Below are 144179 nucleotides of genomic sequence, written 5' to 3' on the forward strand. Positions count from 1 at the left end.
GAGCTGTGAAATGCATGGAGTTAACCCTTAGTCTGATTTTAACTAGTGCTGCTCTGAATGCATACCAAGGCTCTCTTTCTGTCTCTTTCTTACACATGCCTTTTCTGTCTCATTCATTAATTCTTCTCACAGTTATGATCCCTCAGAGAGCATGTATTATATGCAGCTGTTCAGACTAGGTCAGACTGACCATGAGGGTTAAAAGATATGGAAGTTGGATTTTACCTTTTTAATCTGAAGCAGAGGGAATAGCAGGAAGCTCATATTTCTCTTTCAGCATGTGTGAAAATAAATAACCTTGCCGTACAACTAACAAGAAACAAAAATGTTTGTTCATTCGATTAAAATATTTCACTTGCCTCATAAATTTAACATCTGCTAACATCTCCAGATCTATTCTCTGCTCAGTGATGTCTAGGCAACTGACTTCCAGATTAATCCCTTGTATTTGCTTCCTTTTAGAAGTATGACTCCACATTTCTAGTATCTGATTCATTTTGCTTTTTATCGGTGGTTCCCTCACCCAGGCCCAGATCTTGAAAACTCTTTGGTCAGTAGCCATTCCTCATGCAAACAGGCCTCTCAATGTCAGCTGAGTCCGGTCACACAGACAGGGACCCTGGAGAGGTCTGGGGACCTGGCTCCCTTTCAACCCACATTTTGGAGCTACCAAACCACATCTGACTCGGCAGTTCAGTATCAGCTGGTTTGATATACAGCTCTCAATACCTGAAATACATCAAAATAAGGAGCCCTGACTTGCATCACTCTGTACTGCACGTTATTGTATTGAAGGCACCTAGGCATCCTTGTCAGGATCTGTCAGACACACCTGATTTTTTGAAAAAGTTCCTCTGTCCAAGGGCAACACATAACCTTCTCCAAGGAGCCTATAACTATTACTCAGTTGTTCTCCAGGTATCATTTCCATCTTACGCTACAGCCAGTTTTCTCCAGAGTCTACTTTCTCTCTAATGTAAATCCACATCATGGTTCAACAGAGGTTTAAAGAATTTGTTTAGCTGTAGAGTTGAGAAGAACTGTAGGCTGCAGTTAACTGCACTTCTCTGGTGGTAAAGCACCTGGAGGAACAGAGATGTTGGCAAACTGCTTTAGGGAAACACAGTGCTGCTGCAGTTTAACCCTCTCCTTCCCATTCTCCCTATAATCAGTGATAGTGCTGGGGAGAAACACTATGCATTTGGCAAAAGGTAGCCACTGTCGGTGATTGAAGGCTGAGTTTGGGAAGCAGATGAGTGCTCTCTGCCCTCTGAGATTTCCTAGGAGTTGGAAGATCTCAAGACTTCATAAAACCACCTTCTCTTTCCCCTTCTCCCTAAGTTACTTGTTTGATTGATCCAAAGCCCCTGAAAAGTCACTAGGAAACTCATTCATTACTTTAAATCATGACCACAGAGCCAGGCTTGTTCCTGCTGTAGGTTTGTTATGCACTTCTTGAAGGACCGTTTGCAGGTTTGTTCTGACTCCTACTACATGAGTTGCTTTTTATGTCATTTATACCAACAAGGAACAAAAATACATTCATCATCTTTAATTTCTATTCAATGCCAGTTTCTTCTCTTTACGTGTAAGAGAGTAATTAGTTTAATTTATTTTACCTTGAAAACAGTAATATATTCTGTGGCATATTTAGCAATTATTAAAATGATCACCATGGAAACCAAAGATGTAAGTGGAGAGATAAAAACTGGTTGCCTCACAAACATGGCATAGAGAATTGCATTGGAAGGCAGCTAAACACTAATTACCATACACTTCACTATAGTGAAGTCAAAAAGGAGACATAAAAATAAATAATTTATCTTTGTGACTTAGAAAGATGAACTTGGTGGAGGGATTAATTTCTGCTTGACTTACCAAATTGCCACAAACTTAGTATTTGAGGTATTTAGGAAGGCAGAATATTACTCGGGACACAAAGAATTCTATGACAGGTCTCCAGCCCTCCAGGGTATGTTCTAGTTCATAGAGAAGTATGAGATAATAGACTGCTCATTAGTCAGGGAAGTCCCAAATTAATTCTTTACTTGATAGTGGTTAAAAGGTGCTCAAAAAGGACGAATATATCCCAATCCACTTCTAGATTTCCTACAGATTTTTTTCCTAGTGTAAGGACTTTAGAACTGAATGCAAATAAAAAATCTTTTCCACACAAGTGACCCTAAATGCATGCAAATTCATACATGGAGTGTCTAATCCACTTGATTTTTAAACAAATAACAGGTTGTGAACATGCAATCAATTGCAACTGCCTGGTTACCACAAATCCATCTATGAGTAGTAATACCAGAAGTACTGCGGTACCAGCGGCCAGTTTTGTCCTATGCAGTGGATCTCAAAAATACAAGAAGGAGCACAAATATAGAAACCTTGTCTCTAAAACAGACTGGCTCTGAGCATATCTCGCTTCAAGGAGAAACATGTCTTCCCATGTTTTCTGTTGATATTTGCTGATTTTGTTACTTTTCCATGTGAATGGAAAAATACATGTTAAACAATCTGTGTAGCTGAACCTGTTAAATACAAAACCATTCTTTTAACAGGATAAGAATCTGGGAAGAAGTGAGGAAAAACTGCTGTCATCAGACACAGATGAAGACATCAAAAAGGACGAAGAAGATTATTACCAAATTCCCACCAATATTTTAGCAAAGGTAGTTTATCAGTTGTGAGTACTGCTGCTTTCTTAACAGCTCCAGGGAGACAGGAGACATTTAATGAGCCAAAGAGGAACTGGTATGAGGAACCACTAGTACCTTGCAAAAGAAATATGTAGATAAAGCAGTAGGTAATAGAGCTTTCATTTGTACAAGAAAAAATACACTAGACTCATTCAAAGGATCTTTCTGGTAGAAAGTGGCATTTTGACAAAAACATTGCTGATTTTGTTGAAATTCCCCAAATTGACTGTTTCATTGTGAATGGCTTTTGCCTATTGTATAACAGGGTTTGGGGTTTTTCTGAAAGTGAAAACTTCATTTAGAAAATGTAACAGTACATTATTTTTATCTATTTTAAAATGTAATTCTGTTGAAGCTTCAGTAAGCTGCATAAAACAAAGCAGTACTTTAGAAATGCTCTGAAACATTTTGGTATCTACGTTTCATTGTGAAACAAGAAAGTAGAAGGAATCGTACTGATAATTTTAAACAAATTTTGTCACCTAATTTGGGAGGCTAATTTCTCTAGGCTTCCCATGTAATTAGTGGTCAGGACAAGCTAAGTGGTCAGTCTTCTGCAGAAGTCACAGCCTCTCTCCCAAGACTGTACAGCGAACTGAAGGACACTAACAATATGATTTTGTCATATAATCTAAGCACTTCAAGTTAAGCACACTCACATTACAAGACTCTTTTTCCAACCTGCTTAAACTAAAATGTAACAAAGTTTTTGTGGTAGTACTTTAGAATGTAACTGGTTATGTCCCAACCTGAAAGTGTCAATAATACCAGATAACATTAACTTTTAAGTTTCAACCACCTTTCTAGTTCACAGTTTCTGGGAATTGACTTACCTGGGGAAAGCCAAGCTATATCAGCCAATGGGTTTAAACAGCATGAGCACTGAACAAAACGAGGAAATTAATTTCTGTAGGCAGAACAATGATATTAATGTCTTACGTTGTTATGTGTTTCCAACAGTGTGCTACTGAAGTATCAAAGCCTGACCCTACAGCTGGGTCTGATGTCCCTGTGGAGGAGAAGCCAGTGCAGAACCCAGTAAAGGAGAACATTTATATGTCAATGAAATCACTGTAAGTAACAACTTCATTAAGGATTTGCAAATTAAAAGTGACATAGTGGTACAGATAGAGCCGTCATCTGTGGTGTTTACATAACAATATCTAGAAGCTGCATCTTGTTTGAATGAGTCCTTCTTTGGTCTTGGTTCAGAAAGTTCAGAATTTGTGGGAATACCGGAGTGAAATTCGAATTCATTAATGTGAAATTTAAACTTACTTTGCAAACAACTGCATTTAGACAGGCTCCAACTACAGGATGCAGAACTTTTTGTTCACTCATACTTTTTCTAGGATTTCATGACATAATAGCCCTCCACTTTACTCAGACACCACAGCCAAGCTCCAGCAACCTTTCAGACAGGTAGTCTCCAAAGCAGACAGCATTATCTAGTGGGTAAAAGAGAAAGGTAGACATGGGGCATTAGCTCCCAGCTTTTCCAGTAAGAGTTATGTGATCCTGAGTAGATCACCTCCTTCCTTCCATTTTCCCATCCAAAGAATGGGTCTGATGCGGTGTACTTTGAAAGTACAGTGTTTGGCATGTCACAAAGAAAGACCTGAACTTTTGTCACAGTTGTAGTGCCACAGGGAATCTTTACAACCTCCATGATATAGCAGTCTACTTGAGGAGAAGTGTGCCTACATGGTAATAGCTGTTAGCTGTGGCCTGCTGCCTTCAGACAGTCAGGTCTTACCCTACATAAGTGGGAGGCAATGGGAAATGCAGACTCACAAACCAGTTTATTCCAATAGATTTATTCAAGCTCATCTGTGTCTTTGGGAGCCCCTGGAGGGAATTACTATAAAAACCTCACAAGCCTATGCCATCCAAGTTAAAATATACCAAGAGCAGCTTTTGCTGCTAACCCCAGTCTTATATGGGGCATGGAGGGGAGTTGGCTCCAGGCATTATAATGCTCATCAAATAAACCTTAAATGAGTTCAAGCACATCTGAGTTATTGTATCTACCAGGGAACAGCGTTACATCCCTGCAGAAGCCAGTACAGCCACGGCCAACAATCTGTACTCAGTTTCTTTGTCAAGGCATGTTGTTAGCTGGAGTGTTTTCAGGCTTATTAAATAGTCTTTAAATACTGAAAAGGTTTATTTTGGGATTTATCATCCATTTTTAGAAGGATTGTTTATTTTACTTAGCTGTAATTTTGTCCACTGGATATTCTACAAGAACTTGTTATTCTTTGTTTCACTGATGGCTATTTTATCCAACTTCAAACACAGCAAGAGTGTATGGAATGGTCAAACCAGTTCATTTTTTATCACCATTCCTCTTCAGTAAGTTGCTGGATGAGAGTTGCCAGCTCATGTGCAGACACGATGGGCTCCCGTCTCCTCCCAAATGCCAGGACAACAATGCATGTCCAAGAGACTTGGAAGCAAATAGAGACCTAAAATTCCCAGAAAGCAGCACCAGCCAGCAGCCAGCCCTCCAGAGAAGGCAAAATTCATTACCACTTTCAGTGGTTCAGTTGTCTATACTGCTCAGGTGAGTGTCTTCTCCATTTTTGTTGCAGACAGATGTGTTCATGGGTTTCAGCTGAGGTGGTGGAGCATGCCAAGCCTTTCAGAGTTCAAGGAGTGTCTGGACATCACTCTTAGTCATATGATTTAGTTTTAGGTAGTCCTGTGAGGAGCAGGGAGTTGGACTCGATGATCCTTATGGGTCCCTTCCAACATGACATATTCTGTGATTTATGATTCTATGGTCTCTGATGTTTTCTTTCACAGTCGAGTTACAGATGAGACTCAACTGCAGAAATTGGACATTTTCATCCCCCTGGCTGTAGTAAGTTACCTAAAACTTACTGAAGCAGCAGGACAAATATGGTAAGTTCTGGATATCTTGTGTCGGTCGGTGTCTGTCAGATGTGAATGAGTGACAGTGAGGTACAGAAGTGTACAACCATACACATCCATGTACAGTTTGGGCAGGGCAGAACAGGGCAGGGTCAGTGTGTGCTGGTACTTCCATGATTCCTTTCTGCTCTTTCTGACTATGCACATGAGTTTCTATTTCAGCTTCTGTTGAAAAGGGCTATATAGAATTGAGATCCCTCAGTATGAGGTGTAATAATTAGTGATGAAGTCCCACCCCAAAAGCTATTCTTCTAATGTTGGTGTGAAATCACCTAATTACTGCTAGTCAATTTTACCTTGGATTTGGTGAACCACAATGGTGATGTCTCTTATATATAGCGAGGGAATAGAGTAAATAGAGGGAATAGAGCTGCCTTGAGTTGGATGTGAGCACAAAATTATCTCTGAATTAATCCCAGCAGTTGTTCAGTGTTAGGAATGAGTGCTAGGCAGAGATTATCACAAGTAGGTGTTATGGGCTAGAGCACATACATCCTTTTAGTAGTCCTGTTAGAAATTAGTGCTCTCCCTAGACCTTCAATATCAATGACTAGGCTAAAGAGGATGGAGCAGAAAAAAATGCTCAATGCATACTCCTTTGCTTCCTGTTGATCTTTCACTGCCACACAACACCGAGACTTCTTTTTGCTGCTGCTCTCATATTCACACCCATCAGGTGCACTGTTTGCACAGCAAGTCACTTTGTTTCAGCCACTGTCAGCAGGAAGAAAAAATACCATTTCAAAAGGGACTGGAAATGGAACCTCACCTCAATAATTGGATCTACATCTAAATTTACAGAGCTTTCTCAGTGGAAATTCATACTGAAAGAATTTGGGACTTGTTCTGGAAGGGAACAGATCACTAGGTCTGACTGTCAGGTCAGCTAATCCTAAATAGCTTGTCGTCAAGGAGACACTATCAGACACCATCAGGAAAGAGATACTGGAATTTCCATAAGGGTCCCATCAGGACAGCAATGGATCTCTGATCCCTGCAGTTATATCATAGATAAAACACTTGATAGTAAGATTTAATTTCATTCTTTTGGGATGACTTCAGAAATCATCTCGGTCAAACATCGAGCTAAAACATCTACAGTGAGTGTGACCCCCTGCTTTTGGACGGGAATCCCCAACTTTCACTGCTGACCTTGCTAGCACCAGTTTCACCTGTTAACATGCTACAATGTCAGTGTCATGGGCACCTTTAGGAGGACCTGTTGGGATGGATGAAGCAGCTTAATTTCAGCTAGAACCAGATCAAAAAGTTGCAGAGCCATTCAACGTGTGTTGTTTCCAGAGGGCAGTACCATAAATGCAGTCTGGTTCAGCTGTTACCATTCTGTTAGCAGTAACTGGATATCCCATGTGTTTCCTTTATTGTCTGTCCTCCAAATACCCCAGTGTCTCACAGTGGACTGGTCCTTGCCAGCTGGGATGTTTGTTTAATCACGGAGACCGTATAGTGGCTGTGAATGATCTGCAACCCCAGGACGTGGAGGAGGCTTACTTCTTCATCAGCAGGTCCACAAGAAAGGAGGTAAGCTTGACTAACCTGAAGGTGACAGTCAAATGAATCAAGCCAAGAGAGAAAGCAAGCTGCTTTCTGACTTTCAAGTGGCTCCATTCAAACCAGTTTACTCTAATTTAAGTTTGGCATGGATAACTTCAGTACCGAATAGCTCCTCAGCATCATTCTGATGTAGCATCTTTTATTCCTGGGCTATTTGGCAAATGCAAGGTCAGCACTGCTGTGTTTGAGGAATTGATCTTCAGAGAGTCTGAGCAACCCTAAGAGATACTACTGGGCTACTGTAAATTAGAGTTACCCGGTATTTTTTGGCTAAGTCCTGTGAATTGCAGACTTTGGGAAATAAATGACTGCTTCCAGTGGATGTGTACTTGCTTATAGTGGCTGTGGGTACTGGGGGCAGAGCCCTAGACTCCTACCTCATATTGGTTATCAAGCACTATGCATCTCCTTGTGTGATACAACTTTTTTTAAAGAATGTGGGAGATTTCTAAGTGGTGCCTTAACACCACTGTGATCTACTACATGTTTATACCTATGTTTCTCTCAGATGGGCTCATATTTCAGTATCCAGGTTCTCTGACCCATACTTGAAACACATTCATATTTGAATTTTGCTGAGAAAGTTGAGGTCATCAGATGCTGTTGCCATCTAAAGAAAAGAAAGACAGTCTCAGCAAGGAAAAAATACTCATCTCTTATCAGGTCATTTTTATTTAGCTAGTTAAAATACAAAAGTCAGATAGCACAAATGTTGATCAGATATAACAAGCTATAAAAATGTCTTTTTTTTTAATTTTATTTTTTAAGGTGAAACTTACTGTATGTAGGATTCCACATTCAGATATCTTCCATGTTAAAGGCTGCTCATGTTCCTGAAAAAAGACCTCAATGATTAAGTAAGTGCCAAAGTTCAAGGGAAAAGATCAGGGAGAAGAATATGACATACAGTGTATGGAGGTAACCTTTATCTTCTAGAGCTGCCAGACATCTTTTGTTGCTGAAGTACAAAGAATAGAGAACATGGATTTCGTTTTCATTTTATGTCCTAATAACTTGTTTTGTTGACATGAGTGGCATGTGTTTGGCTTGTATTTCATGTTGGCATGTATTTCAGTTACATGAAAAAAAATGATGGTCAAATACTTTATGAAACCTTTGCTCTGTGTATACTTTGTACTTTAGTAGAAAGTACCGGTTCACACCTCTGCTCGCCTTTTTACCCTGAATTACATTGATTTATACTGAACTCCTAATCAGTTAGGGGTGTGGAAACTACCTACATTTGGAACAAAGCCATGTTTTTCCCTTGTTTCCTCTTAGCTACAGACAGGCAAAGGCAGGCTGAGAGCTGTAGTGTTGGAAGGAAGGCTGGTAAATAAAGTGTTATGTCATAATTCAGTGGGGTCTCCTTTTGTGTTATGCCCCTCGTGTTACAGCTACAAAAATATATTTAGGAAATGACAGGAAAAAGAGCTGGTTGGAGAAAAGGAATGTGTCTGGAGCACTTTTGGGTTCACTGGCAGCCAAAATAAGCCCTAAGTGAAGAATGAATGAGTGAATTTGGGAGAGAGGAGGGCTGACCTGCTCTGTGAAGGTGCTACTGGTAAAGACATCTGGGAAAACCAGAGAGAGAAGTGGTGCATAGGAAGGTGCGTGCACTCAGCCCAGCGCACACAGAGTTCACTGAAGGAGTTTTGATGCTACCAAGTACTACCATAGGGATGTCACTGGTACTGCAGCATTTCCAGAGCAACTGCTCAGTTGTTTCCCAAACAGTGACATTTCCTGTAAAAATGTATTTGTCAGTATGTCTTGCTTCCATTGCTATCATAGAAACATGACTGATTTTCAGCTGATATCACACCAGAAGGTGTTGGTGCTTGGTGTGGAGCTGCCTGCAGGGGAGCCTTTACTGGATGCAGAAAGGGAGCTTTGTTCTGTACTACAGTGACCTCTGTTGCTTACAGAAACATGGTGTGGTATGGCGTGTATGCAGAACACGTGCCTGTTCTCCGTACAGATATGTACACATTTGTAGATACGTGTTTGTGTGCAGGTATATTTACATACATATATATCACTGTAAGATAGATTGTATTAATATACAATGATGTGGCAAAAAAACCAGATCACTGGTTTTGGGTACAGATGATTTTATCTTGCCAGATACAACCAAAATAACTACTGGGTTTAGCAGGCATAGGATTATTGATATTAGGAGATTTATATAAACTTTGATTAAGGTGGATTTGGGCCAAAGGAAGTATTTGCCCAGCTTCCAATTGAATTAGGCCAAGACAGCTACTACAGTAAGAAACTACACTCACTAAAATCAATGTTGGTGCCACTTAGTCCAGTAGTAAATTTGACAAATGTGCTTTGTATATGTCCTTTAAAATCCAGTCTGGACTTGAAAAAAAATTGTTATAAAATTTTATTTAGCCAAAGATGAAAACAACATCCATAACTCAAAGTGAACAAACACAAATATTTATATATTCAGACTTCTATTTAAAAGATTAATTTCCAGACAATGTTTCTACAGCCTGTCTCTTCTGCTTTTGTGATAAGAGTGTTTGGGACGTACTTATTTCTCAAGGTGGGAAAGGATCACGCTTTTTGATATTTCCGTTTCAGTGGTGTTCAAAGGCTTGTTTGTGCTGAATTCTGCATAAAGACAGAGGGAAACCCCAGTTCTGGAACTACAGAGGCTGAAAATGGAAGAAAAGACATTCCTTGGGAGCTCTCCTCCAAAGCTGCTATGGGACTCCTTTGCTCTGCACTGCCTCTTTGAGCACAACAAATCCATTTCTGCCTAAGGAGCCTCCGAGGGATGGAATGGCCAGCTAGCACCAGGGCTGCTTCCAGCTCTGTAACTGTCACTCTCCTAGGACAGTCCTCTAGGCTTGAACCCTAAAATCACAGATCATCTAGTTTAAGAGTATCCACTGAGGATGTCACCCTCGACCTTTCCTGCCCAAGGTTTGCCTAAACTCTTCTTCTGAACTTCAGAAACTGTGTTGTTCCAAGATTCATCTCTGTGTAATTAGTAAGGGTTTTTTTCTAATATTTATCCTAGATGATTTTTTCAGAAAATGAACATGTTTTTTTCTTGCCCTGTTCTCAGTTGGCATGGAGAATGCTTGATATCCACTGTCTCCAGAGAAATCTTCATTCTGGAAGGTGTTTTTTTCTGCCTGTTCTCCCTTCTCTTTTTTTTTAGACCAAACATCCTGCATTCTTTCAACATTTTTCAAACATTTCCTGAAAGTGGTCATATGTCACTGAACTGCAAGACAAATACCTTATGTTTCCAGTTATGGGTGAACAAAGGAGGTGAGACAGCCGTAAAGCAATTTCCTGGAACTTCACAGAGAAACATTTCCAAAAATGAGGTGAACTGGCGAAGAAGCTGTGAACCATACGTGGTGGTGGGAGGAGAGCCACCGCCGTGGAACACACGCATGGCATTGCTACTGAAGCAGGTGTTGAGCAACGCATGCTGCACCTCTTGGCCATGGAAGAGAGCTAATTTTGGACCAAAATAGGATTTGGGAAGATACAGCATGCACAGGATAATTCCAGAATATTTCAGAAAACTGAAGGATTACTTCTGTACTTCAGTAAACAGTTACTGATGTGTTACCCCATAATTGATCATTATGTCAGTTTGCACAATGATAAATGCAAATAATTAATGTCACATATTGTCTGATTCATAACACTTACAGAGATACAATATGGAAATGACATCGGTATAGTAAATTCTGGTAGGGTGTGTGAAGTTGTCTGCCCACATATATATATATATATATATATATATAAAATAAATGTGTTAACACTTTACAACACATTGTATTCTGCGAATACCTCACTTTCTCCTGACACAGCCCCTCCTTGTCCTCCAAAGACTACCTGTAACTTCCCAGAAACCTGCCAAATAGCCCTTTTAAAAAAAGCTACCCCTAAAAACCCAAGATCAACCTCATTCTGAAACATTTTTCCCAATGTGAAGTTTTTACCTTTCTTCAAATGAACAAATTCTGCTACATCTCTGGGCTGCTGCTAGAAGCAACAGCAAAGGGAAATGCCTACATGCATGGTATTACCCCGTGCTCACTTTTAGTCCTGGAAGACCTGGAGGGAATGTCTTTAAACCCATGCCGTCTGAGGGGTAACTGGTAATGTTTTAGATCACCTGTAGGCATTTTAAATGTGTCATGTAAGCACACGCTCTTAAAGAAATAGGTGATATTGTAGCTTCTTGTTGCAGCATGCTTTGTGGTGTCAGAATCTTAGCTGGTAAATTCTGGGCTTTGGAAGGTTTCTAGCACAGATGTTTAAATTGACATGAGCTGAAATTCAGTGAATCCACAGACTAGTGAATCTGTGTGAAACTCAGCTGGAAGAAGGCTGCAGATCCTGGAGCCTTGCACTACTGACCCCATGAAGTAATTTGCTTGGAAGCAGGGGCCATTGCTCAGCATCTGCAAACTGGGTGTACAAGAGGCAAAACCCAGCTGACTGCAACATGGATTATGGGATTAGCTAACAATTAACATGCTCCTCACTAATTATTTTATTTCCTGTCATTGAGTACAGCCAGTGCCTTTAGGTTGTTTCCCTGGCTGTTAATTCATGGCACACTCCCATGCTGCACTCACTTATTAGTGACTGCTAATTTCCCCCCCTGAATTCCCAAATATGAATCATGCTCTTTCTGCCACTCTAGTACCCTTCTCCAGCAGGAAAATGGCAATTGCCCAGGAGAAAAGCAAATTCCAGAACAGAGAGAAAGTAATGGTAAGAGAAGTCTCCAAATTGGTGTGAGGTGACTGAAGTTAAAATAGAAAGCCGATTGTACAGTGAGCACAAACCAGACCACACGACCCCCAAACTTCCTCTCGAGGGCAACATTACCGATAACCAGGGTTGGAGTCATACACTGATCAAGAGAGCATGAGTCCTGCAGAACGAGTCCAGCCAGGAAAGGTTATCTGTGCTGTCTGTGCCCATCCTGAACTGAGCCAGAGACAATCTCTGCGTTGGGCGGTGTCTGGTAGAGTCCCTCCAACCTGGGAACCCAACCAGACACACTTCAGTGTGGCCGGACTGATGGCAAATGGAGTCAGCAGAGGAGTGGCTGCAGCAGAGGGGAGCAATGTCACCTTGCAGACCAGGGAGGGAGCGGATCAGCGGTGAGCTGGGGATGCCATGTGCTTCATCTATGTTTTGCCCCAAATTTTCTAGCGACCTCAGGAGAGCCATGTCCTTGCACACGCTCAGTAAAATTCAAGAAGTGACTTCAGACACATTTGCATTGTGCTCTTACCATGAATGCGATCTCCAGCATCACATTCAATACTGTGAATTGTTTTCCCTCCCAGAACATCTGCAGGAAACACCTCCACCAGACCTGTACGCTGCAGGCGTGGGGCTGGTTCATCAGTGGGGCTATGGAGAGATGCCGATGTGCCCACTCAGTGCTAAGGGAGAAGCCGTCCTTGCTGTCCTGCAGAAACACAGCTGCCCTTCAGACAGCGCTGCCACGGGCCAACATTAGGTGATGCTCCCACTTCCCTGCAGGGAATGGGCTCACTCCAGTTGTGTGCTGCTTACGGAGCTGCACCAAGCGGGATCTTTGGAAATCTCAGTCCAGTACTTCAGGCCCCATGAGGGGACATGCTAATATTTACAAGGGTACTTCCCTGCTGCTCCTCCCTTTGTCAGCTAGAAAGATAGTGTACTGAATCCTCAACAGAAATCCTTAACCATGGGACCGGCTACCTTCAGGCTTGGGGAGCTGACAATGTAATCTGAGATACACTGAGGGCTTTTTTGGTTTGTTTCCCAGGATGAACAGTCACCCCACGTACGTGCCTCACTGTAGCCAGCTGTTTCCCTCCTGCAGGCCAGCCAGCAGGTCGCTGCGAGGAACTTGGAACGTGCCAGCCAGTTCCTAGAAATGCCACTGGAATTTCAAATGTTCCCTTCGGCCCCTTATAACTTCCTAATTTATTGCATCATTTAAAGAAAAGGAGAGGCCAGCCAAGGTTGATGCAAATCTTTCATTCAGCAAAAACACCTTAAGAGAAGTCGTGTCTCTGCACTGCAGCAGCGAGGATGCTCAGCGGCCAGGAGCCCTTTGCTTGCTGCTAACAGCCGCTCAGTGACTCAGCCCTCCCACTTCCATCTTACAGCAGGACCAAGCCACTGTGGTGCGAGCAGGACTGGACTCGCAGCAGCACGTGTCTGGCCATGTTGAATTTTCTATCCTGGGTCAATCTGTGCCTGAGAACTTCTTTTATAACCCAGCAGTGGAGGAAGAAGTTAAGCAGTTGGTGGGAGCACTAAGACCATGGCTATCAGTGGTGCTAATCTTGTGTTTTAAAATGCTGAATGTTTGCTATTATCATTGCTCAGGAGTAGATCCAGAGCCCTACCTGCAGGCTGTCAGCCCAGGGGTCTCTTCTCCGAAGAACTCAACACCTCTGCCACCAAAGCAAGCAACCCCTCTGCATGGGACCACAGTTCAGGTCTGCAAGGTCTCCTTCAACTCTGCTGCCCAGTTTGGTTCAGTTCTTCCGTTATGGTGAGGAAAGAGGATTGACAAAGCTGATTAAAGGAAATAAGAGCCAAGAGCAAAGTCCAGCCAGCGGTTCCCAGGTGGCCAGAGAACAGATGAGCTGCCTGCAAGCCTGCTCCACCTTTGGCCCTGACACTTCCAGCAACAGAGGCCATCAACGCTGATCGTGCCAGATAAACCGCTGCTGCGTAATAGTTTTAAGCATACATAATCCCAGGCAGTGCTGTAGGATAATGACATGGTTTGTAATTGTAGGCTGAAAATCTGAGACAGCTGCTGCAATGAACACTAAGGGCGCTGCAGCCTCTTTCAGCCATGTTAGAGTTGGATCGGATCAGCCAAATAGCTAGAGATAGAGACTGTCTTTCCTGGGAGCCCTCTTCTGTTGTAGCTCTGCTTTACACAGCATCTACCTGGAACCACCACAGTGTGGGGCAGGCTGGTCTCCAATGGCCCTGGGAACTGGAAAAAATAACACACACACAGAGAAAAAACCCAAAACAAAAACCCAAAGCAAAAAGGATTCTGACCTTTCTCCACATGGCATAAGTTCCTTGTGAAAGTGAAATCCCTAAACCCTTGCTCCAGAAGAGAAAAACAAATCAATCCAAGCCTCCATCTCTTGTAATCCCTGAAGAAAAATGAGACAAGGGGAAAAAAGCTTGGAAGCTTTCGGGTGTATGCCTTGTCTGCCCTTTTCTGTGAAAACCACTGAATTATTAGTTGTATGCTGTGAAACCCATTTGGAAAGGCCCACTGCATATTTGCATTTCTCAGAGATGTCCCTTCCCACCTGGAAATGTTATTCTGGCAGACTGAAAGGATCTTGTACATTTGCCCAGGATTTCTGGGCACTTGAACATCCTAAATCTGTGCACTGACCAGCTCCAGTGTTCTACAAAGCATCAGTCCTGGCATGCCCGTGCTGCAGAGAGGGTCTGTGCAGACACATGAAAACCAGCAAAGCACAGCAGCCGCAGGGCATGAGCACAGGGGCACGTCCATTAATCAGCTTCCATGCAAAAAGTCCTGGCTGGGGAACCCCCATCTGAAACTCCGAGCTCTCCTCACTGACACGAGAGGTAAATTTGGTGAACCGATCATTTGACAGACTGGCCAGGGATATGTCTGAAGCAGGGATGCAGGTGGAGCGTGGCAGGGATGGAGGGGAGAGCAGACGGCGTGCAGCCAGGCTCGCTGAGCACAGCTGCGAATGCCCACTGCAGCTCTGCTCACGCTGGTGCTGCAGGACAGAGGGAGAAAGCTATGGGGTTTCCGTGGCAGAACAGACATCAGAATGCCACAGAACACCCTCCTGAAACCAGCTGACAGCAGTGGTCATCACCATGGTCATCACCGAGCTACATCCATTTTTCTTCCTCTCTCTGTAAGTTTTCCCATGAAATCTGTTTCTGTCTCTGCCTATAAAACACAGCATAGAGCCACGGTTTATGCCCCCTCAAGGGCTGTTGGAAGGATACTACCACCATCAGCCATGAAGGTGGGACAATCTTTTCACCCAGGAGGAGCCCATGTTTTCACAGAATCACAGAATCATCTAGGTTGGAAGAGACCTTGAAGATCATCCAGTCCAACCATTAACCCCACACTGACCGTTCCCAACTACACCATATCCCTCAGCGCTATGTTGACCCAACTCTTAAATACCTCCAGGGGTGGGGACTCCAACACCTTCCTGGGCAGCCCATTCCAACGCCTAACAACCCGTTCTGTAAAGAAATGCTTCCTAATAGCCAGTCTAAACCTTCTCTGGTGCAACTTGAGGCCATTCCTTCTTGTCCTATCGCTTGTTACTTGGTCAAAGAGACTCATCCCCAGCTCTCTGCAGCCTCCTTTCAGGTAGTTGTAGAGGGTGATGAGGTCTCCCCTCAGCCTCCTCTTCTCCAGACTAAACAACCCCAGTTCCCTCAGCCGCTCCTCGTACGACATGTGCTCCAGACCCTTCACCAGCTTCGTTGCCCTTCTCTGGACACGCTCAAGTAATTCAATGTCCTTTTTGTAGTGAGGGGCCCAAAACTGAACACAGTAATCGAGGTGCAGCCTCACCAGTGCCGAGTACAGGGGTAAGATCACTTTCAAGTACTTGCTCCTCAGCAGGCCCTACTGATCAGTCACATATCCCACACCAGGACTCATTTTGCCAAAATAACTTCATTTACAGGCTAAATGCCCTTAAACTGATTAGATGCCCCACAAATTCTGGCCTTCTGCCCTCCAATTTGCCTGTCTTCTATTTCATTTGATGTCCAAAGCCCATGTCATTCTTCACAGATGTCATTTTGCTTCCCAAGCAAATGTCATTGTGCTCCAATCTCTACAATAAAGGTGAATTCTGGCAGCGTAACATTTCTGAGAAATCTCCAGTAGTAGAAAGGTAGCTGGGGGAAGAGCAGAGAGGAAGGAAAACCGAGTCATGAGGAATAACTATAAAACAGCAAGAGGGACTGAGGGTATGAAAAAATCAAGTCAAAGACAGTAGAACTGGAGTTCTCTGCTGTAAATACATTTTTGTTATATTTGGTGATTAAAAAAATAAATGAGCTTAAGGTTATTCCCTAGCATCAGATAAGTGGCAGTAGTGCCTGCTCTTCAAGGTCAGCTAAAACACTGAAGTAACTCAAGAGTAAATATGTGTCTGGTCTCTCTGGCACCGTGATGAAACACCCGCTGCTCCATGGTCCTGCACCCTGGGAGTTTCCATCCGTTTGTATTTGTCTTGTTTAAGTCCTGCAAATGGCACTTGCTGCTGATCGCAAGGCTGGGAACAGCACAGGGGTATTTTGGCATTGCAGCAAGGAGACGGGAAGATAACTGTGCCTGCAGGAGGTCACGGGCACCGCTCTTCTCCCCACAGGGGACCCACTTGCTGCTGCATCCCCAGGGGCTGTGCCACCCCCCCAAGAAGGGTAAAGAAAAGAAGAACGGCAGCTTCAGGGTGTACCTGGGGGCATGATCTGAGCCATAGTTCTTCATCTCAGCAAGAGGCTGTCCCGTGTGATGGGCTGCTGCTCGCCTTTGCCTTGTCGTGTTTGTTCCTGGTGCTTCCTGACAAACAGCCCCAGGCCGCAGCCAAATCTGTAGCAGAGGAAAGTAAGATGTTTGCTGTCCCCAGCAGGCATAGGAATCAGGCTGCTTTTTTGAATGAGGGAGCAAACTAGAAGGCACCAAACTGGGACATGAAAGCCCAAAACCTGCTGGCTTTGACTGAAGTCACTGATCATTCACTTCTGTCACTGTGTAATTCGCTAATTGATTAAACATCACATTTCATGGCTGGTGCAGTGTGCAACCCTCTCAAATCTTCATTCACTCCAGCACACTCTGCCACTATCATATTTATTACAGATGCCCACAGAGACTTTCATTGACTTTTCTGTCTGCCTTTGGCTTGGAGTCCAATTTGCACACAAGCATCTCCAGCTGAAATTAGTACTCCTCCAAGGATTAACAAGGAGAGACAAAAAAAGAGAGTTGTCAACAGAAGGAAATTACTTGATTTGGATCTCTTGGTGAATGAATTGTTTGACCCTGATGGTGTTCCTGGGTTCTTTCCCAGAGCTTTTAGTTTCATTCACAGATGAGAGCAGATCACTGGCAGCTCCTCGCAGGTTATATTTGACCGAAGTGGTACAAATTAGGCAGTGAAAGCAGCCGTGTGAATGGCAGCTGCCCCTTTGATTGGGGAAATCAGGTTAACGTGGGCCATTGGATTTCCTGCACTGCCCCATCCAGAGCCCTCACAGAGGTCACAGACCTGAGAACAGCTGCCAGGTCTCGAAGTGCCGACCCCTCTGGAACAGGGGATGTTCACAGCAGGTTCCTGCCCTGCTGCTCCAGGTGGGAGGTAGCCAGGACACTGTCAGCACACCAAGCTCAGCGAGGAGGTTTAGAAATGCCATCAGGGCAGGTGAGGCAGACAAACATCCTCCAAGGGTTCTGCAGGTGGTACAGGGCAGCTGCGGACCCCCAGCTCCAGCTGACAGGGGCTCCACGGGGCCATGCCCTGCTCACCTCCCCTCTGCTGTCCTTAGCCAGGCTTTTCCAGCGTTGTGAGTCATCCTTTGCCAAATGAGCGCAGGGGACAGCAGCCCTGCTCCTCCCACCGCATTAACGTCTTAGGGCACTTTGGTAGTCAGTCATTACCTAACAAGCCCTCACTAAGCCTACCACTGTCCTGCCACACTTGTCCCTCTCCCTTTGTCACCGCTTTGTCAAAGATGGAGGGCTCCACGGGGCGGGGGGGGGGGGGGGGAGGGATGCTTTGTTGTATGGCAGAAACCCAACAACCTTCACAAGCTGCTGGAAAAACTTATCAGGGCCCTGAGGGCATCAATAGTCCTTAACGGCCGGGCCCAGCCCCCTCAGGGTGTTCCCCATGGCCCAGGACCCCATTTCTACCCTCCCCAGGGCTGTCGGCCCCTGCCCCAGCAATGCCGTGGGATGCTGCTCTCCCCTGTCAGGCCATGGGCCTCACTGACACCCTCCCTGCAGAAGAGCTGGGAGGCATGAGCTGTGCTGTGAGCGGCCATGAAGATGTTAGAGAAAAATCAGGCTCTGGCTGTGCTGCAGAGCTCAGTTCCTCGGACGGTCGCTGGGTAGCAGCACGAAGAACTGAATTTCAGCTTTACCTCCCCCACTCAGGCAATAGCTGCGGCCAAGAGCAGGGCAGAGAGCCAAGCAAATAACACAGCTTCACTAACAAGTGAAATGCAACCTGTCTTTCTCTGATTGAGGAAGCCCTGCTGGGATAAATGCCCCCAACCCATCTCTTCTCCAAAACAGAGGCTGAAAAGTGGGTTAGATCCTGCTGCCGGCAGTGCTGCATTTGGGGAGGTCTCTGCTAGGAGTCGACAAATGACTGGAATGATGAGAAAAAAATAAACGTTGCTTCTCACAAAAGAGTTCACGGAAATCATTATCTCTAGGCACGGAGGAAGGTGGTGGGCAGCCAGGAGGGGTGGGCAGCAGTGGGAGTCAGTACACGTAAAACCTCACAGCCAGCCCTGATCTTGCTGAACTCAGCTCCAAAGTCACCCTTGTTCCCATCTGTGTCCTCGTGTCACCTTTTCCTTGGGTGCACTGCTGGTATCACCATCCCCAGGATGGTGAATTTTTTTCCTCTTCCATTCTGAACAACCAATACAACATACAGAAGGAAAGGTGAATAAAGGTAAATTCAAATGCAAAATGGGAAAGCTTAGAGGTTTTAAAAACTGTTTTATGTAAGCACTTACTGGAAGCTGGCACAAACAAGTCACTATCTGCTCTGAGATACCAGAGCAGATGTGACAGAGTGGAAAAGCTTCTTCCCTGCCAAAGTATTTGCTGGAGATTCGATAACAAGGTGCCATTGTACAACAGTGAGTAAAGGTTCAGAGGAGAAAGGGGAAACGGAGGAGGCATCCAGGCTGTGCAGGGCTCTGCTTTTGCAGGCTGCAGCTCCCCCACTGAAACTTGTGCCTGCAGACAGTGGATAGAGATGGGCTAGGTTCAGCGGGAAGGCAGCTCTTCTGTCCCATTTTTCCTATCTGCAAACAGTGACAGCCTGTCTTGTCCTTTCATTTCTGTTAGAGGGCTGTAAGCTCCTTCAAGCTTTTCCATGCACTTCTGTGGAAAGCAAACCTCCAAATGCACGTTTATAATCCAAACCAACATGTGAAACTTAAGTACAAGAGCCCCAATTTCTAATACTTGTACTGACAAACTTCCAATGATTCCTGTGAATTTTATTCATCCCTGCCATATTTCCCCCTAGGTACTAATACTGTTTTTTACAAATACTGAGTGCTTTGCAAATGCAGCTGAGTTGGAACAGCAGATATCAAACACAATTTCAAATCGAATCATTTTACTATAAATCCTAAAGACACAGAGCAGCCTGTGCCCCTCCCTCAAAAGAGATGCTCCTCTTTGTTTTGATTCTGAAATGAGAAGCAGCTGGCTTTCTGTAGCTAAGCAGAGATGGAAAAGTTTGAGCTGCATTCTCTTGTCTCAAAACTCACCTGCTTTTTGTCCCCCACCAAAGAAAACTTTTCAAAAATTATTCAATAGACAAATAAAACACATCAAGGTAATAACTGCAACTTTCACCTGACATGGTAACAAGTCTCCCATGTAATCCCCTTAAGTAGTCTTCAAATTCAAAACACAGTCTCAGTAAAAATCAATTCCAAATTGCTTGAAGGATGTATCTGAAGTCACACTATCTTAAAAAACAAACTTAAACAGCAATTTATCTTAATAGCCTTTACTAAGTACGGATGAGTAGACAGGTTTGATCAGATGAGAAAAATGCTTTAACCATCCCAATGACATCTCAGTTCCCTTCTCTACTCCCAAGTTACCATCAATCGTTTTCACGTCAAGGTTTAAAAAGATACCCAGCACCATGAAGCTCTCTTTACTTGTCTGGATGCTTTTACTTTGCAATGTTTTCAGACTTGCCTTTCCAGAAGCTGCCTCAGTGACCACCATGGGGCATGGCTGCAGGTAGCTGCTGTCACAGCCAGCCTGAAACCCACTGCCTGAGTCAGCACAGCGAGTGAGCTGCTTTCCTCCTCTCCCCTTTCCCCTCCCTCTACCCTTTTCAAACAGTGCCGCTTCTAACTCATTTATCTGCCCATTGGGGCGATATGTAATCAGAGCAGGAGTCCTGATGGAAAATACAAAGTGATTCTTTAGAGGGGTTGGCTTTGAAGCCATTCTAGGCACTGATCGAGCGAGCGTTACAGCTGCCCCTTTCGCTTGCTTTACCTTCTGCCCTGAGTCTGTCAGCACCAGACAAACTGGAAGAGCCTCCAGGATGTTCACAGGCCCATCTTGCTTTAGTAAAATCTGATATTATTTATGTTAACACGTGACACTCATTTGATGTGAAGGTAAGGAACACAGACTGACTCATCCACCCCAATGTCCAGAGGACTCTGGTCTAGTCTTTCTTGAACACAGAGATCAAAAATCCCATTTTATTGACTTTGAAAAAGTGGTAGATTCACTGTAGTTAGAGCCAACACCCTAAACCAAAACAACAAATGCTTTTGCTCATGCATCTATAATGCCAACACTGCCAAAAGACTAAAAAAACCATTCACTCCATTATGAAAAGTGGAGCCACTCCCTAATTAATTACACCTGTGCAGTAATGCTGGAATGAGGTTTGCTGAAATAGGTTTGTGCCCCCCAAAGGGCTTAACTTGCTGTGATCAGAGAGCTGTCTCTTGGAACAACCTAGACAGGTGAAGAGGGTCCTGCTATAAATCTTCCCCCAAAATTCTTGCTTAATTAAATGGTTTTCTACATCTGCTTATATGTTCCTCTTGGCAATCTAGCAATCTAATCCTGTTATTAATCTCCTCCCTTTACAATAACGAGAATAAAAAGAATAATTTCTTCCCAAGTTTGGATTCTGAAGACTTTTTTTCCATACTAAGGAGGCTGAGCAACTGGGTAACATGGAGATCTCAAAACATGAAGGTGGATGAAATGCTGCAGAATTCGAGTCTACTCACAAAAACAGCTGGTAGAAGTGCAAATATAAACCAGAAAGAGGGAGGAATGAAAGCAACCAGTGGCCTGACACAGGAATACCTACAGCAGAGCAGGCAACTGGAAGCAGACCCCGGCACAGAGACAAAAAAAGGCACCCAGCACAAAAGCCATTCTGCTTTGCTGATTGAAGCGAGCCCATCACCATCTGTTCCAAATCAGGGCAGTATTAACTGGGTTAGTCCAGCAGATGCCAATGTCAGTGTCTTCCAAAATACGTAATTTTTGTGGTTAGTCTCAGAAATATGTTTGCTTTTAAAAGAAAAACAAAACCAACCCTTCGTTCTGGGTAACAAGATAGAAACTGATAGCAGGAAGGAAAGAGCCACAGGGAGGCACAGGTGTCTCCACCTACCAGCTGCACTGAAAGCCGGATCACTTTGGTTCCACGTTACCACTCGCATGCAGGCTAATGAAACCACAAATCCGTGACAGCAGCAGCGTGTGGAGAGCCCTGTAGGGATACTCATTCTTGGAAATGCAACTATGGAAGCAAGATGTCGGAATCGTGATTAAGATTTTGACTTTGGGGTGCTTACTCCGGCCCCTCATACTTGGTGCAAAATTAGTCAGGAAAAAGACTTGGGAGGCCAAAAAAAACCATGCACAGTTCTTTAGCGATTCAACTGCTAGGAGGCATTAATGCAGGTTTGGTATTCACAAAGACTGTAAAAGATTCTTCACACACCTACTCCAAGAAGGAGTGGAATCCTAGGAGTGAGCGTGCCAACCCAAGACAGTTACTAGTTCTTGTGATAAGGAGAGCTATCATTATGCATTATGTAAAATAAAAACAATGCCATATTTCAGTGAATGTTCTGAAAGAATTCTGAATCACAACAAGAACTTTTTTCCATCAGAGTTTTGCAAAGTTAATTTCTCTCAGAAGACAGAAATAAAGGGACTTCACATTACAGAGCTCATCACTCAAAGACAAGGATCTGTTTATACTTACACTGATCATTAAAGAAATGTTTTCCCAACAAAAATGGTATTGAAGTTTTCAGATGAGCTATTCTGTGGGGTTGGGGGATGATTGTTTACGCATGATGGAACTTTGTAAGTCCTGGAAGTTTGGAACATTTGTTATTTTAGTGCTTAAAATTATACTAGCGTGCCTGCATGCAACCACGTACTTCAGTATCATAAATACCAAGCAGATACAGGAAAAGCAGCACTGATAATCTGGTAGGATTCAGGGGAAAAAAATGCATAATGAAACCTACCTTTCTACTGCCAGTACTAATATTTGCCTTTCCTGTTTTTCCAGAATATTCAAGTAACAAACCTGTACACGCAGCCCTGCCAACCCAAATGCACTGCAGGGGACTACATGGAGTGGAACCACTTCTGTGCTTTGACCACGTGCTGAGAATTTGCACTACCAGGACGCAGAAGCAATCTTACACAATCAACATATACAGAACATTCACCAAAGGTTTCTCAGATTAGTAACTACAGTACTGAAAATAAATGCATTTTGCTCAGAAAGAACACACAGGCTTCATGTAGGTTCTTTATTTGTTAAAAAAAATATGAAAATCTTGAGCAGAATGTAGGTAGCAACGTTGTTTATAAAAATCAATCTCCTAAGTACATACGCTGCAAGAGCCCAAGCCAATCCTCTCTCACAAGGTAAATTTTGTTTACAAGATTTAAATCACAATAGCCAGTTCTGCCTCATGAAACCAGCTTCTCTGAAGCCGGAATTGACAGCATGCGACATAAGCTTAATATTGTCTCATTTACTACAATACCTTCTTTTCAGAAATTATTAACCTGGAAGCAGTTTCTCCCCCAGCATTATACATCTGGGCATCTCCATAATCTGAGGAAAATTAAGAATACGGAAAAAGGAGTAAAATAAAAATAACCTGAAATATGCATTTGCAAAAAAGTTATTAAGTTATGGGAAAAATAAGTAGTGGGTACATAAGAAAGCAAGGTGCCTTTTTTTTTTTTTCCCCAAAATTCAGCTTTCTCGGGAGAATGGCAGCTTAGTCCTCCCTAAAGGGAGCTCCGTGGAAAAAGGAATTAAATAAAACTCACAGGAACACACAATTCCCACTCCAGCCTACCTCCTTTGAACTATACATTCTTCCTCACATTTATTTATGCCTACTGCCCTCAATCATCCAGTCTCTAAAATGCTTCTCCATCAAGCTTCTGGCTCTCCAGTCACCAACATTTACAGTGGGGATGATTTTCTGTGGCTTCAACCATTGAACAAAACGCTTCATTTCCAGGTAACTGCTGTGTTCACTGTAAGGAATCCCTGAAATGAAACAAATCACAGTGATCTGTCAGTCTACTTAGCTTCTTGCCAAAATACTCCCGCAAGCCTTCCAGCTAAGAAATACTTCAGATAATATATTTTAAAATCCATAGTTGAGATCTAAAGTTTATAGCTAAGGTAAAATGAAAACCCAGTTTTTCCTTCTGGGAAAAGTACCTTGCATTAAGTTACCAAATCATTCATCAGTGTAAACTGAGCAACACCAAGTATATGGTTAAATTAATGCTAAAAGATTCAACTCCACCCACTGATAAGAACTGAGAGGAAGACCCACAGTCTCTCACAAATGAGTAAGGTATGGAATGAAATCCCTAGAACCGCACTGACGTCAGCATCAGTTGGGCCAAAATTTCACCCCTGAAGTCTCTACATATATCAGATAAAAGTCTTTATCTGCAAGAGGAGGACAGGAGCAAAATATATGTTAAAGACTGCATTTACAGTGTTCTCAATTACTCAGTTCACAGATCTCTCCTGGAGAGATCCATCTGTTCAGTTTCTCAATGAGTTATCAGAAAAAGTACTAGTTACAATGAACAGTAGGAGTTTCCAGAATAAAAATATGAAAACCATCCACACAAATCTAAATGCACTGAATCTTTACCACTCTTATACCATATATGGTGATCTTTCCTCTTGTCTGAGGTTTGATATCCACCAGAGAAAGGCATGAATCAGAGTAGGTCCACCCAGTAGGTTTGAAAGCCAGAACTTGATCAAAATTCTCAGAAAACTTATTCAAGTGATCTTGCAAGCCCTGTGAAAAGAATATAGCATATACTGAATCCCATTAAATAGCTCATTAGTCTAAAGGTTGGAGATTTCACAATGGAGAAACTTCGGACTAAATTTTATTTTTATGTTTTGATATGAACCTTTTTATTTAAAATACCATCTGCCTTGAAATTATTAATGATAAATATTTACATTTGCAGAGCACCTGGTACCTTAGGATCTCAATTGCTTCATCTGAATAAGCACATATTAACAGCTATGCATTACAGATCAGAACACATAAAGCATGATCGCATCTTCTTATAGCTCTTGCCCCTTAAGTCATTCATTTCCTCCTCTCAGCTGGAGGTCAGCACTCTTGCAGCTGAGTGGTGATAAAAGATGGTGAAAGCCTGCTTCAGTGAAAAATCATCTGGTTCATTTAAAGTGCCACTGACATCCTGACATCTGCTTACGTCCAGAAGCCCTGAAGATTAAGTGAACTACCCCAAAAACTGCAGCAAACCAGTGCATGAGTTGGATATTGCTCTGAGCACTAAGCACATCTCTGTTCATGACAGGAAGGAAACCACCTCTCATCTCTTCACTCCAAAAAAAATTAACTTGAAAAAGTTTCCAAGTTGGCTAAGTTAGCCTTCAGTGTTGTTTAAACTAGGATTGGGAAAAAGATGAGAGAAAAGTATAAGGAATGTACAATCCTATTCCTGGATAAAGTGAAGTCAGTGTTATTTCAAACCAAAAATAGACAATCACTTTCATGTGTCTTGTATAAAATCTTAAAGGCACATTCTCCATCTGAAAGCCCTACAAGATTATAGAACTCAAAATCATAAACTTTATTTTGTATAGGTGGGGAGAGGGGGATGGATAGGCTGTTAGGAACACTAACTAACCTGTCAGATACTTGAAAATTATTAAGCAGGGAAGCAGAAAGCTGCCTGTGACACTGCCACATTTAACAGCACCTTCAGTACAATGACCAGTAGCAATCTAATGAATCCATCAAACGGAGCACATAACAGAACAACAAAAAACCTACCACAACACATGTTTCATTCAGCAACAGGAATTGTGGCTAGCTGCCATGACTGTTAATACACTGCAAGTGTTCATTCTTCACTATATTAAAGACACAACTGTAGCAGTCTAACTCTCCTTCACACTTCATTTTAGGAAGACCAACATAGCTTAAGGTGATAATTCACATATTTGCTCCCCATGCTCTAATGAAATCTAAATACAGTACTTCAAATAGAATGATCATTATATTAACCAACGCTAATCTGCTTTCAAACTGTGTTATAAATCAAGTGTGCAACGTTCACATTAAGGATGCAATTTCAATCGCATAAAAATTATTTGTGCATTTCGATCACAGGTACTTTTGAAAATCTCACCTCAATGATAGTACAAGACTTTACTGAGCTAAATAAAGCAACATAGAAGAGGTGCACAGACCTGAAGACCCCAGAGTTCTCTGGAAATCTTCCACTGCACATTCAAGTGGCAGAAGCCTCAATTTTTGACTGTTACAAAAAATTGTTTGTTGCAAAAGAACCATGCATGCATTTTAGAAAAGATGGCCTCTTTCCACAAAACGAATTACTATAGTGTTTATTCATAACAAGTCCACTTTAAACGTACATTCCAATTTTTTCTTTTATTGCTTTAGTCAACACTGTTCTAAACCTTCATCTTTTAAAATGGAAAACATATTTCATTGCTAAATCAACCTCCTTCAATCACCATGACAGCCTGTTATCTACAGTGTTGCTGAAGTCAGCGGTACACGCAAACAGATTCCATCAGGTAGGAGAAGACTCAAACATGATTAAATAGTTAATTTACAATCAGCCCTAACACCACTTAAACTCATTTGGCTTATTCAAGAACAGCTATTCATCAGTACATGCAGCAATCCCTGTACTTTACTGGAGTAAAACCATACTGAAGTACCACATCTCTTTGAATTTTTTTTCAAAAATCTTTCCTTTTCATATATCGAATCCACTTGCAATACTGCAGCAAGTTAATGTTTTATTTTTATAAGTATTTTAATTAAGATATCACACATATAAAAAGTATAATTTTAAATTTATGTAAGCGTTATCCATTAAGAATATCCAGAACATGAATCTACAGCATGTCACCTCACTGTTGACCCAGGCAGCACCTTAAGAAACTTTGATATCAACTCTTAATAAACTCCTCAAGAAAGCCAGAGCTATACATAGAAAAAAACCCAAATGAACAAAGAATCCCACCGAATCCAACAGTAATACAACGACACAAAAAGCTTACTCCTCTGCCACTGTATTTTCGCTGCCTCTGATCCCCTATGGCTTGTTCTTTCTGGTTTCACCCTTCAGACTTCACACACCTTAGCCAAACACTCATTTCAAGTACTGGTTCTTCTCAAGGGGGCAGTCATAAGGCCTGGATAAAATACATCAACTCTAGCGATACCCGGCCAGGTAGTCAATATTATGAACGGGACTGCTTTCATACTAACTACAGATCGAGACTACCTATATGAATTTATACAGCAGAAAAGTTATGCTTTCTTCTCAAATTTGAACTTGCTTCTTCACCGGATTTTGCGAGGGACACAACTCCTGATACAGTAATAGAAAATTGCCCAGAATTCAATATTCAAATACACGTTTGCAGATAAAAAATGTGATGGACAAGTCAGGTAGCACAGTTTCCCTCAGTGTGGCTGCATGTGTACAGAAACGTGTACATCTTGACACAAGACAGCTCAAGCAGAAAAGAGAAATGCACCATACGTTATTGTCACCAAGTCTTTGGCCAAGTGAAAATCTAGGGTACAGCACATATGATGCTGTGGGTTTACAAAAATCATCTTTCAACCTGCCAAAAAAACACTCACTGATCCACATGTTTTTCATGGTGGATTTAATACAACTATGGTCACTATACATTTTTGTTTGATGAATTGCTTCAGTTCTAGGCAGAAGGTACCAACGTTAGTCTTTAAACTCTGGTAACTAGGGGAAAGACAGAGAGAGGTTTCTGTACTTTTCTAAGCGCCTGTGGCTTTTAGGTGAATGACACTTTCTGCTGAATCAATACAGTGTTTATAAATCATAGGTGAACAGCTAAGCTAGTTGTTCACAAATAATAAAACAGCTGACTCCAAAATGGAAAATCATGCTTCATATTACTGCTGAAAATCAACATGGAGAAAAGCAGATTTCAGATAGCACCGAAACTGGAATTAAACAGCTGCACAATGCCACCAAAAGGAAAAAATATTCACAACATAGAGACTGCAAAATTATTTCTAAAATTCCTGAATATGGATTCAAAAAAAGTATCAATTTTATAAAAAAAATTTATAGCATTTTCCAGCAATCTGGAGACTCAATGATCAGGAAATAAAAAGCCCCTGATCACAGCAGAAAGGCTGCGAACAAGGAAGCATATGTAGGAGTATCTCAAAACGATGAACTCCTTTCCTTTCTATTTGGGGTAGAAAGGAAATCTGGGGGCATCCAGATTTAGTCTTGGGAGAAGTCAGCTATGAAAGAAATATGGAAGCTTTCCTTGGCAGGTACAGTTTTATCAACAGTTACTTCAAAGTAGGCTTCAGTTGTGGTAAGTGCATTTAGCTTATGCAGCTTTTTTTTGTTCTTTATCTAGAAACAGACCAGAGAAGTTTTTCAGTAATAAAAAGCAGAAAAATCATGCATACAGTTCTTTAGAACTATCAAGCCAGGAGCACAGACAGGTTTGGTTTTTTCCTAAAAGAGTGTAACAGGCAAAATAAGGCTATAAAACTGGGGCTTCTAGGAGATACTATAATATACCATCAGGGTTTGGCTATTTGCATTCTACTAAAAAGGCAACTGATGTACAAGATCACAGAAGTACTTGGTTTACTAAATAAGGACTGAATCTGAGCTTTTGACTGAGAATACTCACATAAGGATTTCATGGATTTGTAGGTTTGCAGCTGAAACTACACAAGCAGGAAATCAGCCCAAATTAAGAAGTAGGATTGTGTTTTTGAGTAGGGCTGGGGATCAAATAAAACAGAAGAGGTAGGAAAGACCCAGAAGATAATGAAGGCACTGGCATTTAGTGATCACTAAAAAATTCTGGCTTTCCCAGTAATGAGCCAATAATTCAGGACAAAACCTGTATAATCCAGCACAAGACAAAAACATGCAACTGGAGATGATGACATCAACATTTACATGGTCTGCAAAAACAGGATGGTATCATTCATCATTCCTTAACTAGAACAAGATTACAAGTGATCAGATAATTTATTATTAAAAATATTGTCTTTTCTGAGATCATATTTACTAATGCTGCTGGAGCAGAAATAACATATGAACTCATCTTTAAGCATGTAACATTCTCCACATTTTACTGATACTACATTCTACCTGCATGTTCATCTAGCTACCGGCATCATCGGATGTTTAGCGCTCTGGAAGTCTCCCTAGCACACCTACCTTACATGGGCACAAAATTACTAACAACAGCATGAGACCACCTTCCAACAACTTCACACAGCACAGAGGGCCACGGCTGTTACACCGGGACTCTTGTCCACCACTGTGCCTTAATCTTTCCCGGCCCTTTCCTGGGTCCAGGCATTGCTTCTGGCACGCTGTAGATTTGTCTAGAACCTCCTGTTCTCAGAGACGAGACCCTGCACGTGATACAACTGCCTATCTCTGAGAAGTAAGGCTTTCTAGACTCCCTTGTGGTATAATCACACCCTCTGCCTGAAAAAGTCCAACTACGCGAGTACTCCATACACGCTGGGACACATGACAGAAGAATCACATAACCACCAAAAAATCTGCAGAAGAAACTAAAATATATTACTGTTTAAGACAACACAACACATTAAAAATAAATCCATGCACATTTCCATTACTCATTTTCTGTCCCACCATGGAAAAGATTATAGAACAACGTTAAAACATTAAGATATTAAGTTCCATCTCCTGCAGCTCCCATCCAAATTGTATAGCCTCTTTTTCTCCTTTTTAGGTCAGCTCTGACCTTGACTGGTCCTGCAGCTAAATACCATCTTGCTCTGAAGGATTTGCTTGAGATGGCACAGCAGGCCTGAAGCAAAGCAGGAAAATGAATCCAAGTCTGTAAGGCGTAAGTGACCACTATTTTTCTCTTTCTTCCAGGCTACCTTTAATCTAGAGCCTGCTGCTTTGCCTTAATGCCATTCTGTATTTTGTAGTCTATTTAGAAAAACTTTCCCCCCAGGAGTTAGTCATCTTTCCTAACTAAGAAATTCCCACAAAAACTCTCAACAACAAAAACCTGCTGCCTCAAATCTCAACTGAGATGTGCATTTGAAGTCAACTGAGATGAAACAATGTCTTAAAATAAACTGGTTTACTTGCTTTTGCTACAAATATGAGAGAGACCGTGTGTGGAAAAACTAATGTGTATATATGAGGTGTCCTTCAATTCACTCCCTGTGTGTACCAGTTTATGAGTGAGTTTTCATTGACTTTCAAGTATCCATATCCCCATGTAACTCTTCAACACAGGAGGAGAGAGAATATTCTTTTAAAAGACGAAAATATCATTATAAATACATGAAAATTGAACTGAGAGGAACGTGGAGAACCCTATTCCTTTTTTATCAAACACCAGACTGGAAGTTGGCTTTGTTCACAGGCTGCCTCAAAACAGAGACTCACAGGCAAAAAATCCTTTTAGTCTTTTCCCACATCATACCAGGTAAAAGACAGGCTGAAAAAAACAGGGACTCCATGTCACAATATATTAATTGCTAATAGGACAGATCCTGCAGTCATTACATAAATCTACTTCAAAAAGGCCTGCAAAGATCAAGCCTTTGAAAAAACCTCATCTTATCTTGTAGCAGCACTGCACTGAAGTGAAATTACACTTTCTGTGCATCATGTTTGGAGATAGATATTAATGTTTAATTGCATTTCATTTTCAATGTATTGCTACATGTCAAATCTTTACTAAATAAATATGATCTGACAAGAGGTTAAAAAGCACCAAACACAAACACACACTGTTGGGAGGAGCCAACAGTAAGATTAGCCAGCAGGTTAATCAACGGAGTATATTCTCTGAACTTACCTTAAAATTAATTTGCATCATGGGAAGAACGTGAAGCAAAGTCCCATCCCAGTCCACACTGATGAGGGAATTAACAGCTGCTGACTCCAAGCACTGCAGTGTTTTGTACTTATCACGGGACATACTTGCTTTTGAGCCCAGAACTTCAGCAATTGCTTTAGGATTAATCAGGAAGAAATCAGATAATGAAAATTATGAGAGTTCCTTTTTTGGCTGTTTTGGAGATACTCCTAATTATTGCACTGGATCATTTTTACTGTTGAAAAAAAATCCATATTCAACAGGATACAGTGTTTCATATTCTAAAATTGAGAAACTTGTAATGGCTGTTAAAAAACTAGCTCCTACATTTTAACAGCAGAATTGTGTATGACACAAAAGAGAAGGATAAGTTCTAAGTCATATTTCTTTGGCAGAATGTCACTGAGGTGAAGCGGTATTTATTTCAAAGATTCCAGAAACGTGCAGTTTTTGGAATATGCGACAAACAGCTCACGTTAAAGATAGACTAAATTTTGGTGAAAGTAAGTCTTGTATTGATGGCATTAAGTACACTCAAAAGCACAAATGGTACACAGCTGCCTGCTCTAGAGTACACATCTGGGCAATCATGTTGGTTCCTAATGCTGTACCAGAGTGAAGCATAGCACACAAGATTTTCATTAAGTCAGAAAAGATGTGTTTTGGTTTGGGGAATGCTTTGGTAAAATTGATTTCATTAAAACTGATTACTATAAATATTTAGGAAAATATGTAATATAACCCTAGAAGGAAAACTGTTAGCAAAACAGAAGTTTAATTATACCCCTTTGCTGTTTCTTGACAACATGAAATTATTAACAACAAAAATGTCATAAAGACTTTACGGGTTTTTTTAATTGCCACCAGCAATTTTCTCACCACGATCAGTTAAATAGGTTCATTCATTTAGTATCCAAATTGGCCTTCTGTATGTTTGTGGAGCTTGTAAACACGGCAGAAAAATATTTCTTTCAGAAATTGATTGGAAAACTAAAAAACTAGCAGTAGGATTATTAAGTATATTCAATTTCTTTACACAGTATCTGACCACCAAGACTAAGCGACCCTTTATATCTTCAAGAAAAAGGTCTTTTAACACAAATTTAGGTATTTATTTAGTTATTTGATCCAGTACATACCTAAAAAAACTTTTTCTTTTCCAATGGAATAGGTGCCACAGACAACTAGAGTACGCGGGTTTAAAGTCACTGTCTCAAAGGCAGTATTGACAGCAAACTGGATAACCTCTTGTTGAGAAGGAAAAGTGTATTCAGGACTACAGTATCTGGGGCATCGAAACAAGATACACACTTCGTTACACAAGACGGAAGACATCTGAATTTACCACAAAGGCTCTCAAAACTCCATGCATACAATAACAAAGTAGCAAAAAAGATGTTATCCTTCTATATAATTTCAGTCTATTTGAAACCTGTTTACTAGAATCCACTGAGATGCCCAGATGAAAGTGTTGCAATAAAACTTACGTTGCATAGAACAGTCTTTTCTCTACAACCATTCACTTGTCCGACACTGACACTCAATTCTGCATTTTTTCTCTATAAATACCAAGTGCTCTTTCAAACTAGATATTTGTATCACATACCAATTTCATCCTTATGTCTATTTTTTATCATGCACACAAACCGTAACATAAGGCATTATTCATTCACAGAAACATATGAAACAGAAATAAAAGACTGCAGCTGGGCATTAGTCATCATACACAGAAAAACCATTTTATATACATGAGTCAGAGAAAGATCTAATGAAAATCTGGACAACTAATTTAACCATTTGTCATTCTTTCACTTTTTGAATTCCCCAACACCCCTTTTCATAATAGAGTTGAATCCACATCAAACTGGTGTTCCATGAACGTCTTGTTTTAGAGCTGAGCACTCAATGTATGAGTTTTGACACCCAGAATTTAATACCACTTATAAATAATAAGGTCATCTCAGCAAATACTTTAGCATCTTTTCCACCACCCACTTTTATTCTGTCATGTAACAGCATAACAAATGAACAAGCTAGACATACATGGACTTTCAATAAATATCTGGCTTTGTTCAACACTAAATAGAGCTAACAAGTGTTAAAACAGTAATGTCATTTACACTTACATCTGGTTCATATAAAGTCTTACTAAACCAAAAAGGGGTTATATTAAAAAAAAAACCAACACAAAAAAAACCACCAAAAAAAAACAAAACCAAAAAACAACACAACTTACGTGGTATCAAGGTAAAGGGTGTGGACTTGTTGACCAATCAAAGCAGGGTAGCGCTCCATAGAAGGATCTGCCCTGAAGTCTCCTGTGTGCAAAATAACAGTTCCACTGGGTAGATAGAAAAGGATCATTGTTGCACCTGGACAACTGAAACAAATAAAAAATCCCCATACAAATTATGTTAGTTCTCTATACTGATAAATTGCCTTACGAGATATACCACCCTTCAGTAGCAGGAAGGTGTGCAGAACAGCATTTTAAATCACAGCTACTACGCAGCCTAACTCAGCTAGAAATTCCCGATTTCTAAAGGAATTCTGAAGCTAATCTTATGGCCATAGACAAGCTCAGCTGAGACGGAGAGAAGAAAAAAACACAGCAACAGTAATCAAGCATTAACTGCCTTTTTGGGATGCTCTCTTCTAGGTACGACAAAGATGCAGCCTCAGTTGCAATCCCTGAGGTTGTATTACTTGATTCAAAAGGGAAACAGCCCACCAAAGAGAAGCAGCATTCTTATTCAGAAGAAACAGAATTGTATTACTGCAGATGCATCTTCATTCCTGCAGGACTTACTGAAGCATTTCCTTTTATATTCTATTTGCAGATTTTAATCATCCTCCCTCCAGAATTCCCTGGTTATAAATACAATTCTCTTATTGGCCACAGCGAATTCATTGCACCTTCTGTGGTTCCTTGCCAAAGCTGTCTGAATGGCAAGAGCTCAGACTGGAAAACCAGAGTGGGACCATTTTGGACATGAATCATCTGTAAAGGGTAAAGGAAATCTCAAAAAAAGGAAAAACTGGCATGAATCAAAGCTAAAATGACAGAATTGGTAAACCCTCCAAGAAGCTGAACTTTGTACCTAAGGTTTATATGCCTTTTAAATTGAAGCAAAGAATCAAACTGGAAAAATGAGAAGTGTCCAAATTACATAAGCAACAAGGCTTCCTTCATTCCCAGAAAGGGTTCTCAAAGAGCTTCGTGGAATCTTATCTCTCCAACTATAAACAAATCCTACAGTAAGTAATATTCAAACCAGCTGTGACACAGTGCTGCGTTTCAATATATACTTCAGGGAAAGGACTCTTCCTCTATCCCACAGCCAAATAAGGTACCGGGAGGCAGAACTGCAAGAGCACAGAGCTGGAAGTCAGGTGCTACTGAACTTCAAATCCAGCATTACCACACAGTGCCAGCATAATGGACAAAAATCTCACCCTTTATCACCAAATCCAGTAGAAGCCTCCTTGCAGATTTCAACAGGTTTTTCTTTAAAGTTCAGTTTTGAAAATGTTGGCCCAGGATCCAAAGCACTACATTTTGCTTTAGCTGAAGATTTCACTATCTTCAGTTGAAGCTACAGAAACCTAACATATCTGATAAGCAAATCTAGAATGTTCCCAACTAGACACCAAAAACTAAAGTGTCCAGACCACTAGAAAAATCACTCAACCTCTTAACAAGCTTAAAAATTATGGAGCTATGAGTGGTTAACACTATGTACTCATTATAAGCAAACAAAGTTAAAATAAAATTATCAAAAAAGTCTAAGTTCCATTTTCACAGATAATTCACCTGTTTCAAAAGTTAACTGCTTGCAAGAAATTTAGGCTTCTACATGCCTAATTCACTTCTGAAGTGAAAATGCTTGTTACCAAGCCAATTTAGGAACGTGAAGTATTTTCACGCTTATTTTTTCAGATCCACTGGAACCTAAAAATCATGAAAACATAAACTGTATCTGTACAGCTATTTATCTTTAATATTCTATACATACAAATGTTCCACAACAAATGCAATGACACATACTGATTGGCATCGAGCAACAACACTTTGATCCCATTCACTATACATTCTGTGTCCATCGGCAGCACGTGGATGTACTGTTCTTTGACTCGAAGTTTGCTCTTCACCAGATTGCCAGTTATCTGTAACAGGGAAAGGATTTAATATGGAATAGGAACAGAATCTAAAAAAAGCCTCTGTTTATTTTAGAAACAAAGGCTCTCAAAGCCAGACTGTCTGGCTTAGAGAGAAACTATGAGATCCTGGGTATAATCAAGCCTTTCAGTAGCATTTCACCTCTCAAAAACCAAACTGAAAAAAGCCATCTTAAAAAGGCAAACTTTTAAAAGCCTGTCAACAGGTTATGGATTGGAATCAAGGAGGAGGCAAACAAGGGGAATAACATCTGATATACATTGTCAGGTCAAGAAGAGAAGGCGGGTAAAGCCTTCTTTAAACAACTGAAGAAGTTTCCAGGTCACAGGCTCTGGATCTTATCACAGAGGACTGCAGTCACCCCAAGACCTACTGGAAGGGCATTACAGGACAAGTTTTCCAGGAGACTTCCAGAGTAAATCAGAAATAGTTTTTTTTGATGCAGGTTCTGCATGGGTTGATTAGGCAAGGTGCCCTACCATGTTACGAGTTCTAAAGAAGAGTTGGTTGGACGTATGATAGCTAATGGCAGTCTTGGCCATTCAGCAGCAGGAGCAGCACAGGAGCAGGCTAAAACAACTCCATTTACTTAATGTGGAGAAGAGATGGCTTAAGTGGAATCTAATTTCAGACTTCCATCACTTGAATAGGGTTATAGAGAAGATGGAGCCAGATTATTCTCCATGATGCACACAAAAAGAACAAGCTACAATGTCAAGTTGCAAAAGGGGACATTTCAATTGTGTATCAGGAAAAAAATTTCAGAGTGGGTAAGCATTGCAACAGGTTGCAAGGATACGTAGTAGAATCTGTCTTGTTTTCAAAATTTGACTGACAAAGGCTCTCTGCAGTCTGATCTAACTTTGAAGTTGGACCTGCACTGCACAGGAGATCAGTCTATATGACCTCTAGAGATCCTTTTAAACCTGAATTTTTTCATGGTATCTAGACAGGGAACTTTCACTGATCTTCTTCGTCAGTCAAATCAGGGTAAGAATTTCTCACAAGGAAAACCCAGATTCCCCTATACATATCCACTGTGCCTAACTGACCCAACAATGGAACATCTGGTCTTCTATTTACTTTCATCGGCATAAAAATGATTTTGGCTGCATATGGATTTGATAATATCTAGTAATCTTGGAAACCTTACCTTATTACAGTAGATTGGAAACATGAAGTTTTTTGTTAGCCCGCAATAGTGATCAGAGTGAAAATGAGTAAGGAAATAAGCTGTGCAGCCTTCAATTTCTCCATACCGGAAGGCATCAACTGTAAAACCAGTTCCTACAGCAAAAAGGGAAGAGAAGCCAGTCAGTAAACATGAACAGTTCAGAACCAGTTTCTAATTAAATTTTCCTTTTGTTCTTTTTCCTTTCTTCCAAATGAAAAGGGAATACAGTTACGCTGCATACAGTTGAAGAAGCCATTTAAAAGATGAGCGTGGTTTGTGCATGGATCAACAGTCACAAAAAAACATTTTCCCTTATTAAAATAAAAATTTAACTAAGTGTCCACACACAAATACTTTCACAGGCCTCCCAAGTATCTGTTGTCCAGCTGCCATGCTACACAGATGGTAATGGGTTAAGCAAATAAAACACATTTATCTGCATTCAGACAGTATTTTTGAAAGTTCATGCAGATTAAAATCTAAAATCAACATCTTGACACAAAAGCTAAGCATAGCTTACCAAATGCATTTTATGATCAAACTGCAACTTTTCAATTATTCTACATTTAATATTCCTCTTGAAACACACTACCATATAACTTTCAAGCAAGCAATCTGGTGTCTTTGAATGCACTTCTATGATGAAACGTGACCGATTTGCCACTGTCTGCTTTTAATGAGGTGTTGTTTGTAAAAAGATGTTGCATGAAGACAGCCATATAAAAGATAGCCCTTTTCTCTGCAAATGTAGTTTTTTTAAAAAATGCAAACATACTGATAAATGGTCCTTTCACATTGGGTTACAGTTTCTTAAAACCACCCAACAGTGCACAGAACTAATTCACCTGGTGGCACTCAAATATTTTTCCATTTTATGTAACTCAAATTTCCCAGATCTTCTAGAACTAGAAATAGTTCTACTTACTCAATGCTAGAACATCACGTATTTGCAACTCCAAAAAAACAGAGCAGTCTGCTAATTAAAAATCACAAACCAAAAAATCCCCAAGTGTTTGAGAGGTACCAGATGCAAAACTTCAGGGAGGCTGAATTGTACTAAGCCATGGGAACAAATAAGTATCATTAGCAATGCAGAAAATACAGTCAAATATACTTCAAATGTAGTAAAAAAATTCAGAATTCTACATAACACAGACAATAACAAAGCAACTTTAAAATTGCACTGTAGGCAGTGCTCTTCAAATTTTTTTATACATGGAAGATTCTTTAAGCCCATTGAACCCACGATACTGGTGTAGCCCCACCAACACTTACAGGTCAGTCTTCAAGCAGCAGCTTGGCACTTAGGATCACTAACGTAGTTCTATTTGACTTCCTCAAGTATCTACCCAACACTAACACAGTCCTTCAGTGGTAAACAGAACTGTGACAATTTGAAGCTTTTTAGGCTGCTGATCCATCATCCTGTAATTTATGCAATTGCTTGAGGAGATTCTGAGAAATTCTTGGCTGTTTCCTTAACTAAACTCTCCAGCTTGGTTTTCATTTCTTTGTTTTCACAGTTGTAGTAAATAATTTCTAATACTACTGAATTTTATAGGCAAAATTAAACTCAATTCTTTTAACTTCATGTAAGGAAATAATTGCTATTGACAGCCCTATTTTCAGGCACAACTGAACTGATGTAAAAGATTAAATTCAGGAAATAGGAGTGAATATTAACAGGGGATGTAATCACAATCATTTAAGAAAGTAGATCCATCTTTTAATACAGCTTATGTTTTTTGCTCTGTCAAAAACATTCAGAAGTCAGTCCTTGAAATAATTTTCCTGAGATAACTATTTCACTATTTTCAGCCATTGATGACTCTGGTTCTGCAAACACCTTCTTTTCAAGATCTGCACCTACGCAAGATTTTATCAACTTAGATGGAGGAAAGAAAATTCATCATGAGCTGCAGTCTGAATGGTTATGAAGAGTGACGAATACCGAAGCCTAAAATTAGAAAAAAAAAAAAAAACAAACAAAACACTAAAGACAAAATTAGTTAACCTCTACAAAAAGCAACAGTTACCTCTTACCTGGTATTTTCTTGTAGAAAGGGCAGTGGGTCTTTTTAGTTCCTTCGTCTGTAGTAGATAATTCTTTAATTTTTTTTCTCCACCTTTTTTGGCCACCAGAACTTACATCTGCAAAGGCTCCATTTTTAGTTGAACTTTCTGTAACTGCTTCTACATCTTCCACAGACCCTTCAGCTTTCCTTTTTGGATGTCTGGGCCTCTTTCCATTGGGAGTTCCTGAACTTGGTATCTGCTTTTCCTCACTCAAACATATCTCTCCTTTGCTCTCCTCTTTTACTTTGGGTTTTAACCCAAAGAAAACACCAATGTCCATTTGTTTGAGTCCTTTGGCAGAACTGGATTTGGCATTCAAGTTTGCTAAAGAAAGAGATGTTTCTGTTTTAGAGATGGGGCTGGGAAAGCACACAGCAGCTGTATGAAGGTTTCCTTCTTTCTCCACTACTGACTGCAAACTCTCCTGGCAAGCTGTTTTTTCAGTTGCATTGGCAGTCATTTTATCTGAATTAGTTAAAATGTTACCTGGATCACTCAAAACATTACTTTTCTGTGTCAGAAGAGACCCAGTATCATCTCTGACTAGCAGTGGTGATGTCTCAGTAAAACTCACATATGCAGAATCCAAAGCACAAGCACCAGTATCTTCTGACTCTGTGTTATCTGCTTTAGCAGCAGAGGGAACAAATTCTGGCTGTTCAACCTCTTCGCAATTAAAAGGAGAAGAGGACCCACTGGCTAGCGCCTCTTGCTGATTATCTACACATGTTGAATTAGAGAACCTGCTGTTCGCGTGACTCTGAGAAACAGTTTTTACGCTGTGATCTAGATAGTTTGATGTATTTACTTTCTCACAGTGTTTTTTTTTAATGACGAAATTTCCCGTTTTGGTATGTTCATACTGAGGCTTCTGCTGTAAGAGAAGCCCATCAAATGTTTTAAACACCACAGAATTAGATTCTTCATCTTCAAAGTTCCAGCCTTTGAATAATTTATTTTGTGATATTTTTACTTTCTTCTCTTCCTCCTCAGTTTCCTCTTCACTTTCCTCAAAAGTACTCAGTGGAGAATAAGAAATTTCACAGTCACTGAAGTCCGCTTTTGACTGTAGTAGACTTGGCTGATTTGTATCTTTCTGACTACACAGATCTTCTCCTGTTCCACTTTCTTGAGAGGATGCAAAGTCATAAAATTCAAATTTACAACTACTATCTGTGGTCTGTGTAAGCCGAAATGTCTGTTGAGGCTTTTGAACACTTGCAAAAGAGGAAGTACTTCCACCGATTGTATTTAGAGACTTCATTTGTGGTGAACCCTGTACCACCAAAGTACAGTCATCATTCAGTACATTTTTTACACTATTAGATGGTTTCTGATTCTGTGAGATTTCCTCTACATGACTTGGGGAACAGCTGGGCTTTGCAGCAGTAGAATATGTCATCTTCCTCTCCAAAGTGTTCGTCGAAGAGTTTATGACATAATCTCCTGCCCTACTTGCTGCAAGTAGAAAATGGCTGTAACGCTTGTAGTGGGATGGAATGGTGGAAGTGCACAGTAAACCATCAGGACACTCTATGAAAAGAGTTACACAGAGACGTAACATTAGTATCTTTGCAAATATAGTTGGCATAATTATTAAAATAAAAATCACATGTGACACACAATTTCAAAGCTTTTGCTTATAAATGCAGCTATTGGAAGACAGAATACACAAGTAAAAAGTAATTTTCAAGCTGCCAAGACCTCCTGCCCTGAGCTGGCTAGAAATGAGAATCCAACCTAAAACCAAACAGTTGCTGCTAATACAGCACTGCGCCTGAATTAATACAGCCCTCTAACAACAAGAGTACTTAACCCTGTTTCAGTGCTGTGCTAATGTAATCATATGGCTTCTAGTTTAGAATTGTCTCAAATGCAAGCAATGAGCTCAGAGCAATAGCACCAGAAAAGGCCAGTAGATGTGTTTCAAAACAAACCAAATCTCAGTTCTGAATCAACCTGAAACTCCATTTCAAATTATCTACTGGGTTACACATTCAATTAAAAAAAAAAAAGTCATGTATTTACTTATGTGAAAAAAGCATTCAGGATTGAGACATCAGCAGAAAATCTGTGGCTGTTCCCTAAACCTTTTTTGTAGTGAGTTTGCTAGCCTAACTTTTGAGGATTTTAAGGTGAATGCATAATTCAATCAGAAAGATTTTTCATTTGTTAATTATGGGTGTAAGACATGGAAATGAGGTGTTGTTAACACACCTGCCTTAAATTAAAACCACTGCTAAAATCGGGAATAAAGGGCTCACATTTCATTGTTGTGGGGAAGAAACTTCAAGGAAAGTTACAAAGATATAAAAAGAAAAGTGACTGTGTTACCTAAACTGCCTTTACTCAAGTTTCCTGACCATATGCTTTCTGTTTTTCAAAATTTATGAAGTGCATTAAGAACATAAGTTAGGTCCCTGGATCTGTTCAGATACAGTATTTCCCCACATGAAACCAGCAATTGGAACGAGTCAGTTTTATTCCTCTCATACAGAACTCAAAACAAAACTGCGTTGCTCTACGATACAGGAATGTTCATGTACAATTCTGTATAAAATTTCTAAAGCATGCTGGATCAGGGGGTAACATGTCAAGTAAATTAGCCTAACAGACTGATTTGAGCTTCCAACTGTCCATAGACAACAGGACAAGTCACACAGCAACATGGATACAGGATAATAAAATTCATACCTAAGGAGAAAGAAATTTGGTGTCAAAAGTAGCAGCCTCTTAATTGAAGGAGGTTCTTTTGCTGACAGTGACTTAGTAATTGAAACAGGTTATTTTAAAATGGCAAATACAGACCTTCAATTTCTTCAATAAATTACTAAAACTGAAGCTTGATAAACAACCATGAATATTTATTATTATTCTACAAAGTTTTGAGATTAGATTTTCATGCCAGATTTCCACGTTCTTCACAAAGAACCAAAAATCTCAAACCAAAATAATACTGATAAATCATCAGAAGTAACATTCTAAAAATCATACCAACTACCACGTCAGACTTTGCACTAAATATGAAAACCAAAGTTTACTGCAACATTACTTGAGAAGCCCTTAACTTTTCTCTGAAGGTTTTTTTTCTTACTCTGTTCATACCTTTTTCAATGGATCCTGGTGTATCCAAACATTCAGCAACATGCCACCGAGGTGTCTGAACCAATAGCAAAGAGAAAGGCATCTGGCAGCTCGGACAGTATCCATCGTGAACGGGTTTTGCATTTTGTGAGCTCTGTTCCGTCAGGCTACTCACGCTTTCCTGGGAGTGCACGCTACTGTCATCTTTACATTGATCTACATCCTGGTTTGGCCTTGATCTCTGCTCGGTTTTCTGAGGTTTATCAGTTTTTTCTACAGATTTTTTTTTATTGCTATTTCTCTTTCTTTTTGGCTTGCACTTGCCATCACTTACTTTCTGCACAGGTGTAGAGATGCTCTCTGAATTACTTTGATGCTTTTGTTTCCTAATGGATTTGTACTCCCAAATGTCCTCCTCCAATAAAGCATCTTCAGACATGGCAACACACGAAATATTCTCCTTTCTCTTAAACAACAGTTCACAAATCTACCTTTCCTTCCACTAATATGTTCTCTCTTCCCTTCCCCCCTCACTGTCTGAAGAAAAGCACCTGAACTCCATTTTAAAAAAGCAACGCTGGGCCACACACCAAAGAGCAGTCCGTGATGGGACAGAAGCATGGTGGAGCCTATCCTAAAAAATAATTTAATGAGTGTCTCTTTGAACATTTGCAATTACTCTTGTTAAACAAAACCCGAGTCTGCAAGACGCAGAAAGACTTGCAAGGTGAGCCATTTCCTTCGACAATCCCTCCCATCAGCACCCAACCCGGCCGCGGAAGGTGAAGCCCAGCTCGCCCCGCTCCCCCGCCTGCCACCTGGCTTCTCCGCAGCTGAAAGATTTTAAAAGAAAACGACGAAGAGTTCAGCTACGAGCTCGCTGCCGGGAGGCACCACAGCGCGAAGGCCGACACCGGCACGGCGCTGCCGGGAGGGACCGCGCTCCCCGCCGCCAGCGGCCCCAGCTCAGGTCCCGCCGCGGACACCGAGGGCGGCTGCCTCCCTCCCTCCCCGCAGCCACCGAGGGCAGCTACCTCCCTCCCCGCTGCCTCCCGCCGCGGGCACACAGGGTGGGTGGCTGCCTCCCTCCCCGGGCACCAAGGGGCGCGGGCGGGCGCCTGCCTCTCCTCAGCCGTTCGCCGCCGCGGCAACGCATTCGCTTCCGCAGCTTCGTCACCGCGGCTGTCGCGCAACTTTCCGCTTCTCTCACAGCATTCCCCCCTCCAGCACCCCCCAAAAATCCCACTGTTTAAATTATTGGTGCCTTGTTTGGGCTTTGTCCCGGTACTGCTCGATTTTCACATCTATTCCACTCACAAATAAAATGTAACTGGGCGGGAAAAGCAGGCTGTGTTGAATCTGCTGAGCTGGAATAACCGCTGGGGATTCTCCTCACGAATACGCTTCTGTGAATATCAAAACTATGTAAAAACACGAAATAAATGAGAAGGTTCCCCTTTAAGACAGACGAATTAGTGCCTACTTGTGCCTTTTTTTTTTTTTCCTTTTACATTACCGCTTTCCTCCCCCGCGTTGCGGGCGGTGCCGAATGTGCGGCGGCGAAGCTGGTAAACAGCGGCCCGTGCCGGCGGCGGGCTCGCCCAGGAGGCGTCATGGCGGCGGGGGGGCTGGCGGGGCTCCTGCCCGCCCAGACCCAGCTGGAGTACGCCCTGCTCGACGCCGAGACTCCCCAGGAGAAGGAGAACTTAGTCTACCAGTACTTGAAGAAGATGGACGGCCGGGAGCGGGACCTAACGGTGCCCGAGCTCGGCGGAGGTGGGTGGCGGGGCCCGAGCGGGTCAGGCCCCGCGGCGGACCGCGGTTCGGTGTCCCGGGCCCGGCGGGCGGGCGGCGGCAGGGCCTCCCCCGGGGAGGTGGCTGAGCCCTGATGCGCACCGTGTGGCGTTTTTCTTGAAGTCCCGCCGCCTGCCAGGGCTGTGTAATTATGGGCCCGTTAGCCACTTCTTTAAAAGGCGCTTCTAGCGATAGGAAATGTCACTCTTGAAAGCACTAGGAGCGAAGGGCAACAAAAAAAGACCCTTTATAAATGCTCCCCCTGCTACTGGTTGCAAAACCCCGTTCTTTAAAGCCTCTCTTCTAAGTCTGCTAGCGTCACTAATTTACTCTTTTTTTTTTTTTTTTTAAATAAAGCTTTTTCCTTCTGTACAATGCACTGATATCTCTCTCCTCTGGTCATAGTGAGGACCTTACCAACTCTTGCAGCTTTCTCCTGAGCTCCTGTGGTTTCACTGCAGCCGCCTAGGATGTTTCCCATAACTTACACGTGCTTGTCAATTTTTGTGTCCCTGGTAATACAAACTGTGCTGGAGATGTCATCCTTCTTCAGCACTGTGCCCATTTCCCTTTCACACGTTTCTATATCTCTTCCCATGCTAAGAGTGAAATTAAAGGTTAGGTCTTGTAAGATCTTGCAAGTCCTGCTCAGGGTCCTTTTAACCTTAGTGAGGCTCTCTGCAACTGCGGGAGCTCACATCTGACTGCAAGACTGAGACCTCAGCTGGTAAACTTCAGGGTTAAAATCACATGTGTATCATGGGAATGAATTCTGATGTTTAACCAATGGAGCAAAGTGAATGCTCGTTCTGTCTAGATTTGGGCCCCTGAATTTTCACCTTTGTCATTAATATTGTTTCACTTTCTGTGTTGTGTCAAAGCTTATTTTCTCCTCTAAAAAGAGCTCAAATAGGTAGTCAACATTTTTAATTTCCAGTATTTTTTTATGAAAGGTATTTTAATTCTAGTGAAAAGGGGAGCAATGCTGTAAAATAACCTAATCTTTTCTGTTAAAAAGTAAATTGTAAAGGCCTTGTGCTGTGGAAATAATGCTTATACTTGATAAATTATTATTGTCACCAGATCAAAATGTGTGTGCATCCGTTTATGTTTAATAATATATGGAGGCAGAGATCAGTCCTCCTCTTAATGAAATAGAAAACAAGCCTCCTGCTGACTTCACCAGCAATAACTTTTCCTAGGGCAGTAAGAACTTAGTTTGCTGAAACTGTTGGAGTGGAAGTTCTGAGGATTTTTAGATTAGTCAGCATACATTTTTTTTAATAATAGGCCTTCAGAAATTTAGTTCAGCTTTGCATTGTATCACATCAATCTTTTCACCCCTGCTGTTTTCATAAATGTTACGTGATAATAATGGCAGACCATATTCTAGGATATTTATTTTTTATCTTGATACCAGTTTCTAATGGGATCAGAGGAATATAAGTTACCAGAGAGAAAAGAATTATTTCCTGTCTCAAGTGGTTAAAATAAATGACCAGGAGTGATACTGGATATATCTGAAAAGGTTGTATTTCTTCCCATGTAAGGATTAATTTATACCTGTAATTTCAAAGTTGAAGGTCAAGATCAAAACTATAAACACAAAATATTTCAGTCATCTCTGAAATTAGATCTTTACAAAACTGTTGGAAAAATCATTGAGTTTAGCAATATTTTAGTTTGCTAGCATTTATGTGAGTTTTAATAATTAATTGTTACCCATATGACATTGTTAGGGGTTGAATAATGTAAATCATGTTTTAAAATGTATGAAGATTGTTCTGAGGCTTGCATGTTCTTTCAATTAAAAGGTGCCTATTTAAATATATAAACTGTACTTTCAATATTACATTAAATCCTGTTAATAATATTTATTTTCATTTACTAATTATGAAGAATTGTGGAACATAAGGATGAGTTGGATAAATATAAGACTTTTGGTTTGCTTTTCTACCTGTGTAGAAAGGGATGTTGAACTTTGTTTTTTAAGTTCAGTGTACCAGGAACATTGTGTGGTGGTGTGCAAATCAGGTGTAAGTGTCAGCCTTTCCCTACCTCTTCCCCTAACTGTTCTCTGAATTCCAGATCTACAATGGTTAAACACTGAAGGTCCTATTTCTCTTCACAAAGACCTTTGTGGAAAAGTTGTGGTGTTGGATTTCTTTACTTACTGCTGCATCAATTGCTTGCACCTGCTGCCTGATCTCCACGCGTTAGAGTGCCTGTACTCTGATAAAGGTAAAAGTGCTTTGGCTGGCTTGGAACAGAATTTCCTGGCAGTGTTGCAAGCAAAGTAGCTGAGTCACTTTGTTGCTGATTACTAAACAGCTGGCAAAATTTCAGGGGTGCCTAAAAATGTCTTCTAATCTTTTAAGTAGCCTAAAAAAGGTGACTGTGTATAGTCCCATCACATTTTTAAATGGGGTTAAATAAGGTATCTGTTGTGTCTGTATAATTAAAGAAACAGGATATGTGCTTAAAGCCCAAATCTGATATCCTCATAAATAAGACTATTTGCAAAAAGCTACGCAAGGATGTAAGATACGGGCTCAAAGTTAATGCAAGTATGTAACTCTCTACACTTGATTTAGGAACCAACTCTGGGAAGAGTAAATGTAGTAGGATGGATATAGCCAGGATTACTTGTTTTTTCCATCCGAACTGAAATAACAAAATATGTAAGCGTTGTTTAGAATTTTTTTGGTATTGGCATCACATTATATACCATTAGTAGTCCTGTATTCTCGAGAGGGAGTTAAGCTCTTTAAAGACACATCTGAGATGAAACCTCTCTCTGAGTGAATAAAAATGCAGGGTAATTACTATTTAGAATGCAGTCTCTTGTCATCATGATGACTTGTCAGAGATAAACTGTGGTCTTACACAGAATGTATCAGCTACTCACTTATCTTAGATATTTTAAAAGACTGAACAGTGAGATGAAGAATGGTGTTACTTTCAGTCCTTTAAATATAATATATATATGTAGTAAATAATGTTATAATGTCTAAGTCTCTGATTCTCCATTGGTGTTTCTGACTTTAATTTTGGCAGCATTTATTTTAACGTGTTACCTTCTTTCACTAGAAATAGAAATTACAGTATCTTTGAAATTTCAAGTTCTGTAAGTAGTTCACTTATATATTGTAGGTTTACATAGTGCTTTACAGAAGACTCAAGTAAACTAATTTTTCTACCTCGTAAAGCTTAGCTGTTTGCTTTGGAGAAATTTGAGATCTGGTATAATGTTTCAGATATGAGGGACTTTAATAAGAAAAAACTGTCATGGCATTTTTTTGGGAGGGAGACAGTTTTAAGTGGAAGGTGATTAGCAGATGATAAATGGACTGCTGTGGATATCAGGCATGCTGGGGGAGGGTCTAGATTGAGGTTTCAGAAGATTACATTGATCATATAATGAATAATATCTTTAAATCAAAAACATTTTGTAGTATAGTGTTCTTGTATTAGTATAGGTGTCATATCTTTAATCTGTTTTTTAAGACCAAGCTGTTACATCAGTTGATAAGAAGATATTCATGTTAACAACTTCTCCCCACAAGCTTTCTTTTCAAAGTATTTGAACATCTCTGTACTGGTGTAGAAGAGGCTGCAGCACTCTGAACTGAACTGAATGTCCACTTGGAGACACATTTTTTTATTTGATTTGTATTAAACTTCCTGTCATAGGCGTTATTAGGAGTTATTACTTGAGGAAAGTACTTTGCTGATAGGTGATAAATTCTTTTTGCATTTGAGCTATCCTAGTAAGTTCTTTTTGGATTTGAGCTATCCCGTTCCTGCAGGAACCAGAGTGAGAAAAGAGATACTTGGAATGAAAGTGGAGGTAAAAGGAAAGAAGAGCAGGTGTGTGGAGCATTAATCTTAAATTTAATCCGTTGGGAAACAAAGGATAGTAGTTGCATTCAGGAAGAGATTAAGGTGCTTGATGGTTCAAACAAAAAGAAAAATACATTGTTTTTTTTCACTATAGATATCTCCCTTTTGGTTGTTTTCTGCTGTTTCCATGTTTTGATTGTCAGTCTGTTCAGGATTATGTAATCTTTCTTTGCTGTGCTAAGTGTGTAGATTTTAGCATTAGAGTAATATGTATAAATATATGAAGGCAGTAAGACTTGTGTTTTTTTAAGCCATAGAAAATACTTCAGTAGATGTACATTGTCCATATTCTACACCAAAGGCAAACACGATTTACTAGTGAATACTATGAAAAAGAAGAGGGAAGAGTTGTTGAATTGAGAAGCTTGAGAGAGATAAAATTTGGAAGAATTAAAACTAAAGTATGTAGGACATATCAAAGATGCTTTAAGAATGTCTAGATGTATTAATGCAGGTATCTTGGTATTCAGCATTGTTCTGGAGTTTCATTGCATTTTGATCTGCTCTTTTCTTTAGTTAAGGGAAGTCCCTTCACTTTTGGTTGGGTTAGTTTGAAAATCTATCACTTCATGATTGCAAAAAACTGGATTTTGGTGCAAAAGATGAGTGACACGATTTCTTTTGGCAGCAGCAAGTCAGAGTAAATATGTAGCGAAACTGCAGCTTTACTAGACTTTAGATTTGTAAACATAGCATTTATTTACACATTCTATGTATATATTTACAGTGCTACAGAAGTGACAGAGGGTGCTGACCTAGCAGACAGTTTTAGAATGAAAACAAGCATCTTACTCTGATAAAGCATCTATTTCATAATGCATTTGGATCTTTAATCTATTGTTTGAATATTTGAAGGAATGTTGCTTATATTTTTCTGCATAGCTAAGAGAAAAACCTCAATATTAGTACAAAATGTCTTTTTTTTAATTGTACATTGTGTACAATTGTGTACATACATTTTTGATGCTCTGATTACTTTTTCTAAAATGTGGTTCAAATGCCCTCTTACGTGGAGTGTGTTGAAACTTCAGCGGTGTGATCATGAGATGTAAGAGGTCTGAACACAAGAAGCTGTAGGTTTAGGGTGGTCCTAAATCATTATATATATCATTGTACATATGCACATAGTTCTATTGTCTGGAATTTCAGGAGATCTGTTTCAAAATGAAGACTGCTTTCCATAGGATTAAATGTCGCCTACCATCTTTATCTGATATGTTCTTGCTGCTATCTTCAGTGGTGCTATTTCTGTGTTTCAAGTGGCATTCAGAAAGTTATTTTAAACCCCAGTGCATATTCAGTTCATGTTATCAGCAGTCCAGAAATGACTTCTATAAGAGGGAGTACTTTTTAATATTCAGAAATAGCTTGGCATAAGTCCAGTGTTGTGCTCTGTTATAATCCTTCAAATAAAGGGTTTTAAATGGTGTGCATATTCTTATATCTCAGCATAGCATCTGTCAGTTTCCACAAGAATTTTCTTCATGAGAGGATGTTACAACTTATTTGTGCTGTTCAGGTGTTCGGTATAGATTTGTCTTTCCGGCTTTAATGATATTTTTGAAGGACAAATATAAGCACTGCTACTGATCCTATTACAGTTAGAATATTTGACCTGCTGTTTGGAGTTCAGCAGTTAATGATGCTACAACTTCAGCTGTCTGATACTGCAACATGCTGTGCCTATAGGATTGATAAAGACTGTGTGAGTTATAGTGATTTTTTAAAATTCTGTATACGTGAAATTGTTTTATTCAACTAAGTCTTATATTGTGCAGCACTTGCACTTTACCCTTTCCTGTTGTCACATTGATGATGATGTTCTTCTCCATTAACACTGTTTTGTGGTTGAGGAAAAGGGCTAAAAGAGAAAAATAGTTTTCCATTTCTCTGTAACTGAATAAAAAGCCAACTTGAGATTAGGTTAGTTTTTTTAGAAGGAAACAAACTCGTCTGAGCTTAAATAATACAACTATTTGAGACCTGAAATACGACGGATCTGGTTTTCTACCACAAAACCAGAGGTGAGGATAGATGTCAGCTACCCAGATTGCATCTCTGTGATAAAGGTAGGAGAAAAGCATAAAAGTAAATACTACCTTCTGTTCCAAACAATGTCCTTGGGTGCAGTTGTTCATAGTTGTTACTTTTTGGGCCCTGGTTCAGGCCCTCTGATCAGAGGGCTGCTTTCACTATTCTTGCCATAGAAAACTCTACTGACTGTACCTACAGGGCTTTTGGAGGAGTGTTTTACAAAAGCATTTTATTTTTACATATTCACTTGAAGTTTTACAAATAGCGAAGCCCTTTAATGGATTAGGTAGTAAATGCCAAATAACAGTAAAGATCTGATATATACATTTCCAGTTTGGAATGAATTGTTGTGTGGCACATAACAATTGATGCTAAATGAAATAAAATGTATTGCTTTTTGTTTGTTCAAATCCTCTTTAATTCTGGAAAGCAGTCAGTCACATTGTGAGATAACTGTTCATTTTTACTTTTTTTCAATTCAAATACAAAATATGCTTCAATGCACAATTTTATTTTTCCTTTCAGATGGTCTTATTATTGTTGGTGTCCATTCAGCAAAATTCCCAAATGAAAAAGTTCTGGATAACATTAAAAGTGCTGTTCTGAGGTATAATATTGTCCACCCTGTAGTAAATGATGCAGATGCAACACTGTGGCATGAACTAGAAGTGTCCTGCTGGCCAACTCTGGTCATTCTTGGGCCTCGTGGAAATATGCTGTTTTCACTTGTTGGAGAGGGACACAGAGAGAAGTTGTTTTTATTTACTTCTATAACACTGAAATTCTACAAGGAGAGAGGACAAATCAAAGATAACAACATTGGAATAAAGCTATACAGAGACTCCTTACCACCTTCTCCCCTGCTGTTTCCTGGCAAAGTGACCGTAGATAATTCAGGAGAAAGGCTGGTAATAGCTGACACTGGACATCATAGGATTTTGGTTACTCGAAAAAATGGACAAATTCTACACACGATTGGAGGTAAGAGTGTATAAATTTATTATAGTAATTTTAGTTTAGGAGTAGAGTATGTTCACTGGGCCTACTAGGCTGACTCTTTTCTTAGAGGACCTAGCAGTTTATAAGGATTGCCAGAATTTTTTTTTCTACCAAAATCACTTTTACTGGACATGGAGGGATATAGTATAGTACCATCAATAGGAGACTCTGTTAATGCAATTGGTTGAGATGTCTAATTTTTTTTTCTTTGTTCCATTGACTAAAGCTTGTATTTTCATATGATGTCCAATATGAATTACAAAAAATATATTTTGTTTTCTTCTGAAAGAGTTGCAAATGGGTTTAAATTTAAATGATGCACATCCAGCAGTAAGGTAGGGAAGAGAGACAGTAATGCCTCCCTTTCCGATAGAAGAAATGAACGTTGAATTGTAGTGGTGGATGGGGAAGTTTATGGGGTATGATTTTTGTTTGGTTGTTGTTGTGGTTTTTCTAAATGAAGATCATTCTTGTATAGGATCCCCTTCTGGTTTTTAGAGGAGGGAAGCATTATTATGAACAGTGGCATTGCCCTAGTACACAGGCACCTGAAAATGAAGTTGCCTCAGTATATATGAAAAGGCCTGTGTGTTCTCACCAAAATTGAGGTGTAACATATAAACAAGTTATGAAAATAGTGAAAGTTAAGTATTTAAATTTAGGTACATTTGTTACAAAGTTTGTTAGTAACATTTCAGCTTTAAAAGCTAATCTCTTTAACTTTTTGTAAAATTACTATCTGCTTTACAGTGTAAATCAAGAAAATTTGCACATTCTTTGTATGCTTTATGCTTTCGTAAATGAAACATTCAGGCTTGTTCTTTAATCCATTACAGTGATCAAAGTTACATCTTAATGCACCAAGTATGGGACAGTCCATCCATGAGCCGTCATAACAGACAGATTTAGGAAGTGGTTGAATCCCTAAATCATTGAAAACAACGGTTCATTTATGTCTCAAAATCAGGACCTGTATGCTGATATGTACTATATTAGTCTGGTATTGACTAATGCCTGTCCCATGGCAGGATCCTACAAACCTCATAAAAATAGCAGTGGCACTGTTGTTTAAGGAAAGGAAGAACATCTCTTGCTATTTGAAGTAACAGTGTATTGGATAGACAGCTTAATTATCCAAGTTAAGCTGATAAAGACATTAATCTTAATACCCTTCTTCTATGGGAAGTACAAACAGGATTTCTTATGACAAAAGTCATAAGTATGAGTTGTGAGAATCTGGCTTCTGTGTGATACGTGAGATGAAGTCTCTGCCAACAAGCTGCCCTTTAGTGTTCTGGGATAGTCATTAAACAGCAGTTCAGAGGGAAGTGTCCTGACCTCTGAACTGGTTCCCCTCCTTCCTGTGGTGCTCTGTGCTAGTCCCTTCCCTGGGGATGTGCACCCTGATGCTTACAAGAGGAAATACTGGAATCTGACACACCAGCACCTCAGTCCTTTGTGTCTGTAAAGGTCTAAATTGTCTTCTGACAGTAGGTTGTAAAAGTCTGTGTATTTCAGTGACTCAGTTAAATGACTCAGTGGGCAGCAAATAATGTAATGAAGTTCGTAATACAGTAATAAATGTGGGCATGCACAAAGGTTAAAATTACTATATTTGCACCATAAATCATGATGCACACATAACTCATATCCAGTCTAAATGTCTTCTGCTGACACATACTGCTAATGCATTTTTAAATGTTACTCCCTCTGAGATATGATGCTTACCTTCATACTGTTATATTCAGGTCATGTTCCTTTCTATTTCTTGATTGTTCTGTGCAGAAGACTGTCACTCCATCATTCTCACTGTTCTTTTGTGTAATTAGTTCCATGTCATCTTTTTCCTAATTATTATTATTATTAATGAGAAAATGCTGCTAATCAAATATTAGTTTCATTTGTGATTACACCAAGATCTAAACTATTGAAATGAAGTTGAGTTTTGGAAATCAAAGTTTTTCCTGCTGGCTTGCTTTGATGTAGTCAGGAATATAAAAAGATGTAGTTTTTTATTTCTGCCTTCCATTGTTGATGTTGTCCTTTAGTGCAAGAGAACAGGAACAATTTAGACACCTATTAAGACTTCACTTTGGAAGATGAGTTTGAAGAAGGAGGGAACTTGCAGAGAATGAGCACCAGGCTATCATAATTACGTAGCACAATGACTAAATTGAGACTGCACAAAATATTAATAATGTAAACTGTACAAGGTGGTAGGAAAGCATCTTTTAGTATATGTAATTCTCTTACAGATTTAAATATATGCACTTTATTTTGAAGGTGGGTTTTTTTTTTTTTTTCCTAAAATTACTTTTGAGTTTGTTTTGTTTCATTTATAGGTCCAAACAGTGGAAGGAGAGATGGAAGATTTTCAGAGGCAGCTTTCAACTCACCACAAGGGATTGCTATAAAAAATAATGTTATATATGTGGCTGATACAGAAAATCACCTAATCAGAAAGGTAAATTTTCCATAAGGAAATTCAAAATTTAATCTCTTATACGTATTCTACTTACACAGGTGAAAATTTATACCTAATTACTCTCCAAATACCCTCAACATCAGGAAGAAATAATAGACCCAATATCTTATAAATAAATGCTGTTGTGCAGTTTGCTGTTTAAAGGGCTACATACACTTTTGTGCTTCCTTTCAAATGAAGATGATATACACTACTGGTTCTAGCATAACTGATTTTTTTTTTTTTTTTCCTAGTGACTCTTACTTTCCTGTTATGAGAAACATCTATTCTTAGTACTGGAAGCAAAAATTGGTTTTGTTTCACTTCCAGTAGTATCAGATTCTTATCTAAAGTTATTGTACTACTGTGGGTCAGTGGATATCTAAACTTCTGTTAGCTGTTTGGGTCTCTAAAGTACAGGTAATTGCTTTAATATCAGAATTGTCTGCATGTGGATTTTTTTTTTTATTAAACACTTGTAAAGGTTTTAGCACATAGGAACGTTACTCGTATGTATTGTCATTGGATCTTACATTTGGTTAGGTCAGATTTAGAATAATCAGAACTTTGTTGAAGCAATATAGTATTACCTTATTATTAAAAGTATTTTATGTATCTCAGAAGATCTTGTACTCAGATCGTCACAGATATGTCTGATTTGTGATCAGAGGAGGTACAGCCTTACTCCGTTCGGGCGCCTTTGTACTGTTAAGTAGGTTCATTCTGTGTTTCACTTCAAAGCACTCATCCACAAACTCCCTGCAACTGTATTCATTGTAATTGGCAACCAGGTTTTATTCTCCAAAGGACCAAGGGTCCCTGTTCGTACAGAAACATTGTTACTAAAAATGAGTAGTTCCCTCCAGGGTCCTCATCTTACCAATATTCATCACTGTAGCCTGGTAACTGCAGGAAATTAAGTGTTGCAGGTAGCAAAGACAGCACAGAAACGTCTGAAGATCTAGATCATACTTCTTCAGCATTTTTCGTGATATTTAGCTGTTCCTTTTAATCTAAATGTGCCATGAGGGTATCCAAGAATTAAAGTAATACAACAACTACAGGACATGCTTTCAAATATTTGTGCAGGCCATGGGCCTTGCAAAAAGAGTGCATTTATTGCTACAAAAGTTATAAGATTATATGCATGAAAGACTCCCTTTTTACATGATCATCATGATATATTCATGAGAGGTATTGGAAGTCACTTAAAAAATAAGCAAATGGGGAAGGAAAAATAAAAGGATTTAGGTTGCAGAAATTAAAATAAAAACATTTTTTGCTCTAAGGCATGAAATAAACTGGAAAAATAATTTCTTTGTGCAGATTATTTTATATAGAGATGGAAGATACTGTTACAGTATCTGAATTTTTATGTCATATTCCTATAGCAGTTTAAAATAAAACATCCACATCCATTGTCTGTCAGAGTATTTCTCTAGAAAATTTTGATGCCGCCTTCTACAACTGCTGAGAAAACCTTGACAGAGCAGTGTTAATTTTTGTTGCATGTAGAAGAGAATTCCAGGCACGTGGTTTTCCTGCTGCCCTTGCTGCCCACATCAGCATTATTTTCCTACATAAACAAATACTTGAAATTCATTAGGATTTGTTTTTTACTTGTCATCAAAACTCTGTTTTTGACACTTAGCTCAAATTATCTGTAACTTCAGCCAGTTAATTTTGTGCATTCGGTGTGTATAATTTTGCTTCTTGTAGATTGATCTGGAATTAGAGGTGGTGACCACTGTAGCAGGCATTGGGATACAAGGTGTTGATAAGGAAGGTGGAGCAAAAGGAGAAGAACAGCCTATCAGCTCCCCGTGGGATGTCGCCTTTGGAAATTCAAGTATTGTATCAGTTGATCTTTTAATATCTCAAATTTACACATGCATGACTGTTTGCTAAATGTTTTCCTGGTTTGGTAATAATCTGCGATATGAAAAAGTAAAGATTTACTTTACATCTGAGTCTAAAAAACAGTGGTTTCATTTGCAAGTGATAACTGCAGTTCTGCTTTGGATCCTGAAAAAATGTGAACTGTTACTTGATGGAAGAAAAATTCTTTTATAGCAAGGTATATAGTCACTGTGTCCGTATACAGAAGGGAATTGTGATTGCTTTTGTTAGGCCAGTGCTTTATGCCAGGATCACTTAAGAAGCAGCTACGTTTTACAGGAAGTACTCATTGTCTAGAAGTTCCCTTCCTTGACTATACAGATGTGTCTGACCACTTGTAAATATTTGAGTTTAGGAAATAAAAATAATTGCAGTTGGGGACTTCTGTTTATTCCTGTTTAGGTAACATAAAATCATTAGACTCAAGATCACGATAGAGTCAATCAGGTAGGAGTACCTCAGAAAAAACCTTGCAAGCATCAGGGAGTAAAAATTAAATTTTTGCATAATAGGATGCAAGAATCAACTTCTGAGGATTTAAGTAGCTTTCTTTCCTGATTCACTTAACATATATCTGAGCTTGACGTCACGTAACTGCCATGTTTTCAACTGTTATTAACTGTGAGTTGATGCTCTATTTTCTCATGTTTCCGTTTCAATATAATTTAGAAGTTGCAGATGCCAGTTTATGAACAATGGCAGAACAGTGCTTTAATGTGGTGCAAAACCCTTAGGTCAGTATTTCAGGCATAAAAATTGACTTCCAATATTGGGATTTCTTGAATCTGCAGATGAACAGGGCGGGGAAGTAGCATGATTTAAGTCTAATATCTTTAAATTAGAGGTGGTTTGCAAGAGTAGTAGATTAGAACATTTCACTGACGTGGAAGTATCTGTTATAATCTTGGGTCAATTATGAGGGAGGAAAACACACTCAAATTAAGTTTAAGGGAACATGAAGGTAGTTCATAAATACTAATTGTATAGCAGTCTTCTGGTACAAATACATTGTCAGTATAGACAGTGTACCACCAACAGACTTGACTACTGAAATAAGCAACTAGCATCAATTTTTAGATTTAACACTTTTAGTAATGTCTTCTACATGCACGTGCACACCCACACACACAGAAAAAAAGGCACTTTTTTCAAAGGCTTTGTCAATGACCCTTACAATCTGTGTTAAGCATATGGATTCCTACTTGCAAGAGAAAGGAGTAGTACCTGAAAGAGAATCTCACCAGATGTGGGTTGCTATTAATGAAGGCATGAGTTTTGCTGAATGAGTTTTGCTGACTTTCATCCCATTTGATTTTCCTTTTGTGAAGCAGTAGACTGTTGTGTGACTAGATGGTGTAGTTTTCAAGGTATCTTGAACTAGCAAGCTGATCTCCGTGGGATGTTATTGCAGAGCTGTTTCGCAGATCAACAAAGGAGGAGACTAGTAATTCATCAGTGGTTCAGAAACTTAAGCTAGTTAACACAACTATTCAAAATATCCTATAATTTTACTTTTCATTTTTCATGATGCTTTCTTCTGCTTCTGCCAGTAGTTGAATATCTGTTGATACTCTTTATTTTTGAGAGCTCTGCTTGTTAAATGTTAATTGATATGATTGTTATCAACACGAACATACTAATTACTGAATTAGTCACCTGTAGAGGATTAGTCATCTGCACTGTTCAACACTGACTGCTGAATTTTTATAAGTATTTACATAAAAATCAGATCTTCTGAATGCACTCTCTTCAGACCAGTATAGATTTTTTCTATTCAATTAGAATCTACCAGGTAGTGTCTATTTAGATCTCTACAAAATATAATATAACCTGTCAGTTAAGAAGAGGTTAGATCAATTTAAATTCCTTCTTTGAGAGGGTAGTAGGCCAGATGTATAAAATTGGGGGGGGGGGGCGTGTGCATGGTGTGTGTCCTTTCAGTTTCTTTTTAAGATTTTTTTTTTTAATATGTTTTTCTGTGAGTAAAGTAATCTAGGAAAAATGTAAATTACTGTGATAGCTAGATAAAATTCTTTAGAGAGCTATAACCAGATAGAGTTGTCAAAGTGGAGGGTTATATTGAGTAGAATGTTGACAGGAGTCTGTCCCAGAGCATGAGGAACCAGGACTCTCGTAGTCTGCAGTGCAGTTGTCTTACAGCACAGACACTGTCATGAGCTACAGTGACTTCTTTAAGTTTATTGCCAGACATCAAAATAATTTGTCAATACTGCATCAGAGTTTGTCAGAGTTGTGTTGTTGCTGCAAATTGCTTGAGCCTAGTAGGTTCTTCTGTTACTATCCAGCGTATCGTGGAATGCATTTGTTACTCAGTAAATGCATACGAAGCACAGTTTTGTAGGAAATCTTCGCTGTCCTGGGCAGAGATCCAGCCTTCTGTTGGCAGTTCTCAGTGTGGTGTCCTACAAGTAGATACCCTGCTGTCAGTATATAAAAATTGGTATGCCAATGTCTATTTATGCATTTGGATGGACGAAGTAATTGATGAGAGTTTCAAGAATTGCTTTTGTTCGCATCCACGGAGCACTGCCCATTTTTTACGTATGCTTATATGTATCTCTGTGCAGGTTGCAAGAAGTAATGTACACTTAGTAATGTAAACTTAGATTCATTATTACAAAATTCATAAGTGACTTTTGTGTTAACTGACGTGGCATATGGGAAATAACATCAACTTTCCCATTTTCCTTAGATCTGTGTAGCTTAAACTGTGTACAAGAGGCATTTTTTTCTTTTCAGAATAAAGATTTATGGATTTTATAATTTTTAAACAAGTGATGCTTCTGTGAGTGTCCTTTCAGTGTCCAAAGCCATGCTATCCAGAACACAAAAGGGAGGAAAAAAAGAAGTTTAAATATTTAAGCTGTTTATGTACTACATTAGGCAGTATTAAACAGCTTTTTCAAAGTCTCAAAGGGAAAAGTTACCACTTGAGAGAAGATTTTTTTTCTGTATCATGTTTCTTGAAATTACTCCTACATAAGTTTAGAGTATGTATTGATTAATTAAGACTTAATTGTTTGCAAAATTTTAATGTATAGTTTGTTGTGAAATTAAAAATATTGAGGGGAAAAAGTTTATGAGGGCACAGATAAGTTAATATTCAGAACAGATACTACTAAGTAGCATGCTTTTAAGCATCCTCATAGTATTTCCATGGATAGTAGGCTTTAGTTTCCCCATTTTGTACAGATGCTGAAGTCTGAGGCAAAGAGGTTAAGTGACTGTGAAATACCATGTAAAAGAAAGTTGGCACAAGTGTCTTTCCTTAAGGCAGGGGAGTTAATGGAGACAAAACACATGCTAGGATTCAGGCAGACGGTATTCTTCCTTGTCATCTTTTTTATTTCCTTAGTTGTGGCCACTGAGCTTGTGTTTTACCCTCCCCCTTTAAAATTCTTGAATGAACTCCATGGATTAAATTCTGGCTTCCTTGAAGTTGGTGCTGAAATTTACATTGACATAGATTGGGCAGAAAATACGGGGGGAGGGCCAGCAGCTTAAAAATACATTATTGAATTACTCTGTGCTTTTTTAGCTTTCTCTGTTGTCCCCTTCTATTTTTATTCAGTGGGTGTTGAAAGCAAGTGATACTTAAATGCACAGTTGATCTGAGCATGAAATGTTCTTGATAGCTGCATTCTTGCTGGAAGGAACAGGACAATGACCTGCGCTTGGTGACATAACTGTGTGTTTCACATTCCGAAATCTGGTCTTAAATTGCATGATTGTAATCTATTTATAGAAACTCCCAAGTACAGTATTGACCATGCTTTCAGTAAACTAGTTGGAATTTTTTACGTCAATTTAGGTTTTACATAGATATTATTTAAATGAAAGTACAGTACCTTATCATACTGGTACCATTTTTATAGCCCGTAAAAGGCAAAAGTATGTAAGGTTTTTTTTTCTCTCCGTGTTTCTGCTAGAAGATTATTTAGTACCACTGCATTCTAGAGGAAACACTTTTTTTTTTTTCTGAATTATCATGGTGATTCTTCCCTAATTTTACAAAATAAAAAGCAATAATCACTTCAGCAATAAGCAATTAGCACTTTCTGTGTGAGCTCAGACCATATATGAACTGTTGTCTGAACTGTCTGTATCTTGAAAGTATGCGTTCTACATGTCACTTGTCTTTTTCCTTCTAGTCTGGTCTCAAAGGCTTTGTCATTGAGACTCTAGCCTTCACCATCCTGTGAAAGGAATTTTCCTTGGTAATAGCTTTAAAATGAAAGAGCTGCTTTTGTGATCATCAGGGATTAATTAGGAATGGTTTTTCTGGACAACTCAAAATTTGAATTACTCTAAACATATGTTGGATATGTAATATGACTGCATGATGTAGCAATGTAGATTTAGTTGGAATGCAAAAGGGCTTCTCATCTCTTTAGTAGTTTTCTGTGCAAAGTACAAACTCAAAGATACCCCATTCAGCTTTGGGCTGCATCTACCTTTGTATGAATTTGGTTCTGCAGAAAATCATGTTAGAGGCATCATTAGCATGAAACAGCATTTTCTGTTTTCTCTTCTTGAACTAGATCCTAAATTTACTTGTAAATGGTAATTATTTTTTTATTTAAAATATTTGAAATTTTGAAGAAAAAGTAACTTCTTCATTAAAGATAGGGCTGAAGTAAAGTGGAAGGCTTATTGTAGGGTTTTATTCCCGTGTGAGAACTGTTTAAGGGGAAAAGATCTTTTGAGAAATATCTCATTAAGCAGTTGCAGTGAAGGACTGCAGTGAAGTAGGACAATACCCAGTCTTGCTTTGGGAAGACTTCTGAAGCACCCTGTTTTCTTCTGTATATTCTCTGAGTGGGTCAACCAGCTTCATACTGTTGGCAGAATCACAGAGAGGGACAAATAGATTTAACTGAAGCTTTCACGTGTCCTGACATAATTTATGTACAGTTTCTGTCACCCCTAAGCAGCTTTCATTCCTGCTCCTAAACTGGGATTTTTTTTTTTTTTCTTTAAGCATTTGAGAGAAAACTGAGGAGTAGAGAACTAGTAGCTTTTTGTGTGATCAGCCCAACAGACTTTTATCTCTACAGGAGCCTGGTTAAACTGTTGACTGAATGCTCTGATTCTGTATTCCAAGCCAAAACTAAGGAGTTTCTGGTATTGCTTAATAGTAATAGCAACAAAAGTTACAAATATTTCACATGTTCACTATAGAAACAGGTCAAGAAATTAGACACTTATGTTAGCATTTTAGTATGAACATGCCTTTGACAGAAACATGCAAAGACTAAAGTCGTAACATAAGGGTGTAGTGCAAGTTGTGACTGAATATCCAACAGTAATCCCACACAATTTAGTTTGACAGACTACTTTTCTGGTAAGTTGGATTTCTCTACATCTTGACAAAACGGATAATGATGATGATAACTTTCTGCAGTGAAAAGAAGCATTTGGATTTGCTAATGTTACCATCTTAGCAGATGTGAAATTTAGTAACATTTTGAAGTCCATGACTTGAAACTGCCCTCTATAAAAAATTATGGTATTTGTACCCGGAATGATGATTTTTCATTCTCTTTGTTTCACAGTCTGTAGTCTTGTTCTGTGAAGTAAATGTATGCTCAGGACAAAGAATTTAGAACTACAATTCAGATTTCTAAACACTAGATCAGGTATCAGATACTGGGTTTAATGTAAAATTCCAGATTCAGAGCTGCTGAAAATAAACATCTTCAACAAGTCTTACAGAGACTTTGTCAGACATGCTGGGGTCAGAATGAGACACGTTTTTTAACTGTTTTCAGTTGATGCTGAAAGTGCTTTTGAACATGGAATGTGGGTGTTGGGGGTCAGGGGACACTGCAGGGCTGAAGTACCGTCAGGTGTATGCATTTGCTATGCTTAAATAGGAATGAATAAAGCGCATAACCAGACTTTTTTCTGTAGTTGTAGTGCTGTATCCCAACACTAAATAATCTAAATTAGTTCTTTCATATTAACAAATGCTATCACTTCTACTTCGGATTTTTTCGACGTATTTACTGCCATTATAGTCAGAAGGCCTAAGTTAGAAAACTTGGGAAAGAGAAAATATTGAATTACAGTAATAATTTTTAGCTCCCTATTACCTTGCATTGCATGACATCCCCTTGGTATCTCTCAAGGATTTTCCTTGATGAGAGGGCAGGTATTTTAACTAAGGAGGAAAATTCCAGAAGTGTTTTGTTTCATAAAGGGTTATGCTGTTTGTATGATGCAACACTGTGAAAGTGTGTCAGGTAGCATAGGAAAAAGAGAAGAAAATTAATTTTTACTCCTCCAAAAAGGCTAATGTGTATTTGTAACAGTCCAGACTTATGGTGCTAAAGCATTCCTTTGGGGCTTTGCTATCTCTGTCTCACTGAAGAACAATGATTCTGTAGTTGTTCTGTCAGTCAGATTTGGATTTAATTTGCTAAACTTCCACTGACTTAAGTGAAGGCAAGACTTGGATTCACATGTGCACACAGGTAGCGTGCCTATGTGTAAACTGGAGGGCATGGTATAGAGCCCTTTTTTGCCTCGTGTTTTTGCAGAGGATGAGTGTACCAACATACTTCTTCCTTGGATTGTTTTTTGGGTTTTTTTTTTTTGAAGAGAAAATTAGTAGACAAGAATAATATTTTCAAACTTCGATCTATTTAGAAAATGTCGGTGGTGCCAGCCACAAAATTTAGTTTTGATTCCCGGGCTTTTAATTCCCAGACTGGAAGTAAGCACGCAGTCCCCGGACAGGGAAGCTGGAAGTGTGTGTAGTTCTGGGAATGAAATCTCTTCAAACAGATACTGCGGTTGACTGGTACAAAATAAAGTCTTTTCTGTGCATTCAAATTGACTTACAGTTAATGATCAGCAGTATTGCTCAACTGTTTGAAGTTACGTATGTGTACAAACAGGACTGTGAATTCTTAAAACACAGATAGATAACAGAGACAGATTCAGAAACTGAATCATCGCATAATAACTGAAGCATCGTATACTATGGAACAGCAGTGCATTCAGAGCTCTAGGTCATTATTAGTGAATCTTTATAACATATCACATTTGCAAGCCATACTTTGCTTTGATACAGGCAGCACTGAAGATAAGAAAGCACATACCCTAATAAGGAGAAACTACACTGGATTTTTAAAACAGCTCAAGATAGGTTGGAATGTGGTGCTTAATTGAATACATGTAAAAATTCCTTTGGTTTTTTATGTTGTTTTATAATAAATTCCTTAAAAATAAATTCTTTCCATTCAAGGATGATAAGAAGTTATGATAATGATGGCATTATATAATTTTAGCATGCTGGTTCTCCCTGGCCCCTTTCTCCTGCAAGAACAATGCAAGGATGACAGTGGTGACATGTCCTCAGACTGTTCTATCCTGAAAGAAGAGGTTTTTCTGTTTTGTTTTGTTTTGTTTTTCCCCAGAACATAAAGCATTAAACTCTGTGGCATCAGGACAGTTGTGTGGTGAAATACCTTAGCTGTGCAACTGTAGGCATTGGTTTTACTCTTCTGGTTTTGTATAACTTTTTTTGTTAAAGTTCTGACATATTTTCCACAATTCAGTATGCTTGGGCTGTTTCCATGCTTGCATCCATTCTCTTTGTTCTAATTGCCATCCATTAGAAAATATTTAAGTTGCATTAAAATTTATGATGGATATGGAGCTCTTACATATTTTTCCTGTCCTGTTCTCTAGCTGAAGAAAGGATCTTCTCTCTATTGATCTTACATATTCAGTAAAATTTGAAATTAATATTGATACTTTTTTCTCTGTCTCATATTTGATAAGCCTTTCAGTGTGCAGAATTAGAGTAAGAAACCTTTTCAATTTTTCAATGTGTAGCTGTCACAAGGGAGTTTTCAGTGGGTGGAATTAGACAATTGGATAGATGAATGGAACAGATTTTTCTAAAGTGCTCACTTCAGCTCTTACAACTTCATTTCATTGAATGAAGTGAATATTAAATAATTAACAAAGCAGTTTCTGAGATCCCTCAGAATGAACTGCACAGCAAGATAAAAAGCTGACTTTCTGAATTGACCAGTGAATTTAGCATTATTCATTCTGGGGTACTCAGAATAGTAGCATCTGAAAAGTGCAAGATACGAATCCTGGAAACATAAAATCCTGAAGTTGAACTGTACTATTTAGGAAGTAGTGAAATGATGGTTTTTCTTTTTGTTGGGGTGGTTTGGGCATTGCCAGTACTTCAGTAACATTTCTCGTGACTCATAAAATGTGTTTTCCAACTCATTTTGTAAACCTTTCTGCTCAGCAAAAAACTCTGAGGTGCTTTGGGGAGTTTGACTTTTATTCTTGGAGCTCTAGTTTGTGTAAAAACATGGAGCCGCGTGGAGGTGCAGAAGAGAGTCAGCAGAGTTCCTTTGATCACAGTCTTCAAAACTTGTATCTTAATTCAAGAAACAGAAAAGACTGAAGATAAACTGCATTAAAATCATACCAGTACTACGCTGAAGAAGGCTCACAGTATGAGGAAATTGATTCTGGAAACAGAAGGATGCTTTTTTCCCCTCTTGCAGTGTGTAATGTAGGAAAAGTTTAGGATTAGAAGAAAAACAGCAGGATCTCAGTTGGGGGAATGGTGGTAATTTCATTTTAGGAAGATTGATTTAGACTAACTTCTCAGGCTTAAGATGCTTGCAAGCATTTTACATATAATTGCTTTTATTTTGAAACTCTAAAATAAGGGGGAGGCAGGGAGAAGTATCCATTAAATTGTTTGCGGGAACATCTCTGAGATGTATAATGTTTTGTAAGTTCATGTGAATAAAAAGTTTCTGTGAGCAATTTGAAGGTATTTTTCTGTTGAGTGGCTAATAGTTATTCCAATACTTGATATATTCATTTAGAAAAACATTTAAATGTTGTTTCTGACTAGATGTTACAGTTGTATACAGTCTGCATAGTATGGTGTTAGATAACAGTGTCCCCACTTTAATGCAGTTTTTAAATGTCAGCTTTTTGTTGCTTAAGATTTTCAGAAACGGCTAAGATAATTCCTTTTGGTTTTGGGTTGTTTTGGTGAGTTTTTTTTTAATGGTCTTTCACAATTAGTCTTCATGCATTCTTATGCTGTAGTCTGATATGTTTAAAGCTATAGAGCATTTATATGTTCTTTGCTTTCCATTTGTATCATTTTATTTGTGAAGTATTATTTGGGCAAGCTTTGTGTAATTTTTAGATTTGGGTTGGTGAATATATACTTTGAGTTGAAAAAACTAGATGCTTGACACATACTTGAACACTTCTCAGTCAGAAGTTCGCTGTTCTGCAGATCTGCATTTGGTACCACGTGTACATGTTCATAGGGAGAACAACTTGGAAACTGGATAGTTGGTAAAGGGAGAAATTAGTAATTGCTGACATCCCATCTAATGTTTGAATAAACAGCAGGTTTTGCTCTCCAGAGTGTAAATCTGCATGACATGCAAGCATCAGTTACCCTTATTTTAAAAACATTATGTACTCAGTATATAATGAACAATAGTACTGCCATGGTTATTTCTCTCAAAACCTGTAAACAGCTGCCGATAGTTTTCTGGAATATCTAATTTTGTCACTAGCACAGTAATAAACCAAAACAAACCACAACACACCCACCCGCCCCCAAAACTGTGCTTAGCGAAGGTATGTGCATATTTGTTGGCCAGTATGAATCCAAAAATAACAGGTGAAACATGGACCCATCAGCAGAATGTTGCAAAGAGCAAATCCCATTTGAAGCATTGCCTTTATCAGGTAGGGATATTAAAAACACAATTTTTAGATCCTTGGGAAGTGAACAGAAGAAAAATAGCAGAGTTTTTGGTAGATGAAAGACATTTTCTCTCTCTCCTTCTCTTTCTCTGTTCTTTGGTTGGATTTTTTTTTTTTTTTTCTTGCCCATGGCAAAAGGTGAGCTAGAGTAGGGGGGACAGCAGTGTTGGTTTGTTGATTTTTTTTGTTTTATAAAAGATACCCAAAGTGTGTGTGGGGTTTTTCATGTGTTTTTATACATCCGTTTTTAAAAGTTTCAGGGACCCAGGAAGATGATGTTTTATGGATAGCAATGGCAGGCACTCATCAGGTATGGGCACTGATGTTGGAAGATGGAAAACTACCAAAGGGAAGGTAAGCAGCTGTAAAAAGAGACATGTGAAATTGGGGTTTGAAAGCTGTTTAGCAAGGCAAACAGCAAAGAGAGAGATAATCAAATTAAACTAAAAATAATTTTTCTCAACTGTACTTAGCTTGAAGCTTGCTGCTTCTGTTCAGACTTAAAAGGCGTGTGACCTTTAAAGCCTGCCTGCTTTTTCCCACATCTGTTAGATGAAATGAAAGATGCTACTTTTGCTATAAAACTATGACTTAGTAAGGTACATTCATATAATTGAATGTTATTTTTCATTGCATTTGCTGAATTATCTAATAATGAATGATATACTAAGGTGAAATAAAAGCTAGCAGAATGGCATTGGGTAATTCCTTGTGCTGCAGTACAGTCAGTTTTATAACTCACAAGTGCTTGTCCTGTAGCTTCTGCTTATGTGTAATGTCTGAAGTATTTCAAACTCATTCTTGAACTTTTGTTCTTTTTATACTTTTTTTTCCTTTAGTGATTTAAAGAAAGGAGTCTGCCTTCGGTTCGCTGGGAGTGGAAATGAAGAGAACAGAAACAATGCATACCCGCATAAGGCAGGCTTTGCGCAGCCTTCCGGTCTCTCTCTGGCTTCCGAGGAACCATGGAACTGCCTTTTTGTAGCAGACAGCGAAAGCAGCACTGTGCGAACCATCTCTTTGAAAGACGGAGCAGTAAAGCACCTTGTAGGAGGAGAGAGAGATCCATTGGTAATCACTTCAAACTTCCCCACACTGCCCTACTAATATTCCTCAAGCCTGACCTGGAGGAACCACTTTTGGGGTGAGAGGGTAAATCAGTTTCCGTGGCCATCAATTTCTTAACTTCACTGCTTGGAATGCAAATGTGTGCCAGTTGTGACGCTCAGGTTGTAGTGCAGATTGTTGCTCCTCAGATAACTAATTACTTATTTTTAAAATAGCCAACTTGATTCAGCATTGTGTGGTCATTAAAGCCAGCTGGATTCATATTGATACCTTAAATGCGAGAGTTTCCATTTCCATGGTTAGCATTTACACTTCCTAGTTTTCAGTATCCTTGTTTTGAAGTTGTCTTGATTTTTTTTTTTTTTTAAGTCAGTGAATTTCCATTTAATTACAGTCATTTAAATTCATGTCAACATTGAATAATCAAATGTATTAATTTAATAAAATACTCTTTCAGAATTTGTTTGCCTTTGGTGATGTGGATGGAGCGGGCATCAATGCAAAGTTGCAACATCCCTTAGGAGTGACATGGGACAAGAAAAGAAAACTGCTCTATGTGGCAGATTCCTATAATCATAAGGTAAGCATATAGTACCTTGTTACATACAGGCTTTGCAGTTTTTACTACTGCGAAGGATTATTTTGGGAACATACAAAGACTGTGCTTGGTTCAGTTAAGCTGAGGAAACAAATGATACGAGTTCCCTTTGTGGGTCTTTCTTCTTTCATTCCTTTATGGGTCTTTCTCTTTACGATTGTTTTGCTGTCACATGCTTTTGTGTTGATATGATGGTCCCTTGGGAAGGTGAATTTAAAGTGCCAAGTTACAGTTCAGACTGAAGACCCTTTCCTTATGTCTTCCCGAAGATGCTGAACTAGAGCAAAAGAGCTAGGAGTGCTTAGTCAGGAATACTGCAGGTTTGGTAAAACTGGGAGAACAAGAGGACTTACTTTTAACTGTACGTTGATTAAATGCATTAAAAGAAAAGTAATTTGTTTTAATTTGAAGAATAAAGTATATAACACTGAATGCTTATTGAAGTTTGTGGCAAATGAAATTTTGCTTCAGGTGTTGAATAAAATATTATAAGCTTTTTTGCTATTACTTTTAGAAAAAAAACTGATCTATTTTTAGGATAAAAATTAGATAGAAGTTAGCCTGCCAGTTTTGTTACGCACTTACTATTTTGCAAATGTTTCCAGAAAGGCAACAAACATTAGAAAAACAAGCCATTCATCATACTTTTATACCAGAGGGCTAGGTACCTTCAAAATTATGAAAGGGAACAGTGAATGAACACCAAAGGAAGAAGTAAAGTCCAGCAAGGCATGGCAGGGGGTGGGGAAGATCATAGAATCACAGAATGGTTTGGGCTGGAAGGGACCTTAAAGATCATCCAGTCCCACCCCCCTGCCATGGGCAGAGACACCTTCCACTAGCCCAGGCAGCTCAAAGCCCCGTCCAACCTGGCCTTGAACCCTTCCAGGGAGGGGGCAGCCACAACCTCTCTGGGCAACCTGTTCCAGTGCCTCACCACTCTCACAGTAAAGAATTTCCTTACATCTAATCTAAATTTACCTTCTTTCAGTTTAAAGGCATTAACCCTTGTCCCTTGTAAAAAGGGACATGCCCTTGTAAAAAGTCACTGCCCAGCTTTCCTGTAGGCCCCTGTAAGTACTGGAAGGCCGCTCTAAGGTCTCCCTGGAGCTTTCTCTTCTCCAGACTGAACAACCCCAACTCTCTCAGCCTGTCCTCATAGTAGAGGTTCTCCAGTCCCCCAGTCATCTTTGTGGTCCTCCTCTGGACTCGCTCAAACAGGTCCACATCCTTATGTTGGGGATCCCAGAGCTGAACACAGTACTCAGATGGGACAGTTATTTGTTAAAGTATGATAACTTAGCTTCTAGGACACACACTTGGTAGCTAAGGTACTTAGAGTTAGTGCTGGCTTCTGAAACGTGGGGCATAAGATACTGCAGAACTTCTAAATTCTGGTGAGTTTTTTTCAGATAAGTTTTTTTGTGTCTTCATTTATCTTAGATTAAAGTTGTAGATCCCAAGATGAAGAACTGTGCTACACTGGCGGGCACAGGAGAAGCAAGCAATGTTATTGGCTCCAGCTTTACACAGTCAACTTTTAATGAACCTGGAGGTTTGTGTGTGGAAGAAAATGGCCGCTTGATGTACATTGCAGACACAAATAATCATCAGATTAAAGTGCTGGATTTTGAAACAAAAATTCTTTCCATGGCAAGTAATACTTATTAAACAGGCCGATAGTGGTGTTTTTGATATAAATTACTATTACAGACTTTGGCAAGTAGTATAAAAATCATATAGCTAATAAACTTTTTGGGTGCTGTAGCTATATTCACAGAATGTGTTGTGATGATCTGGCAAATAAACATTGCCTGTTAGCACAGTTGTTGAAAGCCTTAGTCTTTGGAAAGGCAACTTTTGCATGAAAAAGGAAAGTGATGATCCTCTAGAAAAGAGTAATACAGAAACATGAGTTACTAAAAATATAGCCCAGTTTTTCACTGTGAAAAGTATTTCATGAGCACTCTGTAACAAGTGGAAGTTGAAATTGATTACCAAGTCCTGTAATTAAGCTTTAAGAGATGATTTTGGGAGGTCATGCATAGCGGGCTTCCAAGCTGTCAAATCAAAACCACTGTTATAATTGAACACTGCTGTATTTGCTTATAAACATGAAGGCAAAACAAATTTGTGCTCCTCTCCATCTTACAATGGCACTATGTCTTAATGTTTTCATATATATATACACACACACATATATGACATAATGGTCCAACTGTCATATGTTTCTTGCATTTAATAGTACATGATCTTTCTGTGTGTTTAAATTTTCATATCGTATAACGAGTTGGTGACTTTTCTGTGAAATTATCCTTTACTGTGCAATCTGCATGGTTAAAATCTTGGATTGTATTACTGAATTGTGCAGTTTACCACCAGATTAGAAGAAAATACCTTTAAATTTTATTTAAAGTAAAAATATAAAGCAACTGTTAAAATTTTAAATTAAAGGATACTTTAAAGTAGTTGTGGATTTTATTATTTTAATAGTAAATATTATTTCTATTTGGATTAATCACTTTTTCATTTTAGAAAAACATTTTGTCTTCCCTTTTTCTTTGTTGTTGTAGTGTTGTTGTACTCTGTCAGAAAGTTTTAGTCCAATAGCCATATTATCATGTGTTAGTTTTCCTAGTCTATGTCATCTTTGAAACTGTGATTGTATTGTGAAAGCATATTTGCTTTCAGTACAAATAAAAATATTTTGTTTGATTTCTACCAACAGTTGCCTATCCTGAATCCAGAGGCATGCGATGTTACAGATAACCTGCATGTGCAAAAGGATAAAATAAGAAACCTTCCAAAACTGCCTAAATCTGCACCAAATGTTCAACTTCCTTCATTAACTGTAACTCCCGGCCAGACAATTCAGTTTTTATTAAAGTTGACTCTTCCTCCAGATTCAAAACTGAATGAAGAAGCACCCAATTCCTGGTTTATCACAGCAGAAGGTAAAGTGCCTGTGTTTTGTCAGTTGAACAGGAGTAGGTAAGATACAAAATGGGTTTTGTCATGATGCACCTGCAATACGAGGGATCTCAGTCTGATGAATCAAAATGTCCCTGTGTTCTCATTTGACCTTGTGATGCAATACATGTTATTTAGAGTTGATAACATTTAATACCTGGAGTATGAAGATTTTTAAAAAAACACCTGATAGGTTGCTTTTTGCTTGAATTAATAAATGTGGCATTATTTTTTTCTTTTTAACTTTCCTGGGACAAGCTGCCAGTGAGGGCTTGCAAAGGTACTGAACCCCCTTAGATGCTTTCCCTCTCCACTCTGTCCCTATGAACAGCTTACACCAGCCCTACCATCTCTTTCTGTGAGAAATCTGACCATGAAGCTGAAGCATATTCCTGAAAGCGATTCTTTTTTTTTTTTTTTTGCTTTTGTCTCTTCCTAAAAGTGTTTGAGGTACATTTATACCTAACTACTTTGAACCTACTTTGTTGTAATTCATATTTACGTATTTCTGCTTTTAAAAGCAGTCAACAAATACTGTACAGGCACTGCAATTTGTTTATATGCCCCATGATTTAAAGTAGTTTTTTATCGCAGTTTGTGCTTTTGGAGTACAAATAGACTATTTCCAGTGAGAGTCAGCACACTTTTTAGCCTACAGAATCTCCAGATATTGTTGAAGTAAAGTTATATGTGATACCTTCAAGGGTTAGTAAAATCGGAGAATATAAGCAACCTAAACTCAACATGTTATTTCAAGCTTATAAATTCTAGAGCCAACTTAGGTATTTTCGGAAAAATGCCACTTCATCCATCTCACTTACAGTAAAATACAGAGTACAATGCAGTGAGCTAGGTACATTTATTGTGCAGTTCATTTTTCAGTTCACATACTCTTAAATATTTAAATAAATGTGAAATTCAAGTTCTGTTGTAACAGTCAGCTTGAACATTGCTAAACTGCAGCAACCCACTTGTAAAACCAACGCTTCTGTTTGGAAATGCCATCATTTACGTGCAGTTTTACGCACTTCTGGCAGATATCTTACCTGGAATATTAGACCTCTGATGCAAATGTATAGCAACCCATGATTTCAGGAGTTTTGCTTGCATATCTCAGAATAAATTTTAATATCCTCTTAAGAGCGTATAGGATAAATTGCAGATCCCTTGCATTTAAATAAGATGTACTGTATATTATATACCTATAGTTCTGAAGCAAAGCTATGAATCTCTCCATCTTTAAATGACTCCTAATGGAGTATTTGTAAAATACTTTTCTTTCTTTTTTGTCCCCGACTGGAAAAATTAGGAAGGAAATTTCCCCTAATGTTGCGTATGGAAAGAAAGTCCATGTTGTCCTATAGGTAAAATTAGTGTTTTCTGTAGGTTTCAGACATGGTGTTAAATATGCTAATGATTAAACTTGTTCTTCTTCTACAGATAATACGTGGTTGCTTCAAGGACAATGTCTGTCTGGAGAAATAAAAGATATTTCCTGTCAAACTATCATTCCCTTTCAGTTACCCAGGAGCTGTCTGTCAACTGAAGCTATCCTGGCTATCAAAGTGTGCCTCTACTATTGCAGCAAAGGTAGCAGTGCCTGTATGATGAAAGGAATCTCATTCAGTCAGCCTTTACAGATAGCTAGTACAAACCAAGGCAGCTTGACTCAAGTTGAACTGATACATGCATTTTAACCAGCTAACCCAAAGCCAGCTAATTTCATACTTTATTTTACTATCCACCATTTCTGTAAGAGAAAATATGAATAGATAACTTTTCTCTGTTTTTCATTTTCCTGGAGCTTATGACAAAGCTAAGAAATAATATACTTGGTGAAATGAAGTTGAGTTCCCTACAGCTTAAGGTGGAAATTTATCATCACAACCTCATTTCTTTTCATTACAGTAGCAGCAATAATATTGTAATACTCTAGACTGTTGCCAACTGTGAATATATTGGGTGTATGCCATTCTAAGCAATGAGCAACAATTTTTAGAGTCCTTTTGAAAGAACTGGTGTTACTTTGTGATGTTACTGTAAGAAGTTCTTTGCACTGTACACACTGTTAGAATAGCTGGATCAGTTTGGACTAAGAAATTCCTTTTGTGCCCCTACTAAATTTTAATAGAATGTCAAAACAAATAGTTTCTTTCTTCAGGCTGTAAAAGAAGTATCTTGCTTATTTTTCTGTAATGGCATTTGTGACACATGTGTTTTGAAAGTACATCTTAAACTAGGCGTAGCTCTAATTTTATGCAAACTGAGTGTTTTGCTTAACTAGATATGACTGCCTTGTATGAGGATCACAGTTTCATGGAAAAATTTCTGTGAAAGGAGTTCCAAGTTCCTACAGAAGAATTTAATGCTGATACCTAACAAAGAATGTGCCTCTCTCTAATGTGTGTATGTATATATATATATACGTAAAGAAAAAAACTCACAAAACCATGCTGGAGTTTTTCTGATACATACCAATTTACATTTTTATAGTAAGTGGTAGATAATGGTTGAATATCTAAACTGCAAAAATTAAATGTCAACCATTTCAAGCACGGTGAATCACTTTCCTACTTTTATGATTCCTCTGTAAAGGCTTGTCTGAAGAATACTGTCTTGAAAATATATAATATTAGAAAGAATATTACACTCTTAAAGTCTGATTCAGTCTTTTGAAGTCACTGTTAGCCCCTGATTTGTAATAGTGGCCACTGAAGCAGAACTGTATGTTTAATAATAGATTATTTGCATTCATGTTTAGAGGTTCTGAGCTTTTGCTATAAAGCTGTTAACTTAATGTTTGAGTAAGGTGCTTTAAAACTGTATTACAAAACTCTGCCTTTGGTGGTTAAATGTTTTGCAAGTAAAATTTCTTCAATTTGCCATAGTAAGTAGCAGGAATACCGGGGGGGGGGCAAATTTTTTACTTGAACTGGAAGAATTTCCACAGTGCTTAAGTGGTCATTGGATTAAACTTTGTGCCCTGGTCATGAGGATCAGTTCTGAGAAGATGATTTTAAGTTCAAAGTTAGTATTTTTACATATATTATAAAGTACAGTACTGAATTTTTGTATAGTCTTTTCTAAAACAGTCACCATTGTTCCTGACACCTGTCAGCAAATCCCCGGTATGATTTGGTTTTGCTCTTTCTTACTTAAAGGCTGACTGAAACGTTGGTCATGAACCCGAGAGAGTTTTGTTTTAAGGGAACCATATGGACTGGTATGTTTTTTCCTTCCATTGAAATGCCAGTCTATCTGAGAGTTCTCTGTAGTACCAGAAATGGTTGTTATCTCACCTGTCAGCAAGGCAAGGGCTGTGCTAGTATTTTTCTTGTTTGTTTTTTAAGCAACTTTTCTAATTCAGTGTTTCAGCTCCTTTGGGTAAGCCTCTCATTTCTCACATGTCATTTTGAAGGAGGAGAAAGCTTTGCTGCTTTGTTCACAGATTGCAAATGCTATTGGAAAGATGAAGGTAAAGAAACTGATTTGGGCATTTATCATTTTTTACACTTTAGTACAACTCACTCTTATAGAATTGTTTGTTTGTTTGTTTAACTTTGGATAGTAGCCAGGAAACCTTAGATCAGCTTCCAGCTAGCTCACAAATTTTCTATTGCTTACTGAAAAAAAACAAGTATTAGTTTCAGAAGTTCAGAATAATGAACCAAACTGTTACAGTTATCTTGAACATATAATTCAGCAGATGGATTTTTTTCTCTCATTTTCAACTAGAATGACATTGCATTTGTGTATTTCAGTTGGATGTGATCATCAGATTCTGCCTGTATTCCAGTATTCAAAAAAAAAGTTAACAAATCTGTTTTCTTATTGAAATAGTAATGTTTAAATGTAGTATTGTAGATATGTTTTCTATCTAAATGTACATGTATAGATGTGTATTTAAGTATCATATCCTTTTTGTTTTCAAGTTTTGACCTCTAGTCACTGTAGACACACTCAGAACCACTCTAAGCTTATAGGGAAGGGGTGTTAGTAGGTAGGAGGAAAACTGTTACATAAGCATCAAGCTGAAGTCCAGGATCAAACTGTAAAGAACGTCTAAATACTTAGCTGTAGCCAAATTTTAAACAACTGTATTTCAAGGAAAACAGTTTCAGCTTTACTGTTAGAGAGCAGGAATATATCTGTTTGAATCAGTTTTTTCTTTACCTTTTCTTTTAAGTCCATGTCTTGCAGCAGATGACTGAATCTTACGTAAACTAGGGGAGTGGGGGTTCGTGTACTATATCCGTGTTACTGTTACTCCTTCTACAAAGCCTCAGAGCATTCCTTGCTACTGCACTGTAATGGCTTTATGCTAAAGCAGGGGCAGAAGGTGTGATACCATCTCAAAAAGACACACAACCCACTATTTACAAAGAAAAGCTGTATATCTCAAAATTATTTCACCCCACATCCAGTAAGTCCTCAAACCTTTCAGGCAATAACTTTTTTAGTTTGCAAGGGAGAGCTGTGTTTCTTGACTCAGTGGGTTTCACACAGGGACACTGTTCTAATTGTTCTCCTTCATCATCTTCAGAGCAGCTGTTTCTCACTGTGCCCCAGTTCTCACTGATGAGGTTACTGGGGTTCTTGTGCTCCTCACTCAGTCTGTGTGTTCACTGTGATTGGCCTTTTATCATACAGTCTAACGCTATCTCTTGTTTGTCCAAAGAATAGCATATGCTTTCCCGGAGTCATTCCTTCTGTTTCACTTGTGACATTTGAAAGTTTATAATTAGAAAAACATGGTTTTTAAAAGCTTATGATGTTTAGGGATACTATTTCAATTGCTTCCTCCAGGGTTTACAAGATGCTCTTACAGTAAAGGAATGAGTACCATAAATGTAACCAGACAGGCAAACAGAATAGTATGTACAAGCTGCAGAAATGTATTTCAGTTAAGTGCCAGGAAGCATCTCCAAAATGTGATTCAGAAGAACAGAAAATGTTACTGCTCTGTCTAAATAATGAAAAATCGTATATATCGATGACTGCTATCTCTTTTCACGGTAATTTAGTTTCCTGATATAAAAATTCTAAGCAGGTTGATATGGCCCAGCATGCCAAGATTTGTATCTTACAGTAAAAGTATGTAATTCAAGGCCTTTTCAAAGCATGTCTTTCTACTGACTTTAATAGGTTTTGCATCAGGCCTTAATAAAGTAATAAATTACTGTAGCAAATCTCTAAAGAATATTGGTCATGGTTGTATTGTATAATGAAAACAAGTTCAATGGCATTTGCAGTTTTTAATTGTAGTGTTTGCTTGTATTGAACAGCTTTTGATTTTGAATGAATATATTAATAGTTTCATGAAAGTTTTTAGACATTTTTTTTAATTACAGTACAAAATTCTTCATTAGACTAGGAAAAAGGTAATGTGATTTCAAAGAGGGAGTGTAATGTGTTTTGATAGCTTTTCCATGTGTGAATTCAGTAGTATCCTTCTGTAGTTTGTTCCCTTCTGTTGAAGGAAGGGTAGGGATGCTGACTGTGTAAACTTATTATTGGGCACATATTTTATGCATACATTTTTAGTTGAGTCCTTTTGGTGTTAGATTCTCACATGTTATTTTGGGCTTTTCTACTGGATGTACTTCTTCATAGTTTGTATTTTGCCTCTTATGTCTTCCACTCGTAGAACGTTATGTTTGTATAATGCTGTGGTAATGTCATGATACAAAGCAAGTACAGACCAGATGGGTAATATATGAGAAAGTAGTTATATAGCATCATGTAAATGCCTTATCTGCTTAGCCTCAGAAAAGTTGCATATGGCTTCCAGTACATTGTATATATTCTTAATGCACTTTTTTTCATTCCACTGTGCAAATCTTCTAGCTTAAACCATGGTTAAAACTATTTTTTGTGAGAACATCAAGAAAAATGTGTTCCTTATCTCTTGCTCAGAGGAGGGGGATGATCTGAATGAAGGGACTTTCCTTCTCATGCAGGGGCATGTCCTTCTGTTCCTCTAATTATTGACTATTTATTTTAGCATAGACTTGTGTTATTGACCATAAATTCTCTTGAATTTTTGATTCCTAACAAGGTTTTCTCTATACATGGAAGCTTTAAATGTCTGACTTCGTAGAGTTATGAGTAATATATCTAGTTGAAAATGGCTTATGGTTTAGCAGACAATATCAGAGATTTATGTACATTCTTATGATCTGTAATTTTTTAAAATCACTGTTATTCATTAAGACTTACCTCAGAGACACACTGCAGCTAAACTCCCACAGAAGTGTGTTCATAAACTTTGTATTGCAACTCAAAATTAAGTTTTCTTGCTTGTATAATGTGCAAGAGATTGTGACACGTTGTGTATACATGTCCTCCAGGCTGCAGTTGAGCTACCTGAGGAGAATTCACCATGCCCAGCAGCTTTATCAACTACCCACAGTAGCTCTCCGCTCAAATCTGTGAGCTCAGTTGTTCATATAATCAATTAAAATTACTGATTCATGTTAGCAAAGATTTAGTATTTAGAATTAATCATTATCATTTTCATTGAAATCGGTTTGTCAGGGATTAGAGGAGCTTCTCTGACACAAGCAGGGAAGGTATAAAAATGGTGACAATTAGTGGGAAACAGTTATTGAAAATGTGAGACCTGGTTATTTTTTAATTAAACCACCACATCTGCCTTTGTGTTCTACAACGGATCATGAATTTAGAAATGGTATTTCTAATGTTTTACATTCCATTATGTTCATATAACCAAATCTGACTACTGTCTTCCATCAGAAGCAGCCATTCTTACATTTTATAGTTTTTGTACTATCATGTGTAAAATCACTTATCTCATTAAGGATTACAATTCATTCTTGTTAAGGTTTCAGCACACCTATGATTGAGTTTCAGAGTTTATCTTAGTTTCTTTGTCATAATATTATGGAGGATTTTGGTTAGGTTTTGGGATCTATCTTTTCTTCCTGTAGTTTCCCCCAGAAGGAAATGCAGCCAGTAACTTGTTAACATGGAGGCATCCAAGTAGGATAATTCCCTCCACCAGCTCCTTGCCCCTCCTCTGCTTTGGGGATGAGGATGTAAACAGCAAGTGCAGTAGGGCTGTCCCATATGAAGATAACATACCTGGTAGCTCACTCCAAAAGGGTGGAACTTCAGGATGAGTTGGAGTTACACCATGACACTGCTTCCTAGGTCTACTTCTCTTTACAGCCTATAAAATCTTGCTCCATAAATAAGGCAAGAATTTTGCCCTTATTCCTGCAAAAATCTTCAGTTAATTGATTCGTTAGTACTCTTTAAAATAATCTGGTAATAATTACTGAAATCTAGGACCTATCTGGACCCTCCCCCATGCTTCTAGGTAGCATTAGAATAAGATTATGTCCTCAGGTCAACCGCATCAAGCTTTGCACTGATGCAGCTACCATCAAAAGTTTTACCTTTACCTCTGGCGCTGTCCAGTGAGGTTCTGAAGTTGTTTCTAGATCTCCCCGAGCATCCCATCAAACTTGAGTAGCCTGTGCAAGGATTTTGATGGCTCTTAGTTTCAGGACGCTTTGATACTATAAATTAAATACTTTGGCTGTTAGGTGGTTTGAAAGATACACCAGTTTGCTATCTTGTTGCAGATTGTGCTTAATTATTTTCAAGGGGTAACACATTATTGTCACAGCTGCAAAACTAGAAACCTTGGATAGTTTGTGCAGCTAGTGTATTGCTTAGTGTACCTCTTTGTTGGTCCATTGTTTTCAAGTATACCAGAGAACTGTTTGTCCAGTTGCAGGCCCTGGGGCTCAGAAGAGCGATATTCCACACTGTGTATTTCCCCTTTCGACTAAGTATTTAGAGGTCTGGAGCACATGTCGTACGAGGAGCGGCTGAGGGAACTGGGGTTGTTTAGTCTGGAGAAGAGGAGGCTGAGGGGAGACCTCATCGCCCTCTACAGCTACCTGAAAGGAGGCTGCAGAGAGCTGGGGATGAGTCTCTTTAACCAAGTAACAAGTGATAGAACAAGAGGTAATGGCCTCAAGTTGCGCCAGGGAAGTTTTATACTGGATATTAGGAAGCATTTCTTTACAGAACGGGTTGTTAGGTGTTGGAATGGGCTGCCCAGGGAGGTGGTGGAGTCCCCATCCCTGGAGGGGTTTAAGAGTAGGGTCAACATAGCGCTGAGGGATATGGTGTAGTTGGGAACTGTCAATGTTGGGTTAATGGTTGGACTGGATGATCTTCAAGGTCTTTTCCAACCTAGACAATTCTGTGATTCAACTGATCTGTCCATTGTCAGACTTCATAGAAAGCGAGATAATGGTTCCCAACTGATTTTTTACACTCATGTTTTTTAAAAAGAAGAGCTTGTTTTTCAAACTTTTGATTAAACAAATACTTGGTTTTGAACCATACTTAAGGAATCTGTCCTGAGAGTTGCCTGTATCAGATACCTGGCTTCCAGTTTTTAAAAACTTAGAATTCATAGTAGAAGAACAAAATTGCTAAGTATTTTATATTTTGAACGTTTAACTTTAAAACTGTCCAATTTCACTTTTAAAGGAGAATTAGTGGAATTAAAACTTTCTCTTCTGTAAATCATTACCGTTAATGTACCATTAATCATTGTATCATTAAAACCTGTGATGGATCTATGTGATTTTGTAAAGACATTAATAAAGAAAAATAAGGTAGTTGTAAAACTTCTACTGGGTGAAATCCAGGTGCTCCAAGGTTAGTGGCAAGTATCTTTAGGGCCAGTAGTTTGGCCCAGTGTGACAGAAATTCTACATTTTAATTACATCACCATGACTGAAGTTAAAAATCAGTGCCTTGGATAACAATACTTGAAAGTGTATCTTTACAGAAATGCTGGAGGACTGATTGAAATAAGGTGTTTCACCGTCAAGGTTTGCAAGTTTCAGGGGGTTTTAATTCTATTAATTCTACTAATTCTGAAACTGGAGTTTTCCTTCTTCATTTAAGTTGAAATGAAGGTGCTTTTTGTTCAAGCTACTCTTAACTACTTTAAATTTTTTTTTCTCAATCTTGTGAACTAGTATAATACTAGTGAAGAAAGTCACATCTGAGCACTTAACACCTTAATAAATGTCTCCATATGGTTTAAAGGTAAACAAGATTTTTTTTCTTCCTTGAGAGCTTCAATGTTGCTTTTGTGGACATTGGAATATTTTTGTCTGCTTATTGAGATACTAAACCTCTGTTTTTCCATTACATGTGGTGCAAAGCCTTTCAAATATCTGAACATTTAAAAGATGTGTTTTATAGTTGTTACTACAAAAGATGTGAAGAATTAAAACTAGAGGCACTTAATCTACAGCTGATGTAGGTTGTGCAAATTCTTCACATACAGCGTTGCCTAATAATGTTCTTAACATTATTCGTGGTTTATGATCTTTTTAAATAAAAGGTAAATGTCCTGTAATATTATGAGAACAAATAAATACACTGTAGAAGAAATATCAGCCTTGGATATCAATTCAACAAATAAACAGTGATTAAAGAATGTACTCTTTCTCCTGTGAGACCTCTTTCTCCTTGTAAAGCTTTTTCATGGAAAAATAAACATTAAAAAATTTATCTTTTCTTTCAAAGCTGGGTTTGTCTGTCAATCTTTACATCAACATAGACGTGGAAGTTATGAAATGCGTCTGACATTAAGGGTTACAGCTTGATTAAAATCCTTTAATTAACAAGTACTATTCATTTCACACTGTCTTTCCCACAGGGCTCTGCAGTCGGGGGTGTCAGCCAGCCATGCAGTGCCCTGAGGGTTGGTAAAACACTGTGCCGTCATGAGGACCCCACAGTTTCAGTGTTACACAGTGGTTTGGAAACAAGAGATCTGTTTTTATTCTGTTTCTGCACATAAGAGAGATGAGAAATGGTGTACTGCATGAGTCACAGCCTGACTGGTTTGTAGCCTTCAGTTTATTGCAGAGATCCCAGACAAGCTCAGCTGCTGGAACAGATCTTGCTGCACTGAGCTCTGCTTTGAAGCACTGTTGGCCCTATTACTGTGGCTAAACTGTGACACAGGTTGCAGTATGCAGGTGCCTGTTTAATAATTACGGTTGAACCATATTTTAACAGCAACTTCTGAAAAAATATAATTGGTTTAATTGTTTTACTTGGTTAACAGTTTTGCAGCTTTGACTAAGAACATACGGATACAGAGTACTAATACAGGCTTCTGGTGTGCACCAATGCAACTGAGGGCTGATACCAACGTACCAATGACGATAACCCCTTATTTATGCTGCTCATCATGTTTTTATTGATACAGTGATTTATCATTAATGGATGCATCATATGCCAAAAATTCTGGCATATTTACTACAGGTGACCGTCGGCAATACTAGTGTAGCTATGTTGATTTTTTTGCCCCCTCCCTTGCTAAAGATTATTCCTCATGTTATTCATCTACTCAAATATTGAAAACATTTATACATACCACTTAAACTCATCTCTTTGATTTCCATCCAGATTAAATACATTCAGCTTAGCCTGATGCAGAAAGTCTGAATTTGACAAACATTCAAACAAATCTATTTGCAATTCGTATGTTTTGTTACAGAGTGCATCTAAAGCTTCTGCCAAGGCTCACTCAGCAAGTGTAGGCAAGGTCGTGTGATCTCAGCATCTTAGTGAGCATTTGCCTCCGATCATAAAGCCAGTAGTTTACTTGCCTTCAGTCGTCATCTCGGAAATGACACCTCCACCCCTTGCTTTTATCTAAGTATTCTTAAAACAATAGCCCTGTATGTACACAGACTTGTACATTCTGTGCTCAAGCTTACAGATGCCTCTGTGTGTGTAATGGCAGTTGTGTGACTGAGCTGGACTTGTGCATTTTGCCAGAAGCTGGGAAGGCACTGCCCGGTAGAGATTTCTGTGGTTGCGAAGTCACTGCTCTAGGAAACAATTAATTAGGTTGTTTCTAAAAGCAAGGGAAAGGAACCTTTCATTTTAAATTCACTAATGGGGCCAAGATATTTTCTTGTTCTTGCAAGGGATTCTGCAATCTCCTGCCAAGAGTAACTTACCTGGAGAATGGGTAGATGGCGTTTTAAAAGGCTTCTCCCTGCCCCGTCCTTCCCATCTGAAGTAGTTTCCTGTGGCTGTTGAAAATCGTGACCCTGTTGCCTCCTCTGAATTTTATCTTTTCTGCCTGTCACCCTGGTATTTCATGCACACAATCCCACCAGAAACTGAAAATGATACCTGATGGCTATTTTATGTGCTGCTGTGTGTAGCAAAATTCTACCTTCACTGTAACTGGGCTTTCTAGAGTCAGTTTGTTCTCCTTTGACCTATTCCTTAAGCACAGAAATCAAAGCAGAGGTGAGGATTTCAGCCTTCAAGTGTAAAAGAATAGCTTTCTAAAGTACTGCTACAGCAGCACATGTTTCTTTCTTTTTTTGGAAAAGCATTAGCAAGTTGTAACCCTTAGTTAAATCTCTCCATATTTTTCCTATCTCAGGCATTCCCTTAAGCAGAGTATGTGGGCTTAGCAGTGCTCAGAGCTCCTAACAACAGGCTGTAAATAGTGGGTATATTTTCCAAACACTGAAGAAAGTTGCAGTATTAAGGAGTAGTTAGATATTAATGAAGAGGTCGCTTCAGTAAAACCAAATATTTAGTCAAATTTACCCGTGTGCTGTACATTGACTTGTGAATTCCATCCACCCCATGGCTCTTGCAATTATTGTCCTTGAGAACTGAAAAGTTGTTCTAACACCATCTTAATTTACTAATGAGAAGGCAGCACATCAGTTTAATATCTTCTTTATACAGCAGGGCTTGGGAAAGCACATCACTTCCCCAGCGAAGGTCTGAACCCTGCATCTGAGCTGACGGTGTGTAAGCAGAGTGTGTTTTAAGCAAAGCAGAGTCAGGAGTTTAGTGGTCAGCAGCAAGTGTAAGCAGTGTTACCTCAGGGCCTCCGGGCCTTTCCTCCCTCTCCTTATGCACACTGACACACTCATGACTTGAGTAAAGCTGTGATGTTTTCCAAGTTGTTATCTGGGGTTGATACTAAAATACAGAGATCACTAACAAAGAGAGATGTAACTGTTTTTCAAAATCTTCGGCAAATGGAATCACAGGAGAATATAAAATTGAAATGCACCGAGCAGTGCGTAGGAGCATCAGTGCCTAAATGGCAGTTAAATCCAAGCGAAATTTGCTGGGGGCTACTGAGAAACCTGTCATTTAAATTTTTCTTTATGCAGTTGAGTGAAGAAGATGGATTTAATTAGCATTTTTGCTGTGCTCTTAGCAGTTGAAGTGCTATAAAGTGCTGTTGTTACCGCAGACTCGAATCAAAGGAGGTACATGTGGCAGAACTTCTTAGACCATATGAGGAAAGTGCAGAGGAAGTACTGGGATGCTCAGAAATGGAGTCCCTAGTAAAGAGTGACAAAATTTGCCTCACAAATTCACTGGTAAGTGTAAAATAAAACATTTACTGAATCATAACAGGATTAGTTATGAATTTAAACTAGCAGGGGATTAAAATTTTTTATTTACTTGAGGATGCTGAATAGAATGATTTTCTTTACAGTAGGCTTAAATTCCATGGAAGTGCATAAAATACAGAAAAAATACAGAACTTTACCAAGAGAAGTGAAGTAGGATGGATGGTATATTTTATATAGAAGTGGAAGCATGTTTTTTCTAATACACAGCAAGCTTGCTGATTTTAAAAAACATATATTTTTAAATGTTAGTAGATGGAGAGTCTTAGCAACTTTGTGACCTGCTTCTGGTCTCTGTAAGTACATTCCTTATAATCACCAGATTATATATTTTTCTTACACACTTGGTACAGGGTCTCTCCTGCTTTCACATACTGTGGTACCTGATCACCGTGATGCCCTCTGGGACTCTGCATATCACAGTTTTGGTCTTGGCACTAGGAGAGACTCCATTATTGTAGGCATCTGACAGCAGACATGCTTCTGTTTTCCAAGAACAGTCTAGCTCAGATGAACCTGTCATAGTAGTTGTTTTTCACCTTCTAACATGCAGAAAGCTTGTGGAGTACTTCATACAGTGACAAGCAAAAATAATCAGGATTCTTTTGGATTTAATCACAGTCTTGAAGGAAAGTTGTATTTATTATTAAAGTGGTCCCAGGAAAGAACTAATCTGCTATTTGCAAAAAATCCCAACAAGTTTATGTTTTCAGCCTAGAAAAATTGTATATTTTAAACTCAGAAATGTATACAGTCAAGTAAGGAAATTTTCAGAAAAAGGGATCAGAAGCAATTCTGACCTGCCAACTTAACAGTACGAGGACTATTGTAAGGAATGATATATCCTATCAATTTTTTTGTCAGCCAAGGAAATTAGTGAGGAAAATCAACTAAGATTATGTTCTAGTGCATCACTTTAATAGTACATCTCAGCATTAAAGGCTACTGAATTCTCCTCAATTTGGGAAGAGACTCAGATTCAGTTTGACCCTGATATAAACCATGGGAAGGATGAACCCTTAGGTGGAATAAATTTTCCTGCTTCTAACTGGACAGTGGAGTTTATACATTTCTCTCAGGCAGCAAATAGATGCATTTATCCCTACATTGCTACACTCCTCTAGTTAATCTCTGCTGAGTTCCTTCTTCATGACTATCACACAATCCTTTTCACTCTACCTGCACCTCTCTAATTAGCTCTCCCAAGGCTTGCAGCCCATTGACTGTCTGCTTGTAGCTCTTTTCACTCACAAAAGTAATTTAGTTTCTCTTATATTGAAAAAAATATTCCTAACATGTACATCTCTTTCCCTTTTTTACGCTCATGAAAAGTGCTATTAGCAGGAGCTCCTTCTTCCTCTATTTCACTTCTGTATTACATCCCACTAATCTGGCTGTCCCCATGCTGACCACTGAAATTGCTCTCAGCAAGGTTTCTAGTGATCTATTGCTAGCAAAATATCTTCAATCTTCTTGGCCTGACAGTTGCCTTCAACATATAGAACCAGTCTTTTAGTTTTTAAATTTTCACTTTGTTTGCTTCTTTACTTCCCTTTATTCCAGCTCTCTGCGTACTTTGGAAACTGCTCCTTCATCATGTCCTTCACTGAATAGTCCTTGTCATCCCCATCTCCGGCTTCTGGTGGGAATTCCCCTGGACTGCCACTCTTCCTTCCCTCTTCTCATTGCACTTTGTCTCCTGATGGTACAAAGTTCAGCAGCCACCTGTGCTGAGGAGTCAGAGTCCTACCTCTCTCCTCCAGAACAGTCTCTATCGAACTTAAGTCTTATCCTTTATCTTCCTTTGACTTTATAAAATTTAATATAGCTGAAAACTCCTAATCATCTCTTCACTATTCCTTCATGTTACTCTTTTCCTTTAACAAGCAATCCTGCTGATTACAGACAAACCTTAGAACTTCAGCATTTATTCAGATTTCAGCATCTGACTAGGCCCTTGGATTTGGACAGTATCTGAATTTTTGCAGATCTTTTTTTTCATCTTTTGTCTTCTCTCTGTAGTCTGGATGTTTGTTTGAGGTTTTCTACCTCATGTCTCAATCGCTACAACATGCTGTGTTAGTTAACAGAATCTTGTCCTGCTTTTACCTATCCAAAATGCGACTTCGTCAAGTGTTGATTTTGTAGCCCAAAGGGTGATGACAGAAACATTACATTCTTGAATCCAACTGCCAGCTATCCCTACTTGCTAGTATCAAGCATATGCTGCACCTCTGCATGTTTCAATATGCCATTCACAGCATAGTCATATTCTATCTGTGAGGTTTTATTAATTTTCAAGATACCAACTGGTTTTTTTCATCTTTCTGCACCAGTATCCACTACTAATCTTGCAAATGTTGCAAAAAGTATCTCTGAGGCTTCTCTTAGTTTTCAAAAGGATTTCCTCAACCTTGGCAAAGCCTTTCTTACAACACTGAAATATTGTCAACATTTGGGCTCTCCTGGACTAAGATCACTCACTCTTAAGCCAACAATATCTCATTGTTCGCTGTCAGGCTTCATCTGTTGGCTGCACTGTATCGCTTGTTGCCTGGTGTTGCACATCGATTGTAAGCTCTCAGTGGATATGGGACTTGCTTTCCCTATGTGTTTATACAATACCTAATGCCATGGAGTTTTCCCTGACAAGTTCTCCTAGATGCTGTGGTAATATAAATGATAATAACAGTTGGTATGACAGGTTTATTTCCCTAGCAGTGCTTAATCTTAGCAAAATAGCTTTTAGAATAGATTCAGAAGCAAGAAAAATAACATAAATGACTTCTACAAAATTTGAAGTTCTGCTTCCATCATTCCAATGTCTTGCTCTTGCCTACCTGATTGTAGATGAATCTCCCGTTGATCGTCCCACTGAAGCTTCAGCAATGTACAAGCAAATAAATTAAAAAACCTTGCTGAACTGGAGGGATTATGTCCTTAGTCCAGGAATTCCGGAAGGGCGCATGGAGTTCAGCTGAGCTGGACGTCTCTCCAGGTTCAAGTCCTAAAGGGTTCAAAGATTTTATCACGCTTTTTATAGAGAAGTTTGATCACATGCTGAAAAAATGTTGAAGTTGGCTAGAAGTGCATCTGTCTTCACAATATTTATTGGCTTTTTTAGTTTGTTCTAGTGGATGAAGAGACAATTGATTGGAATGGATAAAAACCAAAAGAGCATCGGACATAGGGTTTGATCCTGTACTGTGGTACCTCTGTCTGCCACCAAAATACAACAGATCCTAAACACATGCGAGTGAAGGGATGGGCCTTCCTGTTGTGGGCTGTTGCAAAGGGCGCATTTGGAGTGTCAGTAGGAGGTGAGGTTGGTGGCTATGTTTAATTCCCATAGAAGTTCACTCCATGGCTTTAAACAAGCCACAGGGATGTCTCCTCAACTGCTGGTTGTTACCCTTATGTGGAGATCTGAGTGACTGATCAATGTTCTTAACACGTACCTGACTTTTTAATGTTTGTCACTGTGTATCTGGAAGATCATGAACAATTTCATGGACTTTACTTGATATTTTGGGCAGAATGATTCAATCTCCTCAGCCACAGGTTTACTCTTCTGTATAAGCTGTTCTCTCCATACTTCTCTACAGTCAGCACCAGAAGCTGCTTTCCATCATTCCCGTATCGTTTGGGGGACACATGCTACTGCTGCTCCTGATCCTGCACAGTATGGAGTGGATCTTCCTAAGAAGCTGTCAGCTCCCTCTGTTAGGGGGAGGCTTTTGGCTGTTTGGACCATAAGTCATATTCCTGAGGAAAGACAGTGGTCCAAGTCCTGTTAATGCCAGTTAGATAGCACTCTTCCATAGGAAGACTGTCTCAGTACAGAAGGAAGACATGTAATGACCTCTCATTTGCTGTTGGGACATACTGCTGTGCCATGACTTTGCTGTGGTTCATGAAGCAGTGATGATTTTGTCTTCAGTATTGCACAGCTACAGTACAAGCGAGAGGAAATGAAAGGCTCGATGTCTCCTGGTCAACAAGAGAAGGTGGAAAGCTTTACCCTGAGATGGAGTTGTGTGAGACCTCAGTGTCAGTGAAGAGTCTTGGAGTATTCCAGGTGCAGTGTAAATACCCAGACAGATAGATGGTCAGGAAGCCTTTTCTTGGGGAACTTCTGCAGTCGTACATAAATCTTCTGGCCTGGCCTGGTTTATTTTTACCTTTAATCCTGAAGAATTCCTGTCTGGTATTGTAGCCTTATTTTCTCATGTTTTATTAGAACTTACTTGCAAAGCTTCATTCCAGTATGCGTGGGATCCTGTGCTTAGCTTTCCACTAAAAGCTGCCTTTTTAACTCTTTCACACCTTCCCCTAGTCGATTTTTCTTTTAAGATACAGTATCCAAGGAAAATATTGGAAGGAACAGTGTGCTGTTTTCCCTTTTCTGTAAAATGGAGGGACGTGAAGCGTAAAGCACCTAGTACATGACATTAACATTGGGAAATAAGCGTCTAAAACCCATAAATTTCAGCAAAAATTTTAAGACATTATCTCAGGAACTTAATTTTTTTCCCAGATTCCCTAACTTTGGTTTATTTATTTTACAGTCTTAAGAGAGTCACACATACATCTTTTAAGCTAATAAAAGCTATAGCTAATGCAATTAATATTTTAGTCAAGAATATAAGGCTGCATAACCAAAACTGTCATAAAACACAACAGACCCTTGTTACAGCAGTGGGAGTTGAGAGTACCCAGTTCTCTGTGATTATATATGTTTCCCAATCCCCTAGACCATAATTAAGCACTGTTCTTGTTGGTACTGGGTTACTAATATTTTTGGCAAGCTTTTCTGCTTATTTTCTCATCAAATTACAAATTTCTGACAATTTTAATGGCATTTCAATTTTTTGCAGTTAGAAGAAGGTAAACAAAATGTTTGAGAAAGCTTTCTAGAGTACTTTATTTTTCCCCTGCCCCCGAATATCTAGCTGTTTAACTTCAGTTGAAAATATATTTTGATGGGGGGGGGGGGGGGGGGAGTCTCACTTTTGTCATCACTTATAAATCAGAGTAAAATTGTTTTCATATTATTTTTCCTACTGAGAAAGAAAACTCATTTTGAAGTGTGATCATTTCCCCAGAGACAACATTGCATGTCCTGATGAACTGAACATGGCAGACATAGAGCTGCTGCACCAGAGCCCAGATGCTCAGCCCAGCTGTGGCAAGCAAAGGGCCGTGCATAGCCAGAGCTGCCTGCCCAGAAGAACCAACAATCTGAAAACAAACTAAGGAGGAGCTGGACATTACATGCAGAGGGAATGCAATAAAATAAAATTGAGATGTTTCAGATCAGCATGGTAAGCAAGAGCAAGTTTTTAGAGTAGTCCTTGGGCTCCCTGATGTCTACAAGTACCACAACTCTCAAAATTTCCAAGGCAGGGTTGAGTTGTTGGCAGGGCCAGGCAGCTTACAAGCAGAGAGTCTAATAGCATCTGTGTTCTTCCATGCCAGGTCCTCTCAGTGCCAAGGAAAGCTCCCACACAGCTTTAATTTGCTAGTATATACATAGTGTCTGTGACCGAATACCCTAGAAGACATATTCTACAGAAGATTTGTTTTGGAATACTATGGTCTTTGTAGAGACTACTTGTTGGCCCCTGGTTTGTCAAAACTATGTACATGCTTCTTTGTCCAGGCATATTGCTGCTGATGGCAAAGAGCTTATTCACTGTAGCAGAGGCTTATAAATAAACACGACTACATAAGCTCGTGCTAATTTTTTCATGTGCCTAGCACAGTGGGGCTCCAGCCCTAGCTTGGGATTGCTGAGTGTTGCTTTAATAGAAATAAATGATGAAAATTGTGGATTCTTTCTTAGATGCCCATTATAGACTTTTTTAAAAATCCTACATTCTTACTTATTTAAAACCTTTGACTGCAGATCACCCCCTCTCCAGGAGAACTGACAACCTGTTATAAGCAGGCCTGTATGATGACAGGTATGTGATTATATTTAAATAGCCCTGCCATAGAAAGCATTTCCTAGATTGTTTTTTTCTTAGCCTCATATTTGAAAGGTTGCATTGCATTTTCTGCATTCTTAATGAAAACCTTCTGCAGTGTGAAAAAAGGAATTAAAAGCCCTGAATTAAGCCTGTAGGTACCATTTACCATACAAAATAAATATGTAAAAATGCAAAAAAAAAAATCTATAACGTGTCTATGAGAGTTTCTCATGGTGGCAAAAAATGTTCCAGTCTGTTCAAAGTACAGATGAATTTGAATCTCACTTCCAAAGAAAGGCTCATGTTGCTAATCTCCCGTGTCCTGCTGTTTGAATTCATCAGCTTCAGAGATGATAAGAACACGTTATTATGCAAACTATCAGAGTTTATTTACACAACTTCTTAAAACAGATTCTTTCAGTGGTATGGCCAGGTGGTTAATATCTATTGTCAAATTGTTTATGCATGCCAGTTTGGTAGTACACATTCTCCATCCTGTAAGCAAGATATTGTCCACTGTACAATGCTCTGTCATTCTAAATCTAAGGGGTTAACATGCTCTCATCTTTAATCTCCTGGAATCCTTCTTTTCCTTTGATCTTGAAATCTATGAACACTTTCACAGAGCACATCCTTCAATAAACACAATAAAATATCAAATAGCCTAAGCAGCTTTAAGTTCAAAATTAAATTATATATCAAGCAGGAATCTGGCAATGCAGCACTAGTCTGCCATAAAGTCTTTCATCTAGCACTCTAGTCTTCCCAGATTGTCAGGTGAGCTCTCTGCTCTAAATATTTTTAAGTGGCTTAAGCACTTAAGCACTCAGTTCTGGGACTCCCAACTTAATGTACCCTCAAATGGATCTGATTTTCAAAGGATGGCTGTTCAATGCTTTCTGAACAGCAGGCTCTTTTTCTTCTGGTATCTATAAACTGGGGCAACAAATATCACTCATCTTTTTTTTTTTTAAGTGTAGAACACATTTGTAATATGTTTGATTTAACTACAAACAGCTGCGCAACCTTAGGTCTTCTCCTATATTTAAAAAGCTTTGCTTCTGAGTGGGATATAAATCATAGAATAATAATGTATTAGAAAATGGGAAATGGAGTTACCAACTTATATACAAAGGAAATACTTGAAGATTCACTATCAGTGATTTTCTTAAATCTGCTCAGACAGCCAGGACAACATTTTCCAGAATGGATATGGCTTCAGTTTTTCACATCCATAGGTCAGCTGTTTGTGGGGGATCCTTGAAGAGCTCAGACTCAAACTAAAGGGCACCTACAGCAATGAAATGTCTTCCAGTGAGCACCAAACTGCCCCAAGGCTCCTAGAAATCACCACCCCAAAAGAGGGTCTTGGTATCACACCTAAACCTCACTGAAGTGGGGGAGGTGACAGTGGGAGCTTTCGTGGGTGTTGAGAATGTCGCTGACTCAGGGTCACAGGGATCAGGCTTTAACTGGGAGCCCTTGGCACATCAGAGCATCAGGGTATTTTGGAAAAAGTTAAATATTCTTAAGTCAAATTGCAGCACGTAAGATCAGTTGGATATTTGTGGCCTATGTCACCAGCAGGGTTGTTTGACTGAGCCCACACTGTGAAGGCCACAGTAACTTAGATTACTTTGCAATTGCTGTGAACTAGAAGACCACAGCTTCAAGGTGGCAGCAATAATAGAAGTAAAGTTACCTGAATGGTATTGCAAATTCTAGACAAACTCACTGAGAAATTTTAAGCAACTTGACTGTTTTTCACCAAAAAAAAAAAAAAAAAAAAAAAAAAAAAAAAAAGAAGAAGTGCTAGAATAATGCCACTTTGAAGAACCTTGCACAATGCAAATATTTAACAAACGCTTCTAAAACCTTGGAATCCAAAAATTATTTTCACCTCCCTGTCGCTTTTGACATTACTTCTTCTGACAATGACAAGAGCCTTAAAACTGCATATTGCTTTCCAGCTAAAGCTTGAACTTTGCTGTTTTTCTTCTTCAACAAGTAACACTGCTAAAATTATACATCAGACAAGAAAGTGAATGAATCATCCAGCTATGAGAGTCTTATTTTGAAACTGTAGAAAAATATATACCTGGGCATATGGTTCTTGAGTTGATTAAATCACCACATTTGCAAATCCTTAGACCTTAGCTCCTTGTAAAGTTGATTTAAAATTCTGAGAGAAAGATGACAAGCAAAGTTTGCAGAAGAGCATGCAGCAGATATGCAACAATATCCATGAACAGTATCCCAAGATTTCTGATAGTTCATGTGATGTTAAGGAGGACAGAAGCACTCATAATTAATAGAATCATAGAATATTTCAAGTTGGGAGGGACCCATAATATTGCAGGTTTCATTCATATAGATAACATTTTAAGTCGGGTTATATCTACCAAAGCTCTGCTCATTCATGTGAGAAACCAGAACTTTTGTTGACCAGAAGACTTCCAAGTAGGAAGCAAACAAGCATTGCCCACCATATACCTATTTAATACCTATTATTGGTGGTGTCAGTCTAGTCTCAGTGGCCATGCAGACACCCTCCAAAAATACATCATCATAGCTAACTGGCATTAGGCTGATGGCAGAAAGGTGAAATACTGAGAAAAGTGGGAAAGAAATGCCTTTAAAGGGATCCTTCCAGAACTGAGCTAAAGCACAGTACTGAAGAGACAATAATAGCCATTTTTATGCAGTACATTTCATCCCCAGATGTGGTTAATCTTGAATAGCTGCTGCCAGGACTGGGCCTGTTCAGTGGATGAGAGGGCTGTACCTCTATCCCAAACCAGAAAGAATGTGCAGAAAGCAAAGATACACAAATTAAATCCAGCCAACATGTACATGACTTTATTTATGTTGGGAAGGTGAAAGACAGAGCAGACTTTCTAGACTATTTTGGTAATTAGAATGATTTAAAAATGTGGCTAGGCAACAGAGTGTACAGATCTTAGGCTGTTCTGCCAGCTCATCTAAGTCATCATCTGCAGCATCACTTGCTATTTGGTTACTAGACATCCTTGGGGCTGAGTGCTTCAGTCATGCTGCAGCATTCAAAAATGTTTCATCTGGGTTTTCTGTTGTCACTTAAAAAAAGGACAAGTACCCACAAAGAATATAATTGGATGAGCAACTTCATTTGCCTTTGTCGTCTGCTCATGAAGTTGGACCTAGAATGCAATGACAAACCAGTGCTAGATGTACATCAGTTGCAAAGAGAAGTCTGCAAGGTTCTGCAGTTCATTATGGCTCAGACATGCCATCTGAAGCTGAAAATCTTGGCTGCTGTGACAGGGAATGAGCAGCAGAGCGGTAACAACCTGGGCTTCTGATTTTCATTTGAGACACACCACACAATGGGGCAACTTTTCTAATCTACTGCAAAGTGGGACAGGAAATTTTTCTCTGTATGTCAAGTGTCTTTCCTACTGTTAGGGTCTGGAAAGTGAGGTATGACACTAACAATTTTAATTGTGAGCTAAACTTTCAAGCTAAACTTTCAACAGAGCTGACTGAGACAAGGCTTTGTGGAAGTGAGTTTGCTGCTCTTAATGTGTACTTAAGTTTACATAGCACCCTTCATCTGAGAGGTCACTTAAGGGCTATACAAATACAGACTGCCATATTAATGTACCACTTCATCATATGGAAACACAATCCTATGGCACATCATACAGGAATATGACATACTTAACAACTTAAAATATATTGCTCCCTGACATACTATCACATGGAAAATGTAGGTGAAGTGAAAGTAGCTGCTTTGGATGGAATCTGAAGATAATACCCCTATTATTAGGGCTTTTTAATGACTACAGAAGAACAGAGCCTGGTATTGGAGTATCATCTGACAATGGAATAATTAATGTAACGATGTCAGGTTAGATGCTAAGCATGTGCTTAAAAATTACCTCTAAAGACCCAATTGCATGAGTTGTTCTGTCATGCACCCCACTTTAGGGAACAATAATCCCCAGAGTGTAGACATGCCTCAATCCCACAAATGCTTACTGATACCTATGCCTGCAAATGATTGAGAATATCTAAACTAAATATCAGGACTTCTCTATACAATTGTAGGAAAGGCCAATGGGACCTTCTTCTCTCCTCACAGACTGTACAGAAAGATTGGGTGCCCTGTGTGGCAAGTCTGTCTAAAATCCCTTTCTTCTCTTGTCCATGAGCACCGGTCAGGACTGGTTGATATCCGTTTGTCCACTTGAGATTCAGAGCACAAACGTGTTCCACGCAGATGACAGCCATCTAACTGCACAAGGACTCGGCTGGGGCTCCCCTGCACGAGCCCTGCAATGGAGGGGGAGTGCTCGAGCAGGAGGGGGCTGTTAGGCCACTGCTGCTGTCCCAGGGGGAAGGGAAGCACCAGCACCTCGGTACTGTGGCTTGGGCACTGGTGGAGTGCATACAATCTGATTGCTCTCCAAGACTAGACTTACCCACCACCTGAGTAAGCAGTCGGAATTTCACCCTTAAGCACAAGTCCTTATTTCAGTATTGTCTGAAGTCCTTTTTGAGCTTTTAAATCCTTGCCCTGAAAACATATTATCTTGATAAGATACATGATTTAATAACCCTTTTAAAAAATAATAAGAAAGAAAGAAAATTGAGAACCCAAGTTCTGCACAGTAAGGTCAAATACTCAGTTCCTTCTCCAAGCTGAGCTCATCATGCTTGGAAAATTCAGGACATAGCTGTGTTGGTCCAGCTTTTCTTTAAAGAGTTTTAACCTGATGTCCAAAACAAAGCAGTAAATTAGATGAACCTGTCAGCTGAAATTCAATGTCCTCAGCTGAAACTTGGCATGTAGCTTTGCCAGCTCAGTTATAGATTTTTTTTTATAACTATTTGGCTTTTTATTTCTCTCTGTGCCTTTTTAAAAAAAAAAAAAATCTCCTCCTTCTTTTCTGCCTTAAAATGTACTTTCCATTACAATAGTTGAGCACAGGAAAGCACCACCTTACTAACTTCTCTAATGTAGCCATTTTACTTAAATATTCTAGACACTGGAGCCATTTTCTATTAAACTTACAGGTTTCTTTCTTTCTTCCTGTCATTGGAACATGCTTATTTTGTTTCTGAGAAGTATAAAAATGAATGTAATATGGAAATTCACTTTGCTCAAATGAGCTAAACAAAGCATTAAAAAAGGTACAAGAGCATATGATCCCGATCAATGCAGGGACATCTGCTTCATTTCTGTTGCTGAGTTCTGTAATTCTAGCACTGGTGAAATTAGTTTTTTTCCAGATAGATCTTAGTTCAAACACTGAATAACACAGTGTGTTTTTAAGATTTAAGTTTTATCAGCACACATTTTAGGAGCCACTTCACATCAAAGTTAATAGTCCATTGTTTAGAATTATCAAGGAAATTTTTATACAGTCAATTTGTTCTCTTTCCTTTCTCATCTGGGCCTCACAGTGATTATATGAGCACTTTAAAAAGCCCTATTCACTGCTTGTTCATAACATTTGAAATATTACATCCTTACTTTATTTGCAGTTTATTACCATTTTGAGAGGTGCCTGCAATGGCATGGGAAAAAGTAGTTTGAATTGTCACTCTGTTCTCCATCCTTAGCTGATTGAGAGCATTGCTGATTGTCAGGGATAGTCAGAGCTGCTTAGAAATTTTTAAATTGCTGTCCTTTCTCTAGCTTCTGGATTTGCTGGTTTGCTGCTAGCAATTCTAAGGAAGCCATGGTTCTCCAGTCCAGAGAGCAATATTTACCCTCTTTTCTTGAACTTGCCATGATTTCTTCTCAAATTTCCTTCAATATCAGTAAGGGAAGCAGAAACAAACAAAAAAAATCTAAACTCTAAAACTTCTATTGGAAGGAAAAATAAGCCAAGGTAGCTTTCTAAAGAAGTAGAAACTGAGTTGGAAAGATGGCTTGCTTAAATTAAGCTTTAAGTCTTGACCTTAAGTTCTACAGGTCACATGAACACCAGCAACATTTCTATAGACATTTTATGTATGTGTCCTGTTGTTGACCTATATTCCTAATAAACTCCCAAAAGAATGACATCATACACTTTCATATGGCCACAAATGGAAGTTTCAATGTCCCAGGATCATGCATTTGAAAGGTTTCTTGCAAGTTATATTAATCTATAGGCATAGCTTTACACATCTATACTAAATGAACAAGAATTAGACTGCCCAACCCTTTCATACTTAGTCATTTCTTAATCAAGATGGAATATCAATCTTATTTATGACAGTGAGAATCCAGAATAGCCCCACTAAACACAATGGCGTAATTAGAAGTTTGTGTACAAAGAATAGTAAGCAATGCAGTAATGAAGTGTATATATCTTGGTTTAAATGCAGATCTATCTTTCACATCTATTTAAATATCTCTTCAAACATTAAAGCATCAGACCTCAACTGTATCATGAGTATAGCTGTCTCAGAAAGATGTACCTCAGATACTGAGATATGGAGAGAGAAAATAGCTGGCTCACAAAAAGAAAAAAATTTAACAGAATTCAGAATGGAATCCTCATCTCCTTTCCAGCTTGTGCTTTTATCATAGCACCTTCTTTTTTCCTAAATCATGGAACAAAAGAAATATAGCCTAATGCGGATTTTATCTTCTGTAGAGTAGCTGTGAAATAACAGCTCCACAAAATCACTGTCCTTTACACAGTGGGAGCGACTCATTAGCAGTGTCAAGGGTTGTTTGCTCTTTTGATCTGCTCATTTACAGAGCTGCATCCAGAAGCCTGTTTACACAGGTCTCCTTCCCTATGTTTATCATTTTCTGTTAATAAAAATACTTTCTCCCCCTAGCTCTTCAATTGCTGGGAGCTGGTACACTCCAGCAGCCAGCTGTGAGGTTGTACCCAGCCACCGGTGGTGGTCCAGCACTCCTCGAGGCTCCAACAAGAACAGGCAGATGGTCCATTGTCAGTGGGATGTTAGAGTGACATTTAAGAATACCAGCAGTTGTAAGAGCTACCACTGACATTCATTTTGGAAGTGGGACAGACCCACTCCATGGGTTTTCAATCCTAAAGCCATCTGTAACTTTCCAGAGTTAGCTTATGTTTTCCTGGAAGAGCATCCAACACATGCCCACTCCAGGGCTCCTCGGCTCTTCATCTGTGTGTTTAAGTGGATGGGAGACTTCATCTAAAGGAGCAATCCCTCTGCTGCCATCATCGGACAACATGCAGTATACAAAAGAGTTGGAGATAATCTAGTATTGAGGAATAACCTGTCTCCATGGTTTTGCCACATCAGTCTTTGTAACAGAAATGTGTGAATCCACATGAGGAAAACGTTACCCTTTGTGGCATTCATAGATGGCAATTGTTCAAAATCAGATTTTATGACAAGGCACATCTCTAAAAACAACAGCAAAATGGACGAGCTAGCAAGTAGAGCTTGACAGGAGGAGGGAGAGGATCCTCTCTCTCCAACTAAAGTTGGTTAAATTGCATGTTATTAGTTTATTACAATTCAGCCTAAGACTTTAGAAGTGCAAATACTCATAAGACCTTTCTCCCTTCTTTCCGCTAAAAAGTCTGGACTAATTATTACATGTTATTTTTATTCTTGATGTGTTTCTATAGAGTTTTTAATGGGAAACCTTCAGCAGCACCAAAAGGATCTATTTCTCCTTTTACAGCTTTTTTGTTGTGTACATGGTTTTGCTTACTCCAGAGTTTGAAAACGAGAAAGAAACCTCCCATTATACATCAGCATTCCCCACTGGCAGACTGTTAGCGATGAAATATCAAATCACAAGTACTGTACAGAGATTTAAAAGGGGAAAATTAAAAGCTGCATCATTTGATTAACCTCTGTGTCTCACATTTGAAAATTAATGATAATGAAGTTTACTTTCATGTAAGCCTAGCAATACTACTCAGAGCATTTGGGAGCCAAAAGCACTGTCATTTATTAGTGTTGAGATTCTCCTATGCAGTTTTTAATAGTTTGTACACAAACCCATGTCTTAGCTGTTTTTTAACATCTTTACAAGACAGTATCTGCAATATAGATACAAATTCTCACTGTAACTGCTACCTAGCACTGTCCTACAACTTTAATGTTGAACAAACCTGAAATAGAAATCTGATGGTTTAGTTCAACACTATAATTAGGTGATGGCTAAAGGCAACTCCCTGATTTTCCAGAGAGTCTGTCCATTTACTTTTGCTTTCTTTCATATTCTTTCCATTTAATAGAAAGAATAGAAACTTCCAGGTGAACAGAATTGTCTAAAACAAACTACTTTAATGATGATGTCTTTTCCATGAATCAATGATGCACATTAAAGATTCAGAATGCACTTTAAAGCAATTCAAAATGTGGAAAATAGCAAGGTACCAGGGTGATCCCCCTCTAAATTATAGATTGAGAATTAGATTCTGCTCTCAACCATGCAGGTGCAAATCCATTAATTTCCAAGCAGCTGCTTCAGGTTGACATTCAAGTGACAGATCATAACTCGGCTGGGGACCTGGTTCTTTCTCATTGCGGTGAGCAGTAAGTACCCGATGCCTTGAGTTGTCTTACCGATCACCGTCTTCTCTACTATGCTGAATTATAACATGCATACTGTGTAAACTATGGGATATTATAGGTCTATTTCTTTATATTGTAGCAGGATGTGTGGGAAACTGATGAATGTATCTGTGAGCAGCATAATGAAATATTTGGGAATCTAGTTCAATTGTTTCCACCTAATGATCCATCTGTCCCTGTGGTTTGGTGGAAAATCACATGGGACTCTTTGAAAGTGTTAAGACTAATGTGGGTCTGCTTCAATTTGCAATAAATGAATCTGTGCATTCATTGGAAAACATTTTACAAATACACAAATAAAAAAATATGTGAAATAATGGGTTAGTTCTCTTTTTCTCCACTGCATATTTTATTTTATTTAGCTTTACATTGGAAAGCCTTCCACTTAAAGTATTTGCATAAGCTTTGACAGAGTTTTCAACCTTTCTGATAGACCCCGAAGAAACTCTTAAATGTACACTAACAAATCAAACCTGCTCTTAAAACCCCCTTTCCTGCATCCTTCTGAATCGATGAAGCATAGGATTTTTGACCTTTTTAAGGGACAACAGAAGGACAGACTGAAATTATGCATTACTGATGAAGGAAGAGCTATTATGAAAAAGCTTTGACACTTATATGGACAGATTCTCAGCTGTGGTAAACCAAGAAAATCAGCCAAAGTCAATACTCACATCAAAGGGAGATCTAAGTCATACACTACTGTCACATCTGAAGAGGTCAATGTACAGGGTAAAGATGCATGTTCATCATTTCAGATATAATAAAATTGAATTGTAAAGAATTTTCAGGGTTCCCCCGCCCAGAATTAAAAAGTGACAGTTGGGAAGAGAGACCAGGAGTCCCTTTCTATACATTTAGAGCACGTCCTATCATGAGAGTTAGGCTGGAGTGGGGTTTGTAAGACTTATTTTGCCAGTCCTTGCCTCCATGAGTGCAGCAAAGCAGAGTTTTCAAATGGTCTGATGAGCTTCCTGGCTTGCAACTTCTAAGCAAATGATGTAAAACCATGATGTTTGTATTCCTTTATGCAGCTAATCCCAGACTCCTTCATCCTCAGACAGCACAGTCTGTATTTGCAAAAATTTGCAGATAGATTTAGATAAATTTGTCTGAGTAACAAAATAATGTGAGGCTTAAGAATTGCCTATAAAATGTCAGCTTTGGTGATAAACCAGAATGTGTAGGAGTTCTGCTCTATGGCAGCAGCATGACTTGAGGCAAGGACATTCAGTGAATAAAACCTTCTCAGCATGGTATTAAAATGAAGTTCTTAGTAATTTTGGCTTGGCTTTACATGCATGTGATAGATGAGAATACATTCATCTTCCATAAGCAGGAAAGCCCTGTGTGTTTTTATTTCAGTAGTAATGGAAGTGACAATACATTAGAGGGCTTTGAGAAGGCAGGAGGAGAGAGTGGCAGTCTGTCAGTACTTTTTAATTTGAGCTGCTCTTTGTGCATCCCTCTGAGATGCTTCTGCCCCTTCTTACTCCCGGTTACCCCTTCAACAGTGGTAGGTAATGCACATGCTCTGAAAGCCGCCTGGTTGTCTTGTGGCAATCTGTCCAAGAAAAAGGATGAAGTTCATGGAAATTAATGGAAAAGACCATTACAGCTGTGTTGTCTTGCACAAAGTATTTTATGCCTCTGAGCTTCATCCTTCTGCTATCATGAGGACATTTGAGATAACATGGTTTTAAAGAGAAAGAGATGTAAACAATTTGCTTTGGTATGCCAGAAACAGACCTAATTATCTGGAGATTTGCTGGATATCTGCAAACCATTACCGGCTGAATTAAATGCTTTTGAAAAACCAGGTCTTATTCCTCTTGACTGTTCCTTACATCTAAACACCCTGATAAGCCATACATATTTGTGTTAATTGGGCAAGCGTTTGGCAATCTCTTTGTTCCTTTTTTGTTTTGAGGAAAAAAGCCCAGGCAAGAAGGAGTGTCCCAGAAGACTAACCAGTTCACACCTCCTTCAAAATGAACATCACCATGGCCAATTACAGGGGCCCCAAGCCTGAACCAAAGAAATTGCAGCAAAGAAGTAATGGGCTCTAAAAATATTTGTTGTCTTTGATCAAGGCATGTGGAATAGGAAGCACACACAGTACCTGGGCTGTGAGTGATGAAGTGCATTAGCAAGAACTTTGTTACATGATGGTTCAATTCAACCTGAAGGTTTGTTCAAAATGCTGTGGAAATTGTCAACTCTCATGTTGCCACTGAACTTTCTCTTAAGATGGAGCTTAAACTTCTGTTTGGCAATTTGTATTCATGGTGTGTGAGTGTTGTATCAAAGTGATACTTCCCTACCAATGTTTCTCCAGTGACTCAACTGGCTTCCAAAGAGTCTAACTGAAGTAATTATTCACGTCCTTTTGTGTTGCAAAAACCCCCTGAATATAATAGAGGGGGTTCCTTCTCTCCAGACTCTATCTAGGTAGAAACACTGAAGTGAGTGCTTGAGATGGCATTTCTCCAGCTCTACCAGGAAGAAACAAAGCTTGAGAAGCATGAACTGTCCCACCCTGTCTCAGTCAGGCATAGATTTTGAAGCCTAGCTAAAACTCATCTTTGTGCGTGGATACTGTGCTGGCCACAGACATATGGGGCCTTCGGCTCCCACATGGTGTCTTTGTCTTATCAAAGCTGAAGAGCTCATCTGATCATCACCTGTGTTTTCTTCACTAATTTTGTCTGGAAAAAAAATAATTACGTAACCAGCAATAACATTTCTAAAGCATGAGACTGAAAGCAAGTAGTACTCAAGCTCAACCTCACATAAGAAATTAACCTGATTTCTGAAGGACTGTTTTAGTGTTGCCTCTGTCTTTCTCCTGTCTTTCACCTTCCGCTGCTGGAATTTGTGGTGGTCCTTGCTAGTCCCACCCACCTCCCACAGCTCCCTCAATGACAGGGAACTGCCAAGAGCTGCCAAGCAAGCTGCAGGCTCAGCGAAGCTGCTGCCCTGACTGCCTGGGCTGGAAAATGTTTTCTGTGGGTTCAGCTCTGTATCTGTGATTTAATGCCGTGCTAATATTAAACATCTAACGTAATACAGTGTTGTTCTAAACCAAGCAATAGCCTAGGAATATCTATGTGAAAAAAACCTGGGTTTTTTTCATTTTCAAGCTGGAGGCAGGTTGTAAAGTAAGTCTGGGAACGGTTGGTCTCCAGCAGTGACTTAGGAACCAGAGACAGAAGTCTCCTTTTTACAACCTTTCGATAGACTATTTCATGAAACAGCTGGAGATCTGTAGGGATAGCAGCTATGCTCAACCTGCTTGCTGTTTTCCACATGTTCAGAGAAAGCTGGAAAGGACTGTCTATACCATCCAGTGACCACGAGATACCACTGTTGGTTTAATACAATGCCTTGCATTTCTACTACTAAATAGAAATCGGGGGCATAGAGAAGACATTGTATTTCAGAAGACTTAGAATGTTGATGAGCATCTGCAGAACACACTATTTATGTCAGAAACCAAGCTAGGATGGACCTGTGCCCATTTCCCCATTTATATTCCTATTTATGTTCCAAAGAGGTTCTCAGATCAGAAGAGGTATGTTTTCCCTCTTTTTTTTCTCCATTACAGAAAGCAAGTTGCAAAGAAGGTGAATACAAGGATTGAAAAATCAGGATCAGTCTGAGATACCTTCCTGAAATCTAAATTTGTTCCTGCATTAGTCTGGAGCAATGTTTAAATTCCTGGTTCCTGTTAAGCCTTTTAGAGAAAATCATGGGATTTCATGAGCTTTGGAGCTTGTGCACTCCCAAATTGCTTGAATTTGACAAATGACAGAGGTGGGACCTATTCCTGGATTTATAATCTGGATTTGAGTCTGCCTTTACATCATCCACCAGCCAAAGTTCATGCTGCTTGGTGGTCTGGTTCAGGCCTGTCTGTGATCCAAGCATTAGGAGAGAGCACACTCTTCTCTGGAAAGAAGACATCAATTAAAAGAGACTTCTCTGTTTTCTGCTGGAGAAAGCCACACTGTCAAGTAACCACAAACTGTTCAACTCACTGTGATTTAATTCTTTTGCTTAGAAAAACAGTTTTGAACCATCTATATTTCTACAATAATGGACACTGGCCATGCTTAATTTTTCATTTTAAGCACGAGCTATTAATTATAGGACCATCCCAGATTTCCTGGTCTTACTTACTTACTGTTCTCGCTAAAATGTGACACGCATAGCAAGACAACCCTTATGGCACAGCCAGGCTTACTGACTCCTGAGGATTTCCCTGGCTGTGCTCAGGTCCACTCCACTGCCTTGAACTGGTCTGTGCTCCAGCTCAAACCCGTGCTGCAGAGCACACCCGAGACTGGGACATCAGACTGATCTAGGGTCAAATGACAAAGCTGGCCCTACCTGATCTCCACGGGACCTAGAAAACAGGGATAAACATCTTTCAGGTTTTAAGCTACACTAGTTAGATCAGGTGTTCATAATGACTCAACAACACTGCCAGTAAATCCTAATGAGGTTGAAACTTAGTCAAAGTACCTGAGGGATATGCACTGAAAGAAAATTAATTTGGTCAAAATCAACCTATCAGGCCAATGGTGATGCTAAAAATTAAAGCCACTGATTTTCAGAATCCTACTACACTGCTTGTCTGCTAAGCATATGGGAAGAGGTAAGTGTTCACATACACACACAAACTATATACAGTCTTCTCAATTTATACCTATAAATTTATACCTATAAAGTACTATATGAGGTTGCTATTAAAACCACCACTCTCCTGACATTTTTCAGTACTGCTTTAGACATCTAACAGAGATGCTTTTGTGTTGTTTTAGAATTGTTTTCACATTGTTGAATAAAAATGAAATGCAATGCATTCCACACATGGGATGATTGCCCTATATTTATATTAAATAACACCATACTGACTGATTTGAGTAAACTGTTGTGACTTCTTCATGTATTGTGTTTCTCAGCTGCATAAAAAGTTACTAAGCCAAGTTATTGATATCCAGTCCATATAGGGAGGACTGATAGAAGAGTACCTTTTTTTCTTCATAACAGGTAGAAAGAAATATATTGATTTTATACATACTGTCATGTTGTGGTCTTTTAGCCACTGGATAATTGGCATGTGAAGAAACCACTCTCTGATACACAATAAAAGCCAAGACAAAAGCTTTTCAAAAATTATGTCAAAACCATGAAGGAGGAAAAGGATCTGCTGATCTCCATTTAACATTGATAAATAGCTCTCCAAATCCCTAGATGAGGTAGGCGAAAACTACTGAGTCGATCACTTTGTCCATAAAGGTCTCAGGACAGTCATACTCCATAACACGGCACACCCAGAGGTGGTGTGGGTACCTCAGCTGATACCACAAGAGAGCTCTGTGACACTGGGACAGCCTTCTAAGAGCTGTAAGAACTTGTTTAGCTTAGAGACGGAGACTGACATATTTTGTCACTGGGTTACTTGACACACAGCAAGGGACAGATTCAGTGACACCATAAACTCCTTCTGGTGCTTGAATGAAGATTTTATGGATCAAGTGCCTGGTTCATTTAGTGGCAACATGGCTTAGAATTGTGCTAAAAATGTTGACACCTGTGGGCGATGGTGTACCAGTGTAGTGCACTCATGTAATTATATATATGCTAAAAAGCAGGAAGTGTCAGTGTGGGAGCCCAGAACTGTCCTTTTCCTTTCTTCAATGATCTCGAGGAAGACACCATGTCCCATTTTTGCTTTCTTTTTCTGCAGAGTGGGAATTCATATGCAAGGTAGGAAGTTAGTGAGTACTTAGCACAGCAAGTTTGCAAGCAGTATATTACAGCTCATTAGCAACTCCAGTTTTCTGTTCATACTATTTATTGCCACCAAGAGTTAATTAAAAGACAGAGTCTACTTAGGTCGAACCGTCTGAATACACAGTGAAATCCGGAGAAGCTACTGTTTAGTTAGTAAGTCAAAAAACAACATGCAGCTTTTTGCATTCCCTCCTTCTCAAGTACTCTACATCAAGAATGCATGCAGTAGAAATCATCTTCACAACTATAATCTTTTTCAACTATGTGAAACCCCAAAAAGTCAAGCCTTTACCACTGGTTGTGTTGATCAACACTTAGCTTGTGAGGAGAAAAGAGCCCTAGCAGATACAGCACCTTCTGTGGGAACATTTTCCATTGCTGATCTCCTCCTGCGTGCCTCTAGTGCCAATGACACAGAGTGTATCATCTTTCCAAGACATTTTACTTTGGTTTTCTCAAACAAAATTATCTAAGAGTGGCAAGGGCGTGTTTTTGCAGTAGTCTCTGGAAAGGTTTATTGCTGCCATCTGTCTCTGCTCAGCCTTTGCAGAACTTAACCTCTACTCACGTTCTGTAACATTGATGTCCTTTACTCTTTAGGAAAACAGAGGGGGTTTTCACCCAATGTATCCCAACTTTAAAAAATGTCAGAGGAAAGTGATTTAATTCTGGACAAAACAAAGCAGGATTGTTTCAGGGACGCAATCATTTTATGTTTCATTTCCCTTTAAGCTCTACTTTTTGAAGAATTCACTTCATTTAATGCTCTTTTCTGAGACATGTAGTTTTAATACAATTTTAGCAAAATATGCCTTTTCAAAAGGGGAAGTTTCATTTGGAAAATATCAAAATAAAAAATGTTTCACTGTTTCCAAGAGGAAACATTTCATTTAAAAAACTGTCAAATGAAAAATGTGTTTACATTTAAGAAAAAATTCTCAATCAGCTTTTTCAGCCATAAGGTATAATCTAATTCAACACAAGTTACAGTCCCCCTAAAAGTCATCTCATCCAGAAATAAGTGCTGACTATCTGCTACCTCAATCACCATCCTCCTGAAGTTTTCCAGCTATCTTGTTTTATAGTTTCCCCAACTTCAAACCAAAAGTAAGGGCAGACTGTATCATTGCACCCAGTGCTTTTTCTTCTTTCCCCCGTCCCCCCCGCAGAAGCCTTTGTAAGCACTGCACGTGTACACTCAGAGCAAACATCTGCCATCACTTAGCATGTCTCTTTGCCACCAAGGCTCAGACGTGCAAATTCAGCGTCTCACACCCCCAGTGGGTTGTAGCATGAAGAAGGAAATTGGTTGACTGCAGTTAGTGGAAGAGTGTTGTATTAACAGTCATGGAGGCTCGAGTCTGTTGTTATTAGACCCAGTCTAGGCCCACTTGTCAGTGCAAGCTTCACTCATCTGTTTGTAGCTCTGTCTGCCTAGGGGAGTGCTTACAGGAGGTGACAGGGTAGTTTAGTTTTCCTGTCCATTCTTCCTTCAGCCCCTCTGCTAAAAGTACATTTGATAAAATGTTCTGTAATACAGACAGATGGCCATTAAGAACTAGTGTAAATTCAACAAAGTCTCAATGACTGGTTTGCAGCCTCAGATGAAAACAACTGTTGACCATAAGGAAGCAGGATGACATTCAAACTGCTGCCCTGACAGCACAGTCTTTGGGTAATGTGAGTCTTGTTTCTCATATGTAAGGACTTTATGGCCACCAAATGCCATCCTTCTTAATATAACTAAAGGCACCTGCTGCTTCACTGTTGCTGGAGGGGCAGGATAAGGATAAGTAAGTATCATGGCAAAATGTACTCTGAGGACCAGCAACACTGCTTCTTTTCCTCTGAGGAACAATTTTTCAGCTAAAAAAACCCCAAAGTTATTTTCTTTTTCTTTTTTTAACTGGCAAGTATCTCAAAATGCAGATGAAAGCTGCTCACTCTGATCCCCAATGCAATCAGTGCCTTGCTACGGGGGGCTGTGTAGGCAGACACAGCATCATTTCAGTAAATTTCTCATTAAGAAACAGCTAGATGCACCAGGTCAGCTTGAAATGCAAATTATGTTTGTGTGATTCACAGACATTGGTGACAGTTTTCTCCCAGCTCAGCCTAGGTCTTCCCACTTGCTCAACTGAGATGAGTTTACCGCAAAGACACTCAAAGTGAGCTACTGTCACCTGAAAACTTCAGAGCTAAATAAAGGCTTTCCAGATACATGATGCACAAAAGGAAAAAAATATTTTAGAGGAAGAAGTAGGATCTGCTGGGGAGTTGGATTTATATCTGATCCTACCATCCCTGCACAGCCTGCCATCTGACCACTTCTTTTCCTTTACCTGCCTGGTGTATGTAGATGCTAAGAACTCCAAAACGAAGGGCAGTTGAACAGCTGTAAGTGTGGTACCAGCACAGTGAGTTGTGGTCTTCATTGGTCTAGCAATAATCCTGGAGTGACTGAGGAGTAAAGGAGAAAAAGTGAGCAAAAAGAGATTGTGCATTTAAGGATGGTGAAGCACTGAAAAGTACATGGGGATTTGAGTTTTAGCTTTGTTAAAGTCATTAAAAAAACAGTAATCAGACAGGAACATTAGAAAGACAAGTAGTAGCTAAGGACTGTATGAAGGTCGGGAATGGTGAGTCTATTGTTCCATGCCCTTATTCTGCGCAGCACCAAAAAACAGGTTCTCTGAGATGTTTACCCACAAGAACTAAAATATTTTGTTTAACAAACCGATCAGATGTTGGACAAGAATAGAAGAGTGAATGGGATTGGGAAATAAAAGAATGAAATGAAAGGCTGCAAAGAGAAGGCTATTTCTTTCCACAACACCTGATTGTGTCAACCCGGTCACAGAACATTCAGGCACTTGATATTTACTTTGTTAGTGGTAGAAGAGCAGCATCATACCCGTTTCTGTTTGAAGTTGCTAAGTTATGAAACCACAAGTTCCACAGCAAACTCACAGATGAGTAGGCTTTGCTGCCACCTCAAAAGAGTCATGCAACGGTCACGAGGAACAGCAACTCTACAGTGGCCTTACCAGAGAAGGTGAAGCAAAAAGATCATCTCAGCTATACATGGCAGACATAGACAAGTCAGTATAGTTATTATTGAACAGTGGTTTTGTCTGTAGATATACTAGTGTAGAGCAGTTCAGATCATGGGAGCATGAAGACATTAGAGATCCTTGAATGAAGATGCCTGTAAACACAGAGTCCCAGAGCAGCCTTTTTGCAGTTCTCAGTTTTCTATCACATAAATGTTGACTCAAAGTGAACGATTTTTCATAATAACACACAGGAAGGAAAAGAGAAGGGCACATTGTATATTTTAAAACCACTAAAAATGTCAGATAGGCATTCTACTCTTTTCCTGGAGATTTCTGGAGGAGCTCAAAAGTTCTTTTTCATCTGCGGTTGTAGTTTTCCTTCTAAGAGGGATCCAAGTGCTGCCTTCCTAAGAAACAACCTAAAGATAAAGCTCTGTACATGGTGTTAGACTCACAGATTAAATAATTTGCAACCCATTGTCTTTTTAGAGGATTACTACCAACAAAATTAACTTGATTTAAAACATTTTTCAAATAGAAATTTAATAAGAGTCTTTGCATCTGACCAGAATATTCTGTTCACAAAACATGCTATTCCAGTACCAGGAACAACAGTAAACATTTGAACTGGTACCCTTGTTTCACAATTACACTATTCATAGATACAGTGTGCACAGTCTTCTCTGGAGAGTTGTAGCAACGCTCTGGTAATAAAGCTAAGACTGAGGAAAAATCCACTGAAATGTCTGAAGGTTCTGGGAAGATCTGCACTACATAAATTGTTTTCTCCAGACCTTTTTCAGTCTCTCCATATTTTTGAATGACTGAAGAGATTTATCATGTCAGAAAGTTTCCTGATAATCTACTCCACAAGTTATCAGCCTCCTTCAGTATGCTATTAGAAATGGCTGGTTCACTTTTACAGTTCACTGGCATTTACTGCTCCTGCTGAGAGATTTCTGACAGTCTTGCAATAATATAAGACCCACGTGGAAGTTCAGGTAATGTAAGATAGGGAAATAGCAACTTTTACCTGGAACAAGCTTGATAAAGTCATAGTTTTTCAGGTTTCAGAGCAATTGGACATTGAATGACGAACTGCAGCTGGAGTCTCATCTAAAATTGTGAACAAGGCACCTTTCTGGCAAGCCCTGTCGTAAACATTCAAGTAATTCATTGATGCTATTCTTGTCTCTTGGTATGAGTCACCAGGCACATTGGTCATACCTCTGTACACAGACAAAGGCAAAGGAGACAGAATACTGAATATCATGCGTGGTTATATTTAGTAAAAGATTTTACTTCCGGCTGTTGCTCAGATTCACGCCTTTACTTTGACAGCAATGTTGGAAGGCACGTCCAGTCTTTTGTGGCATGCTTGAATACATGCAGGTGCAAAACAATTGACCACACCTGTCAATGCTGATTTGCCTGTATGAATTTATACTCTTCTTTAACCAACTTAGGCATGGAAGGAAGTGCCTCATCTGCACCCAGGTAGAACAAAGACATTTTAGACACCAGCCTTTTGAGGTTTGTGGGAGATGTGGCATCCTAGAAAAGACACTGACATAAATGGTGCATGTTGTTACAAGACTTTGAATGATCTGGTTCAGGCTAGGTGTCAGAGGTAGCCAGCTTTGTGGTCTGTCTTCCTTGGGCCTTTGACTCATGATTTTCAGACAGCTGGGGTCTTCAGATTGAGTGAGAATGCAAAGTGTCTTTGATTCCCATTATTACCTTTTAGAATATAAAGGATGAAGAATGGTGTATGATTACACAGGATTTATGAATTAAACGTGTCTTTTAATACCTGTGTTAACCACAAGATAGTTTCCTGGGGAACTGTTATGTCTTCTTCTTCACAATAAACAGTTGCGGCATTTTGCCTCACTAAGAGAACAGGTATCACTATATTTCTTACAAGAGCACAAGAGGGTTTCAGTACCCTCTTTAGGTTTATGAATCTCTGTGTGCAGTGTTTATTGTTACTAAATATAGATATGAAAAGCACCCATCCATTTCACGGTATTTAAAACACAATGGCTCTTCAACCTCTTCAGCTTTCCTCCTATTTCAAGTGGGAAAAAATATTCAGTCTGCTGTATGTTTGTTGCCTCGGAAAGATGTATGTGTCTACAGCAAAATCATAAATGTCCAGTTGCCTGAACCTTTATAAATATCGTCCTTTTGCCCATTGCAAATCTGATTACTTCATTAGCCCAAGATATATATCAGCTAAAATAAACATGATATACAGTGAGGTTGTTCTGATTTTGGCTGGATTCTTGGTCTGTGGGGTTCCTTTTACTCTGGGAAAATTAAGATATTATTTTCTGTATGCAGAACTAGTGATAACTTACTCCACAGAGGACAGAAGACTTACATTGAACTTGATTTCAAAACACTGCTTAATCTTGGGGCACTATCTAGAATGGTCTCTGTTTCAGCTGAGGTTCAAGTTCATGTCCCTTTGATGCTGTAAATGGAGCATACCGGACTGGCTGACGCAGTATAAAACATACTGCATGCTTTTATGAGAACAAATTAACAAATTATCTGAGGGTTAGTATGCTCTGTTTTACATGCTGAAAATTCAGAGGTAATGACTTTAAAAGCTGATTTGTGTTTTCTTTTGTGCCCTAGAACTTCATTCATTTCCATTGTCATTCTTGTTTCTTATGCTGATCTAGAACATCTGGTTATCTCAGCAGAGTTTATACACAAATGGAACACAAGGCTCAAGCAAGAAACAGGATGAAAACCCTTATGCCACTGTTGATCCCCATCACAGCAATGGTATTTGAAGTTGGCATTATCCACTGGAGATGGACCTGGACAACCTGCTCTAGACGACTCTGCTTGACCACAGGGATTGGACAAGATGACCTCCAGAGGTCCCTTCCAACCTCAACCGTTCTGTGACTGTGTGAAGTCCACCTTCTCTCAAGAATCAAAGCCTTGTCCTTATTCTAATATGATTAAAAGCAGCATGATTGATGTATCAGATATACTTATGTTCTCTTTCATCAATAAATGCTGAAGATATGGCTGAATTTTTAAATTATATTGAAAAAAACAGAAAGAAAATGAATACTGTCTCTGCAGTTCTTTACCTCTTTCAATCATTTATTGGATCAATTGAGATTTGTTTTCCTCTTTTTCCAGTTATGGTATATTTTTTAAATTTCAGTAGGAAACGGTTTTTAATATTTGGCTTGTTCTTTTCTGTCTATAGTCTTATTTTTTTACCATATTTTTACATGTATCCCTTCCCAGTAAAGGAAAAGGAATATCAATCCTTTTCCTTTTCACTGCCAGTGTCAGTATAGATACAGCATGATTACATCCCCAACACCAGTCAAGCAGATAAAAGAGTTGTTCAGCATGGGACTCTCTGTTCCAAGGCCGGTTGCTTTGATACCTGATTTTCTGTTCCTCCAAAGCTTTCTGCCTTGTATCTTCAGATCTCTTTAGGCTCTGTTTCTTCTCATAGATCATCTTCAGCATTGCACATACTGTCTTCATCCAGGAAATATAGCACTACACAAACTTGACAAGGTTCTGAAATCTTTTTACATGCCCATTTACAGTAGGTAGTGCTTCTGGAGTGATTTTTTTTCCACATCCAAAGCATCTCTGCGACAGGCAAAAAAATGCATCAAATATCAAGGAGGTGTTGAATTTTCAGTGGTAAGCTAATTGCTGTGTGATCTTTTCTCCATGCTTCTAATGCTAAGCCAAAGGTTTCCCAGGTACCGCAAGAAAAGATTTGTCACCCTTTGGAGAATTTTCCCATATGCAGCTGGTTGTATACAATGCTGTGGGAGGACTAAATAACACATTTGCTGTAAATTCTCTCTTAAAGAGAAAATGTAAAATTCTCTCTTAAAGGCAAGGTGTATATTGCGGAGGGCTGAAATACTACAACCCTTGTTGAACCTATCTGGTTGTCATACTAATAAAATTATTTCTGTCATGTATCGACTAGTTATAGGTGGTTTACTTTTGTACAGCTTCAAAGATATTTTTATTTCAGGTAAGAAAATTCCTGTGGCTGAAAATAGTATCATGAGCCAAGGCACGTATGTTGGAAAGATATAGACAATAACCTAGACGCATGGCAGAGTCATCAAAGATCAGAATCCCATCTTTCCCTTCCAAGACAAGTCATGTAGCTCATTTGTGATGGACTGCCTTTGGATTTCATTGCTGTACCATGAAAAAAAAGGCTGTCCCAGAAAAATCAGTAATATCCAGACCAGAGGACTGAATGCTGAATTGTGGGGTTCATTCCCACCCCTACCTGGATTCCTTGGGTCATCCAGAGCGGTAACTTCATTCCTCTATGCCTTAATTCTCCTTGAAGGAGAAAGAGAACTATTTCATGTCTGACAAGGATCAGAGAATAATTATAGGAGGTTTTCAGATGTTTATGACAGGAGGACTATCTACTGACAGTCCAAAAGAAGTGTCCATAGAACCTTAAAGAAGCAAGTTCAGCTGCAGCCCTCAGAAAGGCCATGTACAGAGAATCCCATTGTGATTCAAATGCCTGTTTAAATACCAAAGAAAGCTCCAGTGTCTGGTTCCTTCCTATACTGGAGTAAAATGCTGTGCTAGAAGAATAACATCTGTAACTGTAAGGGTGTGTTACTTTTTATGTGTCAATGTAGGGGTTTTTATGGAGAGGATTAGTGAGACCAGAGGGAGCTTTTTAAATTATAATGAGCAATCCAGGCAATATCAGTTTGAGGTTATTTTCTATTCCTTTCTACTCCTTAATGCCTAAACTCTACTGCTGATCTTTGCAGCCAGCAGATGCCAACATAAATTTCTATTCTCTTTTCCTTCTTTAGTTAAGTCTGGCATACCAGAAAATGTAACCAACTCAGCAGATACAACATTACTAGTCCTGCCACAGAGCTGGGAACTTGCCCTGGTAGGATTACACTGCTGCTGGGGTTGAATAGTTTGTCAGCCTGCTTGAGAAATTAATTTTCTTTTAGCTGGTTAAAGGTGATTGCCTTTTAAAACCTTGGCTGCAGAAGTTTGCCTTTATTAGTATTACCATACAAGGAACACTAAGTGAGATGGTGAAGGAATTGGGAAAGTTGGTGTTTTTAGAGTAGTTTGGGCAGCGGATATTTCTTTTGTTATTCAGTTTACCATATTAAACTCTCATCAGAGATGGACTAAACAGGAGAAAGAAATAAATCTCAGACAAAAAACACACAGCAAATCCTGCTTTGTCTATTACAAATCCAAAGAAACTGGACTTCTGGCACCTCAGACAGTCCAAGGTTTACGTTGGAGAAGAGTGGGATTTGGCTCTTCATTCCTAGGGATTTGTGTGTATAAAACAATACAAGTGTATTTGCATGGTTTCTTAAACTGCAGCATTAAATCACAAAGCTTAACACCCTGTCAGTCTGATGTGGTACTAATCTTTCAGTAGTACAGAAGTTACGAGGAAGTCACTTCTGCCTCCCAGGAAGGTCTCATGGAGAAGCACAATCTGAGGTGACACTGGCTCAGCATGAGAGCTGATATTTCCTCTAGCATCTTGGGGTTGTACAGGATTGGAATAGCCTGAGGTGGTGATGTTTATCCATACACAGGTCCAGTATCGCACCCTTGGCTGAAATTACAGCTTGTGGTGATGAATTCTCACCTATTAAATGTGTCAGAAATGCATGTGAAAATCTGTATTGGAGACCAGAAGTCATCCAACATGACAGCACAACTAAATCAGTAATAAATGTTTTCGGGGGACAAGCTGTCAAAGCTTATGTTGACTGAAGAGATTGTGCTGAGTACCTTCATATGGTTTTATTTATGAGTAATGGTAACTAAAAGACACCATTAAGCCAACTACAATTAAAGGAAAGAGAAGGGAGTCTCCACATGGTGAATGAAAAATGGAAAATGAATACTTTGGATGTCAGGTAACCAGGGGTGAGAGCAAATTTCTCTGTTCAACACACATGACGGAAGTGGATGAGTACAAACACATTTTCCACATTTATTTAATCATGCATTCACGGCCTTTTTTTAGCTTTAACTGGCATATGGAGAATAGAATAGAATAGAATAGAATAGAATAGAATAGAATAGAATAGAATAGAATAGAATAGAATAGAATAGAATAGAATAGAATAGAATAGAATAGAATAGAATAGAACTATTTCAGTTGGAAGGGACCCACAATGATCACCTAGTGCAACTGCCTGACCAGTTCAGGACTGACTAAAATAAGGACATTGCCCAAATGCCTCTTAAACACTGACAGGCTTGAGGCGTCAATCACCTCTCTAGGAAGCCTGTTCCAGTGTTTGACCACCCTCCTGATAAAGAAATGCTTCCTAATGTCCAGCCTAAGCCTCCCCTGGTGCAGCTTTGAACTGTAAGGGAGTGAAGTGGCTTTATATCACCCTCCTGTGATGTTTTACTGCTGCACAGCAAGTGCTGTGTGCATTAGCCAGTTCTAGATATTAAAATTGCCTTTGTAACCTTTGCAGCTGGCACAGCAGTTGTCAGCTGTTAGATCTACAGCTGAGGTGAGTTAATAAAAAGCTTATCTGAATGGTGGTAAGCGGGTGAGAAGAAAACAGTGGTCTAGGGATTTGGCACAAGGACTGTATGATATGGCAAGGCTACAGAGTCAGTCATGAGAGTTTTCTTGTATTTAATTAGCCTTCTAACCATACCCCCGGACTTGCTGTAGACCTGGGTAAAGTCCGGCGTGAAGAGATGCATTCAAAGTCAGAAACAAAGAGTTATGACTCCTGGGTGGTACTCTGCCATTCAGACTGGTTTGAATCCAGCCCCCAGATCTTCAGCTTTGCCTCACTGCAGCAGAAAAGCTGTTTTACACAGCGGGAGTTGTGCCTGTGTGCTGGGCTGTATGACCCAGGGAGCTACAGACCGACAGCCTGCCAAGTTCCCAAGCTTCTGTTTGAATGCAGAAGTCAGCAGAAAGGATCCCAGATTGCAAGGACAATCAATGTGATGGAGATAGCTCCCTGCAATATTACGATCTCTGTTGTATTCTGTCCACAGGATATAAATTTTGCCCTGTACTTCAGTGAGGTGTGTGAGAAATTGACATACTCGTATTAACATTTTTTAAAATTAGAGAAGGACATTGGGTTTTGGTTCTAACTTCTTTGACTGGCAGTTTAAACATCATAATTGAAATATTATTGTGCAACATAGGTGTAATAGCACATTACTCTACACAGACATTCTGATTTCTGTTTGAAGCAGCATTCAGGAAACCTGTATATTTTTAAAACAGCATGTGGTGACATTGTAAAGCTTTACAAAATCAGTTACTAGGGAAATAAGTGATATTTTAACTTTGCAGAATGTAATATCTATGCCATCAATTGCAAATTAGGTGTAGCAAATAATGACTAGTTAATGAAAAGTAAAGCTGCAAATTAACTTTCTTATTTTGTAGTGGGAGGAGATGAGGCAAAGACCAAAGGTGTCTTCCTGACACCTCATGGGCTTTCCTGAGTTGCTTTATGTTTCTGTGCTCTTCTAAGAATTTTGCCAATTCGAAGAAGTTGTGTGGGCAACAGCCACTTGGGATCCTAATTAAGGCTTCTGAATTATGTTCTAATTTTGTTTCAGTGTTGCAAGGGTGGAAATAATTTAGCTTCCTGGACTAACTGCAGCATCATTTCAAAGGCTGAAGATCCTCAGCTAGAAGATAGGGAACCAGTTCTGTCACTCTCCTACCTTTAAACTGCCCTCTTAGTTTAAGGAAATTTGTTTTCCTCCATCACTTCTTTGCAACAAACAGTAAAGAAAGCACCAGAAGAGATTTACCACTTGCTGCCTTCATACTCATCTATTTCCCAGGGTGGAAGTGAACAGATGCAGCTTCTGGCTCACAGCATCTCCATGGCTTGTCAGGATTGCATTTAGTTGCTGTTCGCAACTTCTGGGGCAGTGTGAGATACACAGACTTCATTTTTCGCCAGCTGCTGGGTATTTTTATAAATAGAACTGGATAGGAGAAACACACTCACTTCTTTTCAAAGATCTTACTGGTTGACAGACTCAGTTTCTATTGAGCAGTTCACAAATTCAACAGAAATCACAAAAATGTTCCAAAGTAGACTTGTATTCTCTCACAAAAAAAGCCTAATTTCACAATAAGTATACAGACATCATGCAGACAAAATGTGATGCATTCCCCCTCACACTTTCTCCAGATCAAAAATTTGACTTAAAATCAAAAAGTATTTAAAAACCCTCTATATTTTATCTTCCCAGATTATGTTTTCAAGTTTCTCTGCAACCACAGAAGTTGGATAACTGGTCTTCCGGGGAAGGGGACTGACTGCTTGTTTTTAATGAGTATTGTGATCTTTAATACCAAAGGTTCCCAGATCTCATGTGCCAGCCACACCTTGCTAAGAGTGACAGATTAATTCAATTCCTACTCCTCCTGTTTGTAAACTGATTTAAGGCAGAAAATCCATTGGGACACACCTTTTTCTTAATTCTTGCGTGCTAAAAGCATCTTGCATGATTAGCACTGCACGGTTAATAAAAATGTGGACTAAGGCTGCCAATTCTCAACCATTAGCCCCGCAACAAGTGTAATTCCTCTCTATGGAAAACACAACTAAAAGAATACCCATGGTACTTTATGGGTGCTTGGATCTAGAGTTACAGTAGAAGAGTCGGGGATTATATTCTTTCTGCATAGAAACACAGACATCAAAGTCTTACTCCTTTGCTAATCTTGCTTCACGTCTCCAGGCCTGACTGTTATTAGTTATTCTTATCATCGTTATATGAATCTAAATGGAGTCATGCAAAGTTTAGCATTAGGTGGGAAGTGCTGTATGAATGGAAAATACGTATGTCTATGTGCATGCGTAAGACCTCTATATAGGTAGACTTGGAGGTTATCTAACATATCTCTCAGCCAAGTCCTGCTTTTTAAACTTTTTAAAACTCCTTTGTAAGGACCTGCTATTGCTGGTGTTACATAAACATTAATATGGAAAATATTTTTTCATGAAAGAAATTAAAAGCTTAATGTAATGTGAAAAACAACTTTAAGTTACCAGCAGCAGAAACCAATTGTGAAAGAGGAATTTGTGACTTGGATGTTTGGTGCTAGTGAAAATTTTACTACCCACTTAATCATTAATAAAACCACACTCTTTTCTGTTTATATAAAGTGCTGTATACATACAGACAGTGTTACTGGAGGTGAGATAATTCATTGACAAAGAATCTTGAAACCCTGTATTTTATTTAGTGGAAGAGATAGCTGGGGCTTGTGGTCCTATTCTTCTGGGCTCTATGTAGACTTGTAATAGGAAGAACCTTCCAAACCATTCTCAAAGTGCTTACCAAGACCACAGATGGGAGATGAAGCAAAGACACTGGAAGATGGAGATTTACCATGTCTGTAGTAAGAAGGCAGGCACATCCAGGCAGTCCACCTTGCCAGACAACACATAGTGCTGTATGTACCACAGCACCATTTCACACTGGAAAGAGACCCAGTACCAAAGTCCTCACCAACACTCTATAAATCTCTGTTGTACCCTTTATATCTGTCAGCATTTTTGTACCTTTCCATTTCCCATTTTAATGCCTTATTTTTTCACCTTCCTAAATGTATCCAGGATAGATGGGTAGCTACACAGCACTCAGGGCTAGAGCAGTCTCGGTATCCTCTGCTCCACATGTTACACAGGGGAAACATCTCCACTTACTGCTGTGAGATAGCCTGAAGGAAATGTAGAGGATGAATAGCTTTAGGGAAAGCAATCCTTTTAAATATAATGGCACCTAAACCAGATAGTTCCTTTTGTGTATAAACCCTCTGATACCATTTCTGCTATTCTAAGCTGAAATGGATTTTTTTTTTAAATCACAGGTCAGTTGAAAAAAAAGCTGGGAAAACACAATAGAAAGTGCCAACTCTATTTTTTTTCCCCTTCTCCACACAGGCGAGCCCAGAGGTTCAGATAAGCTGGGGAAAAAAACAGGAAATCAATGATCTGTCATCAACCCAGCATTTCCCTTTCTAGCTGTGTCCCGCAGCAGCAGACAGCATCAGTCCCCATGGGCTCTGCGGAATCATCACCATCCCAGAGCTCACCTCAGCTGCTGGAAGTCTTGCTGGGAACACGGGCTTTGTGTCACACCAACTTTTGAGGATTTTAGATATTTCAATTTCCTTGCATCCACTCACAATATGTCACAGAAGGCCTATTACTTCTCTCAGCTATCTCACACACCAGGATATCTTTGAATCATCTTTACCCTAAAGGAAAGGAAAAAATAAATGTCTGGGTCGTTGTAATGCCACAGGTGCCTAGAAAGAGTGGTGCCATTCCTGCAAGTCTCTTTGATTCGAATGGCCTGAGTAGAGTACTAATCATTACTGGTCCTATTTCCTTGGACTCGAAAGGTAGGACAAGGTTTTATGGTAGTAATTTCCAGATATTTAGGAGGCTTTAACTCCATGTGTCCTAGCTTTATTTACAATTGCAGACAGCAGAATTTGCCTGTGTTACACATGTCTCAGGAGAAGTTTTGAGAGTATTTCATTATTAAGAATTATAGCAATATTATCCAAGGACTGTGTTGGGGAATAAAATGTTTCCCAAGTAGCTCTGACCAGTGTTCAGGAGAAAGCCAACTCCTTACCTTACCTGACTGAGCAATGAAAGTAAGTTAACGTGATGGTGCCCATTATAAGAGAAACAAACCTGGATTTTGCCCTCTTGGTAATATGTTAACAGAGAATTTTTCTAGCAAGTGGCAAATGACCCTGCCATTCCCCCTTGAAAACAAGTGTCTGAGAGTGCTCACATATAACAGATTTCAGAGGAGATGTAAACTCAAGATTGCTTACTTCTTGGGTTAACTAATCCTGCAATATTTTCCATAAAGCTGAGAATTAATGAGCCTAATTTCTTAACCAAATCCTATGAGTTTTAATAAAAATATCTACATATTTTTTAATTAGCCCATTGAACAAGGATTAGATTTTTCTTGTGCGAAGCCACGGTTTCTCACTGCTAGGCACAGTCTCTCTGCAACAACACTCCAGCCTGGTGTAGGTCACTTCAGGGCAAGGATGATCTCCCAGCTATGTAGGAGTAAAACAAGATTTTCTATTCTATCGGACGCTATGGGAAATCTATGGCCAGTATTCCTCTGCTCACTCATCAACCGAATTTTTTCTGGCCTTTTATTGCCATTGAAGGGTAATGTAAGATGGAGCAGCTCTGACAGTTCAAGGACAGAAGAGGTGAACCAGCCCATGCTAAGCAGGAACAAAATCAGAGGAGTATGGCAGCAATCTTCATGCAGTTTCTGTGCATGACATGCTGACTTGTGCACAAAGCATCTTAACTATAAATAAGAATCTGACCATTTGTTTATGAAGCTTGATGATATAACATTGGCATCTTAGATGAAAAGCACTAGATCATCAGATCATTAATACCTTTCACTTTTTGTCAAACCATGGGTGAAAACTCCAAACATAACTTGGGTCAGAGTTCATTAAGCTGGCAACAGTCCTGGGAACACAAGCTAGGAGCTTAAACCCAGATTCCAGTGAATTCTGTTTATCTGTGTCATTACCCAAAATGGTCAGAGATAGAAAACAACAGTGGACACCATTGCAGGTTAAATCTCTCTGTTTTGAGTTCCTTCTGTGGTTTGTTTTTGGTTTTTTTTTTAAAAAAAGTGTGTTAGCAAAGAAAATGTCCATGTTTAAAAGCATAGGTCTGTGTTTCTCCTATTCTTGAACAGAGAGCATCTTGAACTTTGGACATACAAGTTAACTCTTTTTCCCTTTTTTCAAGATTTTGTGTTCTCTATGCAGAGATGGAGGTTTCTGTTTCATAATTTTCTGATGTTCTTTATGACACAAATCCCAGGACCCCAGGAGCATGTACAGAACACCATGCAACAGCGAAGCTGTTGAAATCTTCATACAAACTTTAATGCACTCTAGTTATATCTTCTTGCAGCTGCTGTGAGTCATGTAAGTTTTTTTCTTCCCATCTTCAGCAAATATCTTACTATCAGAATGGCATAAATCATATAGGCAAAACGTAAATGGGTGCCGTTCTAGGCACACCAGGGAGATTCATTCTTTTGTACTAGCAAGTAACTGGCACCAGAAGTGTGTGTGTGTGTGAGCACCTGTGTGCACCTGTGTGCACATGTGTTGCAAAATGAAAACAGTGCCAAAATTGAGGTCCCCACATTCTGTTCTCTGCATACACCATGGTAACTCCCAATGGTGTTGAAGTCCTGTGTCCCTGTAGCGCACTACATGATGCTATAAACAGATATGAAGAGCTAACACATAATTGATAAATAACTAATAGTTATAAATAGCTTAAAGATTTGTCTGAAGGAGACAGTTTTATTTCATTTTAATATCTGTCAAGCCACATGAATCTGCAAATAGTTGCTAAACAATTTTTTCCACTCAAATATCCAGTTCAATAAGCTTCTGTTAGCACTACAATGATATTTCTGTGACAAAAAGAATCAGGTTCTCTTAAACTAACAGGTGAGTATGAACTTGCTAATAAAGATACAGGCTACTGAAGAGTTTAATCTCTCCTTTCCTGGGATCGGGAAGCTGAAGCCTTCTTGAATGCCTAGAAGAGATCCACTGGCTGATAAATAATCACTGACATAGCTAAACCAGCCAGCAGATAGTCCAATTTGCAGACGTCCCTGGAATGATTCAGTCAAGCAAACTGGGGACTTTCTTCAGCTGCAGGTTCCAGCTGGCCACAAATCAGCTTCAACTACAACAGCAACCTCTGAGATTCTCTAGTGGTGCACATTTTTGTTCAGTAGCACCCAGCATTTGTAGTACAACTGGGGTAGGTGGCTGTCCTGAGCTCTACACCATAGCCCAAGCTTACACTGTGATCATATCTACTGAGTACACACAGAAAAATGACACTCCTTTGGGTTTCTAGAGCCCCCAGGTCTAGAAAGGTGCTATACAGGGGCTTCTGTCTTCTGCTGCTATGTCAAGTGATATAGGCCACTGGTAATAATATTGTAAGGCAGGTGCCAACTGGAAAATGGTAGGTTAAGCAAATTGTCCTGGCAGGCCACATGCAGGACTTGCTTCTCATGATGGGACTCAGCAGAGCATGAGGAGACCTGCCAGCAACGTAAACGTTTTGTGAATTTGTCTCAGTTGTGCTCAACTGTCCATGAATAACAAACCACAATAAATGGTGAAAGCTGAAATTTTTCATGTTGGCAAGTCCAGCCAGAACATTTGGTTTCCAGTTGGAAATAGCTCTTCATTTAGAAATTTCATCCCCCTTTATTCAAGAAAATAGATGTTAGAACATCCTACAATGCTTGAATCTGAAATAAAATGTTTTCTTTACATCAAATTCCAGAGACTTGTGGGGTGGGGAGTTGGAGGGATTTTAATAATTTTTAAAAATAAACAAAACCATCAATCATTGGAAAAATTCTCTTCCTGGCTCTGTCTCTGACTTCTGGTGGAATTTGGGGTATCTCAGGACATTTACTAACCCTTTGTTTTGCCAGCTTAATTTGGAACTATAACTACCCCTGCCTGTGGTTGTGTTACACCTGTGGGCATCTGACCTCAGATGGGCTCTACTCTAACACATACTGCAAGAGTCCCCCTTTTCTCATTTTGTCTTCCCAAGACCTCCTAACAGTCTCAGCTGCTCAGCCTTACTAAAACCATTGACGAACCATGGATAGGAGATTGTCTGTCTTCGGACACCATGTATCCTCTGCCTTCTCCCTTCTTTTGCTTGCTGCTGCCTTCTGCTGCTGCTGCACAAGAGAGCACAGATAAGTTGCTCTAAAAGGGCAAATGGGCTTCCTGCACTGATCCCTCCAGTGCTGTTTCCAGAGCACCTCAATCATGGACAAGCCAGCCCTGCCAGATGGGACTGGATCAGCGTAGTCTGCCTCCATCCACAATTCTCATGATAACCAGTGCAAGATGAGCCAGGACAGATTGTTCTCAATGACAGACTCTAACTTCTGCTACTCTCTAGTGCCAGCAATTACTTTAGCCAGAGCATGACCATATTTACACACAAGATTAGCCTTTTCCATGAATACCAGTACAGTTTTCCCTGTAATCCTCTAGTTTCTTTCCTCTTAAGAGTCCTGAGAAAACTTCTGCTGGCAAAAATTATCCTGACTCTACAGAAATCAAAACAGCTCTGACAATTTCTATTCCAAGTCAGGTTCTTCTGCCACTTGGCAAGGAAACCCACAGGGCATTAGGGTAACGTGATAGGACAAGTCTGGTCTTTGTCCCTGTCCTTGGACCTGCTTTACTAAGGGGGAAAGTAGAGTCCAGGGAACAAGAGCTAAAGGGCAGCACATTGTTTAACAGAAATGAATGCCATCATAATGTCATCATCATCTGCAAGTGCAATAGATCTATCTTAATGGAAACGAGTTTGGAGTCAGGATTGCATTGAATCAGTTTGCATGACCTCAAGAAATTCTCATCTAGTTTCTGCTTATTTTGAGTAAAATCAGTCAGGAAGTGGATAGAATACTGCCTGATTTCATTGGGTGTTTTGGGAAATGTGACTGATAGACTAGATGTATAGCGTTATGGTTTGTACTGTCACAATAACTCTTCATGCCTGATAGTGCAGGGCTGCACATCTCACAAAACATTGTCAAAGTAATGGTAAATAGCCTTTCTGAATTAAAAAGAAGAGTAAAATGGAGATTAGTACCAGGAAGGATAGAAATTCTTCTTGGAAGTTATTTCCTTAATATTTGGATATAATCTACCTCATCCAGAAACATCTGTCTGTGTGCATAAGAAAGAAAAACACTCTTTTTATCTGTGCCAAGATCATAATATGAACACTGGAATAAAACCACAAACAGACAAGAAAAAGGGCACACACCTGAAAGCCTCTAGCTAGCCTCTCCATCCTCTGAGCTTCACTAGCCTGCTCTAATAAAGCTTTGTTGAAGCTTTGTTTTCTGAGGACATTTATATTCTATTAGGAAAGTGCAAACATCTCTAACAATAGCTTTGTGTCAGGCCACAATTTTATTCCTTGATGCTAATGCAGGCTATTAAAAGAAAAAATTCAGCTAGTGCCCCTTGGGTTCTGGGAGAGCTGGACAATTTGGATGTGAGGTTCACTTCCAGTTTCAAAGCTTTGCTATATAGAGGATTTCAAACCTTGTGATTCCACCAAAAGAGACTATACCTGCTATTGCAGAGGCCACTAAACTGAGAGGGGCTGCAAGTCAATCACAGTTAAAATACCAAAATATCTTAACAAATAGGAAAAAAAAGTCTGGAAAAAAATAATTATGTGGGGATTAGAGCAGGCCAGAAATAATCAAACATAAGTGGAGAAAAGGGGGAAAACTGAATTACAAGCTGAGCTTGATGTTGTCCCTTTGCAGAAGAGGTGAGCAGCATGCTGGGCTGCCCAGGCTGGGAGCCTAGTCTGCAAAGGCAGATGGAGTAACCCTGCTGCACATGGGGCTGGGAACACCTGAGCTGAAGAACCAGTTGCAGCATGGGAGATTCAGAAAGTAGGAAAAATTCTTTTAATTGAAAGTGTAAGGAAGCAGTGCAGTAGATTGCTTGAGGATGACACAGAATCTGCATGACAAGAGATTCTGAAAAACAAGTGGGGAATGGGTGAGAATGGCAAAGGCAAAGCTGGTTCTCTCCTGGAGGAGGGGCAGGGACCAGGGAAGCCCTCCTCTTCTACTTTTCATGGTCATGTCTTTGGTTGCTGTGCTGGAGTTTGAGCTTGAGTTCTCAGAGACAACTGGGGTTCGAGCCAGTTATGTCCACACAGCTTGTGTAGGATCATGGGTTCTGCAGAACAGTGTGTTTTCCATGTACTTCCTCAGAGTGTCTTCATTTTAATTCATTGCCCACAGGGGTGCACAACATAAAGAGGAAGGCAACACTCCAAAGAAAACATCCCTCACTGACCTTCAGTGCCCCCAGTTAATCCCTCTGCTCAAGGGGCCATCACACTCCAACCTAGTGCCAGAGCATTGATCAGTTCACATGATCAATGAGTATGGATTCAGTTACAGGACTTAAGCCAAAACACAATAGATGCAACCACTAACTCCATGTCTTCTATGAAATGTAGACTTACATGTAAGTGTCATACATTATCACATCTGCAAGCCTGTAAACTGCCATATTGAGCCAGATCAGTAGCCCATCTAGTTAATCAGGCTGTGACTGCTATTTGACTACTCTTGTGTACTTCCCTGTAAATCAGCTCCTTTCTCCAGAAAGGCATCTTTGAAGGTAGTTCCAGATACTGGCAAAGTGGCAGGAGTGCATCAGGGCAATAGTGGCATCTTGCAGTCATGGATGGTTTTGCCCACATAGAAGCATTATAACTTGTATGTGCAGAGCTCCAGGAAACAATCAACTCCCTTCAGCCATCCTGAAATCAAAATAGCATACCCTTTTCTGAGACAGAATCTAAATGATGTTTCACATCCTATCATTCCTCACAGAGCTAGGAATTGGGGAAACAGACTATTTCTCTGAAGAATCCTTTCTGTCTGAAGGAGCATGCTCGCTAAGGATGTCTTCTTTTTTCCTCATCATCTACAGGACTCTATGACACGTACAGGAGGGAAGCATTTTAAGTAAATCACCCCAGCCTGACTTCAAAGGAAAGTGAGCTGGACAAGATGTGCCAAAGGGTTTAACATCTGTGCCATTCCTATAAAGTATTGTTTTGTCCTTCATACTTAGTGAGGAGACACCCACATGTGTTTTCCACTTTCATTGTGAAAGCAGGAAATGTTTAATTAAAATCAATCTTAACCTACTTTGTTTTCTCTTCATGCTGAAGTAACATCAGCTGCTGAGAGGGAGGATCTGCAAGTCTTGGCACCCAAATGGCCTCACCCAGCGGATGGACAGAGCCGGAGAGATCCGGACAGATCCACTGGGATGATATCTGTGTCCCTGGGGTATGGGAACAAATTAGGTCGTGTACCAGGAAGGGCAGAACTTGCTGTGTGATGGGGAAATTCAACACAGATAGTTGTACTGGGCCAAACTCTGTTGTCATTTCTGTCAGAACGTTGTCATTGCTGTCAGAAAATAGGGGTGTCAAGAACCTCACCAGGGGATGCAGTCCACCAGTCTTACTCCAGTCTGTCACCCTTATGATCCACAGCAGCTTGGAGTTGAGAGTTGAAGTGAGGGCAGCTGCAGATATTGTACTTCAGGATCCTCCCCGAACCCAGCAGCCACAGCTTGAGGTACCGAAATAGATTACAAAACTCAGAGATGTGACTGATTTACATCCTCATTGGATCAGGCCAAAGAAAGGACATTCCATCCAACTTAATATCCAAATCTTTTGTTATGTGGCACCTTTCATTTGCCAAGGGCTGAAAGGCTTTTCAGTCTCCTTTCACTGGACATATGGTAACACAAACCTTTATGTTATATGTTAGTAATGAAGAAAACAGTCCTATGGTCATTAAGGGTTTGGGAGGAAGTTTAAGGCTGAAGATTCTTTTCCCAGAGACAACTCCACTTCCAATTACATATCATTATGTGTCAAACACAACTTCACTTCACCACAGGTGGTACTCTCAAATATTTTTTTGCTATGGCACTGCAAGTGCCAGGAGAGACACTGGTTCTCTTAGGGAAAAAAAAAATAATAGCATAACTGAAAATTTCCAGTAAACAGTAAAGTCCCTGGAGGTACCCACCAGGCCACTTTGGAAAAACTCTGTAGCATCAAGGTAGACTCTGATCAATGTATTCCAAAGAATATAATTATTTCCATTAAAATTTTAACCAATTTAGATATTCTTGAAATTGAAGTATTCTTCAAATAACTCAGTGTTTTGGGTCAAATCTCTCTGTGTAATTTTCTTGCAGAAGATGAGTGACCCACCTCAAGCTAGAAGCAAATTAACATTTGCAGTTTTAATAAATTTCCCAGCCAGGTGTTAACTTTCTCATTTGCAAGGAAATTTTGAGGCAGGCTTGTCAAAGCTGTGAAGTGCTATTTAAAACCCATTGGGATTGTCATATTTATTAACATAATAACTGGCATTTTTCTATAATTCAGATGAGGTTTTTAGTGCTTAGAAGAACAGCAGCCAGAATATAGCGCTAGCCATGATCCCATTATCAGAAGACACCCCTTGTCCATAAGAACATAATCCCTGGCTCATACAGCATATTAATGTAGGCTAAAATTGCTTTCTCAGTTACAGATGGGGAGAGTGAGGATAAGAAAGAAAAAAGTTACTCAGAAAGCAGGATTCCCTTCTTCCATCAAGCTGTAGCATCTTGCAGCAAAAGAAAGGTGAAGAGACAATGGATTACCTAAGTATATTGTCACACATCCAAAGTGAGAAGAGGATGGGTGGATTTGTCCCATATAGCAGTGCTATGACAGTGGAGGTTTGTCTCAATCACTTTAATGCCACTTCTTGTTTTCCCTTCATTCCCACTTTGGCCCATCCTGACATCACCCCATGCTTTAACAGTTTGGCCCCTTCCTCCTGCTTTCCCCAGAGAAGGGGAAGTAAATTGAAGTTGATATGAGCTCAGGAAAGATCCCAGAGCAGAACAAGAGTGTAAAGTACTGTGGTTCATAGAGTTGAAGTACAGCAGTGTTGTTTCCTCAGCTTTAGAGGCTATAAAATGGCAAGCAGCAGAGCACAAACACGTTGTCATGACAATGAGTGTGATAAAAAAATGGGGGTTTCTCTGCACAGTTAATGCATTCACAGAAAGGTAACCAGGACAGCAATAAACAACAGATTTCACTGTGTTGAGGAGCAAAGCAGCAGATAGTCTGAAATGTAATTACAGTAGAGACAAATTATCTGTTATTGATGAAATGATCCAAAATTTCTTATCTGTGTTGATGGACACCAGTGCTCTGGTGACACAAGGCACAGAAAAGGGTCTGTGTAGGCTGTTTCCATGGTTCAGCCTAGGTCTCATGGACTAATCCAAAGTCCTCCTAAATTAGCAAGAGCTTCTCCAAAAAATCAAAACCTATTCTACAGACTAAATGCCAGTTTGTAGAATGAAGTATAAGGGTTACAGTGTCACCATACAGATGTCCACCAAGAACGTGGATTGGATTATTGAGCTTGTAAGGAAGAAGCATCAGGACAGGTTCCTTGATGAAAATGATTACTTGGGGGAAAAGTTTCATGTGACAAACCTCAGGCTGGCTGGTTACAAATGGGCTTAAGAGAGAACTTGTGATAGTAACAGTAGTTGGACTGTCTGTTTACTCTTCTGCCTGCTTACAGGCAGTAAGCAGTCTTTGCAACACCATCAGCTACAGAAAACTCCATAATACCTCCCTCATGCCCGCTACAGCATTTTCAGTCAGAGGCACTTTTCTCAGTATCAAGCAGTTATGTGTCCTCCCACGGATAACAGACTCCCGGATACACAAGACTCTCCAGAACCTGGGCTGATCAGCTCAAGGGACGATCAGCCATGCAGTGAGTCAGCAATGCCTGCCTGGTCAAGATCCCAGCTCCTTGCCCTGTCTCAGCAGGCTATGGGTAAACAGAGATGAACTAGGAAGGGCAGGCATGGAAGCCAAGGACTTGCAGTAACATCCTGCCCTCTCTCTTTATGCACCCATCTTGTACAGGGGAAGCTATTCCAGCCTGACCCAACACCTGCAGACTGACTCTTCTGCATAGTTGCAATGCCATGCTCAACCTGTCCAACCAGGAAAAATGCAAGAAGTACCTCTGGATCAAACATGTAGTACAGTCTAATGCCTTGAGACTGTAAAAGAGGCGAGAAACGGATAGAGGTAGAAGAAGAGAACTCAACAAAACTGCTAAGAAACACACACACCAAGTGTGAGTCCTGGCACAGTACTCTCCACATCTCTCTCAACCCCATTTCTCATCCAGGCTTTCTCTGCAGCCTACTCTTCCTGTCAGACTGAGTGAATTGAAATTTAAGGGGCAGTGTACAGGTCCGACAGCCACAACCTGAAGAGCCTGGATGCTGATCACTGCAAGAAGCCAGTGCCTATGAAAAATTCTGAGCTTACTCATTTTTTTTAACCTATTTCCCTCTTTAATTAGACTAGTGACAATGGGAACACCATGTCATGACCTGACAACAGGCTGCCTCAAAATATACAGTTCTGGCTGGAGGATTCCTTTTTCCTTTTCTCTTGTGTTCATGAACTATTTACCTTTGACCCTAAGGAAGCAGATAACGGTTCTTTTTGAACAAAGACAAACTGATAGCAATAGACCTCTCAGTTCATAGGAGGGTTTTCTTTGTTTTCAAGTCAAAATGCACTGGCTCAGATCCAGCCAGCTGTCTTGAGTTTCTGGATGTGGCTCTTGAGCAAGGCTTTAAAACTACATCCAGCATTGTTTAATTGATGAAGATTCATATTTCTCAGCTTTGCAGGGAAGACATATCAAACAATAAGGAACGATGGAGGCCAGCCTCCATATTTAATAAACTGTGTGCATCAGCCTGTCCATGGGTCTTCTGTTTTTACCAAAATAAATCTCTAGCTAGTCTCCTCTAGTCTCAGTGTTGTCTCTCTCAAAGCAGACAGCCCTTGCTATGTTGAATTCCAAAATCAGGAATAGTCCATAACTTTCTGCTTGAGCATGACTGATCACATTTGTGTTCTGCTTTGCAATGTTGGGGATCTCTGCTGCTTCTCTAAGACTACTCCATAGCCTACTAGACCACATTAGCAAGAAGTTTTTCTTGATACTCTTCCTTCTTCTTCCACTGCCCTAGATATGTTCAGGTGTCTTGTTCAAAGCCATTCTTCAGGACATCTCCCATTATATTGCTAACTCCATTTTCACACAAGTTCTTTTCCAGCTGTGTTCACTGCAGTCATCTTAAGCAGCACAACAGGGCTGATATCTGTCACATAGTATTTATTTTCTTTCCCTTCACAGCTCACCTGAGCCCCTTCCTGCAATCGTCTTCCTGTGAACTTAAGAACACATGCAGTTGATCACATTTTCAAAACTAGATCCCGTTTTGGAGGCACACCTGCTTTCAAGCCCAGCAGGGCACACCATAGCTCACCTGCTGTGGCTGTTGAGAATGGCTCCTGCTGGGCATCCAGGCACCAGAGAGGGAGTCGCCGGTTCTTCTGATCTCAACCGGAGGTAAGCTTTCATCCCTGGTGAAACCAGAATTTCCACACTGAGAACATGTTTCACTTCCCCTTGGACAAGGCAAGTGAACATTGAGGTCTTACCTCTCAATTTGATCACAAAACCCTTCAGGTATTTTGACTCCTCTCTTTGAAGTTCTCCTTAGTTTCCCAGTTGCCATTAAGAAATGATCTGTTCTTCTGACTGTGCCGGATGTCAAGGACGTGGAAGTCCAATGTGACTGGAAGAATTTTCCTTCCTGGACACCTTTCTTCTCATGGTGGTTCAAAATCCGTCGTAAGTCAGGCAGGTGGTCACTGTGAGCACCACATATAACCAGCAAGAAGAAACAATTGTTACTTACCTGGGTCATCAAGCTAGGAATGGTCATGGTGTTTACCCAGGGAAACAAGAGGGAACTCCCTCATTTCAAAGCAGGGTCTGCGAAGGAAGTGTTCTGTTCTGGAGGGAGAAAGTCAAGCTGATATGTTGTGAGCAGCACCCACAGACAGACGGTCTCCATTTCACTGGCCAAAATGACAAATGCGGGAACTTCTCAGCTAGGAAACTACTGATTTATTTGCATACTACTGATTTATTCGCATTGCATCTAGGGAAGAGAGACAGCATATATATTTTGTAATGGAAAAACTGTGCCATAAGTAGATCATGGCACTAGAACTAACGTTGTCCCAATCATTAGCTTACCACTCATGCTGGAGGGGCAAATCTTGCACTACAAAAAAAATGCTATTTCTTCCTATTCTGTCACACATATAAGGAAATCACTGGGAAAGATTTTCTTCTCTTTTCTAAGAGAAAACTAAATCATGTTTCCTATTTGCCTGGCTCTGTATTATATATGTTATTTTTAAAGGTATTAAAGTTCACCACCCCCAGACAACAAGCCACTGTTCTTACAAAATTTTACTACTCAGAGAAGGAGTCATGCAAGGGTTAAATGACTTGTCCAAGGCTGGTAGCACAAAACCAAGTGGGGATTGTAACTAAGGGACAACCAGGCTCCTTTCCTGTTCAGTCACACTGCTGTCTGCACTGTGATGATTTCATTCACCAAAACATGGTCATGGACAAAGAACGGACTCTGCAAAAACAGCCCCTTATCTGCTCCTGCCTGCCTCTTGTCCAAGTCATGTGTGATTAGTTTACTGACACAAACACCCCTCTGGAGCCAAAGCGGCTGCAGGAGCAAGTTGTGCTCTGATACAGCTCATGCCTTTATAGCAGTGTAAGAGCAGTAGCTATGTTCTAGCCAAGTCCAGGAGCTTCACTGTTTATAGAGCTGGAAGAAAATTGCAGCTTGATTATAAGGTATCAAGTAGACCTGGCTGAGTTGATAATTCAAAAAAAAGTCAATTCTGTTTTGCAACAATAACTGCAGTGAGTATGAAATAAAGATTAGCTGTAGGGAACAAATACAGGACAGAGAAATGTAATTCCCAAGAGATGTTTTAACTTCTCTTTTTTTTAAATTTGTCGATAGGAAGCAAAGGGATTCAAAGTACTGGGGGCTGTGGAGACTAGGAGTAGGTGGCAGCAAAGCCTATATGTGCCATAACTCCAACCAAATATCTTTTAAGCAATTACTCCAGTGAAAATTAAAACTGTGGGAAGCTTCATTTCAAATAGGTCTCTGCTGTGCGGGTTCTTTGATATCTGCTGTGAAAGGAGTTCTGCAGCTGCCTTTCCCTAAGTAAGTGAGGCACTAGTAGGCTCTCTTCACTCTACTCAACTACTACTTCCATTAACATTTCTAGGAGCTTATTCTACAGATCTTTTGTCCTCTGTCAACCTTGGTTGAAATTAGCCAACAGGAGGAAAGACTTGTTATGTGCACACATCACCGAGAATGTGACTTTATGTCTTGTTTCCTTGAGAAGATTGGCTAGAATTGTCATCACATTTTGCAGTCATCCCCTCAGCATTCCTGCTGCTAACAGGGATGGCGGAAGCATGGGTATAGCATATGCCATGTTACAGACCTCCTGTCAGGCCACAGCAGCTTTTCCAATGCAAGTGTTTTGATTCCAGCCTTAAATCTCAAGTCCACGCTTTTCCCAGTTTTAGCTCCAGCTAGTTCATTGGCAACCATCCTCTTTTACTTCCTTATAGGCATACAATGTGAAAAACAAAGCAAACACACTTCAAAGGCTCAGGGGAAAAAAAAAAAAAAGAAAAACAAAAAACAGAGAGTATTTAAGACAGACCTCAGTTTTTCTAAATATACAACTTCAGGAGTTGTAGGCTAGTATGATTATTCTGGGGAGGGGATCTTTGCGCTGCTACAAAACAGTGTTTGGTGTTAACTTACCTAAGACAATTCCCCAATACTGCCTTAGTCCACAGTAAAGGGGTTATAGATATATTTTTTTTAATGCTGCATCTTCTGACCTGATAGGACAGTCAGATAACTAGGATGATGTCATGGTATTTTTTTCTAGCTTTTTACTCGATCATACTTATAAAGAATCTTTGAAAACTGAGATTAAAATATATTTTTCCTTTATCTGGCTTTTTAGCACTTACACTGGAATACAACCCACTAGGTAAAATGTTATTAATTATCAATCATTTTAGAAGAGAAAAGATTTAGTTGATAGAGCCTTCAGAATCATGTTTCTATATTCAAGGGGCAATTCATTGAACAGTTTGGTCTGGTAAACAAAACTTTAACCTTTCTGAAGAACAGGAAATATGTCTTATGCTAAGGTTGTTCAAACTTCAGTAAAGCAAAGATTCGGTGCTGAACAAGGAAACTGAAAAGCAGTGATGAAAGGAGAAACTGGAGACAATGACATTGGACCCACAGGGTCTGATGATGAGTCACAGGGTAAAGGCAAATCACTGAGGCCCAGATCCATCCCATTTAACTTTAGGCACTTAAATGAATTGGCTAATGTGGGAAACTGGGCTCCCTCACTAGTCCATGTAGAGATAAAAGCTTCTTCAAAGAGAGTGGAAGCACAGCCAGAATTAATATCTCTCTCTACTACATGTAGAAGTCTCTACTCTAATATTCAATTATGCTCCTAACCTGGAGACCTCACTTAATTGCACAAAGTTACTCCCTTCCCAGGCAACTCAGACTGGAGTCCGGCTGGCTCCACTGCAGCCTAAATGGCTCTTGCTGCAATGTATGTCCATTCCTTCTTGTCATGCATACAGTAGAGAGTAGTTTATTCCTCTCCTCTTTACAGGAACATTTTACGCTGTCATTGTGTTCCCTTAGTGATGTCTCTAGAGTAAACAAACCCAGTTCTTTCAGTCTTTCCACTCCAGCCACAGCATCAAGGCCTCTGGTTGTTCTCACTGCTTGCTTTTGGGATCATGTCACTCGGCTCACAGATTTCTAAAAGTTGGCACCCAAATCTGGACAAAGGCATTGCCAGCAGACTAATGCCAGGCATTGATTTTCTACTTTAATTTCAATAGAGTGGAGGGATTACTTTATGTCTTGCATGTAACTCCTGCTTGTGATGCTTGTGTAAGAGCGGTCACCACTCCCCAGAGACCTTAGAGCATGCCAGGATTATCAGACCTTTTCACTGAAAGAGAAACAAGGGCTCTACCCCCTCAGTCCTACTCTCACAAGAATGTTTTTTCATTGTACAGTAACTAGTGCCAAGAGTAATAAGAGCAGGAAATGGGTATAAAGAGAAAAAGACAAGTTCAGTGGAATCAGTAGGCCGTAATCCCACAGATGGAACACCGATGGAGATGCTGAAGCTGTGAGTTGCAGTCCGACCTTGCAACAGTCCTTCTGGGTGCCACTGGGAAAGTAATTTAACCTGTCTGTCCCTTTGATTCCCCTCTTAACTTTGATCTAACTAGCCTGGTTTATGTCTGGAAAGGGGAACCTGTGCTACACGTGCCAGATTCAGTCATTCTCCTATCTCACTCAAACCACTGACCTCCACAGTAGTACAACTGCTAGTAGCAACTGAAGTAAAAAGTTGAGAGCAACGCCAGCAGCTCAACCCAGTCTCCAAAAATGTGTGAGTGAATCTCCGATTTCAGAAACAATTGAATGAGAGTTGCAGAGGCCTGGAAAACAGTAAAATGTTCTAATGTTCATGACAGAAGCTCTCCTGTGCCTTCCAGAAATGCCTTTCTTGGGTTTGAGACTCTTCAGTCAGAGAACAAAAGCAATGCCACATGATACGGTTTGCAGTGATCCATGAGTTCTGTGGACAACACACGATGAACAGCAAATATGCAAAGCGATGAGAAAGGCAAAGAGTTCACAGAGAGCCTGTGGCCTGAAATATGTTTGCATAAACAAACTCCTTGAATCATTATGAATAATTAATGTGTAAAAAACCCCAATCTAATTCCTGGATAGTCTGCAGAATAGAAGGATAAATAAGTCGTAAGGAACAAGGTGTTGGCTGAGTGAGAATAGCTAAGCTAACTACAAGCTTAACAGTTTCAGATTTCGAGGCTGCAGTGAGTAGCCTGTGGTTACTGTCAAGAACAGCTTGAACACAGAGGTGTCTCAATAACAGTTCTGCTATTTAAAATAGTAATATTATTCTGTCTATAGGAGACCTTTCAGATGAGGACTGCAAAGTGGTTCACAGCTATTCAGCTTCACAAAAGCCTGGTGAGGGCAGAGGGAGTATTTATTAGATGCAATTATGGCATTGTTACTAATGCATTACAAATTTATCAGTAGGTGTAAGTTTTTGCTACTCAGTTATGAAGGAGTTATATGCATTAAGTATAATAGCTACAGAGAAAACTTTTGAAAAAAAGGTTAATCTCCCTTTCTGTCCAAAGGCATTGTATATAAGCAGCAGGTATATCAAGAACTTCTTGCAGGTGTCATTTATGTCACTTGGTCATAAATTAATTTAGCTTGAAGTCACAGTGAGGTATTTGTATATTATTAAACATCTTGCTGATTGAAGAGGAGTGGGAAAAGAGAGATCTAGTTAAGCTGAATTCACAATTAGGCTCCTGCAATGAAAAAGGACTCTAGAATGCCTTCGTTTCATCAGACGCTGAACAAAGCTACGGAAGTATAGGACTGGCAGAGCTGTGTTAAATGCCTCCAGTAAAGCTCCAGTGAAGCCACTACAACTTTGGTGATTGACCCACACTGACTGACTACCCCTCTCTCTGCATCTTTTCTAATCAAAAAGGTATAATTTCTAGAACTTGGGCAATTTTTCTAAGCATAAAAACGAATAGAATGTTTAAGGTGGCAAATACTGTGATCCGTTGTCAAAGGCAGTATCATTTCAAGACAAATAAATTTTGTTCTACTTGGGACACTCCCATGAAGAGGCATCATGTTGAGGAGGTTACTAACACTAATGCTGCATATTGTCTCCCTCTTCTTTCATAAGATAACTTAAACAAATCACAGCTTGAGGAGTCTGACAAGAAGGCTTTGTGATTTTCGGGGGAGGGTTCACTGATGGCCTAATCCTGCAAGGGGCTAAGTACCCTCCAATCTTCCCCAAATCCCTGTGAATCTGATCTAGCACTACAAGGCTGGAGCAGAGCCTCCCCTCTGCCATCTCTTTAGTTTTAAGACCTTAAGATTATTAACATTATTACTTCACCAGTGTTGTGGCTTCACCACCCCTGAAGGAGCCCTGAAGCCTTTGCCAATTTGGCACCACCAGCATGGTTGTCAGGAAAAGCATAGGGTTGGACTGGAGCTGCCAACACTGGGCTGACATTCGGATCATGGTCTGTTGCTTGGGAGTTTATGGAGTCCATAACAGAGAGAGAAAATCAGATACTAATTTCTGAGCAAAGACTATAGTCAGACAAGATTATTGTCAGGCTCCAATGACTACACAACACAGGGTTTTAAATGCAGGAGAGTAATCTAGCTCAAAAAAGACTTTGGGACAAGTTATGATGAAAAGAAAAACATTGAGACCAAAGCCAGACCCAAGGTCACTTCAGCGCTATTTCTAGTTTAGCTGTGCTTTAAGACCACAGTAATTTTATTGAAAGATGTAGTTATATAGCTTTAAATCCTGGCCAGATTTTCAGACGTACAGAGCACATGTTTATCCACTTTACCTCCAGAAAACTGGGGAATGCTGAGCATTTCACCTTATCATACCAGGTGTCTGGTGCTAAATGCAGACTGAAAAGATAATTCCCAATGGGTGGTATCTAAACAGAGGATTTGCCATCAGAAATATGCTGTTACCTGCAGAGCTGGAATATTATAACTTACTTTGTTATTACAAATCAATAAGCAAACTGGTGAACAGTGAGGCAATTTATCACTATCTCAGCATGATTTTATAATAAACAGAAAAAAAATGCATGCCCAAAATGTGCATAGGTGATGAATGGCTTAATTCAAACCAGCAGTACCAAGGTCACCAAGAAATGATCAGCAGAGGTGTCTTGTAGCCAGTAAGAAGAGGTCAGCAGAAGCAGATGTGTTACTTTAAGCACAGTGGATTAAACACAGTGAATGAGTTCAGAAGTAGGTACAACAGGATTCCAGCACTTTTTTCCCATTGCCAGAGGAATGGTCTTCAAGTCAGCCAGGGTAGTACATTAATCAGTAGCAGGCTAGTTCACCCAGACGTGCGGTAGGTGCAAGTCAACCAATTATTCTGTGACAACTGAATCACAGCAGTCTTCACTCAATGACATACATTGACTATATCTAAGGTTGACGTTAAAGATGTTTAAACCTTTTCAGCAGTTTCCAGAACCAGGTATCAAAGACATTTATCAGAGAGGTCCAAAGCAACAGGTTAGGAAAAACAACTCCACAGAACTAGGCAAAAATTGTTGCAATAGATTTCCATGGAGGGATTTTTTGTAAGATAACTGTTAGCTTTTGGGTTTGGTTTTTTTTTTTTAATGTTATATAAGCAACCTCACATGACTCTGCAAGCCTCCCATCTAACACTGATGCATCCTACTATTTCTTCCTCTTTTAGCTAATCCTATAATTATTTGCACCAAATAAAAGTAGTTGGTATCCCCGCACTTTTTGAAGGGGTACATTGCTCATTACTTTAAAGTAGCTTTGCTCTGTTCGATGTGTAGTGAAGATAGTATCTACCTGAGTATGTAGCATGGCAGGTTAGTGCTGTGTATTTGATAGCTAGCTGAGAGGACACACAGGGCTACAGATGGATGCTAATAGGCAGCAATTACTGCTTATGAAATCTAAGGGAAGATTTGTTTTTCCTCTTAACCAAAAAAAATCAAAGTTGGCTTAAAAGATACCAAGGCAACTTAGAAGGACTTACTTAGAAAATGCCTGTCACTGAACTGCCTAAAAGACAGGTTCAAAAAATAAAATTTGCAGCTTGGCATCCCCCAAAAGCTTCAAAAGACACTCTTAATGCCACCAAAAAGGAATAACCATACAGCTTTTTCACATGTTGTGACATAGCTTCAGCTATTCAGAGCTCTTTCCCAGGGTGCTGCCCTAAGTTAGCATGAACTGCAATTGACTTTTCTTGCTTAAAAAAATCCAGAATATATTTTTCTCCCAGTGGGAGCCCTAACCCATTTCCCTACAGAATCCAAAGCCTCAGTTCTACATCTGGAGACAGTCAGCCAACAATGCTGGGCTGCCCAGACATCCAAATCAGTCTTAGCCATGCACCCACCATCACAGCCAGCCAGAGCTGGGCCCCCAGCCATGCTGCTCAAGTCAGTCTTTTGCTATCTGAAACATCTGAAAATGCTGGTTCCACCCCAAGTCATCTGAATTAGTTTTTTTGCACATTCAAGCCACTAGCTTACGTACTACAGTCCTCTATGATGTGAAGGGAAAGAAACAGTTTCTTGACTTACACCACTAACCAACCAGCATGTTGCTTGACACCAAAACGCTGTCACTGTGCCTTTCCACTGCACCTGACATCCGCACCTCAAGAGGTGCTTGTAAGGGATTAGCATTTTGTTCCAATTAAAATGTGATACAGTATTTCCTAATGCATGCAACTGTAATCCTACAGATGGGTAAGATTCAGGATGGAGAAATAAAGCAACTTCTTTCAGCCAGTATGCGTTGAAGCAGGAATAGACTAGAGTAAAATCTCAGAGGACTCCTAGTCATCACTGCTCTGCTCTGGTCTCCAAACACAATCTCTCTGTATAAACAAAGGCTCTGGCCACCGCAGTGTTTTCTGGCCTGCTGTAAAATGTTTCGCCACCCTTCTAAAAGGAATCGCTGATGCTTAAAAAAGAGGCAGCTTTAGTCAGGCTTTTCTCACAATGCCATTGCCTCTGTTGAGGAGTTAGGATGTCAAGAAAGTATAGGGAGATGCAGACAGTGAGACCTGGCAAAATGAGTAATTAAAGGATTAGTTATACTCTGGATTAATGAGTGCATTATTATTGCTCCAGATTAATATTAGTCCAGGTTGAAAATAAAACAATTCTGTCAAATAATTATGGATATTAGCTTGACAAAAATTCCATCAATAGCAAAAATAATACTCTGCTTCCAGAAACACGAAACTGGCTTCTTCTTAGCAAAGTTGAGCATTGCTTTTGCCCAAGAAGAATTCAGTATTGAATGATGAATGCTAACACAATGATAAAAGCACTCTATGAACTGGGACATCAGCCAGGGTCCCAGTCAGCAACAGCAAGTCTAGATCATGCAGCTGGGAAAGTGTCACTGAGAAAGGTGAAATAAGAATTTCTCCTGGGTGACATACTTCGAAGTTGAACTGCAGACCTTCTCTGAGAGGGATGAAGTGAGGCTGGGGGAGGGAATGTTGAAAACTATCAACTAGATAGACAGCTCTTCAACTAGCATAAATTGGTGCAACTCTTTTTGTATTAGGCTTCTGTATGACAAACAAATATACCTGGCATGAGCCAGAAGTTTTACTCCCAGTTCAAAACTCTTCTTCACGTACAAGATAAAGCCAACTTTTTGAAAGGGATACAACAGAGCCACAACAGCCCCTTCCTTCATTCCCCTAATGAAATCTCAGTCCAGGGCCCTACACTTCTTTAAAATTGAGGTTAGGATTATAAAAAGCATCACAATTCTCATGAAATACAGCAGAAATAGAAACCTGGCCTCAATCCTACAGTGGAAATCAGAGGATCTTTAAAATCTTCTAAAGAGCACTAGGAAAAAAAGAGTCTTCAGTCCATTCTGGGAGGATTGAATGGAGTTGAACTCGCTGGTCAAACTCATCCTTTCCCTGAGTTTTCACTTTTTAGGAACAATGCAACACAGATTTCAGGAGACAAGAAGGCCTTGGATTGGCCGTTCCTCAACATCTTTTTACTCAGTGTATGAGAGAAAGAAAGACAGACATATAATCATTGCATCTCTTTTATCACCTGAAGGGAATTAATGAATCAGCATGCTTGTAAGAAGGTCTCCTGATGAAAAACTGCTCTAAACAAGGTCTGGGTTACTGTGGCAGGGTCTTCCAGAGCATCAGGACTCATTTGTGTGTGTTCAGATTGGTTTAGAGCTTTTCGAAGTGTTGATGTACTTGGTGCTGTACATGCTAACCAACACATTGACCACAGTCCTCGAGTCAACAGGAATTAACAGGCATTCACTACTTTGGACCCCTTAAGTCAAACTCCGAGTGTGCTTACTAACATAGCACACAATGCTACATAGCATACCTCATGTAATTATGGTGTCACACGCACAGCATAGGGCTGGAAAATGTGGCCGCTTCTGTTATTTAATACATTTGTTTTATATTTTCGTGGCATTGTTTAAGAAAAAGCAACTACGTACAGCATTTGGCGCACTGTCACATGTAATAAGGAGATAATGTCAATGGAATTGCATGTTGTCACAGGATAACAGCCTCCTGCTGTTGCTGAAATGCCAAATTGAAGCCGAGGCATTTATGGAAAATAAACATCAAGTCAAAGCCAAGATGTTTATTTTAAAAACAAGAGACATGGATCTTGTGGCAATGTTCCATCATGTCTCTATTTCTCTAATAACAAATGTCCAACGTGAATAGAGCCAAGTGACAGTTTCTTCCTAGGACAACACGGAGTGGGTGAAGCTTGATCACTTCACATGAAGACTTGTAGAGTTGTTTCTCATCTGCTTTCCTTCAGGTTTTAGTCAAACTGTTGAGGTAACGAACACAAAATGAAATGGTTTCTCAGATGTATGCTAAGTTTACCAAGAGATTTAGGAGGACAGCAGGAAGAAAAACGGAGAGCAAATGTATTTTTAATTTGCTTTTACATAGCCCTTTTTCTCCAGAGGAAGAATGACACTAACATGAAGTTCACTGAAGTCAATGGGAGGCCTTCCAGGCATCTCAGTGGGCTTTCACTAATGCCTTAAGAGAACAAACAGTTAATATTTTAAGAGGATATTATGTTGATAATGGTGGTGCCTGAATTTGATTGCAATGGGGGTATGACTGGACCAAGGCTGGACAAGGAAGGCAAGATCCTTCTGGGTTGTAAGTGGCAGCACAGTCACCCCTTGCACCTGGCAGGAAACTGCTCATCCCGGCTGCTGGCCCACAGGAGATTCCTGCTCTGTTCATCCCATCCTCACAGCCACAGAGAAACTGTTCCTTCACTTAATTTCTCCAGTAAAGTTTCCTTAAATCCAGCTGGTTACCCAGTAGCAAAGATGACCAAATTTATTTTTATTTGCGTGGGGAAAACTTGTCACGACCCAAGTTGCTGAGATGTGGTAAAAAACCATGTTAAAGCTAAAAGTAAGAGCTGGAAATGTCCAGATCTTAGACATGATGCATTCTAATCCAAAACTGAGAATTAGAGTTTTGTCAAACCTAGCTATAAAGGCCCGAGTGATGAGACATCCACTGCTACGCCTGGCAACCTAATGGGTTTGATGTCCTAAAAGCTCTTTCAGATATTCATATCAAATTTTCGCTTTCAGCACATTACCACTCATTAAATCTCCTTGTATTCATCTAAATTATTACTCTCCCTCCCCGACAATTTTTTCTTCCTCCTACTACATTAAGAGATTATGTCTTCAACAAGCTAAAATTGCCTCTCCGCTCTACTCATCTGCTAACCTCACCATCCTTCTTTAAACATTCATCACCTCTCTGCCAACATCCTCCCTCTTCACCCAACCTTTCAGGCCACATAAGAGTGCCAAGACATGGGACACAGAGCTCACAGCATCACTGGAGATCAACGGATGGTCTCCAGCAGCAAGTCACCTGCCTGTCCCCAGGACACAGACCTGGCAACAGCAAATCCACTGCCCCCAGTGCTGCCCTAGCTACTGCAACAACGAAGGAAGGGGTTAACCCCAGTGCCCAGCCCCATTCCCAGTCTCCTGCCCCTCTGCTGGTGCATCTGACATTCTCCAGGGCAGCACTGTGTATGTAGATGCATACCCATGCAATAAAACCCACATCTTGCAATCTGTTTTGCATGGAGAGAAACAAGAAGACAAGCAGGAAGCTGTGCAAAGCATCTCAAAGGACTGGGTTTAAAAATATACCTAGATAACCCACTTCAGTTCCTGAAATGTTGAAGCTTCACAGCTCATGCCAACAGGGTTCCTCAAATGCAATAAATTTTGATTTTCATCAAATCTATCCATTATCCTCTATGCAATATAAAACTGATCTTTCCTAATAAGTACTGAGAGTTTTGTCTTTTTTTTTTTTTTATTTTAATGACTTTCAAAGGAAAAAATAAATTAGTTGCTTGCTAAAAACTGTGATCTGGAGAGCAAGAAGAAACAAACTATTTCAGTTCTGGAAGCTCTTCTCTTGATCTGATATCCTTAAATGAAATGTAAACAAAGAGCTATATTAAAATCATGTTAAGGAGCTGTCTGAAATGCAAAAAAACAAGGAAAATTTGAGTTGAAGGAGATTTGCAAAAGGTAATACTCTAAAAGGGGTTAAGCCTACAGTGATTATTTGGCTGCTCTGTGCTGCGAGGGCCAGAGGGATGTTCTGTACAGAAATCATAAATTTGCTTATTTTTTCCTTTGGAGATGCATTGTTTCCCAAAGACATTCTGGCTCCAGCTCTGATCTGGTATTCCAGATTGACGCTTATTGAACCAACAAAGATACTGGGAAGCAACACACCATTATGTGTCTTCTGGTTTATTGCATACTTGCTAGTAATTTCCTTTACTTTTCCAACCTTTAAGCTTATCTTCTCTTATGGTGGGATGAGGATCTCCATCTGGAAATCTGATAGGACAGCTTGACAGGCAAAGAGCTGGCATTTGATTAGTTTAGGGTATTTATTAACTGTATAAAGATACTATAGCAATAATGGATCTGAACAGATGACAGATGGATGATGCTCCAGGAATAGCAAGAAAAACAGCTACATGGTCTCCCAACACTGCTTCCCACCGTCAGTGTCATCTTGGGAAAAGTATTCAAGATTTTATCAGATTTTTATCTGGCCCATTTTGCGCTAAAATGGACTATGCACATTCACCATTCAAGTGTCTGGACTATGCTTATTCCCAGCCAAGCATCTCAGCTGTGAAGGCTTTGGTGTGGTGATGCACTGCAGGGCTCGTACCTACTTTAAGTTTTCCAGCTAGATGTAGAAAAAAAAAAAAATTGTCTCTATCCCACAGCTCCACTGTCCTAACCTGGTTTCAGATTATTATTTTTTTAAATCAGGATTCCAGATACTAGTCCTGGACAAATATTCCCAGCCACAATCCTTCTGCTTTTCATTCAGCATAAGCTCTCTGTTCTTGAAGATGCCATGCCTCCCGCCCTTCCCGCCAAAGAGGGTCGCACTTTGGTCCAGCAGATCACGAGCAGCAAAGCAAAGTCCATGGGAACACGAGGAAATGGTTTGCCAAGCAGCAGGTCTGCGCTGGTGTGTGGCCTTTAGTTGGGGTTAAATAAACAGCATGTAAATAAATAAATAATTTTCTCCCAGGTTGTGACCTTGTAAATCAAGTCTAAGCCTGGAAGGGATTTTTATGATCCAGCTGGAACAGGGGACCAGTCTTAGCAGAATAAATATATATAGGGGCAAAAAAATAACTGTGCCTTCCCAGTTGCTCCCAGACCACTGTGGGGAACATTTGGTGCTGCTGTAAGATGTGCTGACAATTAAAAAAAAGAAAAGAGGGGACCTTGCTCTCATTTACCCAACAGCTGTTTCACATTATTTTAGGCTTTAAAGAGGAGTAAAATGGTTAAATGCACCCAAGAGTAATCTTCCAGCTTCGGATTGGAAGAGAGGGTTGAGCAAGTAACTGAAAATCTAGCCCAACTAGTTCCTAGCAGCAGGTTTCATGGAAGCAGATGGGAGGGATTTGCTAGGAGTATGTTATCTGGGCTCCGGGATGTTTCATGTACTTTATTGTTCATTACCAAATAACAGTACTAATACTTAGCGCAGTCCCTAGATGAGGGTGGTTTGACCAGACTGGGTAAAAGCTACTGGCTGCCTTTAAAAAAGTCCAGAGACTTGTCCGATGCACCAGAGGAAAGCCAAAAACGGGAGCTGGGATTTCCACCTCCCAGCCCTGCAGTGGCTTGCTCTGGCAGGGCCGGGGAAGCCGGAGCAAAGAGGGCTGGCGATGGGGAGCTGCACGGGACAAGCCACAGCCGCAGTCCCTGCGTAGAGCTGGCAGCATCACCCTTCAACCATGGTTTGACATGGGGGCCCGGCCAGCGGGGCTGGGGCAGGAGGCACTGGTGGCGGGGGGATGCGGGCGTGGGGCTTGTCCCTGATGGGGAGATCCCATGGGAGGGTGTCCATCGCTCTTCTATGGACAATGATGCTGATAGTGCTGGTATTTGGTATTTTACGCTTTCCAGGCATAAAGAGGGGGAGCACCTGCTCCAGCAGCTCGCCCCGGGTGAGCCTGACAGCGCGGGGCAGGGAGGGCGTGCGGGGTGTCTCTGGCAGGGGGTGGTGTGCCACCCTCCAGCTGCTGGGGATTCAGAGCCCACCTCCCCCGGGGCTGCAGGGGCGGTGCCGAAGCCTGGCTCTGCACCAGGGTGGCGCTGAACAGTTGGGGTATAAACCTGCCTCTTCCCAAGCCCCACTCCGGAGCTGCCGACTGACTCCCTGCTGCCCCCAGCCCGCTCCCACCCAGCACCGGCAGCCACGTCCCGGTGCCGCAGCCCCGCGGGAGGAGTCCCCCTGCCCGCTGCTGCCCACGGACAGCCCCCGCACGGCGCGGGAGGGGGGGGGGGGGGGGCGCGGTGCGTGTCTGTGGGCAGCAGCCGCGGGGCAGGCAGCGCGCGGCGGCGCGGGCAGGGCCACCCCGGCAGCGCGCGGGCAGGGCGGGCGGGGCGGGCGGGGCGGCCCCGCCCCCGCGGTGCCGGTTGGCGGCGGGCGGTGACGCGGCGGGCGGGGCGGGGCGGGCCGGCGGCGCGGGGCCATGCGGCAGCCCGGGGCGGCGGCGGCGGCGGCAGCGGCGGCGGCGGCGGCGCCGCCTTCGCCTTCCAGCCCGCGGCGCGGCGGCCGGAGCGCCCCGCACAGCCATGGGCGAGGGGTGGCTGCCGCCCGACTGCGGCCCCCAGAACCGCTCCGTCGCCGGCGACGGGGTGACGGCGGCGGCGGCGGCGGCTCCCGGGAGCCGGCAGCTGCCCGCCGAGCTGCTGTCGCAGCAGTGGGCTGTGGGCATGAGCCTGCTGATGGCCCTGGTGGTGCTGCTCATCGTGGCCGGTAACGTGCTGGTGATCGCGGCCATCGGGCGCACGCAGCGGCTGCAGACCCTCACCAACCTCTTCATCACCTCGCTGGCCTGCGCGGACCTGGTGATGGGGCTGCTGGTGGTGCCCTTCGGGGCCACGCTGGTGGTGCGGGGCACCTGGCTCTGGGGATCCTTCCTCTGCGAGTGCTGGACCTCCCTGGACGTGCTCTGTGTGACGGCCAGCATCGAGACCTTGTGCGTCATCGCCATTGACCGCTACCTGGCCATCACCTCGCCTTTCCGCTACCAGAGCCTCATGACCAAGGGTCGGGCCAAGGGCATCATCTGCACCGTCTGGGCCATCTCTGCCCTGGTCTCCTTCTTGCCCATCATGATGCACTGGTGGCGGGATGAGGACCCCCAGGCCTTGGAGTGCTACCAGGACCCGGGCTGCTGCGACTTCGTCACCAACAGGGCTTACGCCATAGCCTCATCCATCATTTCTTTCTACATCCCCCTCCTCATCATGATCTTTGTGTACCTCCGGGTGTACAGAGAGGCCAAGGAGCAGATCAGGAAGATCGATAAGTGCGAGGGCCGATTCTACAGCAGCCACGAGCAGCCACAACCACCCCCGCCCCCTCACCCTCACCACCAGCCCATCCTCGGCAATGGCCGAGCCAGCAAGCGGAAGACCTCCCGCATCATGGCCATGAAGGAGCAGAAAGCCCTCAAGACTTTGGGCATCATCATGGGGGTGTTCACCCTTTGCTGGCTCCCTTTCTTCCTGGTGAACATCGTCAACGTCTTCAACAGGGACCTGGTGCCAGACTGGCTCTTTGTTTTCTTCAACTGGCTGGGCTACGCCAACTCCGCTTTCAACCCCATCATCTACTGCCGCAGCCCCGACTTTCGTAAGGCCTTCAAGAGGCTGCTCTGCTGCCCCTGGAAAGCTGACCGGCGGCTGCACGCCAGTGGTGGGGAGCTGGCCCCGCTGCCCGGGGGCTTCATCAGCACCGTGGGGTCCCCCGAGCGCAGCCTGGGAGGGACCTGGTCTGACTGCAACGGGGGCACGCGGGGCGGCAGCGAGTCCAGCCTGGAGGAAAGAAATAGCAAAACGTCCGATTCGGAGTCCAAGGTATAGGGGAGGGGGTGTGGGGGGCCGCGTTGTTCCTGGGCAGGGGGAAAGGCAGGCAGGGAGACACGCAGGAGCAGAGAAATCCCCGGCAGCTGCCTGGTGGTAAGGCTAATTCCAAGCAAAACTGATCCCTGTCTTAGCGGGGAGAGAGCGGGTGTTTACATAGGAATAAAAGCAGGTGAACTCGTGTATGACATACCTCATCCGAAACTACAGCAAACAGGAAACCGACTGACCAGAGAACAAAGAAAATAAACAGCCCGTCCCAAAGACAGCTTACATTTCGGAGAAGCGCTTTTGGAAGGGGCTGTGGCAGCAACGCCCTTCGCTCGGGTGAGTTGTCCCGGGACAGTGCTGGTGGTTGAACCTGAGCATGGAGGTGCTGGCCTTTGGCTGCCGATCCGGCTGCAGCCGGGGTCCCAGCTGTCCCCTGCCTCGCCCGGGGCTGTCGGACACCCCGGGTCTCATTCTCTCACCCACAGCACCGGGCAGATTTTGGGGAGGCACAGGGTCTGTGCTGCAGGTGCCCCAGGCAGAGACTACGCACCTGTGGGCGAGACGAGTTTTAAGCTCGGGGTAGCTGTGCTCCCCTCTTCCGCAGAGTAGCGATGGAGAAAAATAATGAGTAATGAGGAGTACAGGTATATTTTGAAAGGGGGTAAAAAAACCGAACCCACACTCTTGTGCTTTTTCCCTCTGCATCAGCAAGCAGTGAGTTATTGTGCTTATCTCCTTCGGCCAGACAATAGCAGTCAGGCTGACAAACTTCTACCTCAAACTGTGCATATTGTACAGGGGAGTAAACGGACCATGTTTATATTAAACAGCACATTTACATACCACTAATAGTATTTTATGAAAAGGGGGGGAGGGGGGCGAGAAACCTTCTGCAGCTTGTTCATTGTAATTACAGATGAACAGGGGGAAAAAAAATCCTGGCAACAACAAAAATTTACTGCACATTTTTTAAAAAATGGCGACAAAGCCATTTTTTGCACAGTGTTAGGAGTTGTAAAGTTATTTGAAGATGTTACTTGCACACACATACACACACAAATTAAAAATGAAACGGAGGTTTGAATAACACCGACCCTGAACCTGATTTCTGGTTTTGTCTGATATGTTATAGTTTTATTGAGAGAGTGACTTTTTTAATATTATTTTATGAAGGTACTGTAAATATATCCATATTATAAATTAAAATATCTTAAGAGACTTTTTATTTTTATTTCCAAATGCCCACGTGAATCTGCTGTTATTTTAGCACTTGTGTGTCATTTCCATTTTCCTCTCTGTGTGTGTTTTATAACATATTTATACTCTGGTGCAATTTACTACTGTGTAAGTAATTGGTCTATGTGCAATAAATACCATTGGAGCACAAGCAAGCATGTCTCTATAGGTTTTGAAACAATACCTACCTATAATGGGAAGAACAGCATTTGTTTTTCTCCAAAGATGGCTCAGATTACCAATACAACTCTGTTTAATGGCTTTTCCTGACACAGTATTGTAAAAAACGTGTTTGAAACCCAATAAGGTTGTGTTCCTGTTGCACTGAGGTCTGCTGACTTCCCTTAAAATTAATAGCTAATGACAAGGTGTTTCCACTCTGATAATGAATACACTAATTTTCTATAACTATTCCTTTCTGGAATATATTCTTTTTTTTTTTTTGTTAGGAGTACGAAGCTGGGAGTCAGGAGACCAGAATATTTAAGATTACAGACGATGTTTAATTTGAAAGCTAAAAATGGTCTCAAGTAGAAAGAAATTCCATACGCGGTACACGCCACCCCACAAGTAAGTCCACCTCATGCCGACAGTGGGCCTGATCCTGCCCAAGCAAGGTGGGTGGTGTGTGCTTGGCGGGACCGGGTGCTGGTGCTGAGCATGGAGGTCGGGGGACACCCCTACCCGAAAAGCATCTGGAGGAGGCTCATGCCCTGTAAGGGGAGATGGCAGCCAGGGAGCCAGTCGCAGGAGTCCAGACTTTGGTTCCCTCTTACTGTAAAAAAGGAGTTAACCTCTGAGGGAATGGCTGGGGCATAACTGGAGCAGAATTGGCCTCTGGGACAGACTTAAACGCTGCTGAAACCTCTTCCGTGTCACTGGGTGAAACAAAACTACCTAGTTTGTAGATCATAAAGCTAATGGTTATGTGCACTGTGGCTTCAGTGTGCTGCTGACAGTCACATACATATTCCTTGGGGGCCAGATTATGATAACTGAATGTTATATTGTGGACTGATTCAAGTAAGGAGGTGCTGCGAAGAGAAGGGCTGCAGATTTGCATCCCTGGTCCAAAATATTGTCTTCCTTTATTGCTTTATGAAGGTACACTCTATCCTTGTGGTTTCATAAAGTTTTTCATTACTGCAATGAATACATAGCAGACAGAGCAACGAAAAGGCAGCACAGAATAAAGTGAAGCCATTTTCAGGTTTATTAAACTCAGAAGTATAGTTAAATTAGAAATCAGCTTCCAGGAAGAGCACTTCCCAAAGCGAGTTCTTTAGGGTGGTGGCCAATGGTTTAATTTTTAAACCCTTTGTTCATTTTTTATGTTTTAAAAATTAAGGAATTTGTCCTTTGCAATTTCTAATCATGTATTTTCAGGAAGAAAAAAAGTTACGCTTTTTATGCAAGGACAAAATAAAGGGACCAAGGAAGTAAATAATTTTCCATTGATGTTACTGGGGTTCGATGTGAGCTGCAGTTAATGGTGTCTCCCTCGATAATAGTGAAATGGTCTCTGTAAAATGCTGGGGTGATGTCAGATCAGGTACTAAGTGAAGAAGGCTCTGCCACCAAATTATTTTTTTCTT

At 40.1% G+C, this 144179-nt stretch overlaps 4 protein-coding genes across 15 annotated transcripts in view; 3 read left to right on the plus strand and 1 right to left on the minus strand.

Annotated features, from left to right (window-relative positions):
• The window catches only part of PLEKHS1 (pleckstrin homology domain containing S1), a 20665-nt gene extending 9641 nt beyond the window's left edge, over positions 1–11024 (plus strand). Inside the window, exons 9-15 of one of the 2 annotated variants that reach the window (XM_074874046.1) lie at positions 2565–2675; positions 3663–3775; positions 5059–5268; positions 5511–5609; positions 7046–7181; positions 7983–8071; positions 9813–11024. In XM_074874046.1, coding sequence (XP_074730147.1) covers positions 2565–2675; positions 3663–3775; positions 5059–5268; positions 5511–5609; positions 7046–7181; positions 7983–8051 — 738 coding nt within the window. In that variant the 3' untranslated portion in view covers positions 8052–8071; positions 9813–11024. The remainder of the gene's footprint in view (positions 1–2564; positions 2676–3662; positions 3776–5058; positions 5269–5510; positions 5610–7045; positions 7182–7982; positions 8072–9812) is intronic. The other variant, XM_074874047.1, reaches the window with a different exon arrangement.
• Positions 11025–22830: 11806 nt separating this feature from the next.
• On the minus strand, positions 22831–42058 carry DCLRE1A (DNA cross-link repair 1A). Of its 2 annotated transcripts, none has more exons than XM_074875329.1 (9): positions 41038–42058; positions 37900–39465; positions 35836–35969; positions 34551–34669; positions 32739–32882; positions 31642–31787; positions 30482–30636; positions 24239–24380; positions 22831–23602 (listed from the first exon to the last, which is right to left on the minus strand). In XM_074875329.1, exons 1-9 carry the CDS (start codon positions 41453–41455, stop codon positions 23436–23438), a joined length of 2991 nt encoding a protein of 996 aa, XP_074731430.1. In that variant the 5' UTR covers positions 41456–42058; the 3' UTR covers positions 22831–23435. The 2 variants fall into 2 exon arrangements, with proteins under 2 accessions (XP_074731430.1, XP_074731431.1); XM_074875330.1 differs by having other exon boundaries at positions 23434–23602; positions 24228–24380.
• A 400-nt stretch (positions 42059–42458) lies between these two features.
• On the plus strand, positions 42459–78130 carry NHLRC2 (NHL repeat containing 2). 2 transcript variants are annotated; one of them, XM_074875331.1, is made up of 11 exons: positions 42459–42792; positions 44899–45051; positions 49273–49728; positions 52089–52210; positions 53930–54059; positions 64165–64264; positions 64750–64981; positions 65436–65558; positions 67020–67229; positions 68305–68530; positions 69987–78130. In XM_074875331.1, exons 1-11 carry the CDS (start codon positions 42459–42461, stop codon positions 70241–70243), a joined length of 2343 nt encoding a protein of 780 aa, XP_074731432.1. In that variant the 3' UTR covers positions 70244–78130. The 2 variants fall into 2 exon arrangements, with proteins under 2 accessions (XP_074731432.1, XP_074731433.1); XM_074875332.1 differs by lacking the exon at positions 49273–49728.
• Positions 78131–140016: 61886 nt separating this feature from the next.
• ADRB1 (adrenoceptor beta 1) overlaps positions 140017–144179 on the plus strand; it is a 23987-nt gene continuing 19824 nt past the window's right edge. For 4 of the 9 annotated variants that reach the window (XR_012629724.1, XR_012629723.1, XR_012629722.1 and 1 more), the window contains exons 1-2: positions 140019–141351; positions 143034–143154. Coding sequence is in view for 4 of the 9 variants with exons in the window: in XM_074875334.1 (XP_074731435.1) it covers positions 140062–141351 (1290 nt within the window). In the remaining 5 variants the exon portion in view is untranslated. Of the gene's footprint in view, positions 141352–143033; positions 143155–144179 lie in introns of all 9 variants that reach the window. The other 5 variants (XR_012629721.1, XM_074875336.1, XM_074875337.1 and 2 more) reach the window with 2 other exon arrangements.

This window comes from Strix uralensis, chromosome 7, assembly GCF_047716275.1.
Source record: "Strix uralensis isolate ZFMK-TIS-50842 chromosome 7, bStrUra1, whole genome shotgun sequence".
NCBI lineage: Eukaryota > Metazoa > Chordata > Aves > Strigiformes > Strigidae > Strix > Strix uralensis.

Bases quoted from the DNA above. Each gene is read 5' to 3' on its own strand.
- DCLRE1A (XM_074875329.1), bottom strand. From the start codon at position 41,455: ATGTCTGAAGATGCTTTATTGGAGGAGGACATTTGGGAGTACAAATCC. The intron at 34,670-35,835 runs GTAAGGTTTCCA...TCCCTGTTACAG, and splicing joins TTCCAATCTACTGTAATAAG to ATAACTGGCAATCTGGTGAA. The intron at 32,883-34,550 runs GTATGTGTCATT...TATTTGTTTCAG, and splicing joins TTGTTGCTCGATGCCAATCA to TTGTCCAGGTGCAACAATGA.
- NHLRC2 (XM_074875331.1), top strand. From the start codon at position 42,459: ATGAGAAGGTTCCCCTTTAAGACAGACGAATTAGTGCCTACTTGTGCC. The intron at 52,211-53,929 runs GTAAATTTTCCA...TGCTTCTTGTAG, and splicing joins AAAATCACCTAATCAGAAAG to ATTGATCTGGAATTAGAGGT. The intron at 65,559-67,019 runs GTAAGCATATAG...CATTTATCTTAG, and splicing joins CAGATTCCTATAATCATAAG to ATTAAAGTTGTAGATCCCAA.